At 31.6% G+C, this 122,362-nt stretch overlaps 2 protein-coding genes and 5 long non-coding RNA genes across 8 annotated transcripts; 4 read left to right on the top strand and 3 right to left on the bottom strand.

The window, feature by feature from the left end:
• Window positions 1-3,539: 3,539 nt before the first annotated feature.
• Window positions 3,540-46,708, top strand: LOC126889334 (uncharacterized). Of its 2 annotated transcripts, none has more exons than XM_050657565.1 (10): window positions 3,540-3,674; window positions 11,794-11,903; window positions 12,842-13,191; window positions 25,407-26,010; window positions 29,374-29,659; window positions 31,580-31,841; window positions 33,692-33,823; window positions 36,694-36,959; window positions 45,316-45,545; window positions 46,007-46,708. In XM_050657565.1, exons 2-10 carry the CDS (start codon window positions 11,813-11,815, stop codon window positions 46,642-46,644), a joined length of 2,859 nt encoding a protein of 952 aa, XP_050513522.1. In that variant the 5' UTR covers window positions 3,540-3,674; window positions 11,794-11,812; the 3' UTR covers window positions 46,645-46,708. The 2 variants fall into 2 exon arrangements, with proteins under 2 accessions (XP_050513522.1, XP_050513523.1); XM_050657566.1 differs by lacking the exon at window positions 3,540-3,674 and adding an exon at window positions 4,728-4,860.
• A 2,477-nt stretch (window positions 46,709-49,185) lies between these two features.
• LOC126889335 (zinc finger protein 234-like) lies at window positions 49,186-74,113 on the bottom strand. Its single transcript, XM_050657567.1, has 2 exons — window positions 73,570-74,113; window positions 49,186-51,022 (listed from the first exon to the last, which is right to left on the bottom strand). Exons 1-2 carry the CDS (start codon window positions 73,808-73,810, stop codon window positions 49,677-49,679), a joined length of 1,587 nt encoding a protein of 528 aa, XP_050513524.1. The 5' UTR covers window positions 73,811-74,113; the 3' UTR covers window positions 49,186-49,676.
• On the top strand, window positions 50,100-51,710 carry LOC126889336 (uncharacterized). Its single transcript, XR_007699994.1, has 2 exons — window positions 50,100-50,185; window positions 50,522-51,710. It is a non-coding gene; the product is annotated as an uncharacterized LOC126889336 (long non-coding RNA).
• A 6,892-nt stretch (window positions 74,114-81,005) lies between the features above and the next one.
• LOC126889332 (uncharacterized) lies at window positions 81,006-83,230 on the bottom strand. The gene is made up of 3 exons (XR_007699993.1): window positions 83,107-83,230; window positions 82,871-83,018; window positions 81,006-81,273 (listed from the first exon to the last, which is right to left on the bottom strand). It is a non-coding gene; the product is annotated as an uncharacterized LOC126889332 (long non-coding RNA).
• A 2,309-nt stretch (window positions 83,231-85,539) lies between these two features.
• Window positions 85,540-86,305, top strand: LOC126889331 (uncharacterized). The gene is made up of 2 exons (XR_007699992.1): window positions 85,540-85,789; window positions 85,961-86,305. It is a non-coding gene; the product is annotated as an uncharacterized LOC126889331 (long non-coding RNA).
• Window positions 86,306-93,541: 7,236 nt separating this feature from the next.
• Window positions 93,542-96,761, bottom strand: LOC126889330 (uncharacterized). Its single transcript, XR_007699991.1, has 2 exons — window positions 96,035-96,761; window positions 93,542-93,859 (listed from the first exon to the last, which is right to left on the bottom strand). It is a non-coding gene; the product is annotated as an uncharacterized LOC126889330 (long non-coding RNA).
• Window positions 96,762-101,057: 4,296 nt separating this feature from the next.
• Window positions 101,058-101,606, top strand: LOC126889329 (uncharacterized). Its single transcript, XR_007699990.1, has 2 exons — window positions 101,058-101,358; window positions 101,534-101,606. It is a non-coding gene; the product is annotated as an uncharacterized LOC126889329 (long non-coding RNA).
• The last annotated feature ends 20,756 nt before the right edge of the window (window positions 101,607-122,362 follow it).

The following is a 122,362-nucleotide window of genomic DNA, read 5'->3' as shown; positions in this document are numbered from 1 at the left end:
CAAATAAACTGTCCGAAAGTATATTTATTTCAAATATTGAATGTGTTGCATGTGTCGAGTCCATACTAGTGTAGTAAAGAAAAGAGAGACGTTCTCACAAACAATTTATTTTACTACTGACGACCGGTTTCGCTGTTTACAATTTATACAGCATCATCAGGTCCGGTTAAAGTAAAATCAAATGCTACAAAACAAAAAACCAGAGTTAGTTAAGTGGTCTGGTTTGAATAAATTTTTAATGATACAGCCAATATCAAAGTACATCTGTCAAAGCATGCACATGCATACCCACATGTACGCGCGCATGGTGTACAATCCTCATACTCACAAACATGCACGCATCCATGTGCACCGGCAAACTATAGTATGTCAAGTATAAGATATATACTTACTTACTTTCCGGTATAAGCAGAGGCGGCTTTACCTATTGTGCAGGGTGTGCGGTGCACACGGGCGCCGGGATGTTGGGGGCGCCAAGCGCCAAAGAGAGGGTCCTTTACTTTGTTTCAACATAAAATATGAAATTGAATAAAATGTGAGGCGAAAGATGAATCAGTAACTGACGCGAAAAATTTTAAAGTAAACTTTTACTTAGACCTATTAGATACAGCAATTACTAAGATTGACGAACGCTTCGAACTTTTAAAGCAAAATTATGACACTTTTTCGTTCCTTCAAAAATTAAAACACTGGAAAGATTTAGAGTTAGATGCAAAAAGAGCATATTGTTCTAATTTAGAAAATAAATTGTGCCATCTTAACTCTTCAGACGTAGACAGGTTTGAGCTCTTTAATGAAATAGAATTATTACCAATATTTATCGATGATTCTACTACATACTACACCTTTGGATATTTTAAATTCTTCTTCTTTAAGTGCCCTCTCCGCGACGGAGGTCGGCAACCATAATAGCTATTCGGATTTTAGAGACGGCTGCTCTGAAAAGTTCATTTGATTTACATCCGTACCATTCCCTCAGGTTGCGCAGCAATGTGTAGTATGTCTCCACGTGTAGTATGTCCGAGATATTCCAATTTTTTTGTTTTGATGGTATTTAAGATTACATTTTCGCAAAGTCGATTGACAAATTTATCACTAGTAAGTATTGAACATGAAATAAAAATTGAAGTAAGTGATATTATTTCAAGATTTTGCTAATGTGAAAGCACGAAAAGTATCTTTTTTATAATTATATCTTGTAGTAAGTGTCTATGTGTGTCCTTTAATAATTCGTTAATAAATTATTATTTTTTTAAACAATCACAAAGTTGTTCTTTTTTAGTCATCTAACCAATTTCTTCCTAAAAGTACTATTTACTCGTGTACTCAAACCTGTCAAATTTCCTGAACCAATAATTGCCCTTTATACCTCATAGATAAAAAAGTTCATTGTTAAATAAATATTTTTAACAGATTTGGGTAGGCTGTTCTGACGCCGTGAATACCTATTGGCTCCCGACATAATTTTTTAATATTGCACTATTTGCATCTGGATTTTTGTTTACATTATAAGCGTACCTAATACCCTCTAATACTCTATGTACTATTAGTACAGGTACTAGGTATTATAGGTACCTATTCGACTATTCCATTTTGACTGCGCGTCAACCAAAGGGCGCCAGGGCATCGACTGCACACGGGCGCTACATGGGCTAGAGCCGCCTCTGGGTATAAGGGAAAAAAGTAGTAGTATTCAACCGTAAAAGTAGTATTATACCGGAAAGTAAGTATTGGGACCGTGCAAGTTCGGCAAAGCGACCCCTATTTCTACGCTCTATACTAAAATTCGCACTTTTAATTATATTGGCCAATTATATTAGTCCTGGTTACTAGATAATTGTCAAGGCCATAGTCCAAAAAAATAATAAGAAGAAAAAATAAGATTCAGGTTATGTTATGAAAACGTCAACAATTGTATGTAGTAAATAAAATTAGTTATTAAAATGCAGTACTGCAAGCAAAATAAAATTAATTAAATTTACCTTTATATAATAATTGCATATCATATCAATATTGTGGAGCAATATATAATGTTTCTGCTTCATTGACAGAAGGTATGAAATATACGTCAATTTGACAATTTCAATTGACAATATGAATTATTTAAGATAGTTGCAATATTTCTCCGCGACTCGCGCAGGGTCGTTTCTCGTTTCCCCTTCCAAGTACTTGCACACCGCTAATAATATATCTTATACTTGATATACTACTTTTTACGTGCGTACAAAGTACACACACATTCTTTTTTTTTTTTGTTTACTAATGACTGTGTGTATTATCTAATTAAAATAAATTTAGTGCTTATTTAATTAATACAGGGTGTAACAAAAATACAGGTCATAAATTAAATCACATATTCTGGGACTAAAAATAGTTCGAATGAACCTAACTTACCTTAGTACAAATATGCACATAAAAAAAGTTACAGCCCTTTGAAGTTACAAAATGAAAATTGATTTTTTCGAATATATCGAAAACTATTGGAGATTTTTTATTGAAAATAGACATGTGGCATTATTATGGCAGGAACATCTTAAAGAAAAATTATAGTGAAATTTGTGCACCCCTTAAAAATTGTATGGGGGTTTTGTTCCCTTAAATCCCCCCAAACTTTTTTGTACGTCTTAATTAAATTATTATTGTGGTACAATTAGTTAAATTCAATATTCCTAAAAATTTTTTGCCTCTTAGTATTTTTTCGATAAGGCAGTTTTTATCGAGTTAATGCTTATTTTTTAATATGTTTACATAAAAATTTTATGGGGGTTTTGTTCTTTTATACCCCCCAAATGTTTGTGTACGTTCCAATTAAAATATTACTGCGGTACCATTAGTTAAACACAGTGCTTTTAAAACTTTTTGGCCTCTTTGTATTTTTTCGAGAACGCACCTTTTATCGAGATGTGGCTCCTTTTTTAATATGGTTCAAAATATACCTAAAAATGTAAATCATAAATAAATTTTCATATTATTACCAAGTCTCCATAATCGTACTTAACCATATACAAATTGTGGTGGATTTGACAAATATTCAAAATATCTCGATAAAAACTGACTTTTCAAAAAGTACTAAGAGGCAAAAAAGTCTTAAAAATAATGTGTTTAACTAATGGTACTACAGTTATAATTTAATTGGAACGTAAACAAAATTTTGGGGGGTTTAAAGGAACAAAACCCCCATAAAATTTTTATGGGTTGTCCAAATTTCACTATAATTTTTTCTTAAGATGCTAGTGCCGTAAGAATAACACATGTCCATTTTCAATAAAAAATCTCCAATAGTTTTCGATATATTGGAAAAAATCGATTTTCATTTTGTAACTTCAAAGGGCTGTAACTTTTTTTATGTGCACATTTGTACTAAGGTAAGTTAGGTTCAATGGAACTATTTTTGTTCCGAGAATATGTGATTAAATTTATGACCTGTATTTTTGTTACACCCTGTATAACTGTATAGGCCCTCTATTTGACAGCTAGACAGTGTTGACATATCGATTACGTGAAATGACAGTCATGTCATGGGCCTGTCTTTCTCGTTAGCCACGATAAATTTAAAGATGATGATGATAGGTGAAGTACTCAAACTCAAGTCAAAACATTTTAGTTTTTTCTTTGTGATTTTGTTATTTCTACGATATAGTTAATTTAATTTAAATTTGGATCGGCCTATCCAGGTAAAACTTACTTTTATAATAATTTATGCGCCAAATAAATCAAACAGTGAAATTAATAATCTATTATGAATTAGGTTATATCCTTATGTTATTGTTTTTTTGTATTTATACAATAATTAGTGAGATTTTTAAATACGCATCTTTTTACTGAAAAAATGTTAAAGTGCGATTCATAGTTCTGTAGTATCATAGTTCTATTTATAGTCCTATAGATTTTGAACCCTACACATTTTGTTATCTACAAGGCCAAGGTTTTTTTTATTTTTCCTGTAAAGAATCACAATAAAACATTTAAAACAATTGACAACATTAAATTGTTCAAACATTTAATTTTTTTTATATTATTATTATATATATAATAATAATATAATAATAAGTAATAAGCTATAAACTGCTCTATTCACAAGCAACACTAATAAAATTGGCAAAAATGTAATTTTCTAGATGTTTTCCTAGAATTTATTTTTTTCTAGCAGATGGAGAGTACATTCAAGAGATACTACTTGAAATAACTAATAGCTAATAAATAACTAAGTACAGTAGAACCCCGATTATCCGTGCTCCTCGGGACCGAAGGATGGCACGGATAATCCGAACATATATTTATTATGTATAATACATATGTACGTATACACATACATATGTACCTACTATAAAAAATAACAGAAAAAAAATAAATCTTTCATTATCAGTCTCTCTTTCGTCATATAGAGTTTCCTTCAAGTGATTTACGATGACGCTATTTTGATAAAACCTCAAAAACGCAACTTGAGTAATAGAAAATCATAGCACGGATAATCCGCAGCACGGATAATCGGGGTTCTACTGTAGTTGCAATTAACCACAATTTAAATTTAAAAAGCATTTATTTTGACATTTTGATTTTCACTTTCGAAATCAATCTCAAAATACAAAAAATATTAGTTAACTGAATATTATGAAAGTGACATTATCTAAACTTTGTGGATGATAAACATTATCATATTGTGTGTGACTCACATACAGTATCAGTATGCTATTGTGCACTAATAGTATTACAATTAATTAAGTGCTTCAGATTCATATTTCATTTTGGATTGTGGTGTGATGAAAATATTGTCAGAATAAAGTTTGTCAAGTTTAAAATTAGAAATCAACCTCGATGGATGTAATTAGCAATTGCTCCTAAAAAACTGTTGTTTTACAAGTAAATATCAACAATTAATTATTAAAGTTATATCAAATAAGCTGAATTAGTACAACAAATTTGAAGCTCATCTTTCTTTTTTGGAAAAAAAAACAATTTGTTTGTCTGTAAATTGCAATAACTACAATGCAAAGTTTGTATTCTTGTTCTCATGATCATTTTTCAGTGCGTCACAGTTTTTCGATTTCTCTCTAATGCATTAAGTTAGATGAGACGGAAAAAGCGGTAGCTCCGTGATTAAACACAAAAATAATGCAGCATTACAATGGTTATATACATAAGATGTCTATTCCTAACCTACGTTTGATTCGTTGATATTTAGAATGCGCGTTTTTTCTAGCCAATCAAATACACGTATTACGAACATTTGACGAAAACTTCGTCCATTTTGGCCATTTTTTAGAAGTGTCAAAGAGTCAAGTGACGGTTATTATTCAGGTCAGTATTTTGTGTACCTGTCATTTTGAAATTTCGAATTCGACTTCACTTGTGTTTCACAACGTCTTTGTGCATTATTTTGTGTTTTGGTTTAGAATTTAGTTCGTTAAAAGTTAGTCATTGGCGTGAGGAGACTAGAGACATTCGAGATGTACCGAAGAGTGCTAAATATCTCATGAGTAGATAGAATAGCCAACGTGGAGGTAATGAGACTTACGCATAAGGAACGAGAACTAACAAATAAGAAGAAAACTGAGATATGTGGGACATGCGATGAGAGATGTATATCTAATACTCCAGGTCATTATGCAAGAAAAAGATCCATAGTAAGGAGACGTAACTCATGGCTGAAGAACCTTAGGAACTGGTTTGGATGTAATAACAATGAATTATTTAGAGCCGCGGTTTCAGAAATAAAGATCGCTCTGATGATTACCGACTTTTGAAGCGGAGACAGCACCTAGAGAAGAAGATAAAAACACAGTTTATGGATAGTTTTGTGTCATTTTTTAATGTTTCCATATTTATAAATTTAATTAACAATATTGTTTACTTTTTAATTTTATTCCCCTTTATAAAAAATACCTACATGTTAACATATTGTGTAAAAATCAAATCTATTAAATTACTAATTAGTTTAATTCCACAAGCTTTTCTCCTATGGCTAAGTACGATTGTGGCATCTGTCAGATTCGTCAATAATTACATGAAATAAGTCTCGACACACCCAATACAGTATATGACGTCATAATTAATGACGCACTGAAAAATGATCATGAGAACAAGAATACCTTTAGTTTTTCTTTTTTAAACAAAAACTTGAAGCAATTAGGACAAATTGATAGTGATAGGTACGTAATTACCATATACCAGTGAAGTGACTTACTATCTTTATTAAAGGGTTTATTTTTGACATTTTGTTGAATATTCAAATATGGGCAAATGCTTGTTATGCAAGAAAGATGCTGCAGAGGATAAGACTTCTTTCAAGTGTGATGGATGTAAGAGGGCTCTACATATTAATTGTGCCAGTATAACAGCTACAGAAGTAAGATGTCTTCAATTAGCAGCAGATACTAGGAAATTAAAATATTTCTGTGAGGATTGTGAGCAAGGTTTACTGTTAGTACCAATTTTGAAGTCTGTGGTTGAAGATCTAAAGATTGAGGTAGAGAAACTTAAGTGTGCCAATGAAAAATCCTTACACGAAAAGGATAATCAGATTTGTGATCTAAGGAAGACTATTGATGAACTGAAATGCAACTCCAATGCGCCAGGTTTGCCATTTGAGGAAATGTTCATAGAAATAAATGTTAGAATTGTAAAATCTAACAATATTATGTTATTCAATGTTCCCGAATTGAATTCTGAGAATATTGAAGATAGGATAAAACAAGACAAAGCCAAAGTCGAGGAAATTATGAAACAAATGGGAAAAGATGAAGCGTTGGAGGATTTAGTGAAGGTTGTTCGAGTAGGAAAGAATACGGGTAGTAAGTCTCGTCCACTTAGAGCTATTATTTCCAATAATGTTGTTGTTAAGGACATTTTAAGGAATAAGAAAAGACTACAGAACTCAACAATCAAAATAAATAGTGATCAAACAAATATGCAAAGGGATATGTTCAGTAAAGCTTAGAAAGAATTAAAAGACAGACAAAATAAAGTCGAAAAGGACATTGCCATAAAATACAGAAATGGTGTACCAAAAATGGAATCATTCAAGAAAGAAGGAAAAAACTAATCTCATCCCCATTACAAGTTTATTGTCAGAACGTCCGAGGACTTCGTACAAAAATTCAAGATCTGATTAGTTCTATTTTATGTTCTGATTATGACATTTTTATATTTGTTGAAAGTTGGTTACACGAGGATATTTTAGATAGTGAAATTAAAATACCTTCATATAGAACTTTTAGATGTGATCGTGATAATAGTTATAAGTCAAGAGGAGGAGGTATTTTGATTGTTGTTAAAGACTACATTAAGGTAACTGTGCTGAAACCCTTGTACAAATCTATTGAACAACTTTTTCTTTTATGCTCATTTGGTAAAGAAAATTTTATAATTGGAGGGGTATATATTCCACCAAAATCCTTAGAACAAATATATGAACAACACTGTTTATCAGTCGAAGATATATCCCAAAGGTATAATCATCATAAGACATATATATTCGGACACTTCAATCTTCCGGAAGCTTTATGGGATAACAATGAATCAGGTGTCTTGGTGAATTGTCCTCAAGGTTCACATGCATTGTACTTAGCTGAGTTTTATGGGTACTTGAATTTTTTCCAGATGATTAATATTCCAAATGAAAGAAATGTGTTTTTAGACTTAATATTTACAAATGTTTGTGATTTACAAGTAGTAAAAGCTTTAGATCCGATTTTTAAAAATAGTTATCATCACATAAGTTACACTTACAATATTATTTGTGTGAACATCGAGGTAAGTCATTAGAATATACTGAATTTTATCATGATTTTGTAAACGCAGACTATGAAGGTCTCAATAACTATCTTTCAATGATACCTTGGGAAGACCATTTGAATTTGTCAAATGTTGATGATGCTTTAACAGAATTTTACAACATACTTAATATGTCACTATCATTGTTTGTACCAGTGAAATGATTTAGAACTTCTAGTTATCCAAAATGGTTTGATGCCAACTTGCGTTATTTAGTCGTACAGAAAAAAATTGCTCATAAAAATTATTTAGCTTCCTGTAATCAAGAGGATTATGTGATTTTTTCAGAACTTAGGAGATTGTGTAAGGATCTATCAAATCAATGTTATAACACTTATCTGAATCAAGTAAATCATAATTTATGCAGTAATCCTAAGTACTTTTGGCAGTTTGTAAACAGTAAGAGAGCATCAAATGATTTACCAAACAGTATGTACTATGGTAATGCTATAGCAACAAACGGACAACAGATTGCAAACTGTTTCCGTCAATTTTTTTCAACAGTTTATTCGCCACAATCAAATATTAATAACTTGGAAGTAAAGGGAAACAACAATCTTTTTATACCTAATTTTTCAATATCAGTGAAAGATATTTTCAACAACATTTTATCCCTACCCAATAAGTTAAGCAGTGGTCCAGATGGTATTCCCGATTACTTTCTAAAGAACTGTATATATTCACTAACTATACCTTTATATCTTCTTTTTGAGTCATCATTAAAGATATCAGTTTTTCCAACTTTATGGAAGCACTCTTATATCTGCCCAATTTTTAAATGAGGTAATAAACAAGACATAACAAATTATCGAAGCGTTTGTAAACAATCCTCTATACCAAAACTTTTTGATAGACTATTGCACGATCAATTAAAATTTTATTGTAAAGAGCGTCTAATACACAATCGACATGGATTTTCCCAGAATAAATCAACGGTAACAAATTTAGTACTCTTTGAACAAAAAATATTAAACGCGTTGGAGAATAAAAGTCAGATGGATACTATTTATACTGACTTCTCCAAGGTATTTGACATAGTAGATCATAACATCTTATTGGGAAAATTAAATGCTTTTGGCTTCAGTCATCAATCCTTACAATGGTTCAATAGCTTTTTAAGAGATCGCACACAGCAGGTGAGAGTAGGTTGTTTTAATTCAAATATAATTCATGTGATATCAGGAGTACCCCAAGGAGCTCACTTTTGTTATTTAATATATTTGTGAACGATATATCAGAATGTTTTAGAAATTCCGATTTCCTGATGTTTGCAGATGATTTGAAATTATTTAAATCCGTAGATTCAAATGTTGATGTAACATTAATTCAAGAAGATTTAGACCGGTTGAGTATTTGGTGTGAGAATAATATTTTGCATTTAAATGTTGCTAAATGCTGTTATATAAGCTTTTTTAGAGGTAATAAAAAATATGATACTTCTTACACAATTAATGAAAATGAATTGTCTTATGTTAAAACAATAAAAGACTTAGGAGTCACATTTGATGAGCAGTTGCGTTTTGTGCAAAAAATGCATCAAAATGTTTGGGCTTTATCATTCGCAACTGTCTGAGACTATCTGTAGGGGCTTTAAGAACGGTATATTATGCTTTGGTTGTATCTAAAGTGGAATATGCATCTATTGTATGGTCTCCACAATACCAAGCTCATTCTACTACATTGGAGAGATTGCAGAATAAATTTTTGAGATATTGTGCATACAAATTAAACATACGCATTACTAATCATGATTATACCTATATTTTAAAAACACCCAACATGAATTTATTAAAAACTCGACGAGATAACTCTGATTTGGTATTTGTGTTTAAATTAATAAATGGTTTAATTTGTTGTTCTGAACTTCTCCAATCTATTAATTTATATGTTCCCTCCAGAAGTACATGTTGATTTGTTTTGTATACCTTTTCATCGAACAAACTATGGTATGCATTCGCCCATTGAGCGAACACTAAAAATTATAAACGAGAATAACTTGGAAATGTTTGGTGTCTCCTTGGCTGGTTTTAAGAATCGGATTAAAAGAGCTTGACAGGTATTTTTTGTTTATTTGAACTGATTTGTGTAATAGATGTAATATGTGTAATGGATAACTATTAATATTTCGTTTTTGTTTAATATGTAATTAAGATTTATTTTACTCTAGTTTAGTAGATATTACAGAGATTGATTTTATACTGTATGTGTTGTAATGGGGGTAATCCCGTATATAAATAAATAAATAAATAAAGAATAGAGGAGAATCATGAGATAATCAATTAATTATTCTTCTTCTTCTGGCATCATAACCCTGGATGACTGTGGCTATGTCCTTCCATTCGGATTTCACATGCGCCCTTTTTCTCAATTGTCTTATGTTCATGGTTTTCAGGCTGCCTTCCACGTCCTCCAACCATCTCATTCTGGGCCTTCCTTTTTTCGCGTTCTTATCGGCTTTCATTGTGTAACATTTTCTTTGTTGTTTTTTCATCGTCTTCTCTGTGCACATGTCCCAGCCATGACGGTCTTTGACTTTTCACAAATTGTACAATATCATAACCTTCATTCAATTCATTAACCCCATTGTTTCTCCCGATTCTCCATGTGCTGTCTTCTTCTTGCACCGGGCCATATACTTTTCTCAGTATTTTTCTCTCAAATGTCCTGAGTTGGGCGTCATCCCTTTACATCATTACCCAGGTTTCACAACCATAGCACAGTATATAGAGGTTCCACAGTAAAACCACTCCTCTGTCGGCGCTTTGATTTCAAGAAGTAATACCGGCAGTACGCAATTGGTAATTCACCAGTGGTGGATGCGGGTTTTCCCTGTTAAAATCCGTACGTTTCTATGCGACTAGCAATGCGAGAGTGGGGCAAAAGCGACTAAGAACATTGCGCGGTCGCCATGCGTGACTACAGATTTTACTTCCAATTTTTCGGAGAGTGGTTCTACTGTCCCTCTTTATACTGTGACCATAGGTTACTATGGGTCTAATCAATGTTCTGTAGATAGTCATTTTCAATAAATGAATTATTATAATTAAATGTAGGTGCAAAATAGTTTGCTACCTTAGTTATATCTAAACTGAGGTGACTAGGTAAAAATACTATTCTTAAACAAATTTCATCATGTGGGATTCTGCTATATGTATTTATTTTTTAACGGGAGAACCTTTTTGCAATACAATTTCAAATATAAATAGAAATAATCCCAAACTATACAATAAACAACAACACAAAATGATGCATTGAAAACAAAAATATGTAATGTACAAATCGTTAAAAGCTAGGTGAATGCTATGCAAAACAGGCAAAGATATTCCAGTAAAATGACAGTAAAACCTGCATTATCACTGAACCCATTGTCAAATGGAGAGAGACGTGCCACTGAATTATAAAAACCATAGTTAGTGCTGTGATATGGAACATCAAACAAGCAGATATTTCTGATAACTCTATGCATTTTTTCACATTATAAGAATTTTGATCGTGCGATGGTTAAAATCTACATAGTGGCTCGAGCAATCATATGGAATCTTTCTCCCTTTTCCAAACATTTCAAGCGGTGAAGGGAGAAAGATTCCACATGATTGCTCGAGCCACTATGTAGATTTTAACCATCGCACGATCAAAATTCTTATAATGTGAACAAGCGCTATTAAGTAGGTATTTTAAAGAGACACTGAGACAGAGATAACAGAAGTGGTTAGATAACAGTTTAGAGAGAAGTATTGAATCTGACATTATCCAGCGATTTTCCAGAGTATTTGAAAACAAAACCAAGCATTTGAAGAGCTTTACTATAAGTTGAAATATAGTGGTGATTAAAAGATACAGTGAATCAAATTAAACTACATATGTCATTTATTCGTTTTAGTTACTTATTCCAAAGCTGGTAATCAAAGACTATTGGAACTGTTTATCCAGAACATGCAATACAGTAACATTTACCCATATTCAAACTCATTCCATTGGTTATTGGTTATTTCTTTATTCATTTCTAATAATTTCTTTTAGGTTAATCTTTATTTTGGTTATGGAAGCAAGACTTTCTTTTGCTATTTGCTACAAAACACCAGATGGATTTCTAACAGAAAAATTTGAACATTTAGAGTACGACACTGTAGGTAAGTACCATCCACCTAGATATCTTGGGTTGCTGGATCTTTACATTGGCAATATTAGTTTAACCTTGACCGCTTTATGAGACAAATAGACCCCATATTACACTAACGGTTGGTTCTCTTAGGGTATTTATTCGTCTGTTACTATCAACAAATACTCAATGAATTGCACTCAAAGTATACTTTTTCTCAGAGGCTTCTTTCAATGCGTCACAGTTTTTCTATTTTTTTCTAACACATTAAGTTGGAAGTGACAGAAAAAAAGTGACGTCCATGATTATACTCATTTATAACATTTATTCTAGTTGTTGGTAGATGGCGCTATAATAAAAAAAAAAGAATGTGTGTGTACTTTGTATGCACGTAAGAAGTTATTCTTCTATTATATAATTTCAACGAAGTAAATATACTTAACAGGTTATTTGTATTTTATTTAAATATTAAACTAACTTTTTTGTCTACCACTTTCAAAATTTTTTTATTAAAACAACCAAAAATTAGGACCCAGGATTGGAACCCGCGACGGTTAGTTAACCGGCTGTTTATCGGGACCTCTTTAGGGTCTCTTGCGTTGTAATAAATGCTATTTCACGTATTATTATAATTATAAATAAGTATAATAATAATTATAATTGCATTTATTACAACGCAAGAGACCCTCAAGAGGTGCCGATTAAACCCTGGTTAACTAACCGGCTGTTAATCAAGACATAAAGTACCAGACCTAAATGTTATAAATGTGTATAATCACGGACGTACCTTTTTCTGTCACTTGTGACGCACTGAAAAAAGCCCCTGAGAAGCACCATACCTCTATATAATCATTTGATTTATATCCTACAATTTTCAGTGAGTAACCTGTTGTTTGTATTATGTGTGCTTCATTTTCCATAATACATTTTTTACTCCATTTCACTGAATACTTGTCTTTAATTTTTCAGAAAATCTAAAAAATACTATCCACAATGCCTTTGAAATTCCGTCGCATAGACAAGTAATAGAGGGATGGGTAATCGAACCTGAAAGTGATGATACTATACTTCAGGTATGCGCACATCGAAGTCGAATAAACTATTTAGTTGTAACATGTAAACAAGAGGAACAAAATCCAACTGAGATGTCTTCCATTGTTGAGGAAAATATGGAAAGTTTGGAAGAATCTATGGAAATTAAAGCAGTAAAAAGTTGTGTAAGGAAAATAAGCAAACACATAGCAGAATCACGCACAAAGTTTAATATAGAAAAACTATCAGATATCAAAGATACTGTACTTTTTGCCTCTCCACTTGATGTAAGTACAAAATTAATTTTACTGTAATTTCCCTTTTTCTCCATTCTACTATTCGATAATAAATGTTTAATTGGTAGCTAGTAGACAGTGGCGCACCTAGTAATTTTCTTCTGGGGGGTGGGGTTGGCTTGGGCACCAATTTTTTTTGTATCGTTTGTGAAAGACAAGTTACATATTTGTAAAACCCCCAAAACCCTTCCCTGGGTGCGCCACTGTTAGTAGAAACGTTTTGGGACCTCAAATTTCTATTCCTTAAAGGGGGATACTGTTATAACCGGTATTCTAATAAGCTGATTCAACTGTATAACTTTACAGAGCCTCTGTGACCGATAATTTTAAAGGGGACCTTATGGCAAGTGATATCTTGTTTGAAAGGTCTCCTAATCGGCTTTTCAACGATGTATTCTAATATTTATTTTTATAGGGTTTACGAAAATTATGTACTTGGTTAAGTAAAATGAAATTACAATAAATACTTCTTCACTAAACTACATTATGTTGGGAAAATCCTGTCTGACTGCCTGTCTTTCTCATTGCATCATTGGAGAAGGTCGTCAATTTCAATATTACTTATAGTTTTATTGTATATTACTGAACATTTATTATAAGTTAATTCCAATAATAAATCAACAGTTTTGGTTAACCTTGTAGAAATAAATATTTTAAATAATTACATCGTTGCAAAGCCGATTAGAAGCCCTTTCAAATTAAATAATTATTCCGTGACCTCCGTGAAGTATTCCGTGAACCATAGGTTCTGTAACGTCATCTATGACTATTATGTCACCTGTTATGACTAGTTGAGAAGCCTACCCCTCCAAATTTCACTAGTATAAGTGTAACTAGTAATGTAAAATTTCCGGGAAGATTCAAACGCCGCCGGGAATATTGGAAACTTATGGAAATATTGTATTGTTTGTCTATTGTATGTTGTATGTCTATTGTATGTTAGTTCTGAAAAAATGTTTTCTTTTTTGTCAATAAACTTGGGATGGTTGGTTAATATTTTGTCTATACACTGCTTAGCTAATATTCATGCTCTTTGACAGTGATGCTTTGTCCTGTTAAAAGAATCAAGTAAGTTTGCAGCATAGTGCACAGGCTTCACTGCCATTTTTTTTTCTAATTTAGATATAATCATTCCTTTTCCTCGGGCTTACTGATTGGAAGTAATGGAATATTCTCAGTAAAAATATTTGCTTTGTCCTTAAATGCCTCGACAACCTGGGATATTTTAAACATATTGCCTTCCAATAAAGTAATCCATTTTCTAATTATTATTGGTGTTAGCACAACTGCTACTTTTTGCAACTTTATTCAAAATATTTCATCATCCAAACAGTTTTATTTAAAATTCCATGAAAATTTTAAATTTTCTCCCTCTATGACCATAAGCATTTTTGTAAAGCACTTTCAAACACAATAAGACTATTTTACAATAATTAAGGATTGAACCCGATCTAGTTTTTACAGGAAGTGTTAATGATATAACTTTATTGTAGTTTTGAAGCTAGATTGTATTAAATCGGGCAAGAGATATGTGGGAATTAGTTACCTTTTTAACAATTTCTTTACAACATGCCTCACCATTTTTAAGAGAATGTAGGTTTATCAAATCAGACATCAACACATTTAATGTATGAGAAACACAGGAATATGCTTCAATAAAATATTGGTGCAGCATTGTCTGTAACAATCCCACAAAATATTTATGGGCCTTATTATCCTTTATATATTATATTATTTATTATTTCTTGTGAAAGATATTCAGCTGTATGCCTTTCACAATCTGTAAAAAGTGTTAAGTATACACATTGCTGGTTCAGGTGTTGTAAAGCCGCGTTTAGACACCGCTATAAATCGTAGCAATTTATCGATATCAATCGAGTTGTTTCAATTTATCGTTGAGTGTAAACTGTACATTGCAGCGATTTATCGGAATTGGGGGAATGGAGTTGGTATCGGATTGCATCAATTTATTGTAATGATCGAGTTGTTTCAGTTAATAAGGCAGCGTTAGACACAGCGATAAATCCGTGCAATTTATCGATGTCAATAGAGTTGTTTGTTTATCGTTGTGTGTAAACGATACATCGCAGCGATTTATCAGGATTGGAGTTGGTACCTATCGGATTGCATCAATTTATTGTAACGATCGAGTTTTTTTTTAATTGCTTTGGCAGAGCCAATTAGCCAGACTTGTTTGTGATTGATTGCAGATTCATAGTCATAAAGGACATCGCACACATCTTATGGAAAATATAATGTCACTCAAATTCAATAAAATTTATACGATTAGATTCGTTTTAATATAACAATCAATTCTTATCATTGCGCCAACTCTTAATTATGATTAATTACGGCGCAAATTGCAATTAAAGTTTATCGAAATCACATTTTTGGAGTCCATAAAATGTTAGTTTACAATCATTATTGCTCTGAGTGCTATTCATAACAGCTTAAATCCCGCTGGGCCTAAGCGGATTAGTGAAACTAATCCGCTGATTTATGGAGTACCGAAAATCTGGGTATTTTAAAATATTTTTTCTCTCTCTAACGTATGTACCTACCCATTTGATTTCAGATTTATTTATATCAATTTCTGCTCTTATTTTTGAAAATAGAGAGTTGGCGCAATGATAAGATTTGATCGTTAATTTAAAACGAATCTATTGGTATAAATTTTATTGAATTTGAGTGACATTATATTTTCCATAAGATGTGGGCGATGTCCTTTCTTATAACCTAAGTACATTCTACAATATTATTTTTATAGATACATTTTGTTTTTTTTTTAATTATTTTACTGTGTTTTTTTAATATATATTTTAATTTGTGCGAAATACTTTTTTTTACTCCTTTTTTTCTACTCCTTTTTTTCTATTCTTTTTTATTTTTGTTCCTATTTTTTTTTCTTTTTTTTTATTTATTATTTTTTTTGTTATTATTTTATTATGTGTTTCTTATATATATTTTTTTTTAATTTTGTCAAACCACATTAACAAATTATGCCTATTTATTACATATTAGGTTTACAACTTGTATTTACATAATTTAACATGTTTATAAACGAGATGAAGAATTTCCATATCATTTGTAAATATTAAAGTATTAAGGTTTATTGGGAAAAAACATTTTAAATCTTTTAATTCCTTATAAAGGTCGTTTATGTTATTTATGTTTAAATGAAATTCTAATATGACATGTGTTAGATCTCCGATTTTGCCACAAGTACAATTGAGAGTATCTGACAACGATCGAGTTGTTTTAGTTTATAATCAATCGCGACAATATATCACAGCTTCTAAACAGCTTTATAAAAATCAATAAATCGTAGCAATTTATCGTCACAAAAAATTGCTTGGATTTATCACGGCGCCTCAACGCCACTTAAGGTTGATCTGAACCCCCCCAAAAAAAAATTTGAAGTTCAAAAATTTTGAAAAAATTTGAGAAGGTGTATGTGATTACTAGAAGTATTTTGACAAATTTTGAGCGAACTTCATGTTTTCGTTTTCGAAAAAACTCAAAAATACTCTTTTTTTCCAAGTATAAAGCGGGAAAACCAAACATACAATTTTGTTAATTTTCTTACAGCATAAAGATATAATCCTAAGAAATACTTATGAATTTTTTGAAAATTTTTGATCTTACAGTTTTGCCACAATAGGAAAAAATAATATGTTTTGGCTTATAATAAAGCTACCGGCAAGAAATCGGACAAAATTTTAATAACAACATATATAAAACTGTAAGAGTGGAAAATATTTGCAATAAAATGTTGAATATTTTTTCCTAAACATATGAAAAATCTCGTTAAACAAGAATTATATCTTGAATTGCCGCTGTGAATTTGTGCCGCCATGAAGTGACTCCATCTACAACATCGGTAATATTTATGTTCGATAGATAGCAGTACCTTCTGCTAGAACCGCGTCAAACAGAACTTTATCCTAGCAGCGTTGCCATATAAATTACTTTGTACAACAAAACGTGTTATTGTATTATAGTTAGTAGGTAATATAATACAGATATATAGACTACTATAACGTCTATTTATAACGCATCAACGTGACCTTCTGAAATTAATTTAACTACTTTTCTTGAAATATTGTCAGTCCCCGTGGCCGTATTAGATTTTGATATATTTAGGGCCGGTACTTTTTGTCTCGATTAAACCCGAGTTGGCTTTTTAATGTTTTTAAGTAACATAAAGTTGTCTTTTTTATTTGTATTTTTTCATGTATCTCTGAAGCTTTGTATTTGACTATATTTTGAATTGGAGCATAAATAGTCTACTTTTGTCAAATAGTTTTTCTAATAACTACCATCCATGGTGTTTCTCTTTTGTCGCACTTATGTTTATTAAAGATTTTAATTGAAATCATTATTTTATCTTTAAAATTTTCATTGTTCATTACTTTTTGCATTTGTGGTGAGCTAAATTTAAAGGAAACCAATTGGACGATATTTAAATAGATATGGAGTAAGAGTACCTAAATAAATAACCACTTTTGAAATTAATTCAGGATAGGTTAAAAAATATTTTCACCTTCATATTAAAAATAAAAAAAGGATCAATATAAAAGAAATAATAACAATCAATTTTAAAAATCTTACATCTATATTGATTTCTTCTATGTACAAAAACAACAGAAATAAATAAATATTAGCGAAGACAAAAGAAAAAATGTGTTGACACTTAATAATATGTTAAATAAACGTATTGATTAGTCTGATGCAAGTAGAACTAGAACTGTTATATGGAGCTAATCTGGATCGGTATAAATTAGATGAGAAAGAAAAAAATCTAATAAACAGTTTCTTTGAGAGCAGAAAGAGAAAGAGTATAGAATATTAGAAAATGAAAACGGCGCGGCAGAATAATCATCGATAAAGAAGTAAAAAAGGAAACGCGATAACGATATCTGGAACAATTGTTTTATCTGATAAGACACGAAGAAAAGCCAGAAATTGCTATCAAAACTGTTTCTTTTAGCTGTAACCTTTCTGGTGTTTTTGTGTCCAGCATGCCTACTACGATACGGTCTCGGATTAATTCCTCCTTCAGTTGCCCATAATTACAATGTTCTGCTAAGGTATGTAGGCTAGTAATAAATAAGTCAATGGTTTCACCTGGTTTTTGTACTGTAGAATTGAATTTGAAACGTTCATATATAATATTACGTCTAGGGATAAAATATTTGTCAAAAACATTTAGAACTTCTTCGTAAGTATCTGGAATTTTTTGAAATTGTATCAAAATATCTTCGGATTCTTCTCCCATAAGGTACACTAGGATATCTATTTTTTGTTTTTCTGTCTTTTGGAGCTGCCCTGATACCGACATGTAGCGTTCCAGCCTCTTCCTCCATGCAGGCCAAATTGCTGGGGCCAAAAAATTGAATTTATCCGGAGGGTTAACATTCAATGGTGCTGGACTTACTATACCTTGAGTATTTGCATCAGGAGTAGTATTAGTAGACATTTTCAGTGTTACTTTATGTCGGGTATGATTTCAACCACAATTGACCACAATGCAGAATATTTTCTTGCCCCTTAACCTTGCTTTGCTACTCTTGGCATGTGCTAGTGGTTAATGGGTAATATAGTTTTATACTTAAAATATACGTGCTGCACTCAACACCGCTGCCACCATGTTTAGTTGGGTTCTTTAATAATGACTATTAAGTACTCTTGATTAAGATATCTTTATTTAGTTTGATCATCTTACATCGCTTGTCCCGGTACCGGTTCCCCAGATCAGACCTAACCTAACTTAATCCTAATCCTTGTTCACCTATATGACATCTATATAGGCAACCAAAGATACACTAACAGAACAAAAACAAAAAATATAGTAAAGCAATGTGGATTGTTTGTGTGCTTGGAAAAAGGTTATCGGTATTCAGCCCGAGAATATACACCTCTAGAGACAGCCAAATCCATAAAAACATGTAGCTTGTTAAGTGAATGTCCCTAAAGAAAACAATAACTTCTTCTTTAGCCTGTTTGCATCCACTCCTGGACAAAGGCCTCCCATGAGTTTTCCACTCTTCTCTGTTTTGTGCTCTTTGGTACCAGTTTCTCCCCACTTTTGCTTTGAAGTCATCTAACCATCATTTTTGTGGTCTTCCTCTGCTACTACTATGCTCGCGTGGTCTCCAATGTACAATGTTCTCGTCCACCTTTCGTTGTTTTGCCGTGCCACGTGTCCTATCCAGTTCCATTTCATTTGCGCAATTCTTCCAGTTACATATTCCACCTTCGTCCTGTTTCGTACGTCCCATTTCAAATATGTTCTCTCAGAGATACTCCTAACATAGCTCGTTCGATGGCCCTCTGTGTTCTTAATCTATTGGCTGATAACCCTGTAAGTGTCACGGTATCCACTCCATCAGTCATAACTGGTAGAATACAACTGTTGAATACCCTTTTTTGTCTAAAAAAAGAGTCTTGCAACTGCTGCCCAAGTAATTCGGATTCTTCTAGTTATCTCTGCCGTTTGATTCTGTTTGCCTAGCTTGATCGTGTGACTCTTCGACACTTTCGATCTGACTTCCATCTAAGTCGATTCTGATATTTTGATTTGTCATCACTTTTGTTTTATTTAAATTTATTTTTAAACCGCTTTTCTTCTCAGATTCCTGTTTAAGCATCTTTAGTATGTAGATTAGTTCTTCTGTATTGTTGCTTATGAGCACTATGTCATCGGCAAATCTTAGATGACTTAAAAATTTAAGTGACAATTTAACTTTTTCTTCTAAGACATAAGGCATCTTCTAATTCAATAATAAATAATTCTATATTCTATATCTGGAATCAATCCTTGCGTTATTCATTCCGTCTAATACGGCCCAGAGTTCTATGGAATCGAATGCCCTATTGTAATCAACAAATGCTGAATGAAGAGGGTTATTGTATTCGTTACACTTTTCGAGAAATGTCCTTATTGTCTGTAGGAGTAGGTGTTCTACGGTACTATAACCTTTGCGATATCCCGCTTGTTCAACAGGCTGGTAACTATCGAATTTATCTGATAGTCTGTTGGTCATTATTGTGGTAAGCAGTTTGTACGGATGTGGTAACAGACTTATTGGTCTGTAATTTTCGAGTTTGTGTTTGCCTCCTTTATTTTGTAGTAGAAGTAGCTGCGCATTTTGCCAAGTGGTTGGAATAGCAATATCAAAGAGGCACTTCTTCATTAGGATTTTAACTGCTTCCAAGGTATTTTGACCTCCATCTCTAATCATCTCTTTTGTTATTCCGTCGTCTCTATATTTTCCATTTTTCATTTGATTTAAGGCATTTATAACTTCCTCGTTAGTAATAAACCATACCATAATAATAACTTTAGTAATAAACTATACCATTTATACTACAGCCAACGATCAAATGTGTAATTTGGAGAAGTGTCAGAACAAATGGAGATAAGGAGAGGGGCCAGGCAAGGTTACATACTGTCGCCGTTATTGTTTAGTTCTTATTCTGAAGAAATCACACAAGAAGCTTTGGTAAACGAGACAGTCGGCATAAAAGTGAATGGAAATTTAATTAATAACATTAGGTATACCGACAATACAGTCATAATATCAGACAACTTGGAAGACTTAGAAAGAATAATGAACAAAATATTAAGATATATGTAATGGAGAATACGGACTCTCCCTTAACCTCAAAAAACCAAAATTTATGAAAAATAGCAAGAACAACAATATAAATGAAATATTAACGGTAGGCGGCCAGCAGTCTGAGAGAGTAAAAAAATATACTTACTTGGGAACGATAATCACAGAAAATAACGATTAGACTGCAGAAATAAGAGAGAGAATTGAAAAAGCACGTGCCAACTTCGTGAAAATGAAAAAGATTTTATGCAGCAAAGATCTGATATTGGCCCTCAAAATAAGGCTAATTAAATGTTATGTACACAGTGTGCTTTACTATGGAACTAAATCATGGACATTAAATCGAAATGCAATAAATCGACGGTTCTCTTAGCAAGACAGAGACGAACTAGTTTTGGTGTTAGTGAAATAGTTTTCAGTATCTTTTCTGTTAAGTCATTTTTAATATCTTTATTATAACCTTTTTTGTCTTATTCTGAGGTATCTCATGAAACTGATTACGCAAAAAGATCTCATGGGAATATTTTTCCCAAGAAACGCGAGGTTTTCGCCTTGCTTAAACATATTTTGCGGAATTTAAAATCAAAATCCTGTTATTACATCTACAGATGCATATAAAATATGATACATCCATGGCCGTCGTCCACATGTTTACAAAAAACATATTGTTTCCATAATCTATAAGCGCTAAAACAAATTTAGCAATTTCCCTATTCTACTTTGCAAAATTCATATAGTATCACAACACTTGATTATACATTTGAGGCATTCGCACTGTCCGTCAACGTGTTAAAAGGTTTATGTGTATAAACAAAATTTGTGCAATGTAATACACTTTTAGATGATTTGTCGACAGTGAATGGAAGAGGTCGTAAAATTTTATTACCATCTTTCAGTGTCAGTGTGAGATAAGATGAATTCCTTACTAACTGGAATATTTAGTTACGGAGAAACATAATATGTAATTAGTCTATGTTGTGAGGCCGCTCCCGTCTAAAAAAATTCTGATTTGGTTTCTTTGCGGATTCCTATTCAAAAATGTCCCCTTTAAATAAATCAGGAGAGTGCCAGCGAAATTTTTGGGCAAAAATTGTTAAAAAAAATGTTTCTAAACAAATTCACAAGATTACCATTTTTTGTCCAAGAAAATATGTTTTCTTGTTTTTTTGGTCATTCTAAGCAAGAAAAATATCTTGTCATTTTTTTCAAAAGTTGATAATTTTCGAGTTAGAGGTGAACTAAAATATGAAAAATGCGAAGATAGACATTTTCGAGGCGTAAAAACTCATATTTAAATTATTATATTTAAGGTTGGCAAGTCCTTAAAGTGAAGTTTAAACATTCATTTTTGAAATTCTGAGTAGTAATCGGGTCTAACTTCAATTTAGACCGTTGTTTTTTAATTGTTAATTATGCGCGTCGATCCGATTTTAATGCCAATGCAGCAGGGTCTATTTCAACAATCTCGTATTTTGCACTGTAACTCTTTAGGTTTTTTGGCTTCTTCTAAACAAAAAATATATCTTCTCATTTTTCTGAGAAGTTAACAGTTTTCGAGTTACAAGGGATTTAAAATCTGAAGATTGCGAGAATACACGTCGCTTGCTGAGAACATTAGTGACGTAACTTCAAAAACGTAGTTTGTAGCGCCTTAACTGTATCATGTATGGATATTGCACGTAGAATATAATATGTTTTAATGTAATACCGCCACATGTTGCGAGTGCTAGGGGTATTTTACAGAAACGTTTGCACAATATTCCGAAGTATGGGAGAGTTGTAGAAGGAAGTAATAGGACAAACAATTTATGTTTTTATTTAACTATAAACAAATTAAGGAGAAGAGCATGCAAAATATTTTTATGAATACCCTTAATATTGGAGATCGATTTATTCGAACAAGTTGGGCTAAGTCAAAAGAGTATAACATCGTTCAGAAAGATAATAGAGGAAATCATCAAAACGCACAACTATAAACGAGAAACTTAAGGAAACCGTAAGAAAACACATAAATAGCTTTGAGCGCGTAGAGTCTCACTATTTAAGAGCTCAAACTCGTAGAGAATTCCTTGATGGACCATTAACCTTAGCTTAGATGTATAGATACTACAAAGAGTAACGAGAAGAAAAGCAGTTGCCATCTGTCAAAAGATATAAAAAATAATAAACTCATAGTAGCTTGCTTCGATTTGCAAGCAGTATTACCTACACATTGCGGAGATATTTCTACATTTTTTTATAAGTCCTGTCTCAATTGCTTTAATTTTACGATTTTCGAAGTAGCATCGCAAACAGTTCCTGCTGTTTTTGGCACGAGGCCATTGCTATGCGAGGAGCAAATTAAATTGCAACATGCCTCTCTAGCTATCTATCTACTTTACCTGCAGGAAAAGATATTATTTTTTATTCCGACAACTGCGTTGGCAAGAATAAGAATAAGGCGGTTTTGGTGGTACTTATGTACTTATATGCAGTTACGCATGCTGAAATAAATAACATTACTCACAAATTTTTTACTGTTTGTCATACCCAAAATGAGGGTGATTCGATGCATGCAGTAATCGAGAAAGCAAAAACACAGTTTAACTCAATTCATGTCAGTGGCCACCTCTAATAAGTGCTGCAAAAAGAAAAACGGTAGGCCCTATAAAGGGAATGAAATGGACGCTGAAGACTTTTTGACTCCAAGTACCTTTCAAAAATTTTTGGGCAAAAATTCACCAAAAATTCGGATAACGAGAAAGTAATATGGAATAATATACAAATTCTTAAAGTAGAAAAGTGTTTTCCTACAAAATTTTTTTACAAAGTTAACTTTGACTATACAACCTATAAAACTATTGACCTTTCTACTCGTCGTTTTTCTGATAATAATAATATTTTAGAGCAATATAACTCAAAACCAGCCTACGAAAAGCCTCCTACTGTAGGAGAGAAAACAAAAGAGCATTTACTGGAATTATGCAAAAAAAAATCTTATTGCAAATGTACATCAATCATTTTATTTCAATTTGTTGAGTTAATTTCACTTTGTTGTGATTTATAATATACAATAATTATAATTATTAGATAAATTTATCTAGTAAACTACCATTTATAACTTTGTCTGGTTTTTCATTGTTAATCTGTATAATCGTAGCAGTTATGGTTGATGAGTTATTTAAAAATATAATGCAATACCGCCATATCTTACAAATATTTATAATGGTTAAATATTGCTTGTTTTTCAAAAAAGATATCCATTCGTGTGCTATTGAATTACTAATATTCTAATATTCAATTACTTGTCTTAAAATATCTATTTTGTAGAAGAAGAAAACCGCAGTTGTATCGGTATTGAATGGGATGTGCGATATATTAAGATAAATGAGCTTTTAAGCTTCGAAAATGCGTATTTTCGCATTTTTCAGATTTTAAATCGCCCCTAACTCGAAAACTATCAACTTTTGAGAAAAATGACAAGATACCTTTCTTTCCAATTTCTGGCCAAAAATTTCGCCCTCAGATTTCCTTCCGCAAAGAAACCGAAACATAATTTTCTTTCAGACGGGAGCGGCCTCACAACATGGACTAAATGTTTCTTGCTATTAACATTGTTATTAGGCGTTGATAAAATTACTGTTTAAACAATTTGGCATCATAGCCAATTGAGCCGATGGGTGTAACGATAAAAAAGTGTTCAGGTTTCTACATATTACTGAGTCATCATGTAGAAATCTACAATTAAGTTGAAAATGTTACCACAATGGCATGCTACAGTAGAGCCATCTCTAGGATCAGAAACAAATTAACTGAGGGTTCATATCAACCTTAATTGATCGCAACAATTTATCGCAGCGTCTAAACAGCTTTAAAAAATCAATAAATCGTAGCAATTTATCATCACAATAAATTGTTCGCATGTATCGCGGCGTCTAAACATCCTTAAAGTAAATAACAGATTGGTTTCTTATATCTGACCAGCCATCACACTGAATGCCTAATGTAAATGATTTATATTCTCAAAAGTTCTCGGAAATATTATGGAAAGTTCTCGGAAACATTCTCGAAAGTTCTCGGAAATATTCTCGAGAATTTTCCATTGAAAGTTTCCGGGAATATTCGCGGTCAGGAGAATATTTCCATTTTTATAGGCGAATATTCTCGGAAACTTTCCAATGTTCGCGAATATTCGCTTGGAAATATTCTCGACTCACATCACTAAGGGCCGGTTGTTCGAACGCTAATCAACATTGATCACTATCAAATATTTAATTAGTGTCACAACTGTCAATGTCAACTTTGGTTGGGTTGCTGAAAACAAAGTTAATTATAATTATGAGATTAGTTAGTCAATTAACATAACAATTATTAACATAATTGATTAACTAATTTCATAATTGTTATCAATAATTATGTGTTCGGCAACCCAACCAAAGTTGACATTGACAGTTGTGACAGTAATTAAGTATTTGATAGTGATCAATGTTGATTAGCGTTCGAACAACCGGCCCTTAGTGTAACCGTTCAAAATACACCAGGGGGAGGGGACTTTCGGTTAGCACTGTATAATAAAATTTACTTACAGTATATTTTGTTGTGTTTTAGAGAAAATTTTTACTTTTATATATGCATAATTCTGAGGAGGAGTTTTCGAGTACATTTTTTAAATATCTGCGAGACGAAGACATTTCGAAAATTTTAAACGACTACTTTTATATTATTGGATGGGATGTAGAAAACAGAGCTTATCACCCGGCGCTTTGTAAAGCAGTAGAAGATGCTAACTTCGGCCATCTATCAGCTTTAATTCAGTCAGAAGCATGCGCAGCAGTTATTATTCAGAATATCAACGGTTGTCCAAATATTCTTTCTTTTTTGATGGGAAATGACGTAGATTCGAGCAGGGATTCATTTTTATTGTGTCTACAAAACTGTCGAGACTTTTTGATTGTGGATCGCATGTCTGTAAATGGATTAGATGGTTCTTTACAGAGCAACGAATTAACCTCGGAAGCTTTTCAAAAAATTATGGCAGACAGGCTTGGCGATCGAGATTACGATAGTTTTGCTTTTGACCAGCATGAGCTGTTGGAGAGGAAAATCGGTTTTGCTTTGTTTGGCCAACCAGTTCAAGAATCGGGGAATGGATATGACAAAGCTCAAAATAAACAAATTAAAAATTTGTACAAGATTATTCTAAAACACAATAGTGAGTATGGCAAATACATTTTTAATAACTATATTAGATTTCATAGAATATTAGAGTAGTCTTCTTCTTCTTAATGCGCCGAGACCGCTTGTCGATCGTTGGCTCTCATGTTGCCCAACATATTAACAATCATTGTCTTATTTACAGCCGCACGAAATAGATCAGTACTAGTTTTCCCAAACCATTCACGTAGGTTTTTAAGCCAAGAAGTTGTACGGCGACCCACGCTTCTTTTTTCCATTATTTTATTTTACATGACAAGGTGAAGTATGTCATATTTTTCTGGGTGATCCATTATATGACCAAAGTATTCCAATTTGCGTCTTTTAACCGTGTTCACTACTTCACAACTTTTATTCAAATTTCGTTTATGACTCTTTCAACTCAACTGATCTTCAGAATACGGCGGTAGACCCACATCTCAAATGCTTCCAGGTTCTTCAAAAGCGATTATGTCAGGGCCCATGCCTCAATACCGTAAAGTAGTATTGGGAATATATTAACATCGAACCATTCTTATGCGAAGTTCCAAATTGAGATCATGGCTGCAAAGGATTTTCTTTATATATATATATATATATATATATATATATATATATATATATATATAGCGCATTAGTCAACATAAAAGTGACTGCAAAAGAAAAAACAACACATGCGCTGTTGTCGAACATTTTATACAAACAGGCCACCAGTTTGATTATGAAAACGTAAAAATATTAGAATCGTTAACAAATTACAAAGATAGGCTGTTTCTCGAGATGTATCATATTATTCAAAGTAGAAATTCTATTAACTATAAAACTGACACGAGTAACCTTAGTAATATCTATTGCAATATTTTGAAAACTTCATAATAACGTCAAAAAAATAATTACACAAGTTTACCTCTAAATAAAAATTAAAACGATAATATCTAACAAAATAGTTAATAGTTCTTCAAAATTTAATCCTATAATGTGTTGGCATTTATCTTAACGATTTCGCTCTGTAAGTTTTTGATTTATTTGTAAGTATTTTTCAATTATTTATTATTTTTAATTAAAATTTTAGTGTACTCCTGAGGAAGCCAATAACCATTGGCGAAATATAGAGTTTTCAAGAAAATAGAATCGTTTTCATTTTGTGACCGCATAACCTGATAAATAACACCTTTTTTACTCATTAAACGGTCGATAAGATATAAAAAAAAAAATAACTATATATATATATATATATATATATATATATATATATATATATATATATATATATATATATATATATATATATATATATATATATATATATCCCGTTCACAGCGTAATACGCCTTTGGGTTCCCGTTCGCCAAGCCTGTCTATTCTTCCAGTCTTCTTCAGATAGATTTCTTGCTGACATTGCTTTTGAGATTCCTTGGATCCATGTTGTTGGTGGTCGTCCTCGTTTTCTTTTCTCTGGTGGTACCCATTCTAATATCTTTTTGGGTAGTCTTTCTTCCCCCATACGTCTAACATGTCCGTACCATATTAGTTGTTGTTTTTCGATGTCTTCTATAATTGATCTTTGTACTTTCATTTGTCTCCTGATGTCCTCATTTTTCACATGTTCTAATCTAGACTTTCCCGCTGCTCTCCTCCAAAAATCCATTTCAACTGCCATTAGGTTACCTTTAAGTTTTTGTGATAACTGCCACACTTCTGAGCCATAGACGATTACTGGTTTTAATATGGTATTATATATTCGTTTTTTCGTTTCCGGTTTTATATTTTTTTGCCATAATACTGAATTCAACGCACCTATAACTTGTTTTCCTTTGGTTATTCTGTCTTTTATGGCTTCATCACTTCTTCCTGTCTTTGTCAGTTTTACCCCCAAATATGTACATTGGTCACATTTCTTAATAGTTTCATCTTCTAAGTCGAGGTCATCTGCAGTATTTTCTCCTCCTACGCAAAGGTATTGTGTTTTTTGGACATTTACATCGAGGCCCCATTTTTTGTACTCTTCCATTAGTTTTCTAGCCATATACTCCAGGTTTTCTTTGTCTTGGGCAATAACTACCTGGTCATCTGCATAGTGCAACGTATATAACGTTTCATCCCCAATAGATAACCCCATCCCTTTACACTTCTTCTTCCAGTGCCTGAGTGCTTCATCGATATATATGTTGAACAGTATGGGAGATAAACAACAACCTTGCTTCAGTCCTTTTGTTACCTGAAAACCATTAGACACCTCTTTTCCTATTTTAACTTTTGCTATTGTGTTCTTATAAAGCTCTTTAATAGCATCGATTAGTGTAACGCTGATACTGGTTTTCTCCAATACTTTCCACAACTTCGCAACAGGCACGGTGTCATATGCTTTTGTTAAATCGACTAAAAGTAAATGCACTTCTCGAGCTCTCAGTGTTCTTTTCTCGAGTATTTGGGATAAGCAGAAAATACTATCTATTGTGGATCGTCCTGCTCTGAATCCGTTTTGTTCTTCTGACTCAAAAGGGCGGTATTCTTCGCATATGCGTTCTTTTATAATTCTTCCATATAATCTGCTAAGCGTACTCGTAACAGTTATACCCCGATAGTTATTGCAATCTTCCTTATTTCCTTTCTTATGGATAGATGTAATCCATCCTTCTTTCCAACTTTGTGGCACTGGTTCTCCATGCAAGTGCCTATTGAAAACTTCTGTTAGGATCTCGAATAGTTTGTTGGTTCCATTTTTTATTAACTCTGCATATATCCCCTCTGGATTTTCTTAAATTTCATAAAACTTGTTCTTGCTTTGGCAATTCTACTTTTTATTTCTGTACTAGGGTTCCAGCTTTAATTATGATGAGCACCCAGATATACAAGATAACTTACGCGTTCAACTGAGTTATTACCAATTGTTACGTTATAGTTATTATTATTGACGGTTGCATGTTTACTAATAACTATAAACTTTGGTATTCTTGCGTTAAGTTTGAGTTCATATATCGCACTGATCGTCACCATTCGGTTTAATAACGCTTGAAAATGTTCAATTGATCCTGTCACTAACAAGGTGTCATCTGCGTATCTGATATTGTTCATAAATACGCCATTAATGATTATGCCCTCTTGCGTTTTCCTACACTTCATTTCAGATTGTTTCAGCGTAAAGATTAAACAACAGTGGTGACAATATACAGCCTTATCGAACTCCACGCTTGATTTCTACTTCTTCAGAGCACTGATTCCCAACCCTAAGACATGCAGCCTGGCCCCAATACAAGTTTGCGATGATTTTAATGTCCTTACCGTCCAGACCGGAAGTCTTTTCAAAATCATGATTTACATCATGGTTTTATCTATACCTATACCTTATTATTATATCTATTTATAATATATAACATTTTTAGATTTATATGCCGAATACAAAGATCAAGTTGAAATAGGTTTCATGTACATCGTGTTAGAGCCAACAGATGATCAAGCAAAATCTCGTACAAAAAAAGATCCAAAGTATAATCCACATATTGATATATCTCCTTCCCCGATATTTGTTTTAAGAAAGTGCCGAAGAGAAGAAGGTGATGCCTGCAGAATTTTTATAGATCACGGTGGGAGAGTATATTCGAATTGGCAAGATTTTTTAAAAAATAACAAGTTACCTGAAAGTATAATGGTGTTACCGTTAAATGGAAGGTAAGTAATACAATAAATCTCTAGTTCTAATATTTATCGATTTTCACAAAGCCTTTGACACAGTTGAGCTTTTTTTGTGAGAGTGGGAATCTTCTAAAGACAGTACCTGGCGTTTGTTGAATTCAGAGTAAACGGAGACACTCCTCTGGGTGTGGAATCACAGGCTCTTAATATTAAAATAGGAGTACGGCAGGGATGCCTTTTGTCACCTCTGCTTTTCAACGTTTACTCCCAAAGAATTTTCAGAAATGCACTTTCTGAAAAAGAAGAAGGAATAAGTGTGAACGGTGAAGACATCAATAATTTGGGATATGCGGACGATACAGTACTCTTAGCTTCTAGTCAAGAAGATCTGCGAACATTACTTGATAGTGTCGTTGAGAGTTGTAGGGAGACAGGTCTGGATCTGAACATACGGAAAACCAAAATACTTATAAGTAAACAACAGCATATAAAACCGTCTATATACAGTGAGGACGTTTGAGTTGGAATAAATTCATTATCTCGAGAATGGGTGAATTTGGAGAGAAATCCTGAGACAAGTCGATTTTTATTTTTAAATTACGACTTTTTGGTATATATATCATACTAGTGACATCATCCATCTGGGTGTGATAACGTAATCGATATTTTTTTAAATGGGAGTAGGGGTTGTGTGACAGCTTATTTGAAAGGATATTCAATTCTCTATTCAGTAATATAAACAATAACCTAATTATTTATACAGGGTGATCAAAAAATTTTTTTTTATTAAATTAGTTGACACAAAAAGAAGAATATAAGCAATTTATTTAATTTAAAATACATTTTTTCTGCTGTCAGAAAATATTTATTTTTCAAATAAACATTTCTTTCTGTTTTGTGACAGCAGTAAAATGTATTTTGAATTAAATAAATTGCTTATATTCTTCTTTTTGTGTCAATTAATTTAATGAAAAAAAATATTTTTTGGCCACCCTGTATAAATAATTAGGTTATTGTTTATATTACTGAATAGAGAATTGAATGACCTTTCAAACGAGCTATCACACAACCCCTACTCTTATTTAAAAAAATCATCAACTACGTCATCACGCCCAGATGGATGACGTCACTAGTATGATATATATGCCAAAAAGTCCTAATTTAAAAATAAAAATCGACCTGTCTCAGGATTTCTCTCCAAACTGGCACATTCCCGAGATAATGAATTTATTCCAACTCAAACGTCCTCACTGTATGTAAATAATACCAAACTTAGCAAGTTGATAAAATCATTTACCTTGGACAGCAATTAAATTGTAACGCAGAAAGTCACGGCGAAACTAGATCTAGGATAGAGCAGGCCAGGGCCGCTTTTAGAAGAATGTCCAAGGTGTTATGTAACAGAGACCTCAAATTGGCATTGAGGATCCGCCTACTTCGCTGCGATGTGTTCTCGGTCTTACTTTATGGTGTAGAGTCCTGGACTGTGAATAAAATCGACCTAAATCGCCTTGACGCTTTCGAGTGCTATAGAAGAATTTTAAAAGTTTCATTTGTGGAGAAGATTCGAAACTCCACAATACTAAAACGTCTCAGCAAGATTACTGAGGTAATAAAAAGCATCAAGCAGAGAAAGCTGGAGTATTCCGGACATGTAATGAGAGGTCCCAAATATAGGTTGCTGCAAAATATTATGCAAGGAAAACGCAGTCCAGGACGAAGAAGAATCTCATGGTTGAAGAACTTGCGAGATTGGTATGTGGTTGATACAAGCATGCTGCACAAAATATGGGATTTAAAATAAACGAGAAAAAAATCAACCATAACCGTAACCATTATTTGGTATACCTACAAATTTTTTTAATTTGAAAAAATTTTTTTTTTAGAATAAATAGGTTAAATATCACGTTCTCTTGATATTTAGATATATTTCTTCTTTCACAATTTAATTTTTAGATACCAAGTAGATAATGATAGAGTACTACTCGAAAGGCGAGAAACTCCCAGCTGTGGAGTACTAAATACGGTGCTAAAAGTTGGTGATATAAGTAGTACCGTTGCTGGTGTGGGATCTGGTACTCTTATGTTTGCTGGTGCTGTAACAAGTGTTATCGTACCTCCCGTTCTTATTGGTGCAGCCGCTGTAGGAGCTGTAGCTGGTGTTTACAGTATTACTAGAAGTGCGTTTGGTTTGCATGACAAGATAACTCATGATGAAGTAAGTAATGATGATGATGATATTATAAAGTTGACGATAGTTCAAATAGGTATTCATTTTCTTTTGAATTATTCGTAAAATTCTTTACATGCGTTACGTGGTCAATTTACAACAGATTTTCTGTAATTTTTTGCTGTTTGATTAGGTCTAGTAGTAGTCTAGAGTCTAGACTCTAGACTATTATGGTTTGTTTTTAAACCAAAAGGAGTAACCTAAAAAGACAGATTCACACCCAAGAAAGTTACTAGAAATATTTTTTAGTTGATCATATCGACCTTCGACGGTAATCCTTACATATACTATACTAACACGTCGCTAAAGAGTTCTAAAAATAACTGTTTTTTGAAGTTATACTTCTTTAGGCACGAAGGTAAATTTCTACATTCCCTGGCGCATGCGCACACCGACATTAGTCGCTCAAACGTTATACGGGATCTGATTGGGTGTTAAAATCATCTGTCAAAATAATTGTTCAATATGGAGATTATAGATAAACAAAAATTTTATCATGTTTATAATAGTTTTTATTGTTGTCATGGCAGAGAAAAAAGCAAGTTTATAATTGTAGTGGCTTTTTAAATAGTTTTTAAAAGTGACAAGTACGTAATAATTATTGGAAATGTTTCAGTATCCTAATAAAAAATTACATAGGTACCTACCTATTAGGAAAATTTAAAATGAACCTACCAAAATAGTATATGTAATGCTTTGATTTTCCATACTTTGATTACCATCAAAATTTCTACCAATATTCACCTAATATATTGTTATTCCACAAAATATTCCTTTAATTCCACAAAAATGAAACTAATTTGATTAAATTCATATAAATAATAAACAACTGTCAAAAAGTTTATGGTGTAAACGTTCAGTTGGTGTATATTCCCACATGACAGATACGCGAATTTGGCGCAGTGGGAAAGCGCTTTGATTTTCGATCGAAGGGAAGTGGGTTCAATCCCAATGCAAGTTACTATTTTTTTATTTTTTTTTTATAAATTTTATGATTGTAAATATATTATTATATAATTTTTTTCAGAAAATACGTATTTAGTTAAAATTTTTGGCAACAATTATTGTTCAGAAATCATTTCTTTGTGGTATTTTTCAATGTGTTTGTGTGTCTTTTATTCTTTTATTTTTTTAATTTTTGGTATTGTTTTAATAAATTTTTTTGGAAAGTAGTAAGTATTAAAATTAGTTTAATATTTAAATTAAATATAAATAAACTGTTGAAAGTATATTGATTTCGTTGAAATCATATAATAGAAGTATAACTTCTTACGTGCGTACAAAGTACACACATTCTTTTTTATATAAAATTAGACTAAAAATCTTAAAATTAAAGGAATAAAACAGAAAATACAAAAATCGCCGATATAACTTAATTAATCTATGAAATGACAGTAGTGTCAAAATTTTATAAATGTCGTTACTGTCGAAATTTGATAACAGTGGAGTTAACTTGTCTGAGGTTAGACCAATTACAAACAAGTATTACGGCGCGGTAAATTTGAATTAATCCTCTTGGTTTAAAATCAGACCATAGTACTGTTCAAATTTATAAGGGCAAAATATGTCAATTATTAGTTAAAGGTTTAGTCAGCTCAAATCTGGCCTTAGATTCCTGAGGACAATGGGATATCTGGACCACCTAGTCTGTAAAGGCTGTCAAAATAATAATTGAGAAAACTGATAGTATATTTGTAGTGAGAGATTCTGAATGAAATAGGAACTTATATCAACAATTTTGTTTATCGATGATCTTTTCTCAAATATACAATTTAAAACATTATCAACATTTATTTTGTTTTGTTATATCAAAATTCCAATAATATTATCAATTTCAGGACTTGAGTATTTTTAACTCAGAAGCGCGAGGAATATATATTAATATTGTGGCAGGATCTTTGGGATTTGTTGGAGCAGGAGCAAATATGGCTGTTTCACAATTAATTTCACGTGGAGTCAATATTGGTCAGGTAAGCATAATTATTCATTTTCCTAATATCAAATCCTCTTCTGGTTTGGTTTGCTGGTCCAGTACTGGAACTGTACCTCTTCATACTGGATCGGCTACTATCAGTATTTTTATTCATATTGGTCGATCCAATAATAACAATAATAATGATTTATAAGGATATTACTAAAATGGTGCTTTTACTAAAAGATCGAATGGTATTAAATCGACAGCACTACAGTTCTTAGAGGTCCTTGGCTTCGATAGTCTTAACTAATTTCTTCCACTTTGTCCGGTCCTTCACTTGAAAAACTTTTATCAAGATTTTCCTGTCAAATCTCCTATGTTTTTCTTTTTTCTGATTTGTTGTCCAAGTTTCACATGCATACAACACCGTTGGTTTCACTATTGTTTCATAAGTTCAAATCTTCACTGCTCTTGACACATTTTTACCTTCAACACTACGTTTAATCATCCTACTGCTTTGCTACCTTTTCAACAATCATTTTCTATTTCCTCCCTTCGCCTCTATTTGTAACTGTTACTAGAAGGTTCTCTCTCTCTCTCTCTCTCTCTCTCTCTCTTTCTTTCTCTCTCTCTCTCTCTCTCTCTCTCTCTCTCATGCATCCTTAGAGTGATCCATTTATTTTTTTCTGCGTTTTCGCCTCTGAAACCTGAAATCTGCTTTCACCTTTGTTGTTTTCCCTCTCTGAAACCTGCCTGGTATACTCCTATTATCTCTGTTTCGCAGGTTTTCATTTTACCTACCTTACTATTCTGAATACCTTATATATTACTTTTAAGAGTGCGATTTCTCTGTAATTATCACAGACAGTTTTATCACCTTTCTTGTGAATTGGGCAGATAACTGCTGTGTTCCATTCCTGTCAGTATATCTGCTCCTTAATATTTCTGCTGACACTCCGCTTTTCCCCGCAGTTTTGTTATTTTTGAAGTTATACTTTTTTAGGCGCGATTGAGAGTAAAATTTCATAATACTGCGCGCATGCGCACACAGACAGTATGGCGTTTAGTTGCTATCTTTCAAGTTATGTATAAATATATCAGTGCAAGAAAAGGTGTGAAAAGAATATATTAGTGTTTTTAGTAAATATATTTATTATAATTTTTGTGTTTTTGGATTTGTCTTCCTCAGGAGTAAGATGAATATTATTAAAACATTTTATTGTATATTTATTATACTTCACCTTGTCTGTTTGTTACCGTGAATTGTCATTAGGTACGTCCGAACCGATACATACACAGTCCTCGTAGCTTATTTGGTATAGCATTCGGCCAGAGATCGAGAGGTCTTGAGTTCGAATCCGGAGCAATCCTATACTTTTTTTTATTTTTTTGAAAGCGGTAAGCACAAAATTAGTTTTGTGTTTAAAAAAAATTAAAACAAACTGTTTAAAGTATATTTATTTTTAAGAAATCATATAATAGAAGTATAACTTCTTACGTGCGTACAAAGTACACACACATTCTTTTTTATGTCTCTTATTACTTCTGTATTAGCACACATCATCATCATCAATAGTTATTCCATCCATCGTCGCATGTAAGCCTCCCTTAGATGTGTCCATTCATTTCGTCTTGTTTGAAGTCTGCCTCTAATTCTTTTGCTTGTCCTTGGTCGCCATTCGAGAATTCGCTTCGTCCAACGGTTGTCTTCCAGTCTTCCTATGTGTCCCGTCCAGTTCCATTTTAACATGGCAATCTTCTGGATCACATCTGTTACTTTTGATCGTCTTCTTATCTCTTCATTGGACTTCAAGCGATCACTGAGTTCCATAGCTCTCTGAGTCACTTGAAGTTTGTGGACTACGCTGTTGTTAAAAGCCCATGTTTCAGTTCTATATGTCAGAACCGGCAATAATACGTACCGATCGGCACTTTCTACTTTTAAAGTATTTGGTAAGTTCTCTTGGGAAAACCTGTAACCCAGAGCCGATGCCGCACTGCAGGATGCTAGATGGTCGCTTGGAGGGTGGATTTTAAAGGTGGATGGTGGAGGGGCGTTGCATCTTGGACGCAGTGAAAGTCAGTATCCAACTGACTTCTGAGAAATCGTTTGTTTCATTTGTTACGTTACATTTGGTTTGTTTTTAAGCATATCGTCCTGTCCTATTAGAGGTAAAACTCACTAACTACACTTTTCAGAAAGTGGAGAAAAAAAAGGTACAAATTGTTTTTTTTTAAATTCACCTGACTTGAATATTGGATTTTTTAATGCAACTGCAAAGAATAAATAAATCAGATATTTTAAGCCATGGTTCGTCACATGGTAGGTCTGCTGGGTCCAAAATTGCCCTTCTTTTATACACAGCACTTATTACGCTTTCCTCCATAGTTAGGCCACCCGGATGGAATATTAAACACGACTGATATGGGTGGATAGACACCTGGCGAACCACCGGATGGTTAGATGATAGTGGGAAGCCACTGCGGCTACTATCGTCGTTTTGTTATTCGTGGTATAAGTAGCTAGATGGTCGCCAGGCAGGTATCTACCATCCACCATCCTACCAAACTTCCTGCAGTGCGGCATCGGCCCTAGAGAGCGCATCCCCGGATGACGGATAGGGGAATGCCCGACCTAGTTTACCGGTGGATAGGAGGGAAATAAAATACCTCCATTGGACCAACAAGTACTTGTCAAGTTAAGGCTAAAACACTCGTTATGAAATGTCGAATATCCGAAACGAATTACCCTAAGCGAGTAGAGATAGTGTCTCAAAATGTCGCACTGAAACTTCAGGCAGTCCCATGGATTCTGGGGGGACCGAAATTCGACAAAAAAATGACAGAAACAGCCATATAAAACATCCACAAAACCGTCACAGCACAAATACATATAAATAAAACTGTTCATATATTAATTTTCAGGGTGTTGGATTAGCAGTCAATGCAATTAGTATGGCAAACATAGGAATCAGTGGTATTGGTATCATAAACTCCAGCTACGATGTCTTTGATATGTGGATAAACCATAAACAGGCGCCTTCAGCATTGACAATATTGCAGTTAGCTTCTTCAGTATTATTCTTCGGAAATGCAGTATATAATTTCAAAACGGTTGGACAAATAATAGACGAAACACAGGGTAGAGTTCTAGAAGATTACCATGACTCTTTGAGATCTAACAGACACAGGTACGTACGTCATAGTTTTTCGTATAAACTGCAACAGTGTGAAGGCTCAGCTAAGGTTCTAATCAAGAAACGCCTGTATAGTAAAAATCCTGTTTCAATTCATGGTCTAAATCTAAATCATAAATATTTGCATTACCCCAATGCCTAGATACAAGTTATTCATCATCATCATTGGCTTTACAACCCATGGTAGATCTTTCTAAAATCAGATTCCATTATTTCCTATCCTTCGCATTGGTTTTCCAATTTCGTATCATCAGTCATCTTCCATCTGGTCCTTAAATCGTACTCTGGGCCTGCCTCTTATGACTCCATCCAGTCTTTGGTTATAAATGTGTTTCGACGGCTCCATCTCGTACATTCTCTCTAAGTGGCCTAGCCACCGCAGCCTGTTTATTTTGATGGACCTGCCAATATTAGGCTCACTATAAAGGTGTCTATGCACGCCTTTATAAATATGTCTGAGAATTTTACGTTCAAAACGGCCTGAACGTTTTTCATCACTTTTTGTCATCCTCCACGTTTTTGACGCGTAAGTGAGTACGGGCTTGATTAGAGTTCTGTGTTCAATATTTTCCGATGGTCCACAGATAGTCCACTGAAGGTGGATATGAGATATTACCTCCGATTTCGTTGAACCTCCATCGATTTGCATAAAAATTGGTGAGTGGTTAGAGGATATCTCAAGGAACAAAGGTGACATGGTGCCAACTTGCGCTTTTACCCTGGGAGTAGATGTAACTCCTTCTCGAGGGTGAAAATTATTTTATTAAAAATAACCCATAATTCGATAGAGGGACAAATTATAAGCAAAGTTTGTTATATAAAGTTATTAAAATAAACCGTTCATTTTAAAACCTTTTTATATACTTTACAAACTATACAAATTTTGTAATCCATTTTAAAAATAGTTCTAGGCTACCTAGACATCTAGAATTTTCAGGATAGCTTAGAACTAGTTAACAATGCAATATTTTACTGCTATTATACAGGGTGATTAATAATTAGTGGGGTGAAGCTCCGTAGATCCGTTAATAGTGATGTATAGCGATAAAACTTAATAACAAAAATTGTAGCGAACTTTGAGCTTCACATTACAAAATTAGTTAGAATGTTACAGGGTGTTCGATAACATAATGGCAGACCAAACTTATTTTTTTTTAAATAGAACACCCTGTATTTTATTTTATATTCGAAATCTTCGTAACTTTTCGATTACAAAAATATAAATGTTTGGTATGTTGTACGGGGTATTTACAAAGTTATAACCAATTTTATATGAAAAACGTAACAAGTTTAACTACCTGTATAAATAAAAGCAAGCACAAGGTCAATGGTTTGTTAACGTCATATTTTAAAACCTTTTTATACAGGGTGTTTCATTAATAATTGTCCATGTAGTAAGTGGAGAAACCTTAGCACAAAATACGAAGATTTAACCTAAAACACTTAAATAAAATGTTGTTCCTTACTGAGTTACAGGGTGTTTTATTTAAAAATTTTAAAACTATTTTTGCTCAGAATTTTAAAACTATTCGATGTATCCTTTTCATACTTGGCAGAAAGTGCGATTACTAGACACCCTACTAAATTATGATAAACAAACGTTTCTAGCTACTACCAGAGGCGTACGACAGGGGATGATGAATGGTTGACCTTTCTCAAATTCTACGCCACTGGAGGAATTACTATTTGAGTACCATTTTTAGATTCTACAATACTTTCTACGTAAATAATATACTCTTCATTGGTAACGATAAAGTCATTAGTTTTCGAGATATTTGAAGTTAAATATGAAACAACACAGTTATTTTGATTAATTTATATGATTCATATGATTAAAATTTAAAAATTATTTGTAATATCCAGTACTTTAAAACTATTTGGCGTATCCTTATCATACTTGGCAGACAGTGTAGGTACAGTACACCGTACTAAAATAAGATAAATAAACGTTTCTAGCTACTACCAGAGGCGTATTACAGGGGATAGTGACTGGTTGACCCTTCCCAAATTCTACTCCACTGACGAAATTACTATTTTAGTGTAATTTTTTGATTTTGCAATACTTTTTATGTAAATAATATACTCTTTATTCGTAACGACAAAATGATTAGTTTTCGAGATATTTGAAATTAAAAATGAAGCGACACAATACACTAATCAAAATAACCGTGTCGTTTCATTTTTAACTTCAAATATCTCGAAAACTAATGACTTTATCGTTACCAATGAACAGTATATTATTTTGTTAGAAAGTATTGGAGAATCCAAAAATTGAACTAAAATAGCAATTTCGCCAGTGGCGTAGAATTTGGAAAGGGTTAACCATTCACTTTCCCCCGTCCTACGCCTCTGGTAATAGCCATAAACGTTTGTTTAACATAATTTCGTAGTTTGTATAGTACCTAAACTTCCTGCCAAGTATGAAAAGGATACGTCGAATAGTTTTAAAATGCTGAGCAAAAATAATTTTTAAATTTTTAGATAAAACACCCTGTAACTCGGTAAGGAACCACATTTGATTTAAGTGTTTTTGGTTAAATCTTTGTATTTTGTGCTAAGGTTTCTCCAGTTACGATATGGACAATTATTAATGAAACACCCTGTATACTTGGGTTGGTTGGTGTCACGGACTCCGCAAATTTTGTAATCCATTTTAAAAATAGTTCTAGGCTACCTAGACACCTGAAATTTTCAGGATAGCTTAGAACTAGCTAACAATGCAATATTTTACTGCTATTATACAGGGTGATTATTAATTAGTGGGGTGAAGCTCCGTAGATCCGTTATAGTAATGTATAGCGATAAAACTTAATAACAAATAACAAAAATTGTAGCGAACTTTGAGCTTCACATTACAAAATTAGTTAGAATGTTACAGGGTGTTCGATAACAGTGGCAGACCAAACTTTTTTTTTAAATAGAACACCCTATATTTTATTTTATATTCGAAATCTTCGTAACTTTTCGATTACAAAAATATAAATGTTTGGTATGTTATACGGGGTATTTACAAAGTTATAACCAATTTTATATGAAAATCGTAACAAGTTTAACTACCTGTATAAATAAAAGCAAGCACAAGGTCAATGGTTTGTTGACGTCATATTTTTTATTTATTGTCAAAATTTTCGTAAATGGTTGTTTTGCTAATTTTCTTTATATTGAATACAGGGTGAGTCAAAACGCAAGTACATTATTTTCTCAGTAATTTTAAATAGAACACCCTGTATTTTATATCATTATCGAAAAGTACCATTACAATACTATAATTTTTGTATAACATTCCCTATGTGTAAATTTATTATTTTTCGAGATATTTTCATTGTTCAGAGTAAAATTATTAATAATTACGGGTCTAAATCTTTCCAAATTTTAAGTAAGCCATGACTGAATAATTGTCTAAAACTTACAATTTACGATTACTGATTATTATCATTCTGTAATCAAAGTTGGCTATGATTTTTGTTATTAACTTTTATTACTATCTATTACTTATAACGGATCTACAAAGCTTTACCCCACTGACCAATCACACTGTATGGATAAATCGATTTTTTTTTAATTTCAAACTATTTTAAAAATGTGACTAATGCAATGATATTTTAAAGTACGTTAATAAATCGATATCTACAAGTTGATGGTGCCTCAGTGGCATTAGACTGCAGATCGAGAGGTCCCCAGTTGGAACCCGGCTGTTGCGTATCTTTTTTTAATTGTTTTAATACATAATTAAAAAAAGACTAAGTTTTCACTCTAATGGCACATAAAACAACATAATGCTATTCTACATCCCACCAGAATGAAAACAATGGGAACTTTCTCTGGTTACACCTCCGAGGCTTCTACAATTTGCAAGCCATACGGATGCGAGACTAAGGAAGATGAGGGAATCAGGGAGAGCAGCAATTGTGCCTCCTGATGAGAGACTAATAAGTTTCGAAACCGGTAGAGATGTTTGCTGCACTCTCTGATTGGACTAGAATATGGTTCGGCTGTATTTTCGTTTTGCAACGAAATTGGAAATGGTTATTCATTTTTGATTTACATTTACTCTGATTGGTGTACGAAGGGAACTATTCTCGTTGGAACTTTACCGCGCTGAGCAGATGGGACGTGAATTGCAAATTGTATAGAATTCCCTCATCTTCCTTAGTCTCAGCATCCGTATGGCTTGCAAATTGTAGAATCCTCGGAGGTGTAACCAGAGAAGGTTCCCATTGTTTTCATTCTGGTGAGATGTAGAATAACATTATGTTGTTTTATATACCATTAGAGTGAAAACTTAGTCTTTTTGCTATCAGTTGCCGCTAGGGCATCTATGCCATTTCGTTCGTTGCAATCCGGGACTGCATGCCGGAGTTTTGTTTTGGTTGGATCAGGGAGAGCAGCATATGTGCCTCCTGATGAGAGACTAATAAGTTTCGAAACCGGTAGGTGCTTGCTGCACTCTCTGATTGGACTAGAATATGGTTCGGCTGTATTTTCGTTTTGCAACGAACTTGAAAATGGATATTCATTTTTAAATAATTAAAAGTTTATATACTTAAAATTAGATATACCATTTTAAACAACCGTGGTATTATAAAAAATAATATTTTATACTAGTGTAATTTTTGGAATCATAATTAGAAATAACAATTAATACACCTACTAAAAATTCATATTTTATAATTTAATTATTATTTCCAAACATGTTGTGTCCTATATGTACAATAACAAAAGCGTGATATTATAAAAAGTACTTTTTTATTAAAGTGTAATTTTTGGAATTTTAAGCATATTATCGTTAAATCGTTTATCCTTAAATTATTTTATATTCTTTCCTATAAATAATAAAAAAGTTTTATTATAAAAAAGTTCGTTTTTATAAAAGTGTAATTATTTACGATATCAGGTTCACCAGAAAACCACTTGAAACTTAATTCCAAGTGGTATTAAACCGAGTTGAATTTAATCTTAAAAACCTTTTACTTTTTTAAAAATAAAAGGTTAAATGGTCGCGGTTACATGGTTCTTGCAACAAAATTTAAACTTTAAACGTTTCTCTTTCGATTATTTTTTACCCTACAGAAATAGTAAAACTGGTAAAACATTCAATACAGAAAAAGCTAAAATTTGATTATATGTATATCATGTTTTACGTATATTGAGTATTTTTGGAGTTATTGTCAAAAGAAAATGAAAATTACGATAATTTTAAAAATTCGGATTTTTTCAAATTATACCTTTTTTTCAAAAATATGCATTCTAAACCGGTCAAAATTGTCAGAATCATTACTTATGCCACTAATATAAAGAAACTGTAGTGAGGATTACTATAAATTTTAATTTTTGTGGAAATGGTGTATGTTTTATTTTTCACTTTTTCCAAAAAAATTCAAAAGGGTTCTTTTATTTTCATCATAACTTGCGTAATTTTAATGCTATTATCTTATTCTGGAGATGATTTGATAGGTATTCCGAAGTACTTTGACAAGTATTTAGGAGGTATATTTTATAAAATGCATAGTTTTCCCGTTATTTAAGATTGAATACTTAGATTTGAGTACTCGTCGAAAAAAATATAGGTACATTAAATTACCCATAACTCACTTTGAATTAACATTAGTTTAGTTCTTCAAGTGAGAAGTGTATTAAATTTTTTATTATCTTCAATTTTGTTAATAATAACATTTTTGTAAAAGCTTATTGTTTTTGAGTTATACGTGAAAAACAGCTTTAAAACATGTATTTTTTTACGAAAAAATAAAATCTTTGATCTTTAATAACTCAAAAAGTATTATTTATATTAATAACTTTATATAACAAATTTTGCTTATAATTTGTCCCTCTATCGATTAGTGGTATTATTTTTAACAAAATAATTTTCACCCCCGGGAAGGGGTGGCATCCACCCCCAGGGTAAAAGCCCAAGTTGGCATCATGTCACCTTTGTTCCTTGAGGTATCCTCTAACAACTCACCAATTTTCATGAAAATTGATTAAGGTTCAACGAAATCGGAGGTGAAAACCTTCAGTTACTGCACTAAGAAGGGTTCTGGATCTTGGAATGGTATATTAGCCCCTTCTTTTGCGAAGCTATCAGCTTCCTCATTTTCTGCAATTCTCTTGTAACCTGTTGCGTTCCGCCAGCTTCTTAAGTGCCTATCCTAGTGTAAAATTACGAAATTCATATACTTTTTTTGTGAATTTAAATTAAATTAAATTTTTAAGAGCACACAGTAGCGATCAACAGGTAGCAACAAACGCGGTCCAAGATTGCGAAAGTTCTGCTAACTTTCAAAAGTGAGGCAACAGTGCGTCGGTAATTCGACACTGACAGCACAAACCATACATACTCATAGACGTTTCACGTAAATTGTCAAGGTCAAGACAGCAAATTAGTTACCATTCCAATCCAGAGATGTCGCTGTCAGTCAATTCTCTTGTCATATTTAACAACTGACAGTTGACAATTAAATTAATTTGTTATTTACTTTTTATTTTACAGTTTGTGGATTAATTATTTTATTATAGTGGTGTTACGTTTTTAATTAGATTTAATCACAATTTTAATCAATTGTATTAACCCCCTCTCTGTTTATATGAGTAGAATTTTTAGTTTACATTGATCATTCCGTGTTGTGTTTCTCCACATAAAAAAAAAACAATATAATAGATCCTGAAACAGTTTATTCCAATAGACAAGTGTGTCATCAACATTTCTTTCGGGCCTATATGTTTTTGGAAGTTTGTAAAAGATTATAAGGTATTTATCTAAACAACCATCCTACAAGATTCTTTCAAAAATTTTCATTCAACTCAATATTACACATCAGTGATTTCACGTGACACATGGCAGTAGTGTTTACAATTTTGAAAAAAAAATTGGAATATTTGAAGTTTTCAGTAAAACATTGAATAGAAAGTTGAATTGTCTTTCTGTTGTTTTAATTTCCTGCGAAATTTCATCAAAAATCCCGCAAAATTTATAATTTGATTTTCCCACGTAACTAAAATTTGTCAATTTAGTTCCCATTCCAATCAAGAGATGGCGTTAATTCGATCCGAAAGATTAACATGGTCGTGAAACGTCTATGAGTATGTATGGTTTGTGACTGACAGTGACGTTTATACTATCAAAAACAATAATTTTTATATACATAGGCGCGAAATGTTGCCAAGTCAGTGACGTTCGATTTCTTGTTATAAAAAAATCGATTTTTAGTAGTTCCAATGTGACACAAAATCTAGGCACGGGATAAAAAAGTTTATTTGAAGAAAGTGTATTTTTTTGTCTTTCTTAATGGCGGTACAGGGTCCTTTTTCAATATTTTATTTAGTTATAGAGTAATTTCCACATACTAACATATTTCTGAAATTGGGCTCTGTACCGCCATTCTTTATTATATTACGAATATGTGTGCCAAATATCTCGACAGAATATTCTAAATTAGAGCCGCAATCTTGGAACGCGTTTGTTGCTACCTGTTGATCGCTACTGTTTGGTCTTAATGGGAAATGAGCCACAATTTTCCTAAAAAATGATTTTATTAACGTTTCGACGCCCAAATCGGGTGTCGTTGTGAAAATACAAAATATTAAAAATGTATAAACATTCTCAAATTCTTTGCAAAACGAAAATGCAACAGCTGCATAATACTCTGGTTAAATCGGAGAGTGCAGGAAGAGTCTATACCGGTTTCGGAGATCTTTTTCCCCTCATCAGTAAACCCATATCCTCTTCTCTCCGCCTTAACCATTTATTATAGCTTGGGCCTTCCCGAATTGCAAAGAAAGAAATGTCACGGATGAACTAGGGCCATCTACCGAAAAAACAAAGTAAGTTATCAATCGAAGTAGCACAGAAAACGACAATAAATATCGCCTCCGTACCACCAGATTGACAACACGTGGAATACTTTCTTTGGTTACACCTCCTGAGATTTTCAAAATTTACAGAATATTACTTAATTAAACAAAAAATTTGTTGCTTAGTAAAAATTCTTCTAATAATTTATTTAATCTGACTCATTTTTATAGGCAATTCAGACATGTATTATAAATTTTAAAGTAGAAGACTTTAAAATAATATTGTCAATATTTATGAGTTGCGTTCCTGGGACGACTTTACTGAAAGATAGTTCATTCGATTACATGAAATAACCTTAACTCAAGAATAACACGAGAATTTTACTGCCACCGTTGCATTTGGTTGTCTTTTTAAAGACAGATCACATGCTATGATTTTTTGTGGCCGATATTCGATATTTTGTGGCAGATATCTCTCGCTAATTTTGTAATACTTACCATAATTTTTTTCCGTATCTGTAGATATACTTATCTATCTAATACTTTTTTTCTTTTCTAGGAAAACCTTTGACAGGCTTTTGAAAACAACAATTCTAGACAACGATGGTAATGTAATAAAAGGTAGGGCGGAAGTAATCAAGGCTATCCGCAATATTCCCAATAAAGACGATGTGTTTGCCGCTCTTACAAGAAATACCAAGTTAATGAAAGAAAACGATCTTCGTTTCTCCGCAGCCAAAGGAGACATAACACTAAATGGTCAAACGATCAATATGAACGAATTTATAGGTAGGTATTTTTTTTATTAAGTCACTTCTCCCTTGTGGTGCCAACGCCAAAATCTATATCCCTCGTTTTGAGTGTCCAGCCCTCTACTCCATATAGCAGCACCGACCATACGTAGCACTTAGTGAACCTTAACCTCAGTTGAAGGTCGAACTCTGAACAGGTCAGTACCTTTCTGAATTTTACGACAGCTTGTCGAGCTTGCTCAATGCTACACTGTACTTCCCTGTCCGATGCCCAGTCTTGAAAAATCCACGTTCTCAGGTATTTAAATTTGCTCTCTCTTTCAAGAGACTTGGTATTCAGCGTTATGGTGGAGTTTTCAAGTGTATCCAGGTTTCTGGAGATGTTCATGAATTTGGTTTTTTTGATATTAATCTCTAATTTGGTCCTAGCTTTCCTTTTTTGAGCTACCAACTTTTTTATCGTATAAATAAGAAAGAAGTAACTTTTGTTATTTTTAGGTATGAATAAGAAACAAGCTAGTGCCTTTTTATCAAACTTGCCTTCAGAAACGAACATATCAACAAGTGATACTAACTCTATGATAAGTACCTACTCTTTGAACAACTGGTCTTTGCCTAATGTTAAAGTATTTGCCGGTTTTGCCTTAACCTTAATAAACAAGTTCGGAAGCGACATCCAAGGTATGATAATGGAATTGGTAGAAATGGCCATAGAACTTGTTTTTAGATATTTCAAAGACGTAGTTAGAGGTGCCTTTGGAAATACAGCACACCAAGAAATAATGTACGCTGTGATGGAGTATTTCGCAGGACTAGCATCAAGGCTGCTTCAGCATTACTTTACCTGGCGCAGAACTGGGAATCCTCATCACTATGAGCCTTACTTCGTAGAAGTACCGGTAGATCCATCTGAAAGATATACATGGATTTTTGAAAAAATAGTTAAAATGTTCTTCAATGGTGGTCAGTTTGCTATAACCGATGTCATGAAGTATTTGGAAGGATGGATACTAAACGAAATATATACAAGACAAATTAAAAATGAAGCTGATGAAAAAAGGGACGAACACTCACCTAGAAACAACAATAGTCTTTGTTGCACTGTTTGTGGAGGAAATTATTTTAAAAATAAGTAACTGTTATTAATTTATTGGTATTTTATATATTTTATTAAAGGTATACACATTGTTATATAGTTAATTTTTGTGTAGTTATTTCTTTGGTTAGAAAATGACACCTAATATAATGTCTTTTGGACCAAAATATGTATCATGTCATAGTATAGGAAGATCTATCTTCTATAGAGCTTTTTAGACCTCAATATGGAATGATCTAAGGGGCCAAATGAGCTATTTAAAATCTATAATCTACAAGATCAATTAAATAAAAAATGGCAATGTGCTCAATACTAACAGCATTAAAAAAGATTAAAAGTTTCAAATTCTGAACTGTCCTATAATAGACATTGTAACAATAACAATAAGTACTCCAAAGTTGAACATATCAGTAAGTGATATAATTCTTTTCATGAGCATTTTTCAGTGCGTCACAAATGATAGGAAAAAAGGTAAGTCCGTGATAATACACATTTATTCTAACATGACATTTTAGTTAAATCTGACAGTTGTCACATTTTATTTGCAATTTGGCATAAAAACAAATCAATTGTGTTTATTGCATTTATAAAATGGTATTTTCTTTGATTTGTATAGTCTTATAAATTGTACAGATTATATTCGTAGATATATTAAATAATTCGTAAATAATTTTTTTCGATTATAGCACCATCTATCGACAACTAGAATAAATGTCTCTAATCACAGACGTGCCTTTTTTCTGTCACATACAATTTAATGCGTTACAAAGAAATCGAAAACTGTGACGCACTGAAACATGCTCATGAGAAAAAGTTTACTAATTCTATGATAAATACTCTGCCTAATGTTAAACTCTTTGCTGGATTTGCCTTAACCTTAATAAACAAGTTCGGAAGCGACATCCAAGGTATGATAATGGAATTGGTAGAAATGGCCATAGAACTTGTTTTTAGATATTTCAAAGACGTAGTTAGAGGTGCCTTTGGAAATACAGCACACCAAGAAATAATGTACGCTGTGATGGAGTATTTCGCAGGACTAGCATCAAGGCTGCTTCAGCATTACTTTACCTGGCGCAGAACTGGGAATCCGCATCACTATGAGCCTTACTTCGTAGAAGTACCGGTAGATCCTTCTGAAAGATATAAATGGATTTTTGAAAAAATGTTAAATTGTTCTTCAATGGTGGTCAGTTTGCTATAACCGATGTCATGAAGTATTTGGAAGGATGGATACTAAACGAAATATATACAAGACAAATTAAAAATGAAGCTGATGAAAAAAGGTACGAACACTCACCTAGAAACAACAATAGTCTTTGTTGCACTGTTTGTGGAGAAAATTATTTTAAGAATAAGTAACTGTTATTAACTTATTGGTATTTTATATATTTTATTTAAGGTATACACATTGTTATATAGTTAATTTTTGGTTAGAAAATGACACCTAATATAATGTCTTTTGGACCAAAATATGTATCATGTCATAGTATAGGAAGATCTATCTTCTATAGGGCTTTTTAGACCTCAATATGGAACGGTCTAAGGGGTCAAATGAGCTATTTAAAATCTATAATCTACAAGATCAATTAAATAAAAAATGGCAATTTGCTCAATACTAACAGCATTAAAAAAGATTGAAAGTTTCAAATTCTGAACTGTCCTATTATAGGCATTGTAACAATAAAGTACTTCAAAGTTGAACACATCAATTCTTCTTGTGGTGCTTTCTCCTTTAGTGGAGGTTAGCGACTACACTGGCAAATCTGTCTCTGTCCAATGCGGCTCTAAACAAAGATGTTGAATCAAGGCCGGGCCTCTATACGAAGTACGAGTATGTACAGTTCCTCATGACTCACCCTGTATAAATATTAACATAATTATTTATATAGGTTGTGCAAGAAAAAATATTTTAATTAAATAATATGACACAAAAAGAAGAATTTATATAATTTATTTAATTCAAAATTCATTCTACTGCTGTCACAAAACAGAAAAAAAATGTTTTTTGATAAATATACATTGCTTTTCGCTTAATTTCAATGTTCAAGCTGCCACCCATCTGCCTCTTGGTAAGTTGAATATTGAATTTAAGCAACAAACAATGTTTATTTATCAAATAACAATTTTTTTCTATTTTCTGTCAGCAGTAGAATTTATTTTGAGTTAAATAAATTACATACATTCTTCTTGTTGTCAATTAATTTAATTCAAAATAATTTTTCTTGGTACTCTTGGTCTTTTGCTTGATTTCTAAATAATTCTGTACAAATAATTATGTCAATGTTAATATTACTGAATAGAGAATTGAATAACCTTTCTAATGAGCTGGCACACGACCCCTATTCCCTATTCAAAACTAAGGGGTGGGGGAAATTGAAGGGAGGGGGTTGACAAATGACAGGTCTATGTACCGTAAAAATGTGTCCCCCTAGATCAAAAATCGACCTGTTTCTTCATTTCCTTAAAATCTAATAAATACTGCCAAATATCGGGGTGGACTGTTTTCTGTGGCCTACACTGTATAATAGAAAGTAAATTTCAATTGAACAAAAATTACATTCGCATTAAAATACATAAGTGGCTTAAACAGTTTTATTTCTTTCTATGGCAGTGATAAAAACTCAATTATTCTTAAAAATATAACTAGGCAGTCTTTAAAATTTATAATTTTAACATTCTTCTACAAAATTCAGACGAAACAAACAAAATTTAATTATTTCACGCCAGTCCTCGGCTACAGAAAAGAATCACATAATTCACAATGATTAGGAATTTTTTAAATATAAATTTTATCAATCTAAATTGCTTAAAACAATTAATCTCACTTGACAAGGTTTTTCCCCAATGTGTACTCTCAAATGCCTTCAAGTTATTTGATAGAGAACATTTTTAAAACAAATTTCACACTTGTGAGGTTTTTCCCCAGTGTGCACTCTCAAATGTACTTGCTACTGCTTCACCAAATTCCTTAAAACAAATTTTACATTTTTATGGTTTTTCTCCAATGTGCACTCTCAAATGTCTGTTCAAATCAGTTGCAGTAATATACAGTTTTAAACAAATTTCACACTAAGTCGTTTCTTCAGTGTGAACCTTTATATGTTCACCCAAAGAAATTTTATGTCTGAATTGCTTAAAACAAATTTCACACTTGTGAGGTTTTTCTCCAGTGTGCAGTCTCAAATGTCTTTTCAAGTTACTTGATACAGAAAATTCTTTAAAACAAATTTCACATTTGTGAGGTTTTTCCTCAGTGTGCACTCTCAAATGTGTTTTCAAAGTACTGACTATGCTAAATTGCTTAAAACAAATCTCACACTTGTAAGGTTTTTCTCCATTGTGCACTCTCAAATGTATTTTCAAATGACTTGCAGTAAGAAACTGTTTAAAACAAATTTCACACTTGTGAGGTGTTTCTCCACTGTGTACTGACATGTGAGAAGTTAATTGAAATTTGTGAGCAAACCGATTAAAACATATATCACACTGATAAGGTTTTTCTCCAGTGTGCACTCTCAAATGTGTTTTCAAAGTACTCGCTACGCTAAATTGCTTAAAACAAATCTCACACTTGTAAGGTTTTTCTCCATTGTGCACTCTCAAATGTGTTTTCAAATCGCCTGATCTACTAAACTGTTTTAAACAAATTTCACATTTGTGAGGTTTTTCCCCAGTGTGCACTCTCAAATGTATTTTCAAGTTATTTGATACAGAAAATTCTTTAAAACAAATTTCACATTTGTGTGGTTTTTCCTCAGTGTGCACTCTCAAATGTGTTTTCAAAGTACTCGTTACGCTAAATTGCTTAAAACAAATCTCACACTTGTAAGGTTTTTCTCCATTGTGCACTCTAAAATGTATTTTCAAATGACTTGCAGTAAGAAACTGTTTAAAACAAATTTCACATTTGTGAGGTTTTTCCTCGGTGTGCACTCTCAAATGTGTTTTCAAAGTACTCGCTACGCTAAATTGCTTAAAACAAATCTCACACTTGTAAGGTTTTTCTCCATTGTGCACTCTCAAATGTATTTTCAAATGACTTGCAGTAAGAAACTGTTTAAAACAAATTTCACACTTGTGAGGTGTTTTTCCACTGTGTACTGACATGTGAGAAGTTAATTGAAATTTGTGAGCAAACCGATTAAAACATATATCACACTGATAAGGTTTTTCTCCAGTGTGCACTCTCAAATGTCTTTTCATAGTACCGGCTTCACTAAACTGTTTTAAACAAATTTCACACTTGTGAGGTTTTTCCTCAGTGTGCACTCTCAAATGTCTTGTCAAACTACTTGCTACGCTAAATTGCTTGAAACAAATCTCACATTTATAAAGTCTTTTTTCATTTCCTTCGTAAAATGGATCTTCAATGGGTTTCTCCATGATTTCCATTTTGATTTCATCTTGGAGATAACCTAAAAAAAAACCAAGTCTTGTAATCGGTAAAGGCAGTTAAGATTTAATTGCGATTCAGAGACCACTACCATCTGTCTATGGCCATTTCAACCTCTTGGTATCTTCAGGAGAGCCTGTAGTGTGCTTTGAATCGGAATCAAATCTTTCTGCCGTGTATGCCAATTATAATAAAATAATTAACAAATAGACGCAGTAGTGATATCTAATAAAAGATAAGTGAAACCCAAGATACTCCGACGAAATAGTAGGAGGATGCCAGTACGGTTTCCGTCCTAATAAATCAACAACGGACCAAATATTTACAGTGAGGCAGATCCTCGAAAAAACCCTAGAGTTCGGTGTCGACACCCACCACATATTCGTGGACTTCAAGCCGCATACAACTCAGTTAATAGAAGTTAACTTGATATGGTAGAATTTCAAATACCGCTTCATCTTGGCCAATTAACTCAACTTACACTCACAGAAGCAGAGAGCATGGTAAAAACTCAAAATGATTTCTCAAGACCCTTTCATTGCAAAAATTGACTAAGACTATCGATAACTATCGATGACTAACGATAGACTATCGTGTCTCTTATTTAATCTGGCATTAGAAAAAATAATTCGAGAGTCCCAGAATTAATATGAATGGTACTATCTTTAACAAATCAGTACAAATTGTCGGATAAGCAGATGACGTGTAGACATCATAGATAGGTCCACAGAATCTCTGACTAAAGGATTTTGGTTATTAAGAGCATCTGCACAGAGAATGGGACTAAATATAAATCAAAACGGCAACAGGTATATGTTTTCAAAAAACTGATAGTGTCATCATCATTCTCTTTGCCTTATCCCTATGCGGGGTCGGCTTCCCTAATTGCATTTCTCCACCCAATTCTATCTTGGGTCATATCAATGTCAATCCCCTTTACCAACATGTCCTGCCTTATCGTCTCCCCCCAGGTATTCTTTGGTCTTCCTCTCCTACTCCTTCCAGGGATCTGCACTTCAGCTATTCTTCGTATTGGGTGATTAACGTCTCGACGTTGAACATGACCAAACCATCTTAACCTATGCTTTTGGCATCAATTGGTGCCACACCTAGACTTCCCCTAATATACTCATTTCTAATTTTATCCTTCTTTGTCACTCCACTCATCCATCTAAGCATTCTCATTTCCGTTAGATGCATTCGTTGTTCCTCTTTCTTCTTCATTGCCCAACATTCAGTTCCGTACATCATAGCCGGTCTTATGGCTGTTTTATAGAATTTTCCCTTCAGCTTCATTGGAATTTTTCTGTCACACAACACACCACTCGCTTCTTTCCACTTCATCCATCCAGCTCTAATTCTTCTGCATGCATCTCCATCTATTTCTCCATTACTATGTAATACCGATCCCAGGTACTTAAAACTATTGCTTTTTACAATCAGTTCACCATCCAAAGATACCATTCTATTTGTAGTAACTCCTTCTTTAAATGAATATTCCAAATCTTCTGTTTTTGTCCTACTAAGTTTTAAGCCTTTTTACTCCGGAGCTTGCCTCCACTGTTCCAGTTTTTGTTCTAAGTCTCTTTCACTATTTTCTACTAACACGACATCATCAGCATACATTAAGCACCATGGAATGTTACCCTGTAGTTTCGCTGTGATCTGGTCCAAAACTAATGAGAATAAATACGGACTAAGCACAGAGCCTTGGTGCAATCCTACTTTCACATGAAATTTATCAGTCTCTCCCACACCTGTCCTAACACTAGTTGTTACTCCCTCATACATATCCCTCACAATCTTTACATATTCACCAGGGACTAATTTCTTATTGAGTGCCCACCACAGAATCTCTCGAGGAACTCTATCATATGCTTTCTCAAGATCAATGAATACCATATGAGCGTTTGTTTCTTTACTCCTGTATTTTTCCATCAATTGCCTTATAATGAAAATTGCATCTGTTGTTGATCTGCCCTGCATAAAGCCAAATTGATTCTCGGATATTTCGGTCTCTTCACGTATCCGTCTATCAATTACTCTTTCCCATATTTTCATGGTGTGGCTAAGCAGTTTTATAGCCCTGTAGTTTGTACATTGTTGTATATCTCCCTTGTTTTTGTAAACAGGTACCAGTATACTGCTTCTCCATTCGTCTGGCATTTGTCCAACTTCCATAATTCTATTAAATAGACCTGCTAACCACCTTGTTCCTGTCTCTCCCAATGCTCTCCATACTTCCTCAGGAATATCATCTGGTCCTACCGCTTTTCCTTTCTTTATTTTTTGAAGCGCTTGAGCCACTTCCTCGTTTGTTATTTTGGTGACCATTGCTGCTACTGTCTCCGTTGACTCTACAGGCTGTCTGTCAAACTCTTCATTTAATAAGCTGTCAAAGTACTTTCTCCATCTCTTTTTGACATCCCTTTCGTGAACTAGTATTTTATTATTTTCATCTCGGGTACATCTAATCTGATTAAAATCTTTTGCTTTCTTTGCTCTCTGTTTGGCTATTTTATATATCTTCGTTTCGCCTTCCCTAGTATCAAGTTGATCGTATAGGTTTGAATACGCTTCTGCTTTGGCTTTTGCTACTGCTACCTTTTTCGCCACCATGTAGTTTTGAAGATCTGTGTCGGATCTGGTTTCTTGCCACTTTTTATATAATGTTCTCTTTTCTTTTATTTTTTCTTGTACTTCGTTTGACCACCACCAAGTCTCTTTATCCTCAAACTTTTTTCCTAACGTTTTCCCAAGAATTTCAATAGCAGTCGCTCTAATACTACTGGCCATTTTTCTCCAAATTGTATTAGGGCTTCCTTTCATGTTCCAACATATTTTTTCTACTATTCTTCTCCTGAATAGACCTTCTTTCTCATCTTTTAGCAGCCACCACTTGATTTTTTGTGGTCCTCTCCGATATTTTTGTTTAGTTTCGCTTTTTACTTCGATGTCCAGAACAAGCAGCTTATGTTGTTGGCTTACTGTCTCACTAACTAACCTTGCAGTCCTTGCATTCACGTATGTCTTCTTTCCTTATCATGAAGTAGTCTATTTGGGATTGATGTTGTCCACTTTTGTAGGTAATAAGTTGAGTTTCTCTCTTTTTAAAGAATGTGTTAACAATCGCCATATCCAATGCTGTTGCTAATTCAAGCATGTCATCTCCAGCTTAATTTCTAGTTCCAAAGCCTAATCCCCCATGTATTGCTTCGTATCCTACCTTGGCTTGGCCCACATGTGCATTGAAATCACCTCCTATTATAACTTTCTCCTCTGACGGAATATCACTCAGGACGTCTCCTAATTGGTCATAGAAAGCTCTTCTTTCATTCTCACCCAGACCTGTTTGAGGAGCATAGACACACACAACATTCAATACCTCTTTATCAATTACAAATTTCACTGACATCATTCTATCACTCGTTGTTACAACTTCCACTACGTTATCTTTCATTTCACTATCAGCAATTATACCAACTCCATTTCTGGTGTTACTACTCCCTGCATACCACAATTTGTAAACTTCACCTAGTTCTTTCGGCCTTTGACCTTTCCACCTAGTTTCTTGAATGCAAGCAATTTGAACTCTCCTTCGTTTGAGCGCATCCACTAACTCCAGACTCTTACCTGTAAGACTACCAAGATTCCATGACCTTATCCTGATTTTTCTAACCTGCAATGGTGTTCCCCTTTGAGATAGTCCTCACCCGGAGATCCGAACGGAGGCTCATTTTACCTCCGGTACATTTTACCTCAGGAGATGCCATCATTTCAGTATAAGTTTTTATATCTTTGGAGAAGGTCATTTCATTTTTATGGCCTGAAAAGATTTTGTTTGGATATTTGATGCCTGAATGCCTTTTCTATCAGCACCATACCCTGCCCTGCATGTTTAGCCAATACACCACCAATGCAACCAAAGTGCAGTATTACCCCACACCCGCCTGAATTTTTCTGTATAGGCCAGGATCCCTACTGTAAGGACTGCCCTATAAGTCAATGTATTGTTGCCCGTATCCCGCCACTAGGAGACACGTACTTTATTCGGGATACCACAAAAAAAATGCCTCTGATGCCTTTTCAAAAAACTGATAGTACACTAAGTACTTTCAGCATATCAAAATGCCATCATCAGAAGCATTTTTTCAAAAAACTGATAGTGTGTAAAACCTTTATTAAAAATCAGCTAAGTACTTTCAGCATATCAAAATGCCATCATCAGAGCTTTCCTATAAAAAGACTAAGTTAAGTGACTTATTCATAAAAAATACAAAGTTAGAAAATAGGTATAAATTACCTCAAAAGAAGAGTAATTGTTGACCAACACATTACAATTTACATTTAAAATTGTCTCTGATCATGGGTAAAAAACCCTTAAAATATATAAAATATCACATTGATGTGATTACTACACAATATGACTTAAGATTTCTTTTCTTTTAACAATATTATTTATAGACAAGCACAAGGCTTGACAATGGGCAAAACCTTTACCTTTATATTTATTTCTGAATAACCTCGAGATTAACATCTTTGACAATAATTCTTTGAATCAAAACTCTTTTCAAAAAATCTTATATTGGTTCAGATATGTGGATGATGTGTTGGCTATTATAGATGGAAATTCCTCAGATGCAAAAAATATTCTAGTTTTGCTCAACAATTTACATCCAGCTATAAAATTCACTCTAGAAACTGAGTCTAAGTCTATTAATTTTCTAGACTTAACATTAACTAGAATTGATAACAAATTAAATTTTTTAGTCTTTAGAAAACCAACTCAGACTGACCATACTATCCCTAGATCTTCTAACCATCCTTTTCAACAGAAGATGGCTTCTTTTTATTGCTATATCCATCGTTTACTTAGTTTACCATTATCAGATACAAATTTAAAGTCAGAATTAGATATTATCAAACAACTTGCATATAGTAATGGTTACTCCCCTAATTTGTTTGATAACATACTTAACAAATTAAGGAATAAAAGGAATAGATATCTAGCTTACAATTTTGCCCCTAACGATTCCAATGCAGCAGTTATGTATAGATCAATATCATACATAGGTTATCCTTCAGATAATATGGCCAGAATCTTAAATAACATTCCTAACCTTAAACTTTCATTCAAATGTAAAGAAAATATCAAATCTATTTTTTCTCACACCAAAGATTAAATTAAAAAAACATCTGAAAGTGGCATATATAAATAATTGTCCTGTGGACACTGCCCTGTGACCTATGTGGGTAGAACCATGCGTCCTTTGAAAACACGTATTAAAGAACATTTGTCCAAGATTGATAAATCCAGTTTTCGTAATCATGTACATGTTTCTAAACATAACTTCAGTCCCCAATGAGATAGTAGGATTCTACAATACAAAGTATACCCAATAACAATTATACTAAAATGTCCTTTGTCGTCTGTCACCAAAACAGTACGTGTATTTTTGTGCTCCTCTAAATTCAAGTTTTTGTGTGGAAATACTTAATAATCAAAGTTAAGTTTGGTATCAAAGTAAAGTACAAGTGATAACCTTTCATCTGATCAGAAAAACTTCGTAAAACAGTTTTATTTTAATGGTCTACATTGCATTAAACTGGTAATTAACGTAATTCTTTTTACCAATATAAAAACTAATTTCATTTTTATGGTGTGAACCAGGTCATTTCTGACTAGTTTTGTTTATGTTAATGAGTTCTGAACTCAAAAGGCAGTGGCGTATCAATTTTGAACTTGAATAAATTTTATTAAATAATCCAGTACCATGGGATCAACAGGAAAATGTGCTAAATGTAATTATGATTGTGTGTTTAAAGAAAGCAAAACGGAATTGTTTGGTTTTCCTTGTGACCTATGTAAAAGAATTTATTGCAAGAAGTGTTCCAACCTCTCCTCTTCTGAAATTTGTGTTATAGTGATGGTATCTAGAGTTATGCCTTTTTATTGCCCCCCATGTCGAGAAAATGTAATTGGGATTCCAGATCTTATAAAACGTATCAATGTATTAGAAGAGGCTGTTCAAGATCATAACTCCAACACTCAGGGAAAATTCATTTCTATTGAACAACGTATCATAAGAATTGAGGATACAATTAATAATTTAACTACTGCCGCAAATGAGTCTTCGAGCATTAGTTCTAACAGTAAGCATGTCAAGATAGATGCTACTAACTCCATCTGCCCATTGGAAAGTAACGTTGATGCATTTCTGGAAGAATTGGAAGAAAGAAAAAAGAAATCAATCTACCAAGCCTACAGTCCATGAGAAAGAAGCTGATGATCATAGCAGAGTTGTAGCTGCTCTAACTACCATTTGCAGTAGTGTGAATTTAAAACATGTTTTTCGTCTTGGCAAAAAAACTAATGTAGTCAATGCTAAGCCTAGGTTAATCAAAGTAGTATTAAACTCTGAAACAGAAGTGCTTAATATTTTGAAAAATAAAAATAAAGTTGATAAGACTGTGTTAGGTAATTTACAGATAAAATCTGACTTAACTAAACTTCAAAGTGATTATCTTTTGAAAGTAAGAACTGAGTTAACTAGTAGGGTTGCGAATGGTGAGACTAACTTAACCATTAGGTATATTAAGGGGGTACCCAAAATAATGGCAGCAAAAAACTAACAGCTTCCAATACAGTAAACCAACAGCTTTCTTATTGTAATAATGTAAATAGTATTTATCAGAGTATACCTGTTAATACGGATATTATATATGTAAATGCTCAAAGTATAATTGGTAATTATGATCAAATATGTCAAAGTTTACTTTGCTATAATCCTAAAGTGTTGCTACTTAGCTAAACTAGAACAACTTCTGATGTTGAAGACAAGGAAATTTACATTGAAAAATACAAATGCATTCGATGTGATTCAACTAGTCGCCATACTGGCGGAGTCTTAATATATATTCAAAGTAGTTATGAGTATTCTGTTGTGAAAACTTTTGTTCTGAACAAAAATTATTGGTGCAAGGTTGTTAAAATTAACTTTTTATCATCTATTTGGTTGGTGGGTTGTCTCTTATCATTCGCCTTCAAGTTCTGATGCTAAGTTCTTGGATGATTTTGAAAATATGTGTGATTGTATTATTGCTAGGAATTACAATTTTGTGTTAATCGGTGACTTTAATTTGAATTTTTTTGCTGATACTTTTTATGTTAGGAAGGTTAAAAACCTATTATCAAACTATGGTATAAGACAGGTAATAGACAAACCAACACGCATAACAAATACAAGTAAAACGTTAGTTGATTATGTACTTACAAATGAGGATCAAATCACATCCAACGTTCATGATTCTCCTAAAATTAGTGATCACTCAGTAATATCAGTAAATCTTAATAATACGAAATCCACATCTAATATGATTATTAAACAATATAGAAATTTAAATGAAAAAAATTATTTGAAAATAAAAACTAACTTAAATTACCATGGTTTGATAATGAGGTTTATAAAAAAATTAAAATTCGTGATGATGCATATAAGAATTTCAAATCATGTGGTCATGAAACACAAAAACAAGTTATGTGAAATAATTTCAAAAAACATAGAAATGATGTAGTTAGTACTTTAAAGTCCAAAAAATCTGCATACTATTATAATCAAATAGATAATTATAGATCAAATCCTAAAAAAATGTGGAAGACACTAAAAAAATTGGTCAATACAAATACAAAAGATACACCTAAATGTGTTCAATTTCGATGTAACATCACTGGTGAAATAGCCGTTAAAAGAGACAGTATGGACATATCTATGGGTTTTAATGAATATTTTATTGAGAGTATTTCTAGTATTGTAAGTCGTACAGATTTTTTTAATGATTGGATAAATGTAAATTGTAATCTTTATTTGCCATTTGACAATTTTGTACAATTAACTTTGAAAGAGTTAGGTTCATTTATGAATGTGTTGGATAATAAATATTCTAACTATGAAATTTTAAATGGTAGAACGTTAAAGGAAATTTATGAGACAATTGGTCACATCATACTGAACTTAATTAATACATCACTGGATGCTGGTAAGGTGCCAAATCAGCTTAAAACTAGTACAATTATTCCTATCCAAAAGATCAGTAATACAAATAAGGCTGAGGAATTTAGACCTATTAATACATTACCGACAATTGAGAAACTCCTGGAGCTAGTTGTTTATGAGCAATTAATGGAACATGTAAAAAGGAATTCAATTTTAATAGAAAATCAATCTGGGTTTAGAAAGAACCATTCTTGTGAAACTGCATTACAACTAACAATCTGCAAGCTAAAGAATGATATAAAAGATGGTAAATATACTATTGGAATTTTTTTGGATCTGAAAAGAGCTTTTGAAACCATTGATAGAAACATTTTATTAGCTAAAATTGAACAATATGGAGTTTCCGGTAAGGTTTTAAGTTGGTTTGAAGATTATCTAAGCAATCGCAGGCAAAAAGTATGTTTTAATAATACAGTATCGACCGAGAAAGACATTTTGGTAGGGGTACCTCAAGGTAGTGTCCTTGGACCACTCCTCTTCATACTGTATATAAATGATATAGATTTGTTTTTGGATTGTGAATTTATCAATCTTTTTGCTGATGATACTTTGATAGCATGTAGTGATGTTAAGTTAGAGAATGCTGTAGAGAAGATGAACAGAACACTTGATCGAGTTAATAAATACCTCAACATGAATAAATTAAAACTAAATATTGATAAAACCAAAGCTGTTATTTTTACTACTAAATATAAGTATAGTTTAATAAATTTAAATCTGATTAATTTACACATTAACAATGAAGAGATCAAAGTTGTAAAAACGGCAAAATATTTAGGTTTTCAGCTTGATAACGTGCTGTCATTTGATGGACATTTTGAGTATATAAGTAAAAAAATTTCAAAAAAATTGTATTTTTTCACCAGAATAGCTCAAAATCTCTCGACTGAGACTAAAGTAACTGTATATAATACAATAATACAGCCACACTTTGATTACTGTGCATCGATTGTATATTTATTCAGTCTTAATAAAATTAGTCAGTTACAAAAACTTCAAAATAGAGGGATGCGCATCATATTAAGAACTAGTAGAATAACGCCAATATTGATTATGTTAAAATCACTTGAATGGTTGTCAGTTCGTCAACGTTTGCATTACCTAACCATGGTTTTTGTGTATAAAATATTGAACTCGTTGGCTCCATCTTACTTTCAAAAATATGTTTCTATTCAGAGAGATGTACATGATTATAATACAAGGGGTATTAAAAATAGCTTTATGATGAATTCTTTAATTTGCAAAGGGTTTAAAGAATATAATGAACTACCTCTCGATTTAAGAACTTGTAGAAACATTAATACATTCAAGTACAGTTTAAAAAAATATATTATAGAGAATAAGATGTGTTGAATGTATTTGTGTTGCCTTATATGTATACTTATTGTGCTTACATTAATCGCATTAATATTGTATTCAAATGTTTGTGGCTTTCGATATTGACATTTTAATTAGTTTTAGTTTTTTACTTTTTAAATTATGTTATGGACTATATCAATACTTGTATTGTTTTGACTATATGTACTTTAGCATGTTTATATTAGGTTATCCTATTTCAAATAAAGTATTATTATATTATAAAATGAATTTATTAGAAGGGAATTGAAGAATTTAGGGAGTTTAATTTAACACAAGGATCAGTTTGTGGACCTATGTTCTGGGATGTAATGCTAGAGGAACTAGAGGAGATGATTTGTTGTTGATCATAGATGCAAACTCAAGAAGAGAATTAGAAAATAAATCAAATGAAGTATTAATAAGAGTAAATGATTGGATGAATAAAGTAAAATTAACAATATCAGATTCAAAAACAACATATAGTTTAATAAAAGGAAATTTAGAAAGAGATCCAATTATAAAAATTAGAGGGAAAACAATAAAAAGAAAAATGGAAACAAGATATTTAGGTATTATAATAGACGAACAAAAATTATTTACAAAACACATGAATTGTGTCTGTGAAAAGGCAACAAAGATCATGCATAGCATTGCTAGTCTAGCACAGAAGGAATATAGAATTTCGTTCCGACAGATGAGAATATACCTAAGTACAATACTTGCATCAATTGTAGGGTACGGTTCAAGTGTATGGGCACATAGATTAATAAATAAAAAAAACGCAGAAAAATTAAATAGAGCTCAGAGAGGATTTCTTGTAAGAATGACGGGAGCATTTGGAACAACTGCAACACAGGCACTCACAGTTTTAACTGGAGTAATGCCAATGCATTTAGAAACACAAAAAAGAGCATGTAATTATTGGCTAAAAAACGAAAAACATGAAAAAATAATACAAATAATAGGATTAGATATAAGAAATAAAAGAGAATTAAAAGAAATAATAAATAGAAAAAGACAAAATGAATGGGAAAATTCAACAAAATCTAGACGTTTATACAATTTTATACCATTATTAGAAAACATTCCAAATTATTTTAATCCAAAACAAGGTTTAATACACTTTTTAACAGGACATGGACCGTACCCAACATATTTGGAAAGATTTAACTTAAAAGATGATGCATATTGTGAATGTGGAGAACTAGGTACACCAGAACATATAGTGTTACATTGTGAAAATACTATAGAAAATGAAGAACACAGAGAAATGAGAAGAAGATTAGAAAGAATTGAAATAAGAGATATATTACAAAATGAAGAATATTTTGAAATATTAAACAATCTCGCACAAATAATATCTAAAAAACAACAAGAAATCTATAATAATAGAAGAAGACAACCAATAATCCAACCCTGATGAAGTTGAGTAAGATAAAGTTAAAATAAATAAAATAAAATATAAATTCAAAAATAGATATTTACAATTATAATAATAATAATTCAATATAAAATAAATAAATAAAAATAATAATTCAATACATAATTCATAAAAATAAAAAAAAAATAAAAAAAAAAAAAAAAACTACCAACTCTCTTCTGAAAATAGAGGGACTGTCTTTATAACTTAGAAGGGAGTTGATAGTACCAAAAATATTTTAAATTGTTTATTTAAATTTGTTTGTTATACGTAATTAAGAGATTATGGCAAATTGTTATTGTAAAAATAGATTTAATAGTTGAGTAAAAAATGTAAAAATATAAAAAAAAAATATCTGTAATCCCATCAGGAAAAAACGACCTGGATTAGTCACTAGAGGCCAGGTCATATGTATAAATAATAAATAAAAAAAAAAAAAAAAAAAAATATATGTACTTTAGCATGTTTATATTAGGTTATCCTATTTCAAATAAAGTATTATTATATTATAAAATGAATTTATTAGAAGGGAATTGAAGAATTTAGGGAGTTGAAAAGAAATCCCCAAAACTGTGTTAACACCCAGGTCCAGTTAAATTGTAAATTTGATCCAATCTTTAAGAAGTTTCTTTAATAATTCTTAGTATTCAGCATGCCCAACAATTGCTAAAGTTTTTTGAACATTACTTTTTATATTCTTGAATTTTCTTTCATTGACTACAAATAAGTAAATATTTTAGATTTGGTTTAATTTAATAATAATATTGTTTTTAAAAGAAACAGTTTCCGAACTCTGAACTAGTCAAATGGGACTTCTCCTTTGTTTGTTTTCATCTATCTCACTTCTATATTTAGTCAAGCATTAACGGTTTTGTCTTTAAAAATACTTTGATAATTTTGATAATGTATATACATTTTAACTTTTCACTTTAACACTAACAATTGTAATTTAAAAAAAATTTGCTTCAAGAATTTTATATTAACTTCACTTGACTTCATTTCGCTGGTACCTATGATTAATGTGATTCCTAATACATTTCCAGTGAAAACTCTTTGATCAGTGTGGCGATACAATTTATTTTTATATGCGTGTCCGCGAAGATTATAACTCCCAAAATATTTATAACGAAAAGATTTAATTCATAATAGATGCCGACGAAAACAATTATTTCTTTTTCTGTTTCTGTTTCTGCCGACGAAAACAATTATTTCTGAGAACTTTTTAGTAATTATATTTTTCGTGGATCCACAAACAGAAATTATGTTTTTTGCTGATACTCCTCAAAAAATAAATTTTTTCGCTAACACTTTATTAGGGATTATAATTTTCACAATCATATAATCGAAAATAATATTTTTCGCGGCGTTCATTGAAAGTTCTACTCTTAACGGCATTTTTCGGAAATATACTTTTTGTAGGCGGCGGCGATTTAATCTACATATTATGACAACTTAGTCACTTTCAAATTTTTGGATTATTATTTTATAATATAGAGGTCGCTTCGGACTCTGTTTCCGTTTAGCTTCCTTCTTCATCATTTCAAAATTGTCAGTAACCACAGCACACCCCCACAGTGGTCAGTAACAGCTGTTCAATGTAAAATGGTAGCCATATTGTGTAGTACTCACATCAACGTGACATTTTATATATATTTTAAGGGTTTTTTACCCATGACCAGAGGCTTAGCCCTGAGTAAATTTTAAATGTAAATTGTAATGTGTTAGTCAACAATTACTCTTCTTTTGAGGTATTTATACTCTATAAGACATAATTTTATGAATAAGTCACTTAACTTAGTCTTTTTATAGGAAAGCTCTGATAATGAAATTTTGATATGCTGAAAGTACTTAGCTGATTTTTAATAAGGGTTTTTTGAAAACATACACCTGTTGCCGTTTTGATTTATATAGAAGTGTGTACAAGTCATACAGTATTTTTCTATACTAAATATAAATGTTCAAAAGACCAAATATATGTGTTGCACTAGGTCAAACAACCCGACACCTACAAGAATAATAATTGACGACCTAGAACTGCAAGGTGTCAACACCTTCATATACTTAGGCTAGCTGCTAACTAAAGATAATAATGTCAGTGAAGAAATTAAAAGAAGAATAGTGCTTGCCAATAAGTGTTACTATGGCTAAGAAAACAGATGGCCTCAAAAATGCCTATAAAAATTAAATTGACTGTCTACAAAACACTAATAAGCAGTGGCGGCTGGTGACTCAAAAATTTGGTAGTTCTGCAGTATTTTTTGGTTTTTTTTTTAATTCAATATCTTTTAATCGTTGTATTTTACAACGAGGCTTTTAGTTTGATATTTTACACCATATATTTATTCATTATATATCTATTAAAAAATAATAAAGAACTTACCGATTTTCTTCTTTTCAAATTGAAGATAAATCCAATTATATCAAAAATAGCAATGGTACATTATGGCACACTAGTAATTGTTTTATAGTTTATGTTTTTAGTAGAATTTTATCGATAAATACGCGAAACTAAGGAATGCAAACGAAAAAACACTACAAACAAAATCGCCACAACAATAATTGCATTATAGGGTCTTACGAACTAACTACACACAGAGCCAAATATATTATTTTTTTTTTATAAATAAGCTCGATTCGTCGATTTTTTTTTAAAGCAAACTTGTCTATAACTTTTTCATTAAAGTTTGGTATTTCTTTTATAAGTGTTTTTTCTACTGACAACATAGTTAATGCTACAAGTCGGTCTTCAGTCATGGAATTTCTCAAGAATGTTTTAATCCGTTTTAAACTCGAAAAGCACCTTTCAGCTTCTGCCGTACTCATGGGCACTGTAATTAGAATTTGAAGCAGTTTTACAGTTTCTTGAAAAGGCTCTGTTAAATTATTTTCAATTAAAAATTTTAAAAAAGGTATTGCTCCATTAATGTCTCTACAGTCTCTTCTAAAATAAATAACAGATAATTCAGTCTTCAAGCGCTCCCTATCTAAATTTGGATATGACGCGCAAGTCAGGCTTAAATTATCATCTGGGAAATTAGCACAATAATTATCAAATTGCTCAGGATAAAGCAATGAAGTTGCAAGTAGGTGATTTTTAAAAGCAAATCTATCATTTGCACAATTTATGATTATATCACAAACTTCGATAGATGCTCTCCGATGATCTACTGGACTGTTATCCTTCCGTAACCTTTTAGTTGGTAATGGTTCAACGCATAAACTAGAACCTTGGTCAATGGTATCATCTATTGAATTTCTAACTGAATTCATGTATCTTTCGAAATCTGTCACCTTTTTATTGATTTCCAAAGGATCCGTTTTAGTCTTTTGAAGGGCATTATACAAAACGTCTACTTGTGGCATTATGCGATGGAAAAATGTTAACCAAAAAACAAAATTTTGATCCACTAGTATTCTTCGAATGGAAGACGCTGAACTACAGACAGCTGCCTTATCAAACGATTCTTCTATTTCTTCCATACATTCGATAAAAGAAGATCGATGTTCAAACACAACATTAACAGTTCGAATATTGAAGTTCCAGCGAGTTGGAGCGCCATGAGGAATTTTCTTTTGGACGATTTTATCTAAAACTGCCACTCGTTGTGGCGAATTTTTAAAAAAGGTAGGGATTTCATTTAAATTTCCAAAAAAAAAGTCTAACTTGAGAGTTTTCGGAACAAGCCTTAGACATTATTAAATTTAATTGATGCGCGTAACAGTGTACAAAATGAGCAAATGGATATTTTTCTTTGATTCTGGCTTGAACTCCTGCGTGCTGTCCACACATGACCGCTGCCCCATCATAACTCTGAGCAATTAGTTTATTATTTGAGTTTTCCAGGATAGGATCCAAAACACTGAAAATGTTTTTGCTTAAAGTATCTGCATTTAATTTTGAAGGTACCAAATATGTCCAAAATCGTTCTACCGGTGCTCCATTTCGACAATATCTAAATACTACAACCATTTGTGATTTTGCTGAAATGTCTGTAGTCTCGTCGGCCATGACAGCTAGATATGGAGATTCCCGAATTTCCTCCAAAATTTTATCCTGGCATAATTCCAACATGCAGTCCAAAATATCATTTTGAATTTCTTTAGAAATGCCCTTAAAAACCGTCGATTCTTCCAAGTGTTGTGCTAAAGTTCTATCCAATTCAGCAGTAAAATTTATGAGGCCGCGAAAAATTCCAGGATTGTCGGATGTTTGTGTCTCGTCGTGTCCCCGAAGCGCCAATTCGAAAACACTACAAAATTGTATGCAGTCTATAATTTTTGAGAGAACATACCTATTTTTTGTTACAGCTTCATTGAATATTTGAATATTTATCCAGTATGCAGAATCTAACTGTTCTTTAATATTCACGGAGCCTAATAAAGCATATTCCATTTGATTGTGCAAATGATGCTTAGAAGTTTCGTGCTTTTTTATTTTATCACTTAAATGTACTTAGTCTGTTACACCAACTTCCGTCCGTGACTTATCACCTACAAAGAGTACACAAGGAAAACAGAAAAGAGCGTTTTTTCTGTTGCAGCCACATATCCAACTATTTCTCGTATAAATATCGTAATTAAATTGTCGTTTGTAATTTTTCCCTCGGCTTGATCCTTCTTTTTCGATTTTAATATCCGGCAAAGGACGTCCTTTGCATTTTAATTCTAGTTTTTCGTCATAAGAATATTTAAAGAATCTCTTAACATTAATCAAATTATAAATAACATCCATCCTGAACAGCACTTTTATTCTCATATACTTAATATAAATACCGAATTACGTGCAGGACAACTTATTTTAACAGTCGTCGCGTCGCGATCACCGATTATTTAAAATTACAATAAACGTAGGTTTCTACACACTAGTTCGAACTGCGACAAATGCAGCTAAAATATTGCTTTCAGTCGTCGCCTGAAAAGTGTAGGCGAGGGTTGAGCGGGTGTTATCGGGGATATCTTTAACAGTTCACAGCTCGGAGTAGCACCGGTCCGGTCAAATAAGTGGGACTTGCTATCGCCATGAGATGCGACGGACGACAGATTAAAATAAAGGCGGCCATGCACGAAAACCATCTAAATGAATTTAGATTTTATAAGTAGTGATATTTTTTATTTAATTTTCAAAGTAATTTTGTTTGGATTATTTTGGTGGTTCTGCAGCTCCGCAGCACTTATATACCAACCGCCACTGCTAATAAGACCAGTGCTCACGTATGGTTCAAAAACTTGATCAATTACACAGAATGACCAAGAACTGCTCAAACGTTTTGAGCGAAAAATCCTAGGATGAATATATGGAGGCATAAAAGAACAAGGTTTGTGGAGCAGGCGTTGCTCAAAGTCTATACAACATTGAGTTGTACGGAAGTTTTGGAGAACCTGACGTTGTAAAATTCATTAAGGTAGCATGCCTTAGATGGATAGGTCATGTAATCAGGAGAGAGGAACATGCCATAGCCAGAAAAGTTTTTTGACCGAAGAGGGCCGATAGGACAACGAGCAAGAGGAAGACTGAGACTTAGGTACCAAGACAACTTAGAAAATGATTTAAAAGGTATTGGAATTAGAGCATGGAGAAGAGTTTCCAGAGACAGGGAAGATTGTTCTGAAGAAGGAGTTTGGCTCATAAGAGCTGTAACGCCACTGATGATGATGAAACCCAAGAGACTCTATTCTCAAAAAAATAATATTTAAAAATAAAAATCTAAAGATCCACAAGGAAAATGGTTTTCCTATAGCTGGTTGTATACCATATATTACTAAAAACAAGTAAAATGCTTTTAGCCCAATAAATGACCATTTTGGAGTGTAATTTCCAGGGGCAACTCCGAATTGCATGAAAATTTGGATTTAGGTTCTACTTACCCTCCACTTCAAAGTTGAATTTGTGCCGTTGGTTGCTTTTACTTGGGGGGTGACATTTGCCCCTTCTCGGGGGGTGAAAAACGCGTGTTTAAAGTAAGGCCGGAAATGGATAAATTGACTTATTTTAAGCACCTTTTGCTCTATAAAGTTTTTTACGTAAGTCAATACTTTTCGAGTTATTCGCGATTTAAAATGTTGATTTTTCGACAACAAAACTACGCTTTCAGACTGTTTTTCCCAAATAACTCAAAAAGTCAATATTTTATCGAAAAAAATAATTTTAGCAAAAGTGTAGCCTATAAAAAAATTTAAAAAACGGTGTACCAGTGAAGTCTACAAATTGAGTAGACTTGAGTAGTTCTTATTCGTCTAATTCCAAATCAAAAAAATCAACGCGAAATCACTGAAGAAAGAAGTGTTTTTCGGGAAAACGTTATTAACTTTTTTAAAGTATCGAAAAAAAGCTTATTATTTGTTTTTTACAAAAGTTTACAGCATCAAAAATAAACGAGTTACACTGAAAAAAATGTTGACCCTTTTTTTGGTAAAAAAAAAATCGTGAAAACCTCCCTCTATTTAGCACCCTAAATGAAATTAATCGTTTGGCTTTACCATCTATTTTAACTGTATTTGTATTGTTTATATGATCTGTAAGTTTGATTGGTTTGAAGTGCTTATTTTTAAAAACATTTGGTTTTATAGTAAAAAAAAATTTCTAAAAATTTTTGAAAAATTTAATTTTTTCAAAATAACTTAAAAAGTATTAGTGATAAGAAAAATCTGAAAGAGTAAAAAAATGTAGGTTTTGCTATTATAAATATGCTAGTGTCATTTTGTTTCTCCGTAAGGCAAAAATTGGTTAATATATGGCTGTTCAAAATTTGCACACTCGTGATTAGTGACCAATTCAAGCTTTCTCAATTATAACCCTTTCAAAATTTGATTGATAGACTTTTGATACACCATTTTTTTGGGTTTTTATAAGCTATACTTTTGCTAAGGATACCTTTTTCGATAAAATATTTACTTTTTGAGTTATTTGCGAAAAACCGTCTGAAAACGTAGTTTTTTTGTCGAAAAATCAACATTTTCAATGGCAAATAACTCGAAAAGTATTGACTGAAGGAAAAAACTCTATAGAACAAAAGTTGCTTAAAATCAGCCAATTTATCCATTTCCGGTCTTATCTTGAAAATATGTTTTTTCACCCCCGAGAAGGGGTGACTGTCACCCCCCAAGTAAAAGCAACCAACGGCACAATTTCAACTTTGATGTGGAGGGTAAGTAGAACCTAAATCCAAATTTTCATGCAATTCGGAGTTGCCCCTGAAAATTACACGGTATCACCGAATTTCCCGTTCATTTACTGGGCTATTTATAAAAGGTATATTTATTAAAATTGCCTAAAAACATCACAAGCAGAACTAGTTTTCAATCTGATAACAGATCATCATCAGTGCTAACAAGATACTGACATGCTAACCACCAAAATGAAAATATTAGGGTAAAAACGGTTTAAACTTAATTAGTCATGGAAACATTGACTATAATTATTAAATCAAACATGGATGCACAAAATATCACATGTATTATGCCCAGGGTACCATCTGACCCCAAATTGAGTTGTTCACATGTTGAGCAATTGTTGGCAACAAGAAGATCTATTAACAACATAAGATATGCAGATGACAACATGATTATGGCAAGCTCTGCTGAACAACTCCAATTACAGTGAAACCCCGATAAGTCGGCCTCAGATAACCTGGAAGTCCCGCTAACCCGGACCGATTTTCATCAGACAAATCAAACGTTTTTTCATTTTTTTTTGCCAAAAAATAAACAATACTCTATCTATACTACAACTGAGGAGGTTTAAAGCAAAACCAAATAAATCCACTAAAACCGATTTTTGGAAAAATAGGATTTTTCTGGGACACAAAAAGTAATTATATTTTTGTTTACCTTGTTCGCAAATACTATTAGAGAAGTCATAATAAAACTTTTCCTACAATATAAATTTAAAAAGTGATATTTAGTACAAAAGAAAATTTAAACAAAAGTGGATTTATTTGGTTTTGCTTGAAATTACTGGATTTATTTCATTTTGCTCACAATTTTATTAGCAAGAATTAACAAAAGTACTATTTTTATTACTAATACATTTGCATTAGAGCGCATACTGAACTTACCTCCTCTTGAGGTACGCAGAAAACAAAGAGACTTAATAAAGGACATCGCACACATCTTATGGAAAATATAATGTCACTCAAATTCAATAAAATTTATACGAATAGATTCGTTTTAAATTAACGGTCAATTCTTATCATTGCGCCAACTCTTAATTATGATTAATTACGGCGCAAATTGCAATTAGCTAACTCATTAAATAACCTCGAAATTTTTAATATATCAGTTTCCCTCTTCAAAAACCATATTTCTTCCCTAACTTTTTAACTTTTTAATATTTTCGGTCAGAGCTTTTGTATTGTGGTTGGTGTTACATGACATGTATGTATTAGATAACTCAAAACCGTTATACCTTGGAACATTTCTGAATTGATTTAGGTGATATCTTTTGTTTGTAATTGTACTGACCTATATGTTATCTTATTCTTTTTTTTTTCGTTTTCTTTTTTGTAACTGTACTACTCATAGAATTATTTTCTCTCAAACCACTTTGCTATGTTATATTATGATAATTTATGTTATATAATTGTATAATTGTGTTATATAATTTAGAACACTGTAACATTTATATCTGAATAGGGCTTGCCCGTGAATAAATAAATAAATAAATAAATAAATAAAGTTTATCGAAATCACATTTTTAGAGTCCATAAACGTGTCAGTTATAATCACTATTGCTCTGGGTGCTATTCAAAACAGCTTAAACCCCGCTGGGCCTAAGCAGATTAGTGAAACTATTATAATAAGATATTTAATAGCCCGACAAGATTTATGAAGTTACCGATAATCTGGGTATTTTAAAATATTTTTTTATCTAACTTATGTACCTAACCATTTGATTTCAGATTGATTTATATCAATTTCTGCTCTTATTATTGAAAATTACGAGTTGGCGCAATGATAACAATTGACCGTTAATTTGAAACGAATCTATTCATATAAATTTTATTGAATTTGAGTGACATTATATTTTCCATAAGATGTGTGCGATGTCCTTTATTTAAAATTATCAACGGGCTGTGTAACTGCCCCGAGCTTCTCTCCAAAATATCTCTATTTCTCCCCAGTCGTTCGACTAGGCAGGTGCAAACCGTTTATGTATCTTTTCATAGATTCAATTATTCTTACAACCCATTTATTCCTAAAACTCTTCGATTAGCTAACTCATTAAATAACCTCGAAATTTTTAATATATCAGTTTCCCGCTTTAAAAATCATATTTCTTCCCTAACTTTTTAACTTTTTAATACTTTCGGCCACAGCTTTTGTATTGTGATTGGTGTTACATGACCTGTATGTATTAAATAACTCAAAACCATTATACCTTGGAACATTTCTGAATTGATTTATGTGTTATCTTTTGTTTGTAATTGTACTGACCTATAATGTAATCTTATTCTTTTTTTCTTTTTTGTAACTGTACTACTCATAGAATTATTTGTTCTGAAGCTATTTCCTTGTGGCATTTTTATCAGTAGTATTTTGTATTTTGACGACACCCGATTTGGGCGCTGACACGTTAATAAAATTATTTTTTTCAATTTAATTGTGGCTTATTTCCCATAATAGTTATTTATGATATGTGTTAAAAGTACACGTTTAAGGCACGCATGTGAAAGTTTGCAGAATGAGCAATAGCGAGTTCTGCAATTCACGTGAGTGCCTTAAAAATGTACTTTTTAACACGCATATCATACAATATTTTTTCTACAAACGTAATTACAGGACAATATCTACAAAAACTTTTACTTGAACTTGACTGACATTCCATTTTCATTTTTTTGACATTACATCAAAATTGCCTATACGGTCAATACGAACTGCAGTGCCTTAAAAAAATATTTTAAAGCACTAGTGCCTTAAAGTAGCATTTTTAACGCTCGCATGGAGTGCTAAAACTTGCATTTTTAACACGGTTGTAGAAAAAAATATTTAATCATAGAATTATTTTTTCTCAAACCACTTTGTTATGTTATATTATGATAATTTAGAACACTGTAACATTTATATCTGAATAGGGCTTGCCCATGAATAAATAAATAAAAAAAAATACATAAATTAAAAGCATATTATGGCGTTTAGTAGACTAACAGCACATCCAATAATAGTGCATTTAAAAATGAAGTGCAAATTCTTCTTCTAAACAGTCACACTCATTTCTTAGCCCTTCTTCTTCCTGAGGTACTTCCTTAGTATGTTCAGCTTTATTATTTTCACATAAAAAATTCGTGTACCACAAAAAAGTTTCGTCACTTTTCCACTCCTTTACAAATTGTTTTTCCATAAGTTGTTGAACACTTTTTGGTGGAATGGCAATTCGCAGGTTGACTTCGGATAGCAAAAAATTGTTCCAAAGACTTTCCCTTTTTGTAAATTCCGCGCCTAAGTTCAGATCGGGCTTCAAATTGATAATGCTGAAAGCATGAAATTAAAATTTTAATTTCTTTAGTTTTTTGAATCTGTGTCTTTTCCAAACAGATTCTTTTTAAGTTTGATATTCCAACAATCTTGTTAAGGTAATTTTGCAGAGGCGTATCAATCAACGACAAAATATCTGACCACCCATATTACATCGTCATATCTCTAATAGCTCCCTAGTACCATCTATTGGTCAAATGAAATATTTGCATAAGAAGATAAAGTAAAAAATTCGTATTTTTGGATTTATTTGGTTTTTAACAAAAAAGGATTTATTCGTTTTTGCACATATATATTTTTATATACATATGGTGTAATTTAACAAAATGAACCAATATTGGCCACTAACGAAATTATTGTAAAAAGTGGATTTATTCGGTTTTGCTTGAAACCTCAACTGTACTTAATTTAGATGTACCTACTGTGCATATGTATTTCATGTTTTTGCAATTATAATGGAGTTTATCTGTAAGTATGTAAGCATATTCTCTCGCTAACCTGGATTTTTGATAACCCGGATCGGCCACGGTCCTGATTAATCCGACTTATCGAGGTTCCACTGTACTACTAAAAAAACAAACAGTTTCTGTGAAGAATATGGACTAAAAATGAATATAAAAAAGACCAAATATGTGATAATAACTAAGAAAACAAGAATACATTTGTGAAATGTACCAATAAAAAGGGTTGATAAATACAAATACATAGGATTCTGGATTTCAGAGAAAAATGATCAAACAACAGAAATAGGGACCAGGGCAGAAATAGCAATAAATGCGTTTGTAAAAATGAAAACAATTCTCTGCAACAAAGAACTCAGATTAGGACTGAGAGTAAGAGCTTCGAAATGCTAGGTGTTCTCGACACTGCAATATGGACTTGAGCTGGATATTGAAGCAAGAACACATAAATAGGCTATTGTCATTTGACATTTGGTGTTGCAGAAGGATGCTTAGAATAGCATGGACACAGAAGAAAATGAACATGTTAGTATTGCGAGAAATGGGCAAAGAATGGGAAATAATAAATACAATAAAAATAAGAAAGTTACAATATCTGGGACACGTAATGAGGGGACAGCGATATGAACTGCTAAGACTACAGGGAAAGATAAGAGGCAGAAGGAGTATAGGAAGAAGGAGAGGGTCATGGTTGAAAAATTTAAGGAACTGGTTTAAATGCAGTTCTATGCAACTCTTCAGAGCAGCGGTAGATAAAGTAAAGGTAATGATGATGATATCCAACCTCTGATTAGAAGAAAGAACTACTAAGTATTTTGTTACTAACCTATTTCAGTTTTTTGGTTTTCTTCAAATGAGATAAGCTTATTTCCATATTGTTCTATTTCTGCATTTATGGGAGATTTCTTCAAGCCTAAAGAATCATCTGTGCAATGAGTACTTTGCCTATTGGACTCCTCCTCCTCCTGAATTTCACATTTAAAGGCATCCAAAACAGCATAGTTATACTCTATTTCTTCTATTTTACACGTTTCCTCGCTAATTTCCTGTTTTACTTCCATTTCCATTTGACTACACTTTATTTTATGTATTCAAATAGTAATTTTACATCTTGCAAGTGCAACACAGCAAGAGCAAACGCAAACTTGAAACTTGTACCCCCTCATCTATGAAACTTGTGATATTTGCAATTTGTTTGGTTATGTTCGTAATGTTAAAATGACATATGTTAAAATAAAAATGTCAAAATGACATCTAGCCTTTTACTTATATAGGCATACAGTATATGTGCAATTTTGTTTCATGTGCATACTTTTTACAAGGGCGCCGCCAAAAATAGCGACAACTCTACACTCTACCCTCTTTAAAATTGAATTCTTCTCGCGGAAGTGTCCGAGAAGTTAGCCACATAAGATTTTCATAGAACGTTGAATTTTGAATTGAAGTTTGACAGTGTTGCCATGTGATTATAATGTATATGTATAATGTTGCACGCTTCAAATATACAGAGAAAGCTTTGAAAACTATCGTTTTTACATTATTTTATGGATTTTGCTATTTTTTAATGTATGTAAAATACGAGCGAATAAATATTTGTTATTTGTTTCGATATTAATTGCAGTGAATTATTAGAAATTGTTTTGTGGCAATTGCCCTGATAGGTTACTGAGTAGATTTGGCAATAGGGCTTTTCATTCACAGTCATTTGTTTCGGGAGAGAGGTTCGTTCCAAGACGACACATTTGTACGATCCCTTGAACCACCACGAAATCAATTGGACTGTTTTAATGCGCAGAATCGCACTTGAACGGTTTCCTTCACAGATCACTTAACTCTCGTTAGATGTTTCACGCAGGTATCTCAAGGCATAGCCACCTTTACTTAACAAGCCATGAAGAGAAAAAGGCAACATCGCAATTGATGACGTGCGTAGTCCGACTTTCGGACTACCGCTTTTGAAAACACAATTTTAAAGTAGAAATTCTGGTAAAATTTATAGTATTTTTTGAGTCGAACAAGAAAATATTATTAATTAGAAGTTTGTACAAAATAAAATTAAAAGTACTTCCTTGTAAGTAACGTTTATTATACAAAAAAAAAAAAACCAATAACAAGAATATACATGGTATTAATTTTTTTCGAATCCTAAGAAAACTAATGAGTATTTTTCAAAAATTTAAACGCTGAGTGAAAGATTACGTTAGGACCGAGGGCCGAAAGTCCCTGAAAACTTCTATGTTTATTTTAATAAGTTACAGGGGCGAAAAATTAAGAAAATTTAGTGTGATTTTTAGTTTCAAATATGTCATTCAAAAACAACTTTTCATTCATTCTAAGGGACTTTCGGCCCTCGGTAATAAAGTAATCTTTCATTCAGCGTTTAAATTTTTCAAAAATACTTATTAGTTTTCTCAGGATTCGAAAAAAATGATTGCATTTAAAATACACTGAAAATTTTGACAGACGTCAAACTTTTGCATTTTGTTCCTTTCCCTTTAAGGCCCCGTCTCACCATCAAATAATTGACAGTTAATTTGATCAAACTTGACAGTCAAACTTGACTAGTGACACAAACTATACATACTAACTGTCACTTTGTGTCACTAACTGTCAAGTTTGATCAAACTAACTGTCAATTATTTGATGGTGAGACGGGGCCTTTAAAGTTTTTCGTACTTATTTAGAAACACCCTGAATTGATAAAGAACAAAAATCCAGTTGTTAAAGTAGCTAACTTTTTTTATTATCCAACATAAGCGAATTAATCAAAACAAAACAGAATGTTATTAAGAAAACCAGAGTCTATAGTTGGGTTTTAATATATTATTATTATACAAAAAAAAACCAATAACAAGAATATATTTAAAATACTTTATTTTAAATAAATAATATCTTATTTTAAATTATATACAAATATCGCTAGAAATAACTATAACAACAATTTCTCACATGGTTTGATGTGAAGTGTTGGGGTTTAGAGTCGATAACTTTCTTTTTTTGTTATTCCCCTTAGCATTACTTTTCTTTTTATACTTTTTTGAAAATTCATCACTTTGATGGCTGCTATTTTTGTTTTTTGTATAATTATTTAAAACAATATTACACATAATTTTTATAATAGCAGAATAAACTTTGAAGGCATTTTCCCCACATTCACACTCAAATTCAAAATTTAAATGAAAGCCTTCATGTTGTAAACTTTTCATTACCAAACATGATAACAGCTTCAGGTGACAGTTGTGCTGCAAAAATAATTTTTCAAGATTGGGACTATTTATAGTCCCAATTTCAGGCTATAACATATTAAAAAAATCACTTGAATCGGCCAACAGGTTTAGTAAATATAAGACATCAAAAATGACAACTTCTATATGCACGTAAGTTTATATAAAAATATATTATATTGAACTAAAATCATCTTAATACATACCTTTTAATAATCTTTATAATTTGGAGCACGAAATATTGTAAAATGTTTGAGTTTTTCTGTAAATACAGTGAATATTATTTAAAAACATTTAAAAATAAATGAGAACTGTCAGAATTAACCGGTCTACGCTTAGATGTTGCCAAGTTTCAACTTCATGGCTTGTAAAGTAAAGGTGGCTATGCTCAAGGTCATACTAAACTAAATGTCATTTTTAGTAATGATACGTTTTTTGAGATGTCGCCATGCACCTGGAGTGAAGATTTCTTCTATATCACTGAGTCTGAGTGTCATTATAATTTGTCAATTGTCATCATTGTCAGTGTCAGTATGCCTTTATCTTTTACGAAACCTTGGCCCTGATTCTAAATCAAATTTCGACACTAAACAAGTCGCTTTCAATATGGCGATGGCGACTGTCGAAATTATTTGACACGGAGATGAATGAATGGCCAAAAGCGAGGTTAGGTTTAGTTTAGATGTGTTTTGTTTATTTCTTGCAAGGAAAACTAAATCAAAAGGTATTATAATATAGCTGGGTTTAATTGAAATTTGCTTGTTTTGAGGAATTAGATAGAATAGTATTAAATTAGAAATATAATAATTGAGAATGTCCACAACATGAATCATCAACTCAATGAAAGATGTGAGGTAATAATCTGGGAAAATTAGTAAAAAACAAGGAAAATTAATTACCAGCTATTTTATTGCTGGACATGCTGAAATAAAATCTTCAAGATTTCCTATATTAGTAATATAGCTGTGCAAAGTCCACAGAAAGTGTGCTATTTTGTTTATAAACAAATTAGCGCTCCGAAATCTTTTTTTTTATTATTGCTCTAAAACTCCGAAAATTTTAACTTTAAACCAAAACACTCACATAAAAATTGACAGTAATTTAATTCTGCACATTAATAATTTATTCCAATTTCCTTCGACGGAAATTTTCTTCGGAAAATTCGGGTTTTCCAAACAAAATCTTTAATTTTCAACTAAAATTTGAGGGAAGTAATTATTTATCAATAATTAAATAATTTGGTGACAGTGACATAAATCTTTTTTGTTATGAGTGTCTTGAAGATATGAAAATTTGTATGTACAAAGAAGACCGGAATTAAAAGGTATCTAATGGTTCAAAGATTAAAATCCTGTTGTTTATAACTCTGTCGCAAATGCCGGTCAAATTTGACCGGTTATACCTGGAATCACTCCTCGCAATTCAATTTGTTTTTCTTCGAAAAGGACACAGAAGCCGTGCTCTTTTCAACAGCGTTAACTTAATTTAATTTAATCTAATATTTTCTGAGGGGTTCTATTTGTTTATAAGCCAAAAAATTGTTTCTTTATAACATTCCCGAGACCGCTCAAATGGTCCAATTTCAATCCTGTAAGGTACGTTGAATAGGTATAGTGCTTTTTTATATGAAAATCATAGTTATTCTGGTGTATCATAATCTTTCTGGTTATTATTTCGACCGAAATTTTTTAATTAACATTTTAATTATTGCTAAACTATTGGTTAGATTGTCGCCGGTCTCCTGATATACAGAGAGGGGCTAAATTATGGAATAAATTCATTTTCTCTAAAATGGACGATTTTAGAGAAAAATCCCGAAACAGGTCGATTTTTATTTTTAAATTAAATTTCTTGGCATATATTTCAAACTAGTGACGTCATCCATCCGAGCGTGATGACGTAATTATTTTTTTAAATAGGAATATGGGTTCGTGTTGTAGCTCATTTACAAAGGCGTTCAATTCTCTATTCAGTATTATAAACATTAGTTTCATTATTTATACAGGGAGGCCAAGAAAAATTTTGAATTAAATTAATTGACGCAAGAAGAAGAATGCATGTAATTTATTTAACTCAAAATACATTGTATTGCTGTCAGAAAATAGAAAAAAATGTTTATTTTGCAAATAAACATTGCTTTTAGCTTAAATTAAAAGTTCAAACTGCCAATAGGTAGGAGGGAGTCTGTTTGTGATTTAATTTAAGCGAAAAGAAATGTTTATTTGTGAAATAAACCTTTTTTTCTATTTTCTGACAGCAGTACAATGTATTTTGAGTTAAATAAATTACATACATTCTTCTTTTTGCGCCAATTAATTTAATTCAAAATTTTTTTTTGGCAACCATGTATAAATACCTAATGATATTAATGTTTATATTACTGAATAGAGAATTAAACGCCCTTTCAAATGACCTACCACACGACCCCTATTCCCATTAACAAAATTATCGATTACGTCATCACGCTCAGATGGATGACGTCACTAGTATGAAATATATGCCAAAAAATTGTAATTTAAAAATAAAAATCGACCTCTTTCGGGATTTTGCTCCAAAATCGTCCGTTTTAAAGAAATGAATTTATTCCATAATTTAGCCCCTCTGTATAATCTACTATAATAAATCTTTCATGTCTTCAATTATTTAATTATTGATAAATAATTAGGTACTTCCCTAAAATTTTAATTGAAAATGGCAGATTTTTTGGGAAAACTCGGATTTTCTGAGTAAAATTTTTGTTGAAGGAAATCGGAAAAAAAATAACTTTGTGCAGAACTAAATTACGGTGAATTTTTATTTGAGTGTTTTTGGCTCAAAGGAAAAAATATAGGAGTTACAGACCACTAATTGAAAAAAAAAAAAGAAGATTTAGGAGTGCTAATTTGTTTATAAATAAAATAACACACTTTCTGCGGACTTGTCATACCCCATATTACTAATATATGCAATCTTAAGATTCGATTTTAGCAATAAAATAGCTGGTAAATAATTTTTCCCAAAAATGGTATTTTTTCGATAATTTTCCCAGACTATCAACAAAATCCAAGAAACCGAAGCGCCAACCCAAATTCTGAGCAGTCTCAACATAATAAGGTTAATATCCCCAAGAATCGCGCGGTGTCGAAATGAAATTGCGACTGTCGAAATGAATTAGAATCAGGCCCCTTAATTCGCACACTTGATCCAACGTTGCCAATTGTACGGGTAACAGTCAATGCGCGGTAAATTTAAAAAAGACGATGCATTGTGCCAGCACACAATGTGACACAATCATAATATAATGATTAGTAATATATTAATTTAATCATTAAAGGTAGTCAGTAAGTGCGTGCGTCATACATATTATATTTTCAAGTTTAATTTATGTCTTACTAATATACATACATGATACAGCTCAAGCTAAAATAAGTTTATTCAAGCGTTTAAGCTATTAGGTCAGGATCCCGCGTATGAAAAAAAAATTGATTAATAGCAAGCTGAAAATTTGTTAATAGGGGTGTCTAGTCGGACAAACTTTGATTTATGGGAACACTGGAAATTTTAATTGTGGAACACGAACAGGTTAAAAATTTGGAACGGTCAGACCACGAAAGAAAAAAGAACTTCCAATTGATTTGTTACCCTTTCATTAAACTTTCATGCAAAAATCAGACTGCTATTTATCACCTGTCATTTGACATATTCTACGTGTTCCACTCATTTATAATTCTCATTTGGTGATAAATAGCAACCTGATTTTTGCACGAGAGTTTAATGAAAGGGTAACAATTCAATTGGAAGTTCTGTCGGACAAAATACATGTGACGTTTTCGTGGTCTGACAGTTCCACAATTAAAACCCCTTTTCCTATATATCAAAGTTTGTCCGACTAGACGCCCTTAAGCTATTAACAAATTTTCAGCTTGCTTAATCAACTTTTTTTCATACGCGGGAGCCAGACCTATATACATATTTGTACAAGAACTGTAAGAAATTTTGTGAAAGTGGCTTACGAAAAAAAAACAAACAGATCGCTTCTTAGCGGCAATTAAGATTGCTTCGTAGGGGTAACTTCAGACATGGCCTGTTCTGTTGGGCCATAATAGAGGGTTACTTTAAATTGTCGGCTCGAGTGGGGAAAGAATTTGGTAAGATACTGGGTGCTAAGATGTAAATACCAGGTAAATTCAGAACCAAGTACTAACTTTTATTACAGGATTGAAATGGAAAGAATAAGCTAAAGATAGCCTAACTCAGAGAGCTTTAATATATTACTCAGGCACATATTTGCTGTTTATTTAGCGTTTGCCTCTAAATCACCGCCTTTGAAATCAATAGGCAGTGATGTGTTGTTGCCATATCAATTTCTAAAAGTAAAAGTTGATATAAAAATAGTGTTTTTCAAACTAAGCAATATCTTAAGGCTTAAGGATTACAATAAAACGAACGTATATAGTTGTACCGAATTTATTTTGCAAACATGAAGTTGGTCAAGTGCAATCAATTACACAATTTAAAAAAATACCTCTAATACAAAGTATAACAATACTTGAATATATGCTATACAGGGTGTTTTAACAGAAAAAAATAATAAGCAGTAGAATATGATCGCCGTTTACAATTAACAGAAAATATGATTTAAAAATTGTGGCCTTCTATGGAAAGTTTTTGTTATCAATGGGTTAAAGTGTTTTTCACTCAATAATAATAATATGTAGTATGTGTAATAATATGTGTAGAGCACCAATTCAAGTTAAACTTGTTATTGATTTTTGTGTTTGTTATTGTTTTGTATTTTTTATGACTCAATTGATGCTTTATGATGCTTTTTATGTAAGCATTGTCTATAAAATTGTACAATTTTCCATGACAATTAAGCATATTTCTATTCTAAGTTGTCTATTTCTTAAACCAAAGCATTGATTATTACTACGAAATATTATTTCGTAGAAGTTGTCAAACAAATAAAATATTTGGGAATCATTATTGATAATTTATTTATCAACGTTAAAAACGATTTACTAATTACAGTTAATTTATTTAATGGAAATTAAGGTAATAATAATAATAATGTTTATTCAACACAAATATAACACTATACATAAAATAATAAACTATAAAATCTTCATGCGACTAAAAACATATCAAAGTGTAGATATAGTTATTAAAAATAAACATAGGAAGCCACAAGAAAATAAATTTGCACGTAGCTATAGCCCAAAGTAACTCCTGTTGTTTATCCAAATCTTCACTAGTCAAAAGCCTTTAAATTAAAGTTCCAGCAGTTTTTCCTTTTTCTACATATATAAAATATCTGGTGTTTGTTCCTAAAATCAAATACATAAATAAAAATTTTACGTTGTGTACCATAAAAATCATACAAATGTGGAAAGTACCACAAAAGTACAGTACACACTTGATACTCCGACATGCTCAGTAGTCTGACCTTTTGGTCCCATACCTGTCGGACTATCAAGGGCAACTGTATTTTAATATTAAGACAGTTATACCTACAAGGTTTAGGTTAGTTTAGTTAGTTTTATATAAGGGCAGCTGCCATAATAAGCCACAACAAAAAGGTATTAAAAGAAAAAGCTATAGATCTGAAATGGGAAGCTACTACGTTTAGTCTATATATAAATGAAAGTAAAACAAAATATATAGAGTGCACAAAGTAAAATCAACATGAACATCTGAAGGTAGAAAACCATACCTACGAATATGCCTCCCATTTTCACTACCCAGACTCAATAATAAATGACAACAACACTATGATACTATCGAGAGAATACAACATAGATTCTTGAGATCATGTGCTTACTATACACAAACTATCATTGTCAATCACGATTATTCTTTTCTTGAACAACAGTTGTCCCTACCTCCACTTAAGTTACGCCGTGACATAGCAGGTGCTGTTTTCATTTTTAGGATCATAAATGGACTTATAAATTCTCCCAATCTTTTAAGTCAGATTAATTTTAATGTTCCTTATCAAGCTCTCCGTTACCATAATATGTTTAAAATACCTTTCCATAGAATATTGTATGGCGTTCACAACCCACTTGATAGGTATATGGGATTGTTAAATAATTACGAACTTGATTTATTTAATATAACTCTAAATCAATTAAAAAGATCTCTTGCTCTGTGATGTTATTTTTATACTCTTAAGTGTTATGTTTGTATGTTGTATATTTTTTTGTAGTCAATATTTATGTTATATATTAATTTTCGTGACATATGAAATTTTTCAGTGTTTTTATACTTTTCTAACTCTCTATTTTTTAGATTAATTAAGTCATATTTAACACATTGAATTTATTATTACCTTTTGGAAATGTATTAATATTTAACTGTAATTTTTCTGTTAATGGGGTTATCCCGTATAATAATAAATAAATAAATAAACACCAGTCAAGAAAAGCATGAATTCTTAGCAGCAATAAGTGATTTTATGCATACAAAGACTTAACGAAAAGTAAGTTACTAAGTCTAACCTTAGAATCTACAAAACAAATCTACACATTGCAGTGATGGTTTGTGGAGAATTAAAATGAACCACGAGCTGGATAATACTAATGCAGAGTGCAGATATTGTTAGAATTGTAAAATCTCAAAGACTAAATTGGTTTGATGTCTCAGAAAGAATGCCAGATAATTGAGCTGTACAAGTAATCCAGAGATGGAAGCCCCAAGGAAATAGAACAAGAGGAAGGGCCCATAAAAGATGGATAGACGATGCAGAGGGGGATCTTAAAACCATGAACATCAGAAAAGTATCTGGCAGGGCAGAATGTTGTTAAGCACACCAAGACTCAAAAAGGGTTGTAGCACCATTAGAAAAAGATTTAGGCTATATGCATTAAAACATGGTAAGCTTTGCATCTAACCATATTGTAATAAACTATATCTTATACTTACATGGTCAAGAGAAGTCTCTTCATTATTTTCTTTACATTTACTTCTTTCATCAGCTCTTCTCTTGCATTCTAGATCACCTTTTTTTTTATTGTCTGCTTTGGTAACCCATGTTTTGGTTTGGAATATCTTTTTAAAGTGACTGGCTTTCCTAATAATTAAGTTTGAATTATTACTTAGGTACATCTTTATCATTATTGTAGACATTTTTTAAAAACCTTATTAATTGAATTACTTACCACTTCTACAATGTTTATTGCATATTCTTTTATAGTTCTGTTCTCCTTATGGCTTTTACATATCCATTAATCCATTGTTCCCGACTTTGTTTTGTTAGATTAGAGCACAAACCATACATACTTATAGACGTTTCACGACCATGTTAATCTTTCGGATCGAATTAACGCCATCTCTTGATTGGAATGGGAACTAAATTGACAAATTTTAGTTACGTGAGAATTTCAAATTATAAATTTTGCGGGATTTTTGATGAAATTTCGCAGGAAATTAAAACAACAGAAAGACAATTCAATGTTTTATTCCATATTTTACTGAAAACTTCAAATATTCCAATTTGTTTTCAAAATGCTAAACACTACTGCTATGTGTCACGTGAAAGCACTGATGTGTATCGAGTTGAATGAAAATTTTTGAAAGAATCTTGTACATAGGATGATTGTTTAGATAAATATTACCTTATAATCTTTTACAAACTTCCAAAAATATGTAGGTCCGTAATGTTGATGACACACTTGTCTATTGGAATAAACTGTTTCAGGCTGTTTTTTTTAATTTGGAGAAACACAACACGGGATGATCAATATAAACTAAAAATTCTACTCATAAAAATGGAGAGGAGGTTAATACACTTATTAAAATTGTGATTAAATCTAATTAAAAACGTAACACCACTATAATAAAATAATTAAGCCACAAACTGTAAAATAAAAAGTAAATAACAAATTAATTTAATTGTCAACTGTCAGTTGTTAAATATGACAAGAGAATTGACTGACAGCGACATCTCTGGATTGGAATGGTAACTAATTTGCTGTCTTGACCTTGACAATTTACGTGAAACGTCTATGAGTATGTATGGTTTGTGGATTAGAGGATAACTATTTACATTTATTTATTTACAAGATAATCTGTCAATTGTCAAATTGGTGTCAGTGTCAAATATTGAGATTTTAGTGACTTGGCAACGTTGGATCAAGTGTGCGAATTAAGGTTTCGTTTTTATCTTTATGTCAGTAAAAATGTTTATCTGATTGTTAGCAATAATAAAAAATCCTGATTTAGATAAAATGGATTCAAATACAGTTTTTGAAACAAAACGAATGTGATTTGAAGATCCCTAGGAAGATCAAATTCCGAGCTTACATTTGCATGGTGAGTTGTTATTAGAGAACAAGAACACAGTTAGTGGTGTAGGGAAGCAAACGAATGTAACACCAAGACCAAGTAAGTAACCCCTACATAAAATATATAATTAATACAAATTATTTTACGTGAAATGAATATGGTTATTAATCAAATCAATTATATTAATTTTTTGTTTTAGTTGAAAGTCCTCAACAAGTAGAGATGCACACATGTTTCAATCATTTGAGATACCCTTTTGTAGAAGTATTTGGAAGATAACTATTAATAATTTCATTTGTAAAGATACGATTTGTAAAAAAGTATATACAAAGTGGTTTTGCTGGTATGAAATAAATAAATAAAAATACGTTGTCATGTCTTATTTTTTCCCAAATGGTATTTTGTATATTTGAAATTAAAAATAATTTGCATATTTTAAAACCAAATTATTTTTTTTTCAACTATACAAATATTTTAACCTAACATTTTCTTTCCACCAAAATTACATTTTGAAATTCCCGCTTGAAATTAGTTCCGATACAAGCGGCATGGAGCGCTGTTTTTCATATTTAACCAAAGCGTTATCGTGAAACATCTAGAGGAGGTAGGTGATCTGTGGTTTCCTTTCGATCCCGAACCGATTACCGGTATAATACGTAACCCTCTTGGAACGTATTTGTGTACCATTTCAAGTTCGAGTTGCGCCTGAGCCATTTTCAGTTCGAGTACCGGGAGTACCACAGACCCACTAGTAGTTTGATAGATGGTTATAAATTAATATTTCTAACATGTTCATTAAACATCACTTCAACTTCAAAATCTTCCTCAGAATCGATATCTGACATAAAATCGTTGTCTTCTATAAAAAAATATAAATTATCTTTAAATATTTTTAAGATTAATTTGAAAAAAAAAAGAATTAATAATTATTTAAACGGAAATCAAGATTCACAGGTACTAATAGCGTAAATTGTGGATTATTCAATCAATGATTATTGAATCATCAGCTGATCTCGTAGCAGTGACCAGTAAAAATGAAAACAATCCTAACTGCGCAAGTCAGTACAAATGGTTTCTGCTTGAAGGCATGTATCAAAAGGGCCGTTCAGTTACCGATTTCGAAGCGGTACATGGATCGCTTGGAACAACACAGTGTACGATACGAATCATCGGGTGCATTCAGCAGACGCAATCGCTAACTAATCGATTAGTTAGCGATTGCGTCTGCTGAATGCACCCATCGTTCATGTTCGCTTGGAACGCATTTTTTATAATGCGCATGACGAGGGCAGTACGAAGGACGGTTTTCATGTCACTTGGAACGCGCCTAACAAAAAATGTACAATGTAAATAAATTGAACCAAGTAATGTACTAAAATATGCTATGTTATAATTTAAAACTCGTTATGTTAGTCTTTTGAAAAAAATGAAACTCAAAAGAGATATACTTGTTTACAGTGCAAATTAATGGCAATAATAGGGATTTACGATTTAATTTGCAGGAAAAACATGGGCAACCAACCCAGTTGGTAAAATTTCAATTCAAAAACTCTTTAGGTAGGTATGAAACAACTTCCACATTATTATTAATTTTTTGGGTATTAAGGTTGATATTGATATCAAAGGTAGTTTTATGTAGGTAGATACTAGATAAATGTAAGCTATAAGTAGTATAACCAATGAATATTGGTATAACTTCCCATGTAATCACCTGTTATGTTTTTGTAGATTTTACTGTGTGGATGTCACAGGAAGAGAAAAAATAATATTCAGTCACAGGAGTACAAGAACATGAAACATCTTATTATGTATGTATGCCATTCTCAAACAATTATTGTACAAAACAAGATAGAGAAGAGCTTTAAAATCCCAAGGATCCTGCGAAAAGAAAAGTGAAAATGTTGTCTCAATTAATGTAGTATAGATGGACATTTTTCTTTATTTTAGTATTAAATGATTATTTAGAATATTAATAGGTATTAGTTTTAATAGTATTAATATGTATTGTATGAATAATTCCCATCATATATCTTCTGGCTAAAGTTACAAAATAAATAAAAATGAAAAAACATTTCAGTGACGTAGCACCTTTACTTTACCTGGCGGCGAGGTGAGTTATTAGGTAAATTCTATTTTCTTACATAATATACTTAAAAATTAATGGTGGTATTATTGTGGTTTATATTGAAAGCCAAAGCAATTAAAATAATTTTTTGTGTTAATTATTTAACACATTCACAGACACGACTGCATATGAAGTCATTTGCTCCATAAGAAGACGTGGCTACAGGCAAAGCGTGTCCGTAAATGTGTTAATAATAATAATTTTACATCTATTGTGTTACACATACATTTTACTATTAAAGACAATTATGAAAATGTCAAAAACGCCCACAAAGTGGCTTTAAGTTTTATTACACAGTATGTGGACTTCAAATAGGACGATTATGATAAGTATGAGCAGAACAAAGACTAACAATTAATGTTTTATTGTCATAGGTTGTCTTTTTTCATTATATTTAATGCAGCTTTCTTTAAAATTCAGTAAAATAAGTGGTGTAGTACCTTTACTTTACCTGGGGACGAGGTGAGTTATTAGGTAAATTCTATTTCCTTACATAATATAGGTACATATATAATATACTTAAAAATTAATGGTGGTATTATTGTGGTTTATATTGAAAGCCAAAGCAAGTAAGAATAAGAAGATATAGGTAGCAGTATAAGAAGACGTGGCTACAGGCGAAGCGTGTTCATGAATGTGTTAATAATAATAATTTTATATCTATTTTGTTAATACATTTTACTATTAAAGACAATTATTAAAATATGCCAAAACGCCCACAAGGTGGCTTTAAGTTTTATTACACAGTATGTGGACTTCAACTAGGAAGATTATGTTAAGTATGAGCAGAATAAAGGCTAACAATTTTGATGTTAATGTTTTATTGTCATAGGTTGTCTTTTTTTATTATATTTAATGCATCTTTCTTCTTTACCCAGTGTTTCCATAGTTTACCTTTTATTAACTTTTTTAAAATTCAGTAATCCATGTATTTCAAATCATCTAACTGACCAGCAAACAGAGTAACATCTAAATGAGGTGTTTTTTTAGTCTTAATTGATCGGTGACATAAACATGACCGAAATGTCAGGTTTAATAACCAATTTGCCATCAATAGGGCTTTTCATCGATTGTCATTTGTTTCGAGCTTCTGTCATGTGTCACATAATATTAATATATCTACGTCATACGTCTTTGGTTTGTATTATTGTATATACCAATAACGTATGTCGTAGATATATTAATATTATGTGACACATGACAGAAGCTCGAAACAAATGACTGCCCTATTGGGCTTTTCATCGATTGTACTTGTTTCGGGCTTCTGTCACATTTCGTATAATCTGTGTATATTAATATTATACACGGATTATATGAAATCTGACAGAAGCTCGAAACAAATGACTGTTGATGAAAAACCCTATACATCACATCGAACTTGAATGACATTAAATTGAACAATTTTATATTTAATGTTTTATTGTGGTAATTTTGTGACATAAGACATAATAAATGACGTCTTTAGGCTGACATTTTGACCATAGAAAGACGTCTTTATGACGTGGATTTATGCCATATTCAATTGACGTCTGTATTACATCAAGCTAGTTTTTGGGTGTACACAACTAAACAACAGTTTTTTGACTGATAGGTTTATTTCATTAAATCAAAACTTAAATGAATATAATTAAAATAAGATAAGAATAACAAATATGATTTGCTACATACAAATGTGTTAGGGTTAAAAAATACATAAAACATGACATTACACACTTTGACCTAAATCTAAACTAAAAAGTTATTATTGTTATAATCAGAATTAAAAAATATAGTAACAAAATTTATGAACAGGTTTAAGACCATTTAATAAAGTAATTCCTAGCTATAAAAATAGTTTTTACTTATGTATAATAATAAATATTATATTAATAAATGTAATAGTTTTTACTTAATATGTCGTACCTATACAAAAAAAGAGGCAATTAAATTCTTATAAATATATTTCCGAAAACATTTGTTTGCTGTGCTGCATATGGTTAATTTATTAATTTTCATTATAAAAATAAAATAAGTACATAATTAAGATATTTAATACAAACAAGACAGTTCGAGAATTAATTACCAGACTAGATTACCTAGAGAACGAGAAGAGAAATATGATAATGTGATCGTAACAGGTTTGGATATAGACGTTGAGTTCGGAAAGTTCGGATTCGCGGGGTTCAGATTTACTGGGTTCTACTGTACATTCATTTAGTTGGGCCTGTATAGATTATTCAATAAAAAATACCATATCTAAACACATTCATTATGTAGCAATACTACAGATCGCATTCAACCTCAAGACTTTTCATTTTCTAAAAATTAAATGGTGTCCGGTGATGTTGAACAGCTTTTTTATTATATCTCTACTATGTACTCCTGTGACTGCAGTACAGAACATTATTTTGTTTCTCTTCCTATGCCATCCAGACAGTAAAATCTACAAAAACATAACAGGTGATTATATGGGAAGTTATACTACTTTTAGCTTACTTGTATCTAGTATCTACCTACATAAAACTACCTTTGATATCAACCTTAATACTTAAAAAATAAATAATAATGCGGAGGTTACCCATACTTACCTAAAGAGTTTTTGAATTGCAATTTTACCAACTGGGTAGGTTGCCCATGTTTTTCCTGCAAATGAAATCCTAAATCCCTCTTGCCATTAAAAAATCATTTGCACTGTAAACAAGTGTAGTTGTTTGAGCTTCATTTTTGTTAAAACACTAACATAAATTATTTAGAGTTTTAAATAATAACATTATATACAAACAAGACTTGTTTCAATTTATTTACATACACATAATCACCTGTAAAAGTAAGGTTAAGATTCGGATTCGAGAAAACACAACTGTCAAATTTTAAACTTCCCGCTAAAGATGTAAATCTGGCAACAGTGCGGTTGCGTGCTGGATATTAGGTCTGTTCCTTTGTTTTAAGTGTAACACTAGTTCTTGAAAAGTGTAAGAAAAGTGTAAAAGTGTTACACTTTCTTGTTTCTTTGTTTTTCTAGTGTTTACACTTTTTTTCACGATACACTCAACTTCTGTCGTAGAACGCGTACAACTCGTTTCTTTGAAATGCTGTAGGAAAAAAAGTGTAACACTTTTCTACACCTACCTCCGAGACGGTGGTGGATATTACACTCGTCCTGCGCAGTATCATCCAACCGGAGCCAGCTGTTTAGCCGTTAAATGTGTTTGTTTACAAAAAAGATATATTTCTTTTTAGTTTAATTTAAACTAGATTTATAAATTGAAAAAACTAAAGTAGCTACAAGTTTTAATTTAATTTTGCTTAACCTCCGAGTGGCACTTTCCTGTAATTTTAAAATTATCACTTTTCAGTGATTTTTTTAATATGCTTTTATGTCCTTAAGTTCAACAAAGCATTTCCTTTAATTACAATTAAGCCAAAACATCGCAAATCCTGGGCCCTGGACTACTAAAGGTATCCGGTATCCGCATATCAGCCATGAATATGCGTTCAATACTCTACATCAAGAAATTTACTTTCCAATGGCTCTGTCACTGAATATATCAGCAAGTATAGGAAAACCTATTTAAAACTTATAAAATCAGCTAAAAAATCGTACTATCAAAATTGTCTGAGAAGCTCTAAAAGTGTTGCAAAAGAAACTTAGTCCATAATAAATGATCTTCGAAATAAAATTCACCCAGCTTAAACATTTTTCCTTTCAGACCCTGGAAATCTAAATGAATACTTTGTTAATGTGAGTAAAAATATAACATCAACAGCTTCGTGCAATTGTACTTGAGACACTGTGTCAGGTGAGGTGTTTGAAAATTTGAGTAACTTGATTCTGGGGTGTGAATTTCTAAAACTTTTAAGTGTGGTTTTTAACCGTTGAGAAAAATTATTTATTTAGTGTTGTGTTTATAATTTAATATATGTTTTAAAATGAGTTTTGTTTTATTTTTTGAGAAAAAATTAAAAATACAGCATACTTACAGTACTTTTTTTGAAATGCTATTTTCCAAAGTTTATAAAATTTCTTACGCTCGATTTTATATTAATAAAGTTAAAGTGGACTTTAAATTTAAAGTTTTCTTTAACTGTAACAATTGCTTTTTTTAAGGTAACACACACTTTAACTTTATTATGAAATCGAGCGTTAGTCAAAATTCTAAATGCTCAGTAAATAATAACAACAATTAGGTACTTGTATTGAAAACAACATATTTTGTAATTTGAAAAAAAAAACAACATATTTGCAACATAGATAACAAAACAACATGCTTTGTTACGTATTTTAAAAAACTCTCCATCATGCATGCTCCATGAGAAAAGAAAATATAAAACTAATTTCATCCTTATTGTGTCTCAGATGGCGTAGCTACTTTTGCTATAACTACTCAATGCTTTGCTACTCTACCTACCTACATACAATTTGTATTGTTTTATCAAAAAACAAGCATTTACATACTCTGCAAATTGTATATTTTTTCTTTGCATTTTCATATGAAAAAACCGCGGTATTTATCTTGAACTTTTTTTGAACAAGGTGCAATACTTAGGTAATATTATTATTAATAAAACAAAGTATATTAAAATACAATGTTAAAAACTTTAATAATATTAGCAATATTTAAAAACTTCAATATATTATAGTATACATATTATGAATCAGTAGAAACGATTATATTTAAATTTGGTAAATTATAACTCCAATCGACCAGAGCACGACCACACAACCCAAAACACAAGTACGCAAATATGGTTGTGTGAAGCGTGGCTCGAAGCCGTGCAATTTACGAGACTCGCTCGATCTGTAGATCCTTGTGTCCTCATCTCGCCAATTAATGATTCTTTTGAGAAAGGTAAATTTCCAGAGTACCTAAAGACAGCTATCATTATTCCTCTTCATAAGGGTGGTGAAAAATCTAATTCCTGCAAGTATATACCTATTGCATTACTACCGGTTCTCCAAAATTATTGAGAGACTCATAAAAGCATGACTTATGTCCTTTCTTGTTAAAAACAACATTTTATTACAAAAGTTCGGCTTTTTAAATAATAAATGTACTGCTGATGCCATGTTTTCTGTACTACATGAGGTTTATCAAGCACTGAGCAATAATCTTCACACTGCCACTGTTTTTTGTGACTATGCCAAAGCTTTTGATTGTGTAAATCATGAAATTTTGATAAAAATAACTAAATTTCTATGGAATTCGAAGAATTTCTTTGAATTGGTTTCAATCTTACTTGGATAGTTGGAAACAACTGGTTAGAGCAAATAATACAGACTCTAGTCTCCAAAATATTGTATGTGGGGTCCTCTACAAACCACAAGGTTCAGTATCAGGTCCTCTACTTTTCCTTACGTTTATTAATGACATCCCTAGTTTAAAAATTAATGGAAAAAATTTTCTTTTTGCTGATGATACCAGTATTACTTGGAGCAACTCAAATATTGCTACTATACCTTCTGATCTACTCACGATAAAAACCTGGTCCGATTCTAATTTACCTTTTTTTAACATAAAACAGTAGCATTATCCTATACAGGAGCTCGTCAATCTTTACCTCTTAACACATTCACAGACACAACTGCATATGAAGCCACTTACTCCATAAGATGTGTCTACATCTAAAGTGTGTCTGTGAATGTGTTAATAACAGCCAGATCAGTATCGTTGATTCTGTAAAGTTTCTTGGTATTTTTTTTAGATAGCAATCTTAAGGGTTAAAAGGGTCTAAAGGGATAAACATTCACTGAAAGCGATATTATCTTTAATACCCGTGGTGCCTTCAACATTTAATGTCTGACTAAATTATTCTTTATAGGCAAAAAAATTTAAGGAATTTTGAATTAATTAGTTTTTAAATAAGTACATTTACCAGCAACAGTTGTAACGTAATTGTGTCAACTCGACAGTATTTAACTAGTTATTTGAATTTAATACCCTAGCTAGGGCATTATTTTTCAAAATAAATATTGAAAAATAACGCCCTAGGGCATTATAATATAACTTACTTCGAAATCATGTACAGTGGAACCTCGATTATCCGTCTCTCCATTAACCATCACCTCTGTTAACCGTCAGGGTACATACAGAAGTTGTATTGAGTTATACATTAGCAATCATTTAAATGCAAAAAAATAAAAAAAAAACGTAATTTGATTTGTGATGAGGACACAAACGGCTATCCATTGCTGACAGATAAAGAACTCATTGAAATGGCAACAAAGGCGGACCAAACCTATTCGGAAGCCGACACAGTAGCTATATTGATGCTTGGACACAAGGAAGCTTGACTGTAGCTATATTGATGAACCTATTGTAACTGACAAAGATTTGCGTAAATAATCTAGAGAAGCTGCATCGCATATGTAATAATTCATCGAGTGGTATTCTCAACAAGAAGAAGCCAATAAAGTAGATTGCATGATCTTATGCCTTATGCCGATTAAGAAATTCAGCCGTCGCCAAATATGAAGCAGCAGTAAAACAAACACAAATTTCAGAATATTTTAAATTGATTCGATTGTATGAACACAAATCCCTCTTATATTGTCAAACAAACCATACAAATGAAATTTGAGAGTTGTACTATGAATTTTTATTTTTTTTTAATGTTCTGTTAACCGTCTTTTCGATTATCCGTCATACCCTTGGTCCGGTGCCCTGACAGATAATCGAGGTTCTACTGTAATAATATTAATGTCCGACTGGTATATTATTTGACAAATAATGACATAATTTTGAAGTCAGTTTGATAAATAATGACATGATTTCGAAGTCAGTTAAGTATGATATAATGCCCTAGGCTCTAGGGCATTATTTTGAAAAATTATGCCCTAGGGTATTAAATTTAAATAACTAGTTAAATACTGTCAAGTTGACAAATAACAACCCAAGTAAAACTATGGTTACCACAATTACGTTACGACTATTGCTGGTAAATGTACTTATTTGAAAACTAATTAATTCAAAATTCCTTCAATTTTTTGCCTATAAAAAATAATTTAGTCGGACATTAAATGTTGAAGGCACCACGGGTATTAACGAGAATATCGCTTTCAGTCAACTTATATCCCTCAGGCCAAAGGCCCTCGGTATATACACCATTGACCTCAAGTGTTATTATCCTTATAATACCCTTGGTACCTTAACTATAATCTCACAATCAGCCCATAGAAGGTGTCAAACAAATAAAATATTTGGGAATCATACTTGATAATTTATTAACAATTAAACGATTACTTTATTGATTACAGTTAATTTATTTAATGGAAATTAAGGTAATAATAATAATAATGTTTATTCAAAAATAATCAAATATAAAATCTTCCTGAGACTAAAAACATATTTAAGTGTATAATTAATAAGAATTAACATAGGAAGCCACAAGGAAATAAATCTGCACTTAGCTATAGCCCAAAGTAACTCCTGTTATTTATCCAAATCTTTACTAGTCAAACACATTTGTTTTGAAATTCCAGCAGTTTCTTCTTTTTATACCTTTTAAATATCCGGTGGTTGTTCCTAAAACAAAGACATAAATAAAAATTCTACATTGTGTACCATAAAAAAATCATAAAAATGTGGAAAGTATCACAAGAATAAAGAAAAGTCCCAGATATAAAATTCACTATTAAAATAAAAATAGTAAATAATTATTTATATCTGACACTTTTCTTATTGGAACTTCTTTCTGGTAACATCCTTAATCTCTGACTTTTACAATTTATAAGACAAGAGATGATGAATAAAGAAAGGGAAAAGGACTCTGCAGTATACAGTTACATTCTGCTTTCATTAATCTAGAAAAAAGATCAGAAAGATAATTCAAAGTCCGAAATTGTAAAAGTCAAAAAGAGATTAAGGATGTACCAGAAAGGGGTTCCAATAAGAAAAGTTTCAGATTTAAATAATTATTTACTATTTTAATAGTGAATTTTGTATCTGGGACTTTTCTCTTTTCTTTAAGAGATATCGCTGAAGCATCCTAATAGTAGATAACTATTTTTGAAATTCCACTTAAATAGACAATTTGATTTCGTTTTGATTCAGAGGTGTGTAGGCAGCTCCACTGGGGACGCCGTAAGGCAGAAACAACTGTCTGGAGATTGTGTATCGCCTCTGGATCGAAAGGAAACATAAACTGTCTCTTCACTATCACAAGAGTATTTTAATATTTTTATTGAATAAAAGTAGTCAAAAAAAAAGGACTAGTTGGTGGAGCGAAGAGATAAAAATAGCTGTGAAAGAAAAGAAAGTACCATGGAGAGCTTATCTAGAAAATAACAGTTAATAAGCAAGGAAGCTTGTGAAAGAAAAAGTTAAAAAAGCTAAATTGGAACAGTGGGAGAGATTTGGAGAAAAGATGGAGCAAGACAGTAGTAGGACAAACCAAAAATTGTTCTATTAAGGTCTGAAAAAATGAGAGGTAAATCAGGTAGTACTGTCGTGCAAATAAAAAAAAATAAAATGGAGAAACACTTACCCAACCACAAGATATAGTTAATAGATGGAGTAAATATTCCAAAGAGTTGAGTAATGAAATAACAATGGAAGAATTAACGGAAGCCATTGCAAAAATGAAAAATGGTAAAGTGGCAGGAATAGATAATATCAAAACACGATTGTTGAAATATATGGGGGAATCTGCATTACACTACTTACACAAATTACTGATAACAATTTGGAAACAGAAACGCATCCCAGAAGATTGGGCAACAGCAGTAATGGCTCTTCTGGTAAAGAAGGGAGGTAAAAAAGTAATGTTCAAATTATCGAGGTATTTTCATGCTAAGTGTACTGGCTAAGATTTATGAATGAACACTGGAGATGAGACTGAGAAAGAAAGTGGAACATCAACTAGACGATGCACAAAAAGGTTTCTGACCGGGCACAGTGTCCAAGATCATATCTTTACTATAAGACAATGGAAAAAGCCTTTGATAAGGTACCCGGACATCACATTTGGAAAGGGCTTGAACTGTTCGATGTTGGAGGAGAACTAATTGATGCAAGTAAAATTTATGTACTGGAACATTGTGCGATCATTAAACTGTGAATCAAACAAATTTGCTAATACACAAGGAGTAAGGCAAGGTGGAGTTTTAAGCTCACTGCTATTCATTATATTATATATATGAATGAACCAATAAAAAAAATGCAGTAGAGTCCCGAAAATTAGATTTAGGTTACCATTGATTAAAAAGTATAACTCTGAGTAAATGTGTATCTGCAGATGACATTGCATTGATACCAAGTTCAGAGAAATCTTTACAAAGCAACCTAAATTTATAGACGAGAGAACTTGCAGACAAAGGAATGAAAATAAAATTAGCAAAGACTAAAACTTTACTTATTTCCAAGACACTGAGAGAAATCCATATAAACCTAGACGGAAATTTAGTAGAACATATGAATGATTTTGAATATTTATAAACTATAATAGACAAAAAATGCAAAAAAAAATGAACAACAGAATTGCTAAAACATCACGATTATATCACTCCCTCACTACAGGTTTCATTAGCAAAAGAGAAATTAGTGAGAAGACAAAAGGGACAGTATATTATATACCTCCCTTCTCTGCTTCATGGAAGTGAAACATGGCTGGCTTTCCTAATAATTAAGCTTGAATTATCACATCTTTATTATTATTGTAGACATTTAAAATCCTTATTAATTGAATTACATTAAACTTACCACTTACAAAATGTTTACTTTTCATATTTTAATTTTAGTTCCCTTATATCTGTTCTTCTTGTGGCTTTTATCCATTGTCCCCAGCTTTGTTTGGATAATTCATTTAAATGTATTGCATGGGGAGCCTTGGGAACAGTACAAAATAAGACTTTTCCCTGTCTGCCCTACTCCCACAATTTACAACAATACAAGTTACATGTATAAGCTTCCCAAGAAAGAAAAACTGATAACTGCTATGGACTAATTCAGTTCTGTAGGCGATAAACTACTTTATATTTGATTTGCTGCACAATCGACAATAAAAACAAACAGGATATTCTTTACAAATGTAAATATTAGGATTAATTAGGTTATGTTATGTTATGTGCCCCCAGTTAGGCCATATTCGGAAGTTCCTTGTCCCTTTGCTTGATTGGCACACCGATAATTTTCGTTTAATACTGTCCGCTGTCATTTTACACTCAAATGTTCATAGAATTTCATGAGAATTTCGTACACTTACACTCAAAAGTGTAACACTAAAAAACAAAGGAACAGGGGCCTGATTCTAAATCAAATTTCGACACTAAACAAGTCGCTTTCAATATGGCGACGGTTGAAATGCGATTGTGCGAGCCTTGTGGATTTTAGTTGAACTAACGAAGTGACGTCATGAAATAGCGACTATCGAAATTAATAGCGACTTTAAAAAGGGTGTTGATATTATAATTTCGACTGTCGAAATTATTTGACACGGAGATGAATGATTGGCCAAAAGCGAGGTTAGGTTTAGTTTAGATGTGTTTTGTTTATTTCTTGCAAGGAAAACTAAAGCAAAAGGTATTATAATATAGCTGGGTTTAATTGAAATTTGCTTGTTTTGAGGAATTAGATAGAATAGTATTAAATTAGAAATATAATAATTGAGAATGTCCACAACATGAATCATCAACTCAATGAAAGATGTAAGGTAATAATCTGGGAAAATTAGTAAAAAACAAGAAAAATTAATTACCAGCTATTTTATTGCTGGACATGCTGAAATCAAATCTTAAGACTTCCTATATTAGTAATATAGCTGTGCAAAGTCCACAGAAAGTGTGCTATTTTGTTTATAAACAAATTAGTGCTCCGAAATCTTTTTTTATTATTGCTCTATAACTCCGAAAATTTTAACTTTAAACCAAAACACTCACATAAAAATTGACAGTAATTCTGCACATTGATAATTTATTCCAATTTCCTTCGACGGAAATTTTCCTCGGAAAATTCGGGTTTTCCAAACAAAATCTTTAATTTTCAACTAAAATTTGAGGGAAGTAATTATTTATCAATAATTAAATAATTTGGTGACAGTGACATAAATCTTTTTTGTTATAAGTGTCTTGAAGATATGAAAATTTGTATGTACAAAGAGGACCGGAATTAAAAGGTATTCTTGTTCTCATGATCATTTTTCAGTGCGTCATTAATTATGACGTCATATACTGTATTGGGTGTGTCGAGACTTATTTCATGTAATTATTGACGAATCTGACAGATGCCAGAATCGTACTTTAGATGAAAAGCTTGTGGAATTAAACTAATTATGTAGTAATTTAGTAGATTTGATTTTTACACAATATGTTAACATGTAGGTATTTTTTATAAAGGGGAATAAAATTAAAAAGTAAACAATATTGTTAATTAAATTTATAAATATGGAAACATTAAAAAATGACACAAAACTATCCATAAACTGTGTTTTTATCTTCTTCTCTGGGTGCTGTCTCCGCTTAAAAAGTTGGTAATCATCAGAGCAATCTTTATTTCTGAAACCGCGGCTCTAAATAATTCATTGTTATTACATCCAAACCAGTTTCTAAGGTTCTTCAGCCATGAGTTACGTCTCCTTACTATGGATATTTTTCTTGCATAATGACCTGGAGTATAAACTAACTTCTAACGAATTAAATTCTAAACCAAAATACAAAACTAACTTTTAATGAACTAAATTCTAAACCAAAACACAAAATAATGCACAAAAAAGTTGTGAAACACAAGGGAAGTCGAATTCGAAATTTCAAAATGACAGGTACACAAAATACTGACCTGAATAATAACCGTCACTTGACTCTTTGACACTTCTAAAAAATGGCCAAAATGGACGAAGTTTTCGTCAAATGTTCGTAATACGTGTATTTGATTGGCTAGAAAAAAGGCGCATTCTAAATATCAACGAATCAAACGTAGGTTAGGAATAGACATCTTATGTATATAACCATTGTAATGCTGCATTATTTTTGTGTTTAATCAAGGAGCTACCTCTTTTTCCGTCTCATCAAACTTAATGCATTAGAGAGAAATCGAAAAACTGTGACGCACTGAAAAATGATCATGAGAACAAGAATATCTAATGGTTCAAAGATTAAAATCCTGTTGTTTATAACTCTGTCGCAAATGCCGGTCAAATTTGACCGGTTATACCTGGAATCACTCCTCGCAATTCAATTTGTTTTTCTTCGTAAAGGACACAGAAGCCGTGCCCTTTTCAACAGCGTTAACTTAATTTAATTAAATCTAATATTTTCTGAGGGGTTCTATTTGTTTATAAGCCAAAAAATTGTTTCTTTATAACATTCCTGAGACCGCTCAAATGGTCCAATTTCAATCCTGTAAGGAACGTTGAATAGGTATAGTGCTTTTTTATACGAAAATCATAGTTATTCTGGTGTATCATAATCTTTCTGGTTATTATTTCGACCGAAATTTTTTAATTAACATTTTAATTATTGCTAAACTATTGGTTAGATTGTCGCCGGTCTCCTGATATACAGAGAGGGGCTAAATTATGGAATAAATTCATTTTCTCTAAAATGGACGATTTTAGAGAAAAATCCCGAAACAGGTCGATTTTTATTTTTAAATTAAATTTCTTGGCATATATTTCAAACTAGTGACGTCATCCATCCGAGCGTGATGACGTAATCGATTATTTTTTTTAAATAGGAATAGGGGTTCGTGTTGTAGCTCATTTACAAAGGCGTTCAATTATCTATTCAGTATTATAAACATTAATATCATTATTTATACAGGGAGGCCAAAAAAATTTTTGAATTAAATTAATTGACGCAAGAAGAAGAATGCATGTAATTTATTTAACTCAAAATACATTCTATTGCTGTCAGAAAATAGAAAAAAATGTTTATTTTGCAAATAAACATTGCTTTTAGCTTAAATTAAATGTTCAAACTGCCAATAGGTAGGAGGGAGGCTGTTTGTGATTTAATTTAAGCGAAAAGAAATGCTTATTTGTGAAATAAACCTTTTCTTCTATTTTCTGACAGCAGTACAATGTATTTTGAGTTAAATAAATTACATACATTCTTTTTGCGCCAATTAATTTAATTCAAAATTATTTTTTGGCAACCCTGTATAAATACCTAATGATAATAATGTTTATATTACTGAATAGAGAATTGAACGCCCTTTCAAATGACCTACCACACGACCCCTATTCCCATTAACAAAATTATCGATTACGTCATCACGCTCAGATGGATGACGTCACTAGTAAGAAATATATGCCAAAAAATTGTAATTTAAAAATAAAAATCGACCTCTTTCGGGATTTTGCTCCAAAATCGTCCGTTTTAAAGAAATGAATTTATTCCATAATTTAGCCCCTCTGTATAATCTACTATAATAAATCTTTCATGTCATCAATTATTTAATTATTGATAAATAATTAGGTACTTCCCTAAAATTTTAATTGAAAATTGCAGATTTTTTGGGAAAACTCGGATTTTCTGAGTAAAATTTTTGTTGAAGGAAATCGGAAAAAAATAACTTTGTGCAGAACTAAATTACGGTGAATTTTTATTTGAGTGTTTTTGGCTCAAAGGAAAAATTTTAGGAGTTACATACCACTAATTGAAAAATAAAGAAGATTTAGAAGTGCTAATTTGTTTATAAATAAAATAACACACTTTCTGCGGACTTATCATACCCCATATTACTAATAAAGTAACGCATAAATTCGTTATTTCGTAAAGTGGTTACTTTAAGGAAAATTCCCGAAACACGGCGATTTTTATTTTTAAATTACGGTTTTTTGGCATATATATCATACTAGTGAAGTCATCCATCTGGGCGTGATGACTTAATCGATGATTTTTTTAAATGAGAATAGGGGTCATATGATAGCTCATTTAAAAGGGTATTCAATTCTCTATCCAAGAATATAAACATTAACATAATTATTTATACAGTGTGTTCAAAAAACATTTTTTAATTAAAATAAATGAGACAAAAAGAAGAATATAATGTAATTATTTAATTCAAAATACATTTTACTACTGTCAGTAAACAGAAAAAAAATTTATTTGACAAATAAACATTGATTTTCGCTTAAACGAAATGTTCAAACTGCCAAGCGACAGGTGGGTGGCAGCTTTAACATTGAATTTAAGCAAAAAACAATATTTATTTCTCAAATAAACATTTTTTTCCTGTTTTCTGACAACAGTAAAACGTATTTTGAATTAAATAAATTACGTACATTCTTCTTTTTGTTTCAATTATTTTAATTAAAAAAATGTTTTTTGAACACCTTGTATAAATAATTAGGTAAATGTTTATATTAGTGAATAGAGAATTGAATACCCTTTCAAATGAGCTATCACATGACCATTCTCATTTAAAAAAATCATCGATTACGTCATCGCGCCCAGATGGATGACGTCACTAGTATGATATATATGCCAAAAAATCTGAATCTAAAAATAAAAATCGACCCGTTTCAGGATTTTTCATTAATGTCGCTGGTTTACGAAATAATGAATTTATGCGTTACTTTATGGACGCACTGTATATCCAATCTTAAGATTCGATTTTAGCAATAAAATAGCTGGTAAATAATTTTTCCCAAAAATGGCATTTTTTCGATAATTTTCCCAGACTATCAACAAGTTCCAGGGAGAGATTAAATATCCAGCACGCAACCGCACTGTTGCCAGATTTACTTCTTTTCTTTTAGCGGGAATTTTAAAATATCTAATGTCAGTTGGTTTAAAATTTGACAGTTGTATTTTTTTGATTCCGAATCTTAACCTTACTTTACAGGTGATTTGATTATGTACAAAAAATGTACAATGTAAATAAATTGAACCAAGTAATGTACTAAAATATGCTATGTTATAATTTAAAACTCGTTATGTTAGTCTTTTGAAAAAAATTAAACTCAAAAGAGATATACTTGTTTACAGTGCAAATTAATGGCAATAATAGGGATTTACGATTTAATTTGCAGGAAAAACATGGGCAACCTACCCAGTTGGTAAAATTTCAATTCAAAAACTCTTTAGGTAGGTATGGAACAACTTCCACATTATTATTAATTTTTTGGGTATTAAGGTTGATATTGATATCAAAGGTAGTTTTATGTAGGTAGATACTAGATAAATGTAAGCTATAAGTAGTATAACCAATGAATATAGACTGGTATAACTTCCCATGTAATCACCTGTTATGTTTTTGTAGATTTTACTGTGTGGATGTCACAGGAAGAGAAACAAAATAATATTCAGTCACAGGAGTACAAGAACATGAAACATCTTATTATGTATGTATGCCATTCTCAAACAATTATTGTACAAAACAAGATAGAGAAGAGCTTTAAAATCCCAAGGATCCTGCGAAAAGAAAAGTGAAAATGTTGTCTCAATTAATGTAGTATAGATAGACATTTTTCTTTATTTTAGTATTAAATAATTATTTAGAATATTAATAGGTATTAGTTTTAATAGTATTAATATGTACTGTATGAATAATTCCCATCATATATCTTCTGGCTAAAGTTACAAAATAAATAAAAATGAAAAAACATTTAAGTGGTGTAGCACCTTTACTTTACCTGGGGATGAGGTGAGTTATTAGGTAAATTCTATTTTCTTACATAATATAGGTACATATATAATATACTTAAAAATTAATGGTGGTATTATTGTGGTTTATATTGAAAGCCAAAGCAAGTAAGAATAAGAAGATATAGGTAGCAGTATAAGAAGACGTGGCTACAGGCGAAGCGTGTTCATGAATGTGTTAATAATAATAATTTTATATCTATTTTGTTAATACATTTTACTATTAAAGACAATTATTAAAATATGCCAAAAACGCCCACAAAGTGGCTTTAAGTTTTATTACACAGTATGTGGAATTCAACTAGGAAGATTATGTTAAGTATGAGCAGAATAAAGGCTAACAATTTTGATGTTAATGTTTTACTGTCATAGGTTGTCTTTTTTTATTATATTTAATGCATCTTTCTTCTTTACCCAGTGCTTCCATAGTTTACCTTTTATTAACTTTTTTAAAATTCAGTAATCCATGTATTTCAAATCATCTAACTGACCAGCAAACAGAGTAACGTCTAAATGAGGTGTTTTTTTAGTCTTAATTGATCGGTGACATAAACATGACCGAAATGTCAGGTTTAATAACCAATTTGCCATCAATAGGGCTTTTCATCGATTGTCATTTGTTTCGAGCTGCTGTCATGTGTCACATAATATTAATATATCTACGTCATACGTCTTTGGTTTGTATTATTGTATATACCAATAACATATGTCCTAGATATATTAATATTATGTGACACATGACAGAAGCTCGAAACAAATAACTGTGAATGAAAAGCCCTATTGGACTTTTCATCGATTGTACTTGTTTCGGGCTTCTGTCACATTTCGTATAATCTGTGTATATTAATATTATACACGGATTATATGAAATCTGACAGAAGCTCGAAACAAATGACTGTTGATGAAAAACCCTATACATCACATCGAACTTGAATGACATTAAATTGAGCAATTTTATATTTAACGTTTTATTGTGGTAATTTTGTGACATAAGACATAATAAATGACGTCTTTAGGCTGACATTTTGACCATAGAAAGACGTCTTTATGACGTGGATTTATGTCATATTCAATTGACGTCTGTATTACATCAAGCTAGTTTTTGGGTGTACACAACTAAACAACAGTTTTTTGACTGATAGGTTTATTTCATTAAATCAAAACTTAAATGAATATAATTAAAATAAGATAAGAATAACAAATATGATTTGCTACATACAAATGTGTTAGGGTTAAAAAATACATAAAACATGACATTACACACTTTGACCTAAATCTAAACTAAAAAGTTATTATTGTTATAATCAGAATTAAAAAATATAGTAACAAAATTTATGAACAGACCATTTAATAAAGTAATTCCTAGCTATAAAAATAGTTTTTACTTATGTATAATAATAAATATTATATTAATAAATGTAATAGTTTTTACTTAATATGTCGTACCTATACAAAAAAGAGGCAATTAAATTCTTATAAATATATTTCCGAAAACATTTGTTTGCTGTGCTGCATATGGTTAATTTATTAATTTTCATTATAAAAATAAAATAAGTACATAATTAAGATATTTAATACAAACAAGACAGTTCGAGAATTAATTACTAGACTAGATTACCTAGAGAACGAGAAGAGAAATATGATAATGTGATCGTAACAGGTTTGGATATAAACGTTGAAGAACCGGGAGTGTTAAAATTGGCTATGGGAAAAATGATAAACTTTACAGATACAAGTAGAGATTAAATCAGCTCTTAAGATAGAAGAGAGAACATGTCTGCTGCATTTCGTGTACTAATCAAATACTAGTACATATCTAAAAATATTCAAACTGATTGTTGTGCAGTAACATTTATTATTTTAAAACACATTATGGGCATATTCAAAAATGTAAGTAAAATATTTGCATATACACAATATAATTTAAAACAAAAATGTTACCACTAGTCCATTTTTTAAATATTATTGAGAGTTGATTTACTTACAAGACAAGATAACACGAACATTAAACACTCTTATGACATTGATTTGAAAGATGGATGTAGGCGCAACCAGTGTTCATTTATGGGTAATTGAATGCTTACAGACTGGCTCATGTCCAATATTATTTTACAACCAACAGGGCATACTAATTGATAATCATCCCGAATTTAACAATAATGATTTTTGTCTTAAGTATTTCCATGAATGCTGTGCAAAAGGAAATATTAATTAAGTTTGGTAAATCGCAATTTATGGAACTCATGGGCTCATTTCCTATCACTTTGAACTTATGACAGTATGAATTTCCCATTGTTTTCTTATGTTCAAATAGAAAAGATACTTTTATTTACCCACTTTTTTTGAAAAAATACATGAGCATTCTGGTATTATATAGTCAAATATTTTCATGTCAGACATAACATAACACTTTTTACAATGCCTGAACATAATGTTTTCTGTTCCTACTAGACTGTTATGTCCCTGGTACATAGAGAGGGCATGGCAAGTAAATCTTAATGAAATTTCTGATGAATGATGCAGATACATACAACTTTGGTAAGTATTTCCAGCAGAACTACTGCAATAACTTCCAACAATGGGACTATTGTTATAGGAAGGGTTATGGAATTAATACCAATAATATGGCCATTGAAAAATCGGTTGTTATTGTTTATTTAAGAAATAAAAGTCAAAAGAATTATAAAGCTTAAAAAAGGTAAACCTGTTGAAAGCTCTATAATGTCTAGATATCGAACTGTATTAGCTTGCTATTTTACAAGATAATGTGTATATACTAAAAGAAAAAACTGAATACCTCATTGAAACACAAAAAAAACTTGCTGCTCCATTAAATGCACTTTCTGCAATATATGTATACATTCATTTAGTTGGGCCTGTATAGATTATTCAATAAAAAATACCATATCTAAACACATTCATTATGTAGCAATACTACAGATCGCATTCAACCTCAAGCCTTTTCATTTTCTAAAAATTAAATGGTGTCCGGTGATGTTGAACAGCTTTTTTATTATATCTCTACTATGTACTCCTGTGACTGCAGTACAGAACATTATTTTGTTTCTCTTCCTGTGCCATCCAGACAGTAAAATCTACAAAAACATAACAGGTGATTATATGGGAAGTTATACTACTTTTAGCTTACTTGTATCTAGTATCTACCTACATAAAACTACCTTTGATATCAACCTTAATACTTAAAAAATAAATAATAATGCGGAGGTAACCCATACTTACCTAAAGAGTTTTTGAATTGCAATTTTACCAACTGGGTAGGTTGCCCATGTTTTTCCTGCAAATGAAATCCTAAATCCCTCTTGCCATTAAAAAATCATTTGCACTGTAAACAAGTGTAGTTTTTTGAGCTTCATTTTTGTTAAAAGACTAACATAAATTATTTAGAGTTTTAAATAATAACACTATATACAAACAAGACTTGTTTCAATTTATTTACATACATACACATAATCACCTGTAAAAGTAAGGTTAAGATTCGGATTCGAGAAAACACAACTGTCAAATTTTAAACTTCCCGCTAAAGATGTAAATCTGGCAACAGTGCGGTTGCGTGCAGGCCTGATTCTAATTCATTTCGACAGTCGCAATTTCATTTCGACACCGCGCGATTCTTGGGGATATTAACCTTATTATGTTGAGACTGCTCAGAATTTGGGTTGGCGCTTCGGTTTCTTGGATTTTGTTGATAGTCTGGGAAAATTATCGAAAAAATACCATTTTTGGGAAAAATTATTTACCAGCTATTTTATTGCTAAAATCGAATCTTAAGATTGCATATATTAGTAATATGGGGTATGACAAGTCCGCAGAAAGTGTGTTATTTTATTTATAAACAAATTAGCACTCCTAAATCTTCTTTTTTTTTTCAATTAGTGGTCTGTAACTCCTATATTTTTTCCTTTGAGCCAAAAACACTCAAATAAAAATTCACCGTAATTTAGTTCTGCACAAAGTTATTTTTTTTCCGATTTCCTTCAACAAAAATTTTACTCAGAAAATCCGAGTTTTCCCAAAAAATCTGCCATTTTCAATTAAAATTTTAGGGAAGTACCTAATTATTTATCAATAATTAAATAATTGAAGACATGAAAGATTTATTATAGTAGATTATACAGAGGGGCTAAATTATGGAATAAATTCATTTCTTTAAAACGGACGATTTTGGAGCAAAATCCCGAAAGAGGTCGATTTTTATTTTTAAATTACAATTTTTTGGCATATATTTCATACTAGTGACGTCATCCATCTGAGCGTGATGACGTAATCGATAATTTTGTTAATGGGAATAGGGGTCGTGTGGTAGGTCATTTGAAAGGGCGTTTAATTCTCTATTCAGTAATATAAACATTAATATCATTAGGTATTTATACATGGTTGCCAAAAAAAAATTTTGAATTAAATTAATTGGCGCAAAAAGAAGAATGTATGTAATTTATTTAACTCAAAATACATTGTACTGCTGTCAGAAAATAGAAAAAAAGGTTTATTTCACAAATAAACATTTCTTTTCGCTTAAATTAAATCACAAACAGACTCCCTCCTACCTATTGGCAGTTTGAACTTTTAATTTAAGCTAAAAGCAATGTTTATTTGCAAAATAAACATTTTTTTCTATTTTCTGACAGCAATACAATGTATTTTGAGTTAAATAAATTACATGCATTCTTCTTCTTGCGTCAATTAATTTAATTCAAAATTTTTCTTGGCCTCCCTGTATAAATAATGAAACTAATGTTTATAATACTGAATAGAGAATTGAACGCCTTTGTAAATGAGCTACAACACGAACCCATATTCCTATTTAAAAAAATAATTACGTCATCACGCTCGGATGGATGACGTCACTAGTTTGAAATATATGCCAAGAAATTTAATTTAAAAATAAAAATCGACCTGTTTCGGGATTTTTCTCTAAAATCGTCCATTTTAGAGAAAATGAATTTATTCCATAATTTAGCCCCTCTCTGTATATCAGGAGACCGGCGACAATCTAACCAATAGTTTAGCAATAATTAAAATGTTAATTAAAAAATTTCGGTCGAAATAATAACCAGAAAGATTATGATACACCAGAATAACTATGATTTTCATATAAAAAAGCACTATACCTATTCAACGTACCTTACAGGATTGAAATTGGACCATTTGAGCGGTCTCGGGAATGTTATAAAGAAACAATTTTTTGGCTTATAAACAAATAGAACCCCTCAGAAAATATTAGATTAAATTAAATTAAGTTAACGCTGTTGAAAAGAGCACGGCTTCTGTGTCCTTTTCGAAGAAAAACAAATTGAATTGCGAGGAGTGATTCCAGGTATAACCGGTCAAATTTGACCGGCATTTGCGACAGAGTTATAAACAACAGGATTTTAATCTTTGAACCATTAGATACCTTTTAATTCCGGTCTTCTTTGTACATACAAATTTTCATATCTTCAAGACACTCATAACAAAAAAGATTTATGTCACTGTCACCAAATTATTTAATTATTGATAAATAATTACTTCCCTCAAATTTTAGTTGAAAATTAAAGATTTTGTTTGGAAAACCCGAATTTTCCGAAGAAAATTTCCGTCGAAGGAAATTGGAATAAATTATTAATGTGCAGAATTAAATTACTGTCAATTTTTATGTGAGTGTTTTGGTTTAAAGTTAAAATTTTCGGAGTTTTAGAGCAATAATAAAAAAAAAAGATTTCGGAGCGCTAATTTGTTTATAAACAAAATAGCACACTTTCTGTGGACTTTGCACAGCTATATTACTAATATAGGAAATCTTGAAGATTTTATTTCAGCATGTCCAGCAATAAAATAGCTGGTAATTAATTTTCCTTGTTTTTTACTAATTTTCCCAGATTATTACCTCACATCTTTCATTGAGTTGATGATTCATGTTGTGGACATTCTCAATTATTATATTTCTAATTTAATACTATTCTATCTAATTCCTCAAAACAAGCAAATTTCAATTAAACCCAGCTATATTATAATACCTTTTGATTTAGTTTTCCTTGCAAGAAATAAACAAAACACATCTAAACTAAACCTAACCTCGCTTTTGGCCATTCATTCATCTCCGTGTCAAATAATTTCGACAGTCGCCATCGCCATATTGAAAGCGACTTGTTTAGTGTCGAAATTTGATTTAGAATCAGGGGCCTGATTCTAATTCATTTCGACAGTCGCAATTTCATTTCGACACCGCCATGACAGCCGGAGATTCTTGGGGATATTAACCTTATCATGTTGAGACTGCTCAGAATTTGGGTTGGCGCTTCGGTTTCTTGGATTTTGTTGATAGTCTGGGAAAATTATCGAAAAAATACCATTTTTGGGAAAAATTATTTACCAGCTATTTTATTGCTAAAATCGAATCTTAAGATTGCATATATTAGTAATATGGGGTATGACAAGTCCGCAGAAAGTGTGTTATTTTATTTATAAACAAATTAGCACTCCTAAATCTTCTTTTTTTTTCAATTAGTGGTCTGTAACTCCTATAATTTTTCCTTTGAGCCAAAAACACTCAAATAAAAATTCACCGTAATTTAGTTCTGCACAGTTATTTTTTTTCCGATTTCCTTCAACAAAAATTTTACTCAGAAAATCCGAGTTTTCCCAAAAAATCTGCCATTTTCAATTAAAATTTTAGGGAAGTACCTAATTATTTATCAATAATTAAATAATTGAAGACATGGAAGATTTATTATAGTAGATTATACAGAGGGGCTAAATTATGGAATAAATTCATTTCTTTAAAACGGACGATTTTGGAGCAAAATCCCGAAAGAGGTCGATTTTTATTTTTAAATTACAATTTTTTGGCATATATTTCATACTAGTGACGTCATCCATCTGAGCGTGATGACGTAATCGATAATTTTGTTAATGGGAATAGGGGTCGTGTGGTAGGTCATTTGAAAGGGCGTTTAATTCTCTATTCAGTAATATAAACATTAATATCATTAGGTATTTATACAGGGTTGCCAAATTTTGAATTAAATTAATTGGCGCAAAAAGAAGAATGTATGTAATTTATTTAACTCAAAATACATTGTACTGCTGTCAGAAAATAGAAAAAAAGGTTTATTTCACAAATAAACATTTCTTTTCGCTTAAATTAAATCACAAACAGCCTCCCTCCTACCTATTGGCAGTTTGAACTTTTAATTTAAGCTAAAAGCAATGTTTATTTGCAAAATAAACATTTTTTTCTATTTTCTGACAGCAATAGAATGTATTTTGAGTTAAATAAATTACATGCATTCTTCTTCTTGCGTCAATTAATTTAATTCAAAATTTTTTTTGGCCTCCCTGTATAAATAATGATATTAATGTTTATAATAAATACTGAATAGAGCATTGAACGCCTTTGTAAATGAGCTACAACACGAACCCATATTCCTATTTAAAAAAATAATTACGTCATCACGCTCGGATGGATGACGTCACTAGTTTGAAATATATGCCAAGAAATTTAATTTAAAAATAAAAATCGACCTGTTTCGGGATTTTTCTCTAAAATCGTCCATTTTAGAGAAAATGAATTTATTCCATAATTTAGCCCCTCTCTGTATATCAGGAGACCGGCGACAATCTAACCAATAGTTTAGCAATAATTAAAATGTTAATTAAAAAATTTCGGTCGAAATAATAACCAGAAAGATTATGATACACCAGAATAACTATGATTTTCATATAAAAAAGCACTATACCTATTCAACGTACCTTACAGGATTGAAATTGGACCATTTGAGCGGTCTCAGGAATGTTATAAAGAAACAATTTTTTGGCTTATAAACAAATAGAACCCCTCAGAAAATATTAGATTAAATTAAGTTAACGCTGTTGAAAAGAGCACGGCTTCTGTGTCCTTTTCGAAGAAAAACAAATTGAATTGCGAGGAGTGATTCCAGGTATAACCGGTCAAATTTGACCGGCATTTGCGACAGAGTTATAAACAACAGGATTTTAATCTTTGAACCATTAGATACCTTTTAATTCCGGTCCTCTTTGTACATACAAATTTTCATATCTTCAAGACACTCATAACAAAAAAGATTTATGTCACTGTCACCAAATTATTTAATTATTGATAAATAATTACTTCCCTCAAATTTTAGTTGAAAATTAAAGATTTTGTTTGGAAAACCCGAATTTTCCGAAGAAAATTTCCGTCGAAGGAAATTGGAATAAATTATCAATGTGCAGAATTAAATTACTGTCAATTTTTATGTGAGTGTTTTGGTTTAAAGTTAAAATTTTCGGAGTTATAGAGCAATAATAAAAAAAAGATTTCGGAGTGCTAATTTGTTTATAAACAAAATAGCACACTTTCTGTGGACTTTGCACAGCTATATTACTAATATAGGAAATCTTAAGATTTGATTTCAGCATGTCCAGCAATAAAATAGCTGGTAATTAATTTTCCTTGTTTTTTACTAATTTTCCCAGATTATTACCTCACATCTTTCATTGAGTTGATGATTCATGTTGTGGACATTCTCAATTATTATATTTATAATTTAATACTATTCTATCTAATTCCTCAAAACAAGCAAATTTCAATTAAACCCAGCTATATTATAATACCTTTTGATTTAGTTTTCCTTGCAAGAAATAAACAAAACACATCTAAACTAAACCTAACCTCGCTTTTGGCCATTCATTCATCTCCGTGTCAAATAATTTCGACAGTCGCCATATTGAAAGCGACTTGTTTTTGGTCGAAATTTGATTTAGAATCAGGGCCCAGGGCCAGCCCCAAGTTCCAATAAACGGGAGCGCCAACCCAAATTCTGAGCAGTCTCAACATGATAAGATTAATATCCCCAGTTGTAACTAATATCGAAATGAATAAGAATCGCTATATCTGCGGCTGTCATGGCGGTGTCGAAATGAAATTGCGACTGTCGAAATGAATTAGAATCAGGGCCCAGACCTATTTAATCTCTCCCAGCACGCAACCGCACTGTTGCCAGATTTACTTCTTTTCTTTTAGTGGGAATTTTAAAATATCTAATGCCAGTTGGTTTAAAATTTGACAGTTGTGTTTTCTCGAATCTCGCTTACATTCAATCTCAGTTAATTTGATTAATCGCGGCAGGTAAAGTAAAATTCTTCTTTTAGTGCAATAAACTGACTTTACTGCCGCAAATGAGTACAATAATGAATCACTTTAGTGACGGTTGGCGATAAATCTCATATCTAAACTCTAAAAACTCTCTTTTCTAGTTTTTTTCGCTGCAAAATCTTTAATACAATTTTTAAAGTCTAAGCCTTGAAAAAGCTCAGCATTTGAAACAAAACTGGCCGAACTAGACAATCTAGAATCTTCGTCAGTCAGTCGAATCAAAGTCGAGTTACTCAAGTAGTTTTCGATTCTTTTCAATACGCTGAATGATCTTTCTCCAGATGCATTAAATATCATGCATAGTAGAAGGCGCAAAGCCGTGTCCATATTCGGAAATAACGTTGTTAACTGTTTTTCTTGAATGATTTTCAGATATGTACTCCAAAAGTGTAGTTCTCGGAGGCTTGGTAATCTTGTTGTCATGAGGTTCTCTTTCTTCATCAAATATACCTTCAACAAAGCCTTTGAACTGTACACACTCTTCTCCAAAGTCGCCATCTATGTCGATTCGAAACTTTTTAGTCAAAATAGAAAAATTTTAAACGTAGAAATTGATGATAAGTTGTTTTAAATCCAAATTCTTCATTAAGACTGAAATAAACTTCGGACCTTTCATTCAATTCTGAATAAAGCGTGTCAATTACAACATTAAATCTTTTAAGTTTTCTTTGCCATTAAAGTGGGGTTAAGTGGATTTATCTTCTTTGTCTTAGCCAGGGAGAGCTTTTCTTTTCGGGCGTTTTTTTATTTAAAGAATATAGGTTTCATTTTTAGACGACTCTTTTTTCATAGGAATCAAAGTTGTCTCTCAGACTCAATGCATACTCCTGTAGAGATTTGTATGTTGCAAGTCACATTCAAGTTTGTAGCAGTTAATCTTTTGCTACTCTTGTCAAAACGTTGTAAAATACCGTACCACGTGTGTAGTAGAATGGCTGCGAAACATGGGTGGTGACACAGAAATCTGCCAATGCATTAGATGTGTTTGAAAGAAAAGTATTACGTGGGATACTGGGCCTAATAAGTCTCTTATAATCAACATACGCGTTCATGGAAAAGAACAGCGGTGAATCGAAATGATTGGAGAAGCTTGTTGAAGGAGGCCAAGGCTCGATTTGGGCTGTAGTGGCATTGGATGGATGGTGTGTAGTAGAATAGCCATTCTGTTATTTGAAAAATTGTTTACTGATTTCAATTCAACTAGTAAAATTTTTTTACCAAAAGTTTTTTTTTTACAAAACCCCGCGACCTAGTGGTAAATCCGGCTAGGATGTTTAACCACTCAAGATACGAACATAATCTCTTCTGTTTTTTCCGATTATACTGTTTCTTTCCTAATTTTAAATAAAGAAGTATGGACACATATTTTTCTAGTTTAGATAAAGATGTTGACAATCAAGTACAATAATACCTAATTTTAATACAAAATGGTATAGGTATGCTACTATAAATATCATATACTCCAACTGATAATGTAGGGTAAAATAGAAAGCAAACGCGGACCCGGAAGAAGAAGACACTCATGGCTTTGGTTTGGATTAACATCGATCGAGTTATTCAGAAACGCCGCAAACAAAACTAAAATTGCTATGATGATAGCCAACGTCCGCAACGGACAAGGCACGTGAAGAAGAAGAACAGTGATTAGAGATATAAATAAGAGGAACATGTGTGAGAAATAATAACAACCAGCTTTGAAAACAATAAAACAGCTGTTTACATAAATTATAAATACAGTTTATGTAAACAGCTAATATGGGCCATTCCACGAACATATGCCTGTTTTGGATTACTTCGACAACGAATATTTTACTGTGCAACATAAGAAGTATGAAAGTAAATGGCTCTAATAATTATTCCAATAAACAACAATGTAATTTGCAATTTACTTTCGTTCTTCTTATTTTGCACAGTAAAATATTCATTGTCGAAGTAATCCAAAACAGGCGTATGTTCGTGGAATAGGGTATACAATAAGTTTTTATTTATATTTGTTTTTTTATTTATGTTTATATTATTTATTTATTGATCCACACAAAAAATAAAAATACCTACTGAATATAAAATGTAGATTATAAATGAACTATTGTAGATCTATGTGAAATCTAACATAGAAAATTTATGAGTTTTATTATTTTTCAAGTTATCTACCATAATTATTAAAAAACTCTCTTGCCTTTTCACTATATTTATGAAGATAAATTAAACTTGTCTCTGTATATCCTGGGCCTAATATGAAAAATGCACAAGTCCAAAATATTCAATGATAGACTTTTGATGGCATCTGTTACTGTTAGCATTATCCAAGAGCTATCTATGTACGGCTCTGTTTTCTGCTAATATAGTTTACTCGATTTTGCTAAAATTGTGAAAATGAAATTCACGTAAGTCCATTAATGTTGAAAATCATATGAAATCTGCGCAAGTCCGCTCTTGTTAGTGGCCAAACCGTTCAAACGTATCGATGATTTTCTGTTGTGTATACAATAAAGTATTTTCATTGTAAACGGATAAGTACCTACAGGGTTTTTTTATTGGCTTTAGGATTAGACCATGCGGCCAGAAACAAAGTAAATAGTACATACATAAACATAATATATCTTATCTAAACTATCTAATTATTAATCTAATTTAAGGTTATCTAAGTCTGACCGACCTTTTTGTTAAGAATAGATATAATAAATATTTTATATTCAAAGTGAATTTTGCTAAATTAATCCTAATAAAAATTTTGGGATAAGGACAAGGGTCACACTTTTCTCATTCAAGGGTTTTTCTTTTTTCTTAATAATTATTGATTACCTATATACCCACCCCACACGGTAAGGCAGGCATGTAGGCAATCAAAAGGAAAGACATTTAAGGGGACAAGCCTAATCTAGTCATTCTATAACTTAATTTTACAGTTATATAGGAAAAACAAAATAAAATCAAAAATACGTTTATCACTCAGTGCCAAAAGATACATAACATTATAGGGACCGTAAACGTTTAAACTTCTGCTTTAAACGAAGCTTTTCACCCCGCAATTTTTACAGAATGGATCGATTTGCTTGAAAATTTGAGGATAAGTAGTGGATGGTACAATGATCAAAATCTATATGATGCCGAAAGGCGCTTTTATTATGGGGGTGGTTGCCATCCCATCTCGGGGCTGGAAATTTTTTATTATATTTTGACAGCAAAAGTTGATAAAAACATTTATTCTAAGCAAAAAATGCTGTATATATTTTTTTGATAAAATTAATAGTTTTCGATTTATTCGCTATCGAAAGTGTTAGTTTTATATGGAAAAAATCAATGTTCTTCTATAGTATACTCACTTACTATTCACTCAATTTTTGTCGTAGAAAAAAATTGTTCACGCCAAGTTCTTAAGAATTAAGTAACCTACACTTTCATATTTAAACAATTTTTCTTATCTTTGATGCTAATCTATCTATTCTTAAGAAAATTAAATTTTTTTACAAAACTACAAAAATGCTTTATTCGCTTTTAACTTCAGTTTTTTAAAAACTAATCATTTTAAGCCAGTCAAACTTCTAGAATCTATTAATAATGCATAAATCAAGAAGAATGACTAAGGCCAATGACTAAAAACACCGCTAACTTACATTATTATGCTTACACTTGGATTTCTCCTTTTTTTTTTCTCAAAAATATATATTGATTTTTTAACTGTAACTTTTTTATTTTGTATCTTAGAAAGTTTGGTATAAAAGAATTTTGTAGGTTTTTATAAGATCTACAAGCCTATTAATATGAAATCTTATTAAAATCCTTAGTCACAAAAAGAGGTGACTTTGAAAGGGTTGGTAAAGGTGGTTTTTTCTTTCTATTACAAGTTTTAATTGTCAATAGCTCACTTAATTTTTGTCATAGAAAAAATTTTTTTATATCAAATTCTTGGGAATTAAATTAGCTACAATTTAATATTTAAACATTTTTTCACATCTCTGATGCTAATCTTTCTATTCGGAAGAAAAGGCCATTTTTTCCAAACTACAAAAATTCGTTAATCGCTGTTAACTTCATTTTTTTTTTTTTAAACGAATCATTCTATGTCGGTCAAACTTCTCGAACCTATTAATAATATATAAATAAAGAAGAACAAATAAGGTCAATGACTAATTTTAATTAGGGTGGTGATTACGGGGTTGCTTCCGACCACTTTTGCGCTGAAAAAAATAGGGACTGACATTCTTTTTATTATAAGTCACTTAATTTTTGAGCTAGAGACTTCTTTTTTATTTCTAGAGATGGATATTTTTAATTTCTTTAAATTAGTTTTAACAAGTTATTCTCGAAAAATGCATATTTTTCCCGTCTTTTGACTTTGAAACTACAATATTTAGCATTTGACAAAGGAGAGCTAACATATAATAAAGCATATCTCGATAACTGTTCGTCTTAATAAAAATTAAGAAACACGGTTTTGTTTATTTTTTCAAATAGTACTTTTTTGTTAGGTAAGGTTGTTTTGATAAAACCAAGACTTTTGGAGTTATTAGCAGAAAACTAATTAAAAACATTGATTTTTTCGATATAATACTAACACTTTCGATAGCGAATAAATCGAAAACTATTAATTTTATCAAAAAAATGTATAAAACATTTTTTGCTTAGAATGAACGTTTTTACCAACTTTTGCGGTCAAAATATAATAAAAAATGTCCACCCCCATGGTAAAAGCGCCTTTCGGCATCATATAGATTTTGATCCTTGGACTAACCACTACTTATTCTCAAATTTTCAAGCAAATCGATCCATTCAGTAAAAATTGCGAGGTTTTGTCCTATTTCAAGCTTCATTACTTGGACTACAAGTTAAAATGACATAAGTAAATTGATTACTAAAAAAGTTAATTTAAATTGTTTGACTTGTGCAAATTTCCCATTAATTTAGTTGCATATAAGTGGAGTTATGCACAGTTAGTTTTTTTGTCTCTCCTATAAAATCAGTTATTTTGGACTTACGTATTTTTCACATTAGGCCGACGATATGCTCCATCATTTAAAAATTCCCGCCTTTTCTTGCATCTTTAGTATGCAGGAATGCAGTATGCAGTGATTTTGTTGTTGTTATTTTTGAGTCTTTCCCAGCTCTCCTCGATGTGGTAGTTTTCTAATATAATTTCATTATCAATCTTCTCTTTCTCGATCTTCTCTCTTATTTTTCTATATAAGAATTCCATGGATTCCGTAAAATAACCTGTGTTACTTAATTTGTTTTAGTTACTCTTTTTGTTGTCTTAGCTACATCTACTTCTAAATTTTGCATTATTTTTCATATCTTCAGAATTCTATTCTTACTTTTTTTTTTATATTACCATCCATATTTTATTTTGTTAACAAACGTCTTGTGAAGAGATATGGAACAGAAAAAAAATTACGCTTTTTATCAAACTTTTTTTATGTATAAAAATTAAAAATTAACATATTATAACAATTAAAAACATATAACAAATACAAACATAAAACAGATTAACATATAACAAAATATAACAATTAAAAAATGTTCTCAATAATAAAAATAAATACAAAACTTATTTTTAACTTTTTGTTCGAGATAAAATAATAATAACAAAAATAAGAAAAAGGCGCAGGGGGCCGCGCCTGATAGAAGAACTGACAAAAACTCCCACAGGACAAAAATAATATAATAATAATAATTAAAAAATAAATAAAAAATTCTTAGTAATAAAAATAAATAAAAAATTATTCCTAATATTGGTTTGAGATATTCTTTTATAACAAAATATATTTAAAATAAATAATATCACTTTTCCCACTCCTTCGTGTGTATGATTAACAATCTTTCTCCTTTATCAATAACTGGTTCGGTATGCAACTTCTTAAAATTTTCGATTAAACTATCAACTTCACTGTAATAAATCTTAAAGTCTACAGTCAGTTTAATGCACTTCCGCCTACAACTCTCTGTAACTTCTTTGTAGAATTCAGAAAAGTATTTCAAAATATTATCACAGCCTATAAGATTGATGTCTTCTAAAACCGGTAGTTCCAGAATCCGTTGAAAAGTTACTGCAGTCAGGTCAATGTTGTAAGAAGCGTCGATCTTGATGATCGACTTATAGGAACATCACCTAAAATGTTTAGTTCATAATATATCAATGCACTGTGCAATATTATTATTATTATAAAACAAATAAGAGCAGAGGAGTAAGCTCCTATTATGCCCAAAGACAAAGAAAAAATTATCACTTTATTTTTTATTTCTGTATCTTTCTATTGGTCAGAATCTCATATGAATGAAATAATCATGTGCATTTTTTTATATTCATTTCCTCTCTACTATATGTTAAGTAGGAGTACCTACTTTTCAGATGTGCATTTAATTAAAATAATTTTCGGATTTAATAAATTTGCAATTGCAACAAACACCTTGCATTGAAACTAATGTAGAAAAGATAACATGTTAATTAGCATGTTGTACTATGATTATTTATTTTAAATTCCTGAGTTTCCTTTCTACAAAATTGAAGATGTGTCACAACTTCATTAGCATTCAAAATATAAATTCCTAATTTTTAAAATATTCTCAGTAACAATTTACAATACTGCTGTTTTTAAAATATACTGATAATAACAACCAAACAATACACAATGGATTTATATTTTATTTATTGTATCAGGAAAAGTTACAGAAAAGTATACAGTAACCAAAAAACAATCAGATTATTAGTTTTCCTTTCGATATGAGTCCATGTGTGAGACCACTTTCGTATGAAAAATGTTTCTGACTCGATTTCTTTGCGGATTCCTGTTCAAAAATGTCTCCTTTAAACAAATCCGAAGGGTGCCAGGTGAAACAATTTTTTAAGCAAGTTCAAAATTACTTTTTTGCCTCGAAAAATGTATAGTCCTGTCGCCAGGGGGGGTACAACGGCCTCCTTAATTCAGATGGACTTACCCAAGTTTTTTTTATATATTTTGACCCGTAGAATACGAATTTTTTGGGTAACAGTTGATCCGGATGTCGATAAGATTGTTATAGACAAAGAACTTGAGGAATTACATAACAGTGATTTCTCGCAAAACAAAACATATTTTTGTATTTTTTGGGTCATTATAAGCAAAAAATATTCCTACAAGTTTTTTCGTAGAATGCATAGTTTTCGAGATAACCGCGGTTGAACTTTCAAAAAATCGAAAAATTGCAATTTTTGAACCCGAATAACTTTTGATTAAAAAATAAAGTAGCAATTCTGCTTACCGCATTTGAAAGTTTAAGTCAAATTATATCGGTTTTGATTATTTGCATTGCTACAAATTAATTTTTTTATTGTTAAACTAATCTATAAACACATAGGTTTCCCGTGCCTAATACATGCGTTTTAACGCATGCTACGTAGAAATTGCCTCGCTTGCACTTGTAGCTACTCTACCTACTCGTTCGATTTTAAATGAGAAATCATAGAAAACATCACTCACATACTAGGTGTTTACTACAGTTTACAGCTTTCTTTAACAATAAAATAATAAATTTTTAGCAATGCAAATAATCAAAACCGATATAATTTGACTTCAACTTTCAAATGCGGTAAGCAGAATTGCTACTTTATTTTTTAATCAAAAGTTATTCGGGTTTAAAATTTACAATTTTTCGATTTTTTGAAAGTTCAACCGCGGTTATCTCGAAAACTATGCATTCTACGAAAAAACTTGTAGTAATATTTTTTGCTTAAAATGACCCAAAAAATACAAAAAGATGTTTTGTTTTGCGAGAAATCGCTGTTATGTAATTCCTCAAGTTCTTTGTCTATAACAATCTTATCGACATCCGGATCAACTGTTACCCAAAAAATTCGTATTCTGCGGGTCAAAATATATAAAAAAAACTTGAGTAAGTCCATCTGAATTAAGGAGGCCGTTGTACCCCCCCTGGCGACAGGACTAGTATTTTTATGTTTCTTCGGTAATTATAAACAATAGAAGTCTCTTGTCATATTTCTGAAAAGTTGATAGTTTTCGAGTTATAAGCGGTTTAAAATCTGAAAAATGCGAAAATATGCATTTGCGATGCTTGAAAACTCGAAAACTGAAAGTTTTAATAAAATGACAGATCTTTTTTTATTTGAGATGACCCAAAAATGCTAAAAACATTTTCGCGGGAAAAAAAGGTTATGTTTTGAATTTGTTAAAAAAGATATTAACGACGTTCTACACCTTCGTTGCCGGGTATGCCTCTCAGAGGAAAGGGGGGAAACTTATATGCAAGCGAAAGTTGGTAACAATGCATTTATAGCAGAATACTCAAATCATATGTTTCAGTATTGAATACTTTATAAAAATAAATTACGGAATTAATTATAATAAATAAATTAAAAATAAATGGTACGGTAAACAATCCTCATTTTTTAATGTTATTCCTTACAAAAAAACCTTTAATTTAAGCACAAATAATTAAAAATCGTAAATTTGGGTCAAAAGTTATTAACTTTTTAAGAATTCCCATAAGAGTCCATGTTAAAACAACTTTGACCCTTAATAGTAATTAAACGGCACAGTAAAACAATTTTTAAAAAATCAAGTCTTAGCTTTTTGAAGTAAACTGTAACATACTAAAATTTCATGCAAATCCTTAATTCTTTGCCGAAGGTGTAGAACGTCGTTAAACAATTTCTGTCCAAAAATTTCGACCGGCACCCTTCTGATTTGTTTATAGGGGATATTTTTTTGACAAGAATCCACAAAGAAACCGAATCAGAACAGTCAGACACAGGCAGCATAAATCCGGACCCCAGAAGTGTCATAGGTTTTCGAAACGGACCCTCAGGAAAACTAATTGGTGACCCCTGTAATAGAGCATGTCAAAAAACTAGAAGACAAATACTTACAGTTCCAAAACATTCTAAATAGGGTACACGGTTCCCGGGAAGGGGGGTTATCGTGGGAGGTCTTGTCACTGGGAATTTTCCGACGTCAACTTATTTCATAATGATTCTTTAGTCAAAATTCACTGAGAGCGAAATCGCAGCACGTTCTTTTTTTAACTAAGAGCGAAATGCATTTTTTCTGCACAAAGCTCTACTATTCCGTAAGTATTTTACATCGTTTGAAATTCATATTGTATTTCCAATATTTTTTTCTTTCAAAAACTATCAGAAGTAGTTTTGGGGGCATTAATACATTGCCTGAATTTTTTCAGATTTTTCTGACTACTCTAAGACTACCTTTTGAGGCTTTGAAAATGATTTTTTTTCACTTTTTTAACAGTTTTAAACGCTTTTGAGATAGTGCTCTTTTTCCGGGTGTGAGTATATAAATATACTTTATTTAATTTAATAATATTATTAGAATATATATAAACACAAAATACAAGCTTAAATTAGGCGCCAATTTGAAAAATAAACTAATATACACTAACGGACAAAAATTTTACATATTTTGAAATTAACGTGTGAAATAAAAAAATTTGTGCTGCCCCAGTGTCATAGAAATAGGATTTCTTTTCAGAAACCGATGTTTTAATGTTTCATATAAATGGTATAATCGGATTTAAATTTAATGTGGGCTATATGGTGGCCAGTATAATTTTTAAATTGAATCTCATCAAGGTAAGTATTCACTATTCTACCGACATTAAGACCTGCGTCATGGTACACGAATTTGTTATCCAATATGGCTGGTAAATGGCAAAACATGATCTTCTAAAATGTTTTTAATGTACATATCAGCTGTCATTCACCCAATCACCTCCACAAGTTCAGTATCTCCTTACCAAGAAATACCACTCCATAGCACTATGCTGCCACCACCAAAATTAACCCTCTGTATGAGGTTACATCTGGCATACCGTTCACCATATGGAAGCAAGATTTACAAGACTTCGTCTACAGAAGAGTTGGCGAACAGTATGTCAGTTGTAACCTCATACAGAACGTTAGTTTTGGTGGTGGCGGCATAGAGCTACGGAGCGGTATTGCTTTGAAAGGACATACCGAACACGTGAAGGTGATTAGGCGAATGCCAACTGATATGTACATTGAAAACATTTTAGAAAATCATGCTTTGCTATTTGAAAGCCATATTGGATATGGCATATTGGTGCTAATGCACTTCTTCTTGTTGTTAGCATAGTGAATACTTATCTTAATGAGATTCAATTTAAAAATTATATTAGCCAGTATATAGCCCAGATCAGATTTAAATCCGATTATAGTATTTAAGTGATACTTAAAAAAATGGCATTCGGAAAATAAATCATATTCTTATGATACAGGGGGGTTAAGGATAGCAGCACAAAAAATTTCATTCCACATGCATATGCAATATTTTTGTCCGAGAGTATATAAGTTAAATACGTATTTTTGCACTATAGATGTTACAGGTAGAAATTCGATAATATACATAATTATAATATTATATAATTTATTTATTATATAAATAAATATGCAGATATATGTTGACCCCTAAATATTAACAATTATTAGAGATATTAGATGTACAATAAATTGGCAAAGTGTTACAACATTTTTTGTACTGAAAAAGAAAACAATTTTTTTAAATAATAATATTATTATAACATTATAATGCCATTTTAAATATGCGTTCCATTATACCTTTGTACGCACTAATTTTTTGTCGAATTCGGCATGGTTATTGAATTTCTACCTGTAACACCTGTAATGCAAAAATACATACAGTAGGAAAAATGAAAGAATACCCACGAACGAACATATAAAACACGCTGTATTTTCCTGTCACCGTGTCATATAAAAAATTGGCCAGCGCAAGTACATGTAATAATTATTATTACATGTACTTGCGCTGGGCAATTTTCTTTGTGACACGGTGACAGGAAAATACAGCGTGTTTTATATGTTCGTTCATGGGTATTCTTTCATTTTTCCGACTGTACCTCTCTTATATTATGTAGTTAATTTTTTAAATTGGCGCCTAATTTAAGCTTGTATTTTGTCTATACATATACTAATAATATCATTAAATTGAAAAAAGTATATTTATATACTCACACCCGGCAAAAGAGCACTATCTCAAAAGCGTTTAAAACTGTTAAAAAAGTGAAAAAATAATTTTCAAAGCCTCAAAAGGTAGTCTTAGAGTAGTCAGAAAAATCTGAAAAAATTCAGGCTAATGTATTAATGTCACCAAAACTACTTCTGATAGTTTTTGAAAGAAACAAAAATTGGTAATACAACATGAATTTCAAACGATGTAAAATGCTTACGGAAGAGTAGAGCTTTGTGCAGAAAAAATGCATTTCGCGCTTAGTTAAAAAAAGAACGTGCTGCGATTTCGCTCCCAG

The sequence above is a fragment of the Diabrotica virgifera genome, chromosome 8 (assembly GCF_917563875.1).
Source record: "Diabrotica virgifera virgifera chromosome 8, PGI_DIABVI_V3a".
In the NCBI taxonomy this organism is placed as follows: Eukaryota; Metazoa; Arthropoda; class Insecta; order Coleoptera; family Chrysomelidae; genus Diabrotica; species Diabrotica virgifera.
This window is presented reverse-complemented; position numbering and strand designations above follow the sequence as displayed.

Excerpts from the sequence above, each read along its gene's own strand:
- LOC126889335 (XM_050657567.1), bottom strand. The coding sequence starts at position 73,810 with ATGGAAATGGAAGTAAAACAGGAAATTAGCGAGGAAACGTGTAAAATA. Across the intron at positions 51,023-73,569 it reads AAACCAAAAAACTGAAATAG|GTTATCTCCAAGATGAAATC; the intron begins GTTAGTAACAAA and ends GTTTTTTTTTAG.
- LOC126889334 (XM_050657565.1), top strand. The coding sequence starts at position 11,813 with ATGGAAGCAAGACTTTCTTTTGCTATTTGCTACAAAACACCAGATGGA. Across the intron at positions 31,842-33,691 it reads ACAAGATAACTCATGATGAA|GACTTGAGTATTTTTAACTC; the intron begins GTAAGTAATGAT and ends TATCAATTTCAG. Across the intron at positions 36,960-45,315 it reads TTGAGATCTAACAGACACAG|GAAAACCTTTGACAGGCTTT; the intron begins GTACGTACGTCA and ends TTTCTTTTCTAG.